Raw genomic sequence first — 130,711 nt, 5'->3', positions numbered from 1 at the left:
CGAGATTTTTTAATTTTACATATCCTTACAGAAGGACGAATTTTTATAATCGGAGGTCGATAATATGGGGGACCATATCACTTGAAGTTTTTATTTGAAAAATATTTTGAACAGAAAATAAAAATTATTTTTACATTATTCAGGATAATTCAAGGACCAATTTTTAACGAAAAATAATTTCGTGTCTTTAGGATACTTTTTCCAGCACAATTACCTCAGCTCCTGAACCCTTTACATAGGATATAAAAATGTTGAAAAATTTATCAAAAATTATTTTTTAGGACACGTGTCCCCATATCCTTGGCTTCATCCTAACCTAAGGAAATTTACGAAAATTCTTGGAAAAATTAATTGATTTATTCTATCAGTGACCATGCACACAATATGCCAGTTGTCAATTTTTTTCCAAGGAAACACATGGAAAATTCTCAGCTCATTAACTCTTTTTTTCTCGTGTGTTTGTCCTCTCCCTGAATTTCTGGGAAATAGTGGACAAATCATTTACTTTTTTTGTTTTCCGAACTAGACATATTGTCATTTTTATCAGGCGCTTGTTTGTTTGTCCAATGTAGAGCACAAAACTCGTAATTCCGTAACAGAAGACCAAGAAATGTAATAATCACATGTGACATTTCACATGGAAGTGTGAAATTTTCACTTACACGTGTAAACAATTTGTCAAACAGGGTCCTTGACAGTTAAATACGAAATGGAAAGGCTTAGAGTTGAGATAAGGGCAAGGGAAAATCAAAATAAACATTTCAAATATTTTTCAAAAATATCCAAAGGTCTTCAAACGTGGACTTTTTAAATAAATCTTGAAGAATTTTTACGTGGATTTTTTCAATAATATCCAAAGGCCTTTAATCGTGTTTTTTTTAATATTTTTTCAAAAATATCCAAAGGCCTTTAAACCTGGATTTTGTAAATATTTTTCCAAAAATATCCAACGGCCTTTAAACGTGGATTTTTTTAAATAAATATTTAAGATTTTTAAAGACCCTGAAACGTGGATTTTTTAAATATTTTTTTTAGAATTTTTAAAGACCCTGAAACGTGGATTTTTAAATAATTTTTTAAGTATTTTTAAAGGCCTTTAAACGTGGATTTTTTAAATAAATTTTTAAGAATTTCTAAAGGCCTTTAAACGTGGATTTTTTAAATAATTTTTTTAAAAATTTTAAAGACCCAGAAACGTGGATTTTTTAAATAATTTTTTTAAAAAATTTAAAGACCCAGAACGTGGATTTTTTAAATAATTTTTAAAAATTTAAAGACCCTGAAACGTGGATTTTTTAAACAAATTTTTAAGAATTTTTAAAGGCCCTTTAAACGTGGATTGTTAAAATAAATTTTTAAACATTTTCAAAGGCCTTTAAACGTGGATTTTTAAAATAACTTTTAAGAATTTTTAAAGGCCTTTAAACGTGGATTTTTAAAATAAATTTTTAAACATTTGTAAAGGCTTTAAACGTGGATTTTAAAATAAATTTTAAGACATTTTAAAGGCCTTTAAACGTGGATTTTTAAAATAATTTTTAAACATTTTTAAAGGCCTTTAAACGTGGATTTTAAAAATAAATTTTAAAGGCCTTTAAACGTGGATTTTTAAAATAAATTTTTAAAGGCCTTTAAACGTGGATTTTTAAAATAAATTTTTAAAGGCCTTTAAACGTGGATTTTTAAAATAAATTTTAAAGGCCTTTAAACGTGGATTTTAAAATAAATTTTTAAAGGCCTTAAACGTGGATGTTAAAATAAATTTTAAAGGCCTTTAAACGTGGATTTTAAAATACTTTTTAAAGGCCTTTAAACGTGGATTTTGTAAATAAATTTTTAAAGGCCTTTAAAAACGTGGATTTTTAAAATAAATTTTTAAAGGCCTTTAAACGTGGATTTTTAAAATAAATTTTTAAGGCCTTTAAACTGGGATTTTTAAAATAATTTTTAAAGGCCTTTAAACGTGGATTTTTGAAAATAAATTTTTAAAGGCCTTTAAACGTGGATTTTTAAAATAATTTTTAAGGCCTTTAAACGTGTATTTTTAAAATAATTTTTAAAGGCCTTTAAACGTGGATTTTTAAAATAAATTGTTTAAAGGCCTTTAAACGTGGATTTTAAAATAAATTTTTAAGGCCTTTAACGGGATTTTTAAAATAAATTTTTAAAGGCCTTTAAACGTGGATTTTTAAAATAAATTTTTAAAGGCCTTTAAACGTGGATTTTAAAATAAATTTTAAAGGCCTTTAAACGTGGAATTTTAAAATAAATTTTTAAGGCCTTTAAACGTGGATTTTTAAATAAATTTTTAAAGGCCTTTAAACGTGGATTTTTAAAATAAATTTTTAAAGGCCTTTAACCGTGGATTTTTAAAATAAATTTTAAAGGCCTTTAAAACGTGGATTTTTAAAATAAATTTTTAAAGGCCTTTAAACGTGGATTTTTAAAATAATTTGTAAAGGCCTTAAACGGGAAATTTTAAAGGCCTTTAAACCAGTGGATTTTTTAAAGATAAATTTTTAACAGGCCTTTAACGTGGATTTTTAAAATAAATTTTTAAAGGCCTTTTAAACGTGGATTTTTAAATATAAATTTTTAAATGCCTTTAAACGTGATTTTTAAAATACATTTTTTAAAGGCCTTTAAACGTGGATTTTTAAATAATTTTTAAAGGCCTTTTAACCGTGGATTTTAATACATACTAGGCCTAAAGGATTTTAAATAATTTTAAAGGCCTTTAAACCGTGGATTTTTAAAATAACTTTTTTTTTAAAGGCCTTTCAAAACGTGGATATTTTAAAATAATTTTATTTCTAAAGGCCTTTTAACGTGGATTTTTAAATAACATTTTTTAAAGGCCTTTAAACGTGGATTTTTTAAAATCAATTTTTTTTCAAGGCCTTTAAACGTGGATTTTTAAAATAAATTTTTAAAGGCCTTTAAACGTGGATTTTTAAAATAAATTTTTAAAGGCCTTTAAACGTGGATTTTTAAAATAAATTTTTAAAGGCCTTTAAACGTGGATTTTTAAAATAAATTTTTAAAGGCCTTTAAACGTGGATTTTTAAAATAAATTTTTAAAGGCCTTTAAAACGTGGATTTAAAATAAATTTTAAAGGCCTTTAAAACGTGGATTTTTTAAATATTTTTTCAAAAATATCCAATGCCTTTTAAACGTGGATTTTTAAATATTTTTTAAAAAGTATACAAAGGCCATTAAAATTGAATTTTTTAATATTTTTTTCAAAATTATCCAAGGCCTTAAAACGTGGATTTTTTTAATATTTTTTCAAAAATATCCAATTGCCTTTTAACGTGGATTTTTTAAATATTTCTTAAAAAATAAAAAGGCCATTAAAATTGAATTTTTTAATATTTTTTTCAAAATTATCCAAAGGCCTTTAAAACGTGGATTTTTAAAATATTTTTTCAAAAATATCCAAAGGTCTTTAAACGTGGATTTTTTAAATATTTTTTCAAAAATATCCAAAGGTCTTTAAACGTGGGTTTTTTAAATATTTTTTCAAAAATATCCAAAGGTCTTTAAACATGGATTTTTTAAATATTTTTTCAAAAATATCTAAGGATATTTAAACGTCAATTTTTTAAATATTTTTTTCAAAAATATCCAATGGCCTTTTAACGTGGATTTTTTAAATATTTTTTCAAAAATATCCAAAGGCCGAGAAACTTGGATTTTTTAAATATTTTTTTAGAAATATCCAAAGGCCTTTAAATGTGGATTTTTTAAATTTTTTTCAAAAAATACCCAAATGCCTTTAAACGTGGATATTTATATATTTTTCTAAAATTATTTGAAGCCCTTAAACGAAGATTTTTTTAATATTTTAATAAATTTATTTCTTTTTAAATATTTTTTCAAATATTTGTACACCTTAAAATCTGAATTTTGTTTTAATTATATGTAACCCTTTATAAAAATTTTCTAAAATTCACCCCCAATGTTTTCTAATAGCCCTCGCTATTAGCAAGCAACAGGTCCAATTTCCTAAACCATAAATATTATCCCCAATCCAAATCGTTTTACCTTTGATCTTTTTGGGTGGGATTTTCATTCTCAAAATTTATGGTCTTTAATTTATTCGGCCATCCGAAAAGAAAAAAAAACAAAATCATGGAGAAATGTCTCGACGAATTACCGGCAACTGTCACCGGGACTGGGCAATTTAACAATGTCAACAACCAAATTTATCAATTTGGAGAAATTAAATGGTCGACAGCATATCAAGATGTTTAACAACACCCCTCCTCCCCCCTCTCCCTTCGGCTTTTAGATTTCTCAAATCCCAACAACAAATTGCCCGAGTTTTTCTATGGTCCTCTAACAAATGGCCACTGTTAATTTCAAAACGAAAATGTGTGATTTCATCACAATCTGAATCGGAAGGGCCGAGAAGAAGCTGAATTGATAACAAAGAAAATCAGGAGGGGAAACTGACAGGGAGGCACTCCCGACAAATGAATGAATGACATTTACCAAAAATATCTTTAACAGGGTCATGGAGGCTCCCTCCCCTCCTCAACTTTTTGCTTGTCACCCATAGACGAATGTGGGGAGTAGGGCACACCCCTACCCCTTCTCTCTCTCTTTCTTGCTCCATGAAAGAGAGTTGAGATATTTTGTTATTTTTGCATTCCCTTCCCCATTTGGCATGGCATGGCATGTGGAAATGGTTGCCATGGCCAGAGCGGAATTGGTTCATTGGTATGATGTCGTCTCACATGTTGCTGTCAATTTACGATGTAATAAATTTTCATGTAAATTTTACAAAACACACATACAGACACACATACTTGGTCTCCCACTTACATCAACCCATTTCCAGTGCTGATAACAAGAAGAACAGATTTCTTTCTTTGTCAGAAATTTTTTTCAGCTTGGCATTGCCACCAGCCAGCCATCCACCCAGCTGGGAGCTATAGTTTATGTGAAAATTACAATATATGTATTATTTTTTCATACCCTCCACTATGGTATGGAGGGTATATCAAGTTTGTCATTCCGTTTGTAACACCTCGAAATATACATATACCCCACCCCATATATATACCTTATATTCTTAATCAGCATAAAATTCTATGTCGATTTAGCAATGTTCGGCCGTCTGTCCTTCTGCCCGTCTATCCGTCTGTGGAAATCACTGTAGCTTTCGAACGAATTGAAGTAAATTGATAAAATTTTAGTTAAATATGTATTATGTCTGCAGGACTTTTGGTATTGAAAATGGGCCATGTAGGTCCACGTCTTCGTATAGCCCCCATATGACGGTACCTCCCGATTTTAGGTATTTGGTTGATTTTAGCGACATTATTTACTGGAATTGTTTCAAAATTGGTATTTGAAGTTCATAATGGATACTACAGCCTATGACAAAAAATTATCTGTGCAGGTCCACGTCTTCGTAGAGCCCCCATATAACGGTACCCTCCCGATATTCGGTATTTTGAAGATTTTAGCGACATTATTTGCCGGAATTGTTTCAAATTTGGTACTTGAGATTCGTTATGGATACTCCAGCCTATGACAGAAAATTGTCTGTGCAGGTCCACGTCTTCGTATAGCTCCCATAAAACGTAACCCCCCGATATTCGGTATTTTGATGATTTAAACGACATTTTTCACCGGAATTGTTTCAAATTTGGTATTTGAAGTTCGTAATGAATACTACAGCCTATGGCAGAAAATTGTCTGTGCAGGTCCACGTCTTCGAATAGCCCCCATATAACAGTACCCCCCCATATTCGGTATTTTGATGATTTTAGCGATATTATTTACCGGAATTGTTTCAAAATTGGTATTTAAAGTTCGTAGTAGATACTACGGCTTAAGCCAGAAAATGGGACATGTAGGTCCACGTCTTCGTATAGTCCCCATATAACGATATTCCCCGATATTCGGTATTTTGATGATTTTAGCGACATTTTTCACTGGAATTGTTTCAAATTTCGCAATTGAAGTTCGCAATGAATATTACAACCTATGGCAGAAAATTGTTTGAGCAGGTCCACGTCTTCGTATAGCCCCCATATAACGGTACCCCCCGATATTCGGTATTTTGATGATTTTAGCGACATTATTTATCGGAATTGTTTCAAATTTGGTACTTGAGATTCGTTATGGATACTACAGCATATGACAGAAAATTGTCTGTGCAGGTCGAGGCTTTCGTATAGTCCCCATATAACGGTACCCCCCGATATTCGGTATTTTGAAGATTTTAGCGACATTATTTACCGGAATTGTTTCAAATTTCGCAATTGAAGTTCGTAATGGATACTACAGCCTATGCCAGAAAATTGTCTGTGCAGGTCCACGTTTTATAACCCCCATGGTACCTCCCTATATTCGGTATTTTTTAAAGATTTTAACAGAATTTTTAATTGATTTTATTTATTTCTTTTATTTTATTTTTATTTATTAATTTATTTATTTATTAATTTTTTTGAAAATAGCCAAATTTTTACCAAATAGTGGAGGGTATTCAAAGTTCTGCCCGGACGTATTTACAGCTTTTTTACTTGTTTTTAAATCCAATACATTTTTTCCAATACAAAATTGAAATAATATTCAATTATCAATATTTTGTTTATGCGTCTTATCGCTTGGAAATACACAGCAACGGCAGCAGCTCAAGGAAAAACGGTTTGGGGTTATCAAAGCGGGACAATTTTTTTTATTTTTTGCTTCTCAGAAATTACAAGGCACTGCAGCTTCCATAGAAAATCGAAGAAGAAGAAGAATAAGCTGAAATGCTGACATCTAAATTCCATGTTAAAAAATAAATAGATTTAATTTATTTATAATTAGCAATGACGTCACTCGCTGGAAATAGTTGGGGTATTTGTCAGCAGTTCGATGAACCAGTGAATTTTTAATGACCCGGCTAATCGGTGGCGGATGACACCCATTAAAGGAGGGAAAAATGATGTGACAAAAAGAAAATCAATAAATGGGCATGGGAAATATGGTGGAGGGAGGGGGGAGGACAAGGTCATTTAAAATTTGGATTACACGAATTTAATTTTAAACCAGTAAGGAAAGCTCAAAAGGGCGGGGCCGACGGGCGGGGCCGACTATATGATACCCTACACCACTATGCATATTTAGTAGAGCTCTCGTAAAAAGGTTTATACAGGGCATTTCAGAGCTCTATGAGATATTTGGTACAAAATCAAAATCTATCTAATTCTATCGTGCATTTTACGAACTATAGCTATCTCTGAACTGGGTTTCTCCAAATTTGACGTATTAGCTTCTGGACTGAATTCAGTCTTATGTACGAAAATTCATGCCATTTGGGCTGATATTTGCCATTTGATGCACAATTAACACGAAATCGGATGAAGATATTTATGGGAGCTATATCCAAATCTGAACCGATTTCGATAAAATTACAAACAGCTATTTCTGGGCTATATCTTATATCTGGTACCAAATATCATTCTTGTGGAGTGCATATTACGAATGTGAGAGGCTTAAACACCAAATCGGATGAAACATATGTATGGGAGCTATATCCAAATCTGAACCGATTTTCTCCAAATTTGTTGTATTTGCTTTAAGGCTAATCTCGGTCACATGTGCCAAAATTCGGGCCATTTGGGCTGATATTGGCCATTTGGTGGTCAATTAACCCGAAATCGGATGAAGATATATATGGGAGCTATATCCAAATCTGAACCGATTTCGATAAAATTTAAAACAGCTATTTCTGTGCTCCATCTAATACCTGGTACCAAATATCACGGTTGTGGAGTGCATAGTAGGAATGTGAGGGACTTAAAGATCAAATCGGATGAAAGATATATATGGGAGCTATAGCTATATCTGAACCGATTTTCTTGATTTTCTTTGATATACTTGCTTCTAGGCCGAACTCGGTTGGGTGTGCCAAAATTCAGGTAATTTGGACTGATAGTGGACATTTGGTGCACATTTAACCCGAAATCGGATGAAGATATATATGGGAGCTATATCTAAATTTGATCCGATTCTCACCAATTTCAATAGGGTTCGTCCTTGGGCCAAAAACATATTGTTTGGAAAATTTCATCTCAATCGGATAATAAATGCGGCCTTCATTTTGTTCACAAGAATACATGGACAGACGGACGGACAGACGGACTGACATGCATAAATCGACTCAGAAAGTGATTCTATGAAGGTTCTCAAAAGTAACTATGGGTCTATCTCGTTTCCTTCTCCATGTTACAAACAAATGCACAAAGACATAATACCCTTACCACTATGTGGTGTAGGGTATAATAAAATTAAAAATTAAATTATTAAAGGGATACAAAATTTACGAGATTTGGAGAAAATATATTTTTCAGGGTTTTAAGAATGTGGATATTTTTTTTTTTTTTTTGGAAAAATGTGAAATTTTGAATAAATTTTTAAAAATATTTGGATAATGTGGATACAGATTCTATGACGTTTATACAATGCGGATAAAAAATTAATTACGCCCGGATAATGTGGATAAAAATTTTGTGAGAATTAGAGAATGTAGATACAAATTCTATGATGTTTTCAGGCTGCGGATAAGTATTAAAATATGTTTGGATAACGTGGATAAAAATTCCATGAAATTTGGATAAGGGGGATAAAAATCCTATGATGTTTTTACAACGCAAATAAGGATAATATTATGTCTGGATAAAGTGGATAAAAACTACATTATGTTTGGATAAAATGGATAAAAATCAATGAAGGGTGGATAATATGGATAAAAATTCCATGAAGTTTGGATAATGTGGATAATGATTCTATGATGTTTTTACAACACAAATTAGGATCTATTTTGTCTCGATAGTGTGGATGAAGATTCTCTTATGTTTGGATAACCTGGATAAAGAAGCTATGAATGCTGGATAAGGCGGATAGAAATTCTATGATGTCTAGATAGTGTGGATAAAAATTCTATAATGTTTGGATAAACTGGATAATGGATCTTTTATGGGTGGATAAAAATTCTGTGAGGTTTAGAGAGTATAGAGAAAAATTCTATGTTGTTTTCCCAATGCGGATAAGAACTAAAATATGTGTGGATAATGTGGATAAAGATTTAATGATGTTTTTACAACGCAAATAGGGATTCTATAATAACTAGATAGTGTGGATAAAAATTCTATGATGTTTGGCTAAAATGGATAAAGAAGCTACGAATGCTGGATAATGTGGATAAAAATTCTTTGAGGTTTAGAAAGTGTAGAGAAAAATTCTATGATATTTTTGCACTGCGGATAAGAATTAAAATATTTTTGGATAAAGGGGATAAAAATTCTACGAAGTTTGGTATAATGTAGATAAAGATCATTTGAAATTTTCACAACGCAAAAAGGATTCTAATATGTCCGGATAGTGTGGATAAAAATTCTTTGATGTTTGGTTAAAGAATCTATGACGGGTGGATAATGTGGATAGCAGGATAAAAATTCTCAATCAATTGGATAATGCGGAAGAATATTGCATGATGGCTTGATGATGGATAAGCATTTTTTAGTGTTCGGATAGGATGGATAAATATTTTTTGATGTGTATAACAATTTCATAATGTTCAGATAAAGTTGATAATTTTATTTCAAGTTCGGATAACGTGGATAAAGATAATATGAGGTTTGGATAACGCGGATAAAGACAATATCCATGAATAATGTTTAAATGATGTTTTGGATAGCGCGGATAATGCCTTTTCGATGGCTGGATAACGAGGAAAATATCTGGATAAAGCGGATAATGCCTAAACAATGCCAGGATATCATGAAAAATGTTAAAATTATGTTTTGGATAGCGCGGATAATGCCTCTTCGATGTCTGGATAACGTGGATAATATGCGGATAACGCGGATAATGCCCAAATGATGTATGGGTAGCATAGATAATGATTATATGATGTTTGCATAACGGAATAACTGCTTTCATGATGTCTGGATAACAACTGGATAACACGGATAATACCCAAACGATGTCTGGATAACTCGGATAATGCCTATACTTTGTCTGGACAACGTGGATAATGTTTAAATGATGTTTAGATATAACGGATAATGTATATGTGGTTTTCGGATAACGTGGATAATAACTGGATAACGCGGATAACGTCCAAACGATGTCTGGATAACGCGGATAATGTTTAAATGATTTTTAGATATCGGGGATAATGCCTATGTGATATTCGGAAAATGTGGATATTATCTAGATAACGCGGATAATGCTTATAATGTCTGGATAACGTGGATAATGTATGGATAACTCGGATAATGCCTATACTTTGTCTGGACAACGTGGATAATGTTTAAATGATGTTTGGATATCGCGGATAATGCATATGTGATGTTCGGATAATGTGGATAATATATGGATAACGCGGATAATGCCCATACCGTGGATAACTCGGATAATGCCTATACATTGCCTGGACAACGTGGATAATGTTTAAATTATGTTTATATATCGCGGATAATGCCTTTATGATGTTCGGATAATGTCGATAATATATAAATTCCGCGGATAATGTTTATATGATGTCTGGATTACGTGGATAATGTCTAAATGATGTTTGGATAACAGGGTGAATGCTTTTGTGATGTCTGGATAACATGGATAACAACTGGATAACACGGATAATACCCAAACGATGTCTGGAAAACTCGGATAATGCTTAAACTTTGTCTGGACAACGAGGATAATGCTCAAATTATGTTTGGATATCGCGGATAATCCATATGTGATTTTCGGATAACGCGGATAATCACCAAACGATGTCTGGATAACCTGGATAATGTTTAAATGATGTTTAGATATCGCGGATAATGCCTATTTGATGTTCGGATAATGTGGATAATATATGGATAACGTGGATAACGCCTACACGAAGTCTGAATAACGTGGATAATGTTTATATGATGTTTGGATAACAGGGATAAGATCTGGATAACGCGGATAATGTATTTACGATGGCTGGATAACATGAATAATGTTTAAATGATGTTTTGGATAGCTCGGATAATGCCTCTTCCATGTCTGGATAACTTGGATAATATCCGGATAACGCAAATAATGTCCAAGCGATGTCTAGATAACGCGGATAATGCCTATACTTTATCTGAATAACGTATATAATGTTTAAATGATGTTTAGATATCGCGGATAAAGCCTATGTGGTTTTCGGATAACGTGGATAATATCCGGATAATGTGGATAATACCCATACGATGCCTGGATAACATAAAATAATGTTTAAATGGTGTTTTGGATAGCGCGGATAATGCCTCTTCGATGGCTGGATAACGTGGATAATATCTGAATAACTCGGATAATGTCCAAACGGTGTCTGGATAACTCGGATAATGCCTATACTTTGACTGGACAACGTGGATAATGTTTATATAATGTTTAGATATCGCGGATAATGCTTATGTGGTTTTCGGATAACGTGGATAATATCTGGATAACGCGGATAATGTCTATATTATGCTTGGATAACTCGGATAATACCTATACTTTGTCTGGACAACGTGAATAAGGTTTAAATGATTTTAGATATCGCGGATAATGCCTATGTGATGTTCGGAAAATTTGGATAATATCTGGATAACGCGGATAATGTTTATATGATGTTTGGATAACTCGGATAATGCCTATACTTTGTCTGAACAATGTGGATAATGTTTAGATGGTGTTTAGATGTCGCAGATAAGGCCTATGTGATGTTCGGATAACGTAGATAATACGGATAATGCACAAACGTTGTCTAAATAACGTGGATAATATTTAAATCATGTTTGCATAACAAGGTCAATGCTTTTGTGACGTCTGGATAATATCTGGATAACGTGGGTAATGTCCAAACGATGTCTGACAACGTGGATAATGTTTAAATGATGTTCGGATAACGCGGATAATCCCCATGTGATGTTCCGATAACGTGGATAATATTTAAATGATGTTATCCGCGTTATCCGAACATCATTTTAACGTTATCCACGTTGTCAGACATCGTTTTTGATGTTCAGATAACGTGGATAAAGTTTAAATGACGTTCGGATAATGCGGATAATACCCATGTGATGTTCCGATAACATGGATAAAGTTAAAATGATATTTTGATAACAGAGAGACGTTCGGATAACTTCGGATGATGCGTGAATAAACTGGATAAAGTGTATATAGAGCTGGGATAATGTGGATAAAGTTTGTATGATATTCGGATAACGTGGACTAAGCTTTTATCCGATCTGGATAACGTGGAGAGAAGCTTTTGATTTTGATTTTGGCAATGTGGATAAAGCCTCACTTAAATCTGGATAACGTCTTTTCATCCGATTTCGATTGAGGGGATGAAATTGCATTATTTTTGGAAAATGAGATAAAACCTTAATCAGATCTGGAAAATGCAGATACAGCCTCTATCCGATATGGACTTGATTTTGGAAAGGTGGATAAAGCCAAGCTCAAATCTAGACTTTTTCCGCTTTCGATTGAGGCAATAGAATCGCATTATATCTTGAAAATGCGGATACAGCCTCTATTCGATGTGGATTATATGGATAAAATCTTCATATTATCCGGATAATGTGGATGAAGCTTCTATCCAATTGGGGTAGTGTTGATAGGACCTCTATTAGAAACGTTGACTCGATTTGGATTACGTGGATACAGTATCCTTCCGATTTGGATGAAATGGATAGAATCTCTATATTATATGGATAATATGGATAAAGCCTCCTCTATCCAAATTGGCTAACCAGATTTTATATAACGTGGATAAATACTATATCAGATTTGGATAACGGAGATTATCCTTCTATCCAGATTTTTTTTTTTTGACGTGGATAAAGCCTCTATGAAATCTGGATAAAGCTACTATCAAATTTGGATAACGAAGATTGCGCTTCTACCCAATTTTTTTTTTTTTTTTTTTATTTTATTTATTTATTTTTTTTTTTTTTACGTCGTTGATCAAGACTTCATCATATCCGACTAACGTGGATAAAGCCTCTATGAAATCTGGATAAAGCTACTAGCCGATTTGAATAACATGAGTTAGGACCCCATCCGATTCGAAAAATGTGAATAAAACCTCAATCCAAAATGGGTTAACGTAAATAGGTTTAATGTGAATAAGATTATGTGTGATAGAGATCATGCTCCTGCCGATTTTGGCAATCTGGATAAGTTAGATAATGCCTTTATCCCGTTAGGATGGCTCGGATACAGCCTCTCTAAAATTTGAATTACGTGGACAATTGCAAACATTTGTAATTGTGGCCAAGAAATTAACACCATTTAGAGCTCTCTTTTAAATATTTCCCATAAAAATCCCATTCTCTCTCCTCTCTCTCTCTCTCTCTTCCTCTTGCCCTCCTCCTTTAAATATAATGGATCCTAGTTTCCAGTTAATGTAATTGTAAATGCATTTTTTCCAATTCATTAACTAAAAAGCTTTTCTCCATCTTCACATCAACTTCATTGCACCGAATGATGGAGGAGGATGGAGGAACTGTTGCCAAGGGTACTCCAGAATATATTTGGCCTCTTCCTGGCATTTGGGGGGTCCGACGAGAGGTCGGTGGTGCTTACTTGACAAACTACAACAGAAATGACACTCAGAGTAAATGTAACAAATAAAAGTATGGAATTGAAGGAAAACACTTTTTCGCATAGCGAAGCCATGGGGGAATGGGAGGAGGGAAATCCTTACGAAACTATAACACTGTGAAATTCCGAGAACAAAAAGAACGAATGAAAAACTCTATCAAATTGTGCATAAAAGCTGAACAACAATTGCATTGTTAAACTAGGGTTATTGAAACGAAAGAAAGAAAAAAAAAGAAGAAGCAAAGGGACTTGGCTCTTTAGCAAATATCCGGCATAGTTTCTAATAGCCAGGATGAGGGGAAGGGGGCAAGGAGAAGAGATTTTCTCCTCAAAACTAAACTTAACTCTAGTCAGTTTTTTTCACCAAAGTTTCACTTTTGTTAAATGGATTCTTTTTTTCCACAGCCGAAAAGCGGATGAAAGTCCTCTGACTGACTGACATCCCTTGGAACCGTCCTCCCTCCGCCACCGCCTCCGCAATTCCTTTTTTTGTTCGGGAGGGGGAAATGCAAATATAAACAACTAACGGATATAACAATAGTTTCCGGTTGTAAGTCACAGCCACATTCGTCCTCATCATCAACGGCATCGTTACCAGCAACCACAACATCCTTTGGAATCGCAACAATGCCAGCGCCATCCTCCAGCCTCTTTCCGTTACACAACTCCATGTTGATTCTTTATGGAAAATTTATGTTGCATAAGTGGTTTAAGAGTTTTCCAAACTTCAAATGTCAGAAAAATAACCAGCCAAGCTGGAAGAAGCAGCTTTTCTACTTTGACGGAGAACTTTGGGGGGGAGGTCAGAGAAAGAGGAGGCAAAATTTGTGGCAGCACAAATTTACAATTGTTGCCGTTTTGGGGAATTTTTTGTGGATATTTGTCATTCCATGGAAGAGGAGTTAGCGGGACTCTCCCATTAGTCTCTCCATCGAAATTGTAAAGGGAGGTTCTTCACATTATCCGGATCCAGGTTACCCAATGATATTGGAATTTTCCACCTTTTCCCAGAGGTATAGTGAATTTATCCAAAATATTAAAATCCAGTAAAGGCTTTATCCGCATTATCCAAATGGATATAAAGGCTTTATCTTCGTTATCCATAATCTAGAAAAGTTTTATCCACAAAAAATGTAGAGGCCTCACCCACGTTTTCGAAAAGGTATATAGGACTTATCCACGTTATCCAAAGAATATATTGGATCTATCCAAAATAGAGTGGATCCATTTGGATAATACCAAAACATGTATGATTAGGTTGGATAAATCCTTAATCAAATTTGACTAGAGTGGATAAAGAGTCCGGATAAAGCGGATAAACAATATAATGCTTCTAGATAGAAATAAAATTTATCCGTATAACTGTTTTTCTATAGAAAAAATTTTATCTGCATAACAGTTTTTCTATCGAAAAAATGTTGTCTGTATAACACTTTTGCTACAGAAAAAATCTTATCCGTATAACAGTTTTTCTATAGAAAAAATGTTATCCGTATAACAGTTTTTCTATAGAAATAATGTTATCCGTATAACAGTTTTTCTATAGAAAAAATGTTATCCGTATAACAGTTTTTCTATAGAAATAATGTTATCCGTATAACAGTTTTTCTATAGAAAAAATGTTATCCGTATAACAGTTTTCCTATGGAAAAAAATGTTTTCCGTATAACAGTTTTTCTATAGAAAAATTGTTATCCGTATAACAGTTCTTATCCGAATAACAGTTCTTATCCGTATAACAGTTTTCCTATAGAAAAAATGTTATTTGTATAACAGTTTTTCTATAGAAAAAATGTTATCCGTATAACAGTTTTTCTAAAGAAAAATTTTTATTCGTATAACAGTTTTTCTATAGAAAAAATGTTTTCCGTATAACAGTTATTCTATCCAAAAATGTTATCCGTATAACACTTTTTTATAGAAAAAATGATAATCCGTATAACAGTTTTTCTATAGAAAAAATGATAATCCGTATAACAGTTTTTCTATAGAAAAAATCTTATCCGTATAACAGTTTTTCCATGGAAAAAATTTTATCCCTATAACAGTTTTCCTATAGAAAATTTGTTATCCGTATAACAGTTTTTCTATAGAAAATATCTTATCCGTATAACAGTATTTTATAGAAAAATCTTATCAGTATAACAGTTTTTCTATAGCAAAATGTTATCTGTATAACAGTTTTTTCTATAGAAAAAATCTAAAAATCTACAGTTTTCTATAGAAAAATTGTTATCCGTATAACAGTTATCCGTATAACAGTTATCCGTATAACAGTTTTTCTATAGAAATAATGTTATTTGTATAACAGTTTTTACATAGAAAAAAATGTATCCGTATAACAGTTTTTCTATAGAAAAATATGTTGTCCGTATAACAGTTTTCCTATAGAAAAAATGTTATCCATATAACAGTTTTCCTATATAAACAATCTTATCCGCATAACAGTTTTTCTAAAGAAACATTCTTTTCGGTATAACAGTTTTTCTATAGAAAAAATGTTATCTGTATAACAGTTTTTCTATAGAAAATAGATGTCATCCGTATAACAGTTTTTACTATAGAAAAAATGTTATCCGTATAACAGTTTTTCCATAGAAAAAATTTTATCCGTATAACAGTTTTTCCTATAGAAAAAATTTTATCCGTATAACAGTTTTCCTATAGAAAAAATGTTATCCGTATAACAGTTTTCCTATAGAAAAAATGTTTTCCATATAACAGTTTTACTATAGAAAACATGTTATCCGTATAACAGTTTTACTATAGAAAACATGTTATCCGTATAACAGTTTTGCTATAGAAAACATGTTATCCGTATAACAGTTTTACTATAGAAAACATGTTATCCGTATAACAGTTTTACTATAGAAAACATGTTATCCGTATAACAGTTTTTCTAAAGAAAAAATATGTTATCCGTATAACTGTTTTTCTATAGAAAACATGTTATCCGCATAACAGTTTTCTATAGAAATAGTGTTATCCGTATAACAGTTGTTCTATAAAAATAGTGTTATCCGTATAACAGTTTTTCTATTTTGTATATAGAAAAACTGTTATACGGATAACATTTTTTCTATAGAAAAATAGTATTCGTATAGCAGTTTTTGTATAGAAAACATGTTATCCGTATAACAGTTTATCTATAGTAAAATTCTATCCGTATAACAGTTATTCTCTATGGAAAATATTACCCGTATAACAGTTTTCCTATAGACAAAATGTTATCTGTATAACAGTTTTTCTATAGAAAAAATGTTATCCGTATAACAGTTTTACGATAGAAAAATCGGATCCGTATAACAGTTTTTCTCCCTGGAATACCTCATTTTTCTATAGAAAAAATATGATTCGGTTTTTTTTTTGGTTTTTTTTTTCTTTCTCTCTTTTTTCCTCTCTATCTCTCTCTTTCTCTTCCCCATCCCTTTTTTGTATTCAATCAATTCCCTCCCTTGAGATTTCCCAAAATTTGTTTTATGGCAAAGCAATGCCGCCCAGCTCTGTAACAACTTCATCCGTTGCCGATGCTGCCTCTGCCTCTGTTGTTATGTTAATGAGCGTCTTGTAAGCTTTTGTATCAGCTTTTTTGTTGTTGTCATTGTTGTGTTTTATTCGAATGAGAAGACATTTATTATGATTATTAAAGCTCCTAGATTTCAGTTTGGACGACATAGATAGTGTGAATGGCTATGTTAAGTTTTATGACACTTTTCCATAGGGGCCTGGCGGTGAGGCATGGGGTGGGGTATAAGAGAGGTCACTCGCTCTCTAGATTTTGAATAGGTTTTTGTTGAAAGTCATTAATCATGCTTTAATTTAATTGTTTACACTAAAAACTCACTCCATTCAAGATGTGAGCGAGCGAGCGACTGGAAATCTAAAACCCACGCCATTTGTCGTTGGGGACAATGGCAAACTTATGGCGACATAAAAGTAGCGGAGCAGAGCTCTCAAAAAAAAAAAATACTGAAACGCTTAAAAATAACTCATTTAGAATTCCCCAATGTTTAATAATAACAATAAAATAACTAACTACACACTGGAATTGCAATGAAGGCGTGCTATGCCAAGGAGTGCAGGATAGGAGTCTCGAGACAACTGCCGCCTGGTTACACTTCCAAGCGGTGTAGCATAAATCTTGGGGAGTATGGCTGGAGTATGGCCGGACAGCCAGCCAGCCGCACCAACATCACTGTCACATGAAGTGAGACTTTGGACAACAAAACGACATGATTAAGTGCAGGTCTAAGCAAATATTGTGAATGATTGTACATGAGGAGCTTATAAAATAACCAGCCACATACTTGGCTTCAAAATCACACTTCATCTCCCGGTAATGGAAAAAAAACAATGACAAAGGAGGAGGAGGAAGGGGAGCCATCACACCAAAGAAAAAAAAACAACGACAAAATCTTGGGCGAATGTGACTCCTCTAAATGGTCATACAAAAATCGTTAAGCCACAAATCGTGAGGTTTGCAGTTTTTTCCTTCGCTCGCCACAGCCCCACACAGAAACCAGGCAACACCAAACAAATCAAATGTCTGGCCAGAATTTGATCCTCAGGTTATAAGACATGAAATCACATTTTACTCTTTTTTTTTTTGCTGTTGTTTTCAATTCAAGTTTTTTTTTTTTTTGCTACATCCTCATCATCACGCTCCCAACAGCCACAGCCGATGATGATCGGGCTAAGGAGGCATTGTATTGCAAAAAAAAAAAAAAATCTTTAACAAGTACTCTTTGTGGAGGTAAAAAAAAATCCGCTGAAAAACGAAACATGAAAGCCATGATCATGCCGCAACAACGACACTGATGAAGATGCCGTGAATGCGATGCTGGACGGCAGAGGATTTTCATAACAAGAGTCAAGCAGCCAGGCCAAGCCAACCGGCTATGGGTGAAGAAGCATCGCTCAACCAGACACCATAGCTCAAAGGAAGCCAGCTAAGCAGAAGAAGACGAAGAAAAAAAACATCAGCAGAAATAACTGCCAAGATCAGTAAAACTAACAAGAGGTGTTACCCCATGTCGTTAGGGATTCTTGTTGAGAAAATACAACAACAAATAAAAAGAAACGAAAAAACAAAAAAAAAATCATTTATTGACAGTGGGAGAAGAAAACGATATTTCAGTGAAATATTTTTTCTTAAAAAAATTGGAAAATTTAATTTAAAAAAAAAATTTTAAATAAATTTTAAAATTTAAATAAATAAAAAAATATTTTTAAATAAAACAATATTTAAATCCTTAGCGAGAGCTCTTGAAAAAATATTAAAAAAAAATATATTTTGAAGCTGAATTAGAAAATTTCAAAAAAAAAAATTAAAAAAATATTTTTAAAAAAATATAACAAATATTAAAACAATATTTTATTTATTTAACAAGAAGACAAAGAAAAAACAAAAAAAATTAAAAAAAACAATCATTTGTTGACAGTAAAAAAGAAAAAAAATATTTCAATGAAACATTTTTTCTTAAAATATTACTTGAATTAAAAATTTCTTTTTAAAATATTTTTAAATAAAAAAATATATTTTTAAATAAGACAATATTTTAAAAATATTTCATAAAAAGCCATCCCTAGAGAGGGCTCTTAAAAAATATTAAAAAAATATTTGGAAACTTCTTTTTTAAAAATTCATAAAATTTCAAAAAAAATATTTTTAAATAAAATATAAATAATATTAAAACAATATTTTATTTATTTAACAAGAAAACAAAAAAAAAATAAAAAAACAATCATTTATTGACAGTGGGAAAAGAAAAAATATGTCAGTGAAATATTTTTTTTCAAAAAATTGGAAAATTGAATTAAAAAAAATTAAAAATATTTTTAAATAAATAAAATATATTTTTAAATAAACAATATTTTAAAAATATTTTATAAAAAGCCATCCCTAGAGAGGGCTCTTGGAATAATATTAAAAAAAAATATTTTGAACCTTCTTTTTTAAAAAATTAGAAAATTTCAAAAAAAAAATAAAAAAATATTTTTAAATAAAATATAAAAAATATTAAAACAATATTTTATTTATTTAACAAGGAGACCAAAAAAAAAACAAAACAAAAATTAAAATTTGTTGACCGTGGGAGAAGAAAACAGTATTTCAGTGAAATATTTTTCATTAAAAAATTGGAAAAGTTAATTTAAAAAAATATTTTTAAATAAAAAAATAAAAAATATTTTATAAAAAGCCATCCCAAGAGAGGGTCCTTGAAAAATATTTTAAAAAATATTTTGAAGCTTCTCTTTTAAGAATTCAGAAAATTTAAACAAAAATCTAAAAAAAATATTTTTAAATAAAATATAAAAAATATTAAAACAATATTCTTTTAACATCGGCGCCAAAAAAGTGGACTCTTGGAAAATTATTCAAATTATTTTAAAAATATATTTTAATTATATAAATGTATTTTTATTAATTATTTAAAGCCTGTTAAATACAATTAAATATAATGGAAAAAATTAAAAAATCCACGGCTCTAAAAAGTATTTTGAAAAAAATCCTCGTCTGTATAGAGACTCTTAAAAATTATTAAAAAATAAACAATTCACTCAACAGACTTTTGAAAAATGTTTCAGAAAAAAATCCATGTCTTTTTAAAGACTTTTGAAAAATCTACGAATTTTTAGAGACTCTTAAAAACATTTTAAAAAGGTCTACGTCTATTTAGAGACTCTTAAAAAAATATTTTTAAAAAATCCACGTCTGTTTAGAGAGTTTTAAAAAATATTTTTAAAAAATCCACGTCTGTTTAGAGATTTTTAAAAATATTTTTAAAAAATCCACGTCAGTTTAGAAACTTTAAAAAAAATATTTTTAAAAAATCCACGTCAGTTTAGAAACTTTAAAAAAATATTTTTAAAAAATCCACGTCTGTTTAAAGACTCTTAAAAAATATGTTTAAAAAAATCCGCGTCTGTTTAGAGATTTTTAAAAATATTTTTTAAAAATCCACATCTCTTTAGAGATTTTTAAAAATATTTTAAAAAAATCCATGTCAGTTTAGATGCTCTTATATTTATAAAAAATCCACGTCAGTTTAGAGGCTCTTATATTTACAAAAAAATCCACGTTTTTAAAAAAGAACTACCTTAAAAAATATATTTTTTTAAAAAAATCAACGTATGTCACTTAAGAGACTTAAAAATATTTAAAAAAAATCCACGTCCGTTTAGAGACTCTTAAAAAATATTTAGAAAAAATCTACGTCTGTTTTAGAGCGACTAAAATAATTTAAAAAAAATCGACTCTGCTAAAGGCTGTTAAAAATATGTTTAGATACCCTAAAATAGTATGTTTAAAAAATTTCCGTCTATTTAGAGACTCTTAAAAAATATTTTGAAAAAAATCCAATTTTAAGAAAAGTTTTTTAACAACAAAAAAAATAATCTTTTAATTTTTTTAATGAAAATTTTTATATAAAAAATATTCCGATTATTTTTTTAATTTTTTACTAACTGAGAAAAAGTTATACCAAATAATCCGAAAAAGGTTCGAATTTTTTTTCTGGTACAATTTTAAGATTTAAAAAAAGTAATTTTTAGGTTTTTATAAAAATTAAGATTTTAATATTAAAATTTTTACAGATTGAAAAAAACTAACAAAATATATTAACATTGGAAAAGGTTCCATTTTTTTCTGATAAAATTTAAAAAAAAATTATCAAAAAAAATCAAGAATTTTTTCTAATTGAAAAAAAAAATCAAATATATTTATATCCATAAATTTTGAATTTTTGAGTTTGAATTTTTTTGGTACAATATTTATATATTTTTTTTATAAAACTATAAAAGTTTTATATAAAAAAAAATATTCCGATTATTTTTTTTAATTTTTTACTAATTGAAAAAAATATATATAAAATATGTTAACATCCGAAAAAGGTTCGAAATTTTTTTCTGGTACAACTTTAAGAAGTTAATTTCAAAAAAAATAATAATTTTAGGGTTTTTATAAAAATTAAGATTCTAATGTTAAAAAAAATAAATTAATTTTTTTCTTAATTTTTACAGATTGAAAAAAAGATCTAACAATATATATTGATATTCAAAAAGGTTCGACTTTTTTCTGATAAAATTTAATAAAAAATATATATATAAAAATTCAAGAATTCTAACAAAATATATTGATATTGGAAAAAACTTGATTTTTTTCAGATAAAATTTAAAAAATATATATAAAAAAAATTCAAGAATTTTTTCTAATTGAAAAAAATATATCTAATATATTAATATCCGAAAACGGTTTGACTGTTCTAAAAAATATATTTTTTAATAAAAGTTAAAAATTTCACATTTTTTATAGAAAAAATATTTCGATTATTTTTAGTTGTTGTAAATTTGGAAAATATTATATCAAATATATTAATTAAAGAATCGAATTTTTTCCTGGTACAATAAAAAAATTATCATTCTTTTCTTAATAAAAAATAAAATTTTCATATTTTTCTAAGAAAAAAATATATGTTTTTATTTTAATAATTGAAAAATATATACCAAATATATTTATATCCCAAAAAGGTTGGAATTTTTTCTCGTACAATTTTAAGGTTTGTTTTTTACAAAAAGATATTTTTTTTTTAAATTAAAAATTTCATATATATTTCAATTAATTTTTTTAACAAACAAAAATATTTTTAATGGAAGTTAAAAATTTCAAATTTTTCAAACAAAAAAATTTAAATTTGAAAAAAATTATATCAAATATATTAATATCCGAAAGAAGGTCGAATTTACCAAATAACAAATATATTTATATCCGAAAAAGGTTGGCGTTTTTTTTCTAGTACAATTTTAAGGTTTGTTTTTTAAAAAAAGATTTATATATATTTTTTTTAATTAAAAATTTCATATTTTAAAAAAAATTTTAATTTTCATATCCTTAATGAAAAAATCTTTCGATAATTTTTTTTTTATTTTTACTAATTGAAAAAAATATATAATATTAAGAAATGTTAAAAAAATCATGTTTTTAATTATAATTAAAATTTTTATATTTTTTAAATTTTCACTAATTGAAAAAAAGTTATATTAAATACATAATATCCGAAAAAGGTTCGAATGTTGTTGATAGTGCAATTTTAAAAAATGTTGTTTTACAAAAAAAAAAAAATATTTGAACTTTTTTCATAAAAATTAAAATTGTCATATTTTTTAAAGAAAAATTATTTTGATTTATTTATTTTGACAAATTATATCAATACCCGAAAAATGTTTCATTTTTTTCTCTTCCCAAAACTCCACCTAAGCTTTTGTTGAGGTGTGTTAAAAATTACCACGAATTTTGAAATTCAATATAGCCATTTCATTTTGTATTTCAATATATAAATAAGGTGTGCAAGATTAATCCCACAATGCCATCTCAACACAAAACACGTCCAAAAAAAAAATACCGAATAAACCCCTCAAAACCAAAAACATTGCAAATCATAAACAAAACAATTAACAGTGGGTGTAACCGTCGAATAACAAAGCAACTCCAAAACAAAGGAAGAGAGGGAGAGAAAAAAACACAGCAGCAGCAACAACAACAACAAAAAACGATTGACTTTCAAAAACACAAAAAACGTGAATTAATAAATCAGCCATGAAAATACAAACGTGTGCCCTGGGTGATATTTCGATTATTTTGAGATGTAGTGGCTGGTGGCCATAAATGGTGGCAAGGCAAGAATTCCGGGGGTCGGGAGAAGAGAGAAGAGAAGTTGAGAGGAAGGAGTGGAGGAGATCAAAATGTGTTGAGGGAATAATTGAGTGATAAGTATTGGTATTACAGCATAAATATTTTATATTTCAAAATATTTCCAAGGAAATCTGAGTCTGGAAGGGGAAAAGGGGGGACCAAGGAAAAAATTCGAAAAAAAAATTTTTTCAATTTATTTTTTTTTCATTTTTTTTTTTTCAATTTCCCATCCCAAGCCTCCAACCAGCAAGTTTTCAATCTATCCCCGTTATGGGTGGCTTCCATGGAATCCATCTTCTTCGAATATTTCATGGTGTAAATGATTCGTCTTGAATTACATCGGCCCTGGCCAGAAGTAGTTCCGTTTTTTTTTAGTTTTATGAACCATATCAGGTTACCGCATTTGGTGTGCAACCAGTTGCTGTTCTTGCAAGAAATCCACTTCATTAAGTTAAGGCAGAAGAAAAACAGCAACAACGAGGCATTCCTCTGGCAAAATATGGCCATCATGGTTATGAGAAGTGGTTCTGGCCAGCAAGCCATATGAACGAAGTAGAAACCGAGCAATTGGAATGTCATGTTGCTATTGAAACTGTTATAAATCAAGCTATGAGATATTCTGCAGGCCATTAATCTCCGCTGAAATTTTCCCATCTCACACCAAGATGTCACATGGCAGGGTGACAACCGCAAAAAAATTATCTATGAAAACAAACATTGCCTTAATTAATCTCCTCTCTCCCCCCTCCCCGCACTTTATTTAATATTTTCTATTTTAACCACATTTCTATGTTAATCAGGGGGGAGGTGGAAGAACACAAATCCCATTTACCGTTACAAAAACCAACCTAACCCAAGCTATTACCCCATCATGTTCAACTTGACATTTAAATCCTCGACAACAAAAAAAAACATTTTTTTGCTCTCCAGCATCAGCAACAGACAGCTAACATAACCACAAAATTGCAAAATTCCAACAACAATTTAAATAAAAATAAAATCCCAACAACGACAACATAAAACTATACTACCGGTCTCACAGAAAGAGATCTCTTTTCATACACATATATTTTTTTTATGATTTTTTTTTATTTTTCTTATTTTTTCTTTTTTCTTTTTTGTTTTTATTTTTCCTATTTTTTATTTTTCATTTTTTTTTTGAAAATGCAACCTCCTTTGAACATCAAAAAATAAGCCACCAAATATTCTTTGTAACAACACCCCACTCTCTGCAAACAAATCCTCTGACATTGTCACATAAATCTGACAACTACGCAAATAGTGTCATTTTGACAGCAAAAGCAGCTAACAAAGAGAACAGCAACAATGCCAGCGACAGCCAACAACATCACCTTCAAGAAATTGCATAGCTCGCAACATAGTTTGGGGAAAAGGCAGGGGTGCACAAAGGAGATTATTTTCCATTAGAAAACATTTTTTTATACTTCTTTTATTATTTTTAAATTTTTTTTTGATCCAGAAAAATTTCCAACATATTTTTTTCGTTATGAATTTTTCTCTTCACAAGGGTGGGGTGGCTATTCCGAAGTATATATTTTTTACTAATTTTTTTATTTATTTTTTGATTTTTTTTATATTTTTTATTTTTTTTTTTTGTATTTTTTAATTTTTTATTTATTTATTATTGTTTTATTGAAATAAAATATTTTTTTCATGGCGAAATAAAAAATATTTTGAATTTTTTTCCCTTCACAAGCGGGGCTCTTCCAAAAATTTATTTTTTTTTGATATTTTTTTTATTGTTTATATTTTTTATTATTATTTCTATTTTTTTTTTTTAATTTTTTTTTTTTTTGAGCCAGAAAAATATCCAATTTTTTTTCATAGCACAAACCAATATTTCTAATTTTTCTCTTCACAAGGGGGAGCTATTCCAAAAATTTATTTTTTACTTATTTTTTATTTATTTTTTTATATTTTTATTTATTTTTTTTTTATTGTGCCAGAACAATATCCAAACCATTTTTTTCATGTTAAAAAAAATACTTCGAATTTTTCTCTTCACAAGGGGGGCTCTACCAAAAATTTATTTTTTACTTATTTTTTTATTTTTTTTTTTTTTTTTATATAAATATTTTTTATTTTTATTACATTTTAAATTTTTTTTTATTTATTTATTTTTTAAAAAATATAAATATTCAAAACATTTATTTATGGCGAAAAAATATTTCAATTTTTGTCTTCACAAGGGGGGCTCTACCAAAAAATATAATTTTACTTATATTTTTATTTATTTAATTTTTTTATTTTTTAATTTTTTACTTATTTATTATTTTTATAATAAGAAAAATATCCAAATCATTTTTTTTTATGGCCAAAAAAAATATTTCAAATATTTGTTTTCACAAGGGGGGCTCTTCCAAAAAATATAATTTTACTTATTTTTCTATTTTTTATTTTTTAATTTTTTAATTATTTATTATTTTTAATTTTTTTTTTTTTTTTTTTTTTTTTTGAGGCAGAAAAATGTCCACAACATTTTTTTTATGTCGAAAAGGATTTTATTTATTTTATTTTTTTATATTTTTTAATTTTTTTAATTTTTTATTTATTTATTTTACTGTTTTTGAGCCAGAAAAATATCCAAAAAAAACTTTTTCATGGCGAAAAAAAAATATTTCTAATTTTTCACTTCACAAAGAAATTTTTCTCTGCCAAAAATGCATTCATTAATTCCATTTTTACTTATTTTTTATATTTTTTAATTTTTTTATTTTTTAATTTTTTATTTATTTATTTATTTTTTTTTTTGAGCCAAAAAAATATCCAAAAAAACTTTTTCATGGTTAAAAAAATAGTCCGAAATTTTAACTTTTTATTTTTTATTTATTTATTATTTTTTTTATTTTTTATTTATTTATTATATATGTTCTACAAGTGCACGAAAAGTGCTAAATAGTACTATATTTCAACAATTTGGTAATGAGTGAAATAATAGTACTTGAAATCGGAAACTTTGTATCAGGGTTGCTATTCATGTGTTGTCTAGACATATGTAGGTAGTTTTGGAAATTGGTACTATAATTGTACGAAAAGTACTGAATGGTACCGTATTTGGTATTGGATGAAGGGAAAGAAAAAAATTCTGAAATTTGATATTTCGATGGCTGATGGCATCTGTGTATTTTTCGATTTGGTGGCGATTTTGAAATGTATATATTTTTAAATTTCATTTAATCTAGGAAAATCAGATTCTTTTTTTAATTTTTTTTTAAATTCCCTTTTATCCACGATTTAAATATTTCAGTTCTCCTTTCAAATTCACGAAATTAATTTCCCATTCTGCTCCCCTATGCATGAGTTCGGGTGTTTTTTGGTGGTTCCAGTAATGGCGGTGAAAAAAAAAACGATGCATTACGCACGTATTGGTTTGTGCTTCTTGCCAGGCCAGGCAGTCAGTCAGCCAGCCAACCATCCAACCAGCTTGTTATAATACGTGCGTAATTTATGGCAGCACCCTGCTGCTGTTAATGGTCTCTCTCTCTTTGGTTTGAACTCCTGTGGCTGGGCAACGAGTTTCAATAACTCTCCAGCAAAACAGACGCTCGGATTTGAAGTGAATGCTATGGAGTACCCATAGCCGAAAAAAAGTGTTCGCCACAAGGTATTCAAAAGTACATACTTGGACAATTGAGTTACTGGTGGATTCGGGACACAAATGCATTCCGAACAAAGAGGGCCTTCAACTTTACTCTGGAACACCCAACAGCAACAAAACACGATTCTGGGCGGTTGTTGTCAATTGTGGACCTTGAATAAATAAACAAAACCCCCGAAAAGTAACAGCAGCCAGAGCGGCAAATGAGCGATATATGGAGGAGCAAGCGAACCCAATGTTGGCAACCCGCAGACAATCGCTTTGATTGGTTTGATGATGAAATATTTAAATCATTACAGATCGCACAAAGTGCTGCTGACGTCGTCGCTGTCTAATGGATGTTCCATTCAAGTTCATTTCTGTCTATTTTGGTGGCCATCGAACGGAGGGAGGGAGAGAGGATGGCAGCAAAAGTTCATAGACAGCTTCCCATTTCCACAACGAAAAAAGGGAGCGGGTTGCTTCAATGCTCACCGAGCGTATGTGTGTGTGAAAACAATTACCCAAGCATGTGCCCTCCGAAAATTCTGCTGAGTTATTTTTTTTTATTTTTAAATTTAAACAAATTAGAAAAACATTTATCACCATCATAAATTATGATGGCAATTTCAACAACGCCAGCAAAAAAAAAAAAAACAACAACAACACTTTAAACCCGCAGTTAATTTTTGATGCAGCAGACCAGGGAACCCTTGCTGGCTGGCTGGTGTTTCTGCATTGTCTTAACTCCCCTCTTTGGTCAGGAAGCCAAGAGATAGATGATTATGGTATGATGTCCAAATGGACAGACACGTGGTGGTTTAGTGGTGACTTTGATACCCCCTACTCCTACCCTTGTTGCTGCCGATCATCATTCGTGGTTGCCATCAAATGGCAAGCAATGATCGTGGTATTGTGACTTCCTTCCTTTTTTTTTTTTTTTTTTTTGAAATTAAATTTTCTAAATTGCCGGAGGAAGTGTGCGGAAGGGGTTTCGTTAATGTTTTAATTGTCAACTATCTGTTTGACTGCCAGTAATGACTTGTAGGCACACTTTAATGAGAGATTTTGATAAAATAAAAACAAAATAAAGGGGGTTCAATTAATTGCTAAAGTCACTTAGATAAGTGGTAACGGAACTAAAGGAAGTAGAGGAAAAAAAATTAAATTATATATTCTTTTTTACAAAAAAAAATTAAATAAATAAATAATAAATAAAATAAATAAATAACTAAAAATAAAATAAATAAATTTTATTGCATAAAAAATCACTTAGATAACTAAAGGAAGGAAGTAGAAGAAAAAATAAAATTAATTGTTAAAAAAATAAATAAAAATAAAAAATAAATAAATTAAAAAAAATAAATTAAATTTATTATATAAAAAAAAACTTAAAATATTTTTTACAGCAAAAAATAACAAGCGTGTAAGGAAAAGTCAATTTTATTTTATTTATTTTTTTTTTTGTTTTTTTTTTTTAATTTATTTATTTATTTAGTTTTTAAAAAAAAAAATGGAATGCTTTTTTTTAAAAGAAGAATGAATGCTGTTTTTTTATTTTTTTAATTTTTTAATTAATTTATTTTTTTATTTCTTTAAAAAAAAAAATGGATGTTTCTTTTTTTTTTTTTTTTTTTTGAAAAAATTGAATCTTTTTTTTTAGAAGAAAAAAAATTCAAAAAATTATTTTCGGTTGCAAATTATCCATATCACAATTCCAGTTACGAACCGAGACCTCAATGCCAATTTTCGGGATTCCAGCTGTATCCCTTCAAAAAAACCAAAAATAGTACCACTTAGTACTTTTCGTACAATTATAGTACCCCTTTTTTGAAAACACATCCATATGTCCAGGCTACACATTAATAGCAACGATACTACAAACTTTTATTTATCATGCTCCCAATACCAATTGTACGAAATATAGTACTATTTAGTACCTTTCGTACCATTGTAGTACACATTTCCACAACCACCCTCATATCTCAATTCCAGATACCTACCGAAAACTCAATATTAAATTTGAGGATTTCAACCCTTTCCCTTCAGCCAAGAATAAATTTAGTACCACTTAGTACTTTTCGTAAAAAATATAGTACAAACCTCCAAAACCATCTCCGTATCTCAATTGCATATAACATCAGCAATCTCAAAATCAAATTTCAGGATTTTATCTCTATTCCTTCAAACAATATTAAATATTGTACCATTTAGTACTTTTTGTACAATTATAGTACATATTTCAAAACTACCTCCTTATCACAATTCCAGATACCATCAATAACCGAAATATCAAATTTCAGGATTTCAGCTCTATCCCTTCACCCAAGACCAAATTTAGTACCATTTAGTACTTTTCGTACAATCATAATACATATTTCTGAAGCCATTTCCTGAAGTCCAGGCAAAACTTGAACTACCATATTTTACGATTTCAAGAGGTACCTGTTCACTCAATACCAGTTTGTAACAAATATAGTACTATTTAGTACTTTTCGTGCACTTCTGGTACACATTTTCAAACCCACCTCTATCACAAACCTACCACCAACGGGGACTCCAATACAAATTTCAAAATTCCAGCTTCATCCGTTCAACCAGATCCAAATTGTACCAAATTTAGTACCATTTGGTACACATAAGTACAAATTTCCATAACTACCTATATCATACAATGGAAATCTTATTTCCACATTTCAGGACTCCAACTCAACCGGTTCTACAAATATTTAAATTGTACCCAAATTTAGTACCATTTAGTACACATAAGTGCAAATTTCCAAAACTACCTACATACCTCAGTCCTATAATGCAAAAGTAATCTTAATTATAGAAAATTTTCTCACCTCTGCTGATGAAGATTTTCGCATACAATTTTTTTTTACCTCGGGTGGTGAAGTTTTTCGTATAGAAAATTTTCTCACCTCGCCTCTGGTGATGAAGATTTTCGTATAGAAAATTTGTTCACCTCAGCTGAGGTGACGAAGATTTTCGTATAGAAAATTTTCTCACCTCAGCTGAGGTGACGGAGATTTTCTTATAGAAAATTTTTTCACCACAGGTGACACAGATTTTCGTATAGAAAATTTTTTCACCACAGGTGACACAGATTTTCGTATAGAAAATTTTTTCACCACAGGTGACACAGATTTTCGTATAGAAAATTTTTTCACCACAGGTGACACAGATTTCGTATAGAAATTCCAAATTTATAATTTTCACCACAGGTGACACAGATTTTCGTATAGAAAATTTTTTCACCACAGGTGACACAGATTTTCGTATAGAAAATTTTTCACCACAGGTGACACAGATTTTCGTATAGAAAATTTTTTCACCACAGGTGACACAGATTTTCGTATAGAAAATTTTTTCACCACAGGTGACACAGATTTCGTATAGAAAATTTTTTCACCACAGGTGACACAGATTTTCGTATAGAAAATTTTTTCACCACAGGTGACACAGATTTTCGTATAGAAAATTTTTTCACCACAGGTGACACAGATTTTCGTATAGAAAATTTTTTCACCACAGGTGACACAGATTTTCGTATAGAAAATTTTTCACCACAGGTGACACAGATTTTCGTATAGAAATTTTTTCACCACAGGTGACACAGATTTTCGTATAGAAAATTTTTTCACCACAGGTGATGAAGATTTTCGTATAGAAAATTTTTTCACCTCTGGTGAACAAGATTTTCGTATACAGAAAATTTTTTCACCACAGGTGATGAAGATTTTCGTATAGAAAATTTTCACCTCACCTCTGGTGGGGAAGATTTTCGTATAGAAAATTTTCACCTCACCTCTGGTGAAGAAGATTTTCGTATAGAAAATTTTCTCACCTCTGGTGAGGAAGATTTTCGTATAGAAAATTTTCTCACCTCTGGTGAGGAAGATTTTCGTATAGAAAATTTTCTCACCTCTGGTGAGGAAGATTTTCGTATAGAAAATTTTCTCACCTCTGGTGAAGTGAAGATTTTCGTATAGAAAATTTTCTCACCTCTGGTGAAGTGAAGATTTTCGTATAGAAAATTTTCTCACCTCACCTCTGGTGAAGTGAAGATTTTCGTATAGAAAATTTTCTCACCTCACCTCTGGTGAAGTGAAGATTTTCGTATAGAAAATTTTCTCACCTCACCTCTGGTGAAGTGAAGATTTTCGTATAGAAAATTTTCTCACCTCACCTCTGGTGAAGTGAAGATTTTCGTATAGAAAATTTTCACCTCACCTCTGGTGATGAAGATTTTTGTATAGAAAAAATGTTCACCTCAGCTGAGGTAAAAATTTTCACCCATATTCCTTTATTCTTTTTTTTCCTTTTTTGTTTTGCAATTCCTCGCCGACCCTAACCTGATCAATATCATCATCAATCCAGTTCTCCACTTAACAAGATCACCGTGCCAACCCATTTTCCGTTTCTTATTGTTCCCTTTTTTTCATTTTCCTTTGCCTCCATTCTTCTTCGTCATTGCATTGCCTTTATGGGTTTCCTTATAGCGGGGTATTCCCTTCTTACCACGTTTGTCCAACAGCCTTTTTGCCATTTTTTTTCATTCTTGGCTCAGACACACACACGTATGCACACACACTCATATACCCCTCCCCCGGCCGTCTTACCTTTGCCTACCTACCGGCTTTATCATTTTAAGGGTCTTGTTAAAAGTAATTCGTAACACGTTGTTACCAGATAATAACCGCCATAAGGCTAAACAGAGCTTGTTAAGAAACCAGTAACAACAACAACTAAAAAGGTAGGGCTGACTGGCTGGCTGCTTGTCGGAGAATCTGACTAGAGGATCGTAAACAAGGCAAAAACCCGATCGAAAGAACAAAAACGAAAACAAGGCCCAAACGAGATATGCCAGCGTGAGTGTATGGGCGGACAGTTGGAGAGGGAGAATATAACAGAGAGATGTATAAATTGGAAGAGAGAGTTATTTTCTCTCTCACAGTTTTGATTTCTGAACTCACTGAGAAAAGAGAAATTTAAACTCTCATTCTGAGAGCCCCAAATCTCTGTTTTGGGGATCTTTAAAAATTACTCTCCCCTCTTCCTTTTTTACGCTCTCTCTCTCTCCCGCTCTGACACTCGCCTAATGAAATTAAACGAGAAAACTGCCATGGAGATCACTCCATGTAGCCTTAGGCGGCAAACCATTGCAACAGGGTGCCATGCCAGCAGGCTGCCACCGTCAACACTACTCCTCCACCACTCACACACAGACACACCCGCAGCGGCATGGGAGCACTTTTGTTTATTTGTAAATGTTTCTTTTTGTTGTTGGTTGTGTGTTTGTGATTTGGGATCCTCCGAACGGCAAGGCACACGTGTAGAATTTTTGTTCAGAGATTTGATTTGGTGCAGTTCTTGTTGTTGGTATTCTTGTTCTCTAACTCCCCACATATCAGTTCAGGTCTATCTGTCTGTCTGTCGTACAAACACGTAGCTGGTAGTTCAGGAATTTGTGTTTTCCACGAGTGGCCTGTAACTCATTGTTGTTGTTGCTGATGTTGGCTTTGTTAGTCTTGGTATTCAATGTCTGGTTAGGAAGATCTCTGTTTTGTTGTTGTGCGAGTTTTTCTAGCTTCTGCATTTTTGATTTTGTGGAGTTGGCTGCTCTAAGATCCCGAATCGTTATCTCTGTTGTAGGGGTTACAGTAGTCTTTTGGCTGCCGTTTGGTTCCTGTGGCCCAACACTGATTTTGTTGTTGTTGCTCTGCACTAATGAACTTACAATGAAATGTTGTTGTTGTTTTTCTTCACGAAAATCTTCCTCACCAGAGGTGAGAAAATTTTCTATACGAAAAAATTTTCTATACGAAAATCTTCACTTCACCAGAGGTGAGGTGAAAATTTTCTTTACGAAAATCTTCACTTCACCAGAGGTGAGGTGAAAATTTTCTATACGAAAATCTTCACATCACCAGATGTGAGGTGAGAAAATTTTCTATACGAAAATCTTCACATCACCAGATGTGAGGTGAGAAAATTTTCTATACGAAAATCTTCACTTCACCAGAGGTGAGGTGAAAAAATTTTCTATACGAAAATCTTCACTTCACCAGAGGTGAGGAGAAAATTTTCTATACGAAAATCTTCACTTCACCAGAGGTGAGGAGAAAATTTTCTATACGAAAATCTTCACTTCACCAGAGGTGAGAAAATTTTCTATACGAAAATCTTTGTCACCGGAGGTGAAAAAATTTTCTATACGAAAATTTTTGTCACCGGAGGTGAAAAAATTTTCTATTCGAAAATTTTTGTCACCGGAGGTGAAAAATTTTTCTATACGAAAATTTTTGTCACCGGAGGTGAAAAAATTTTCTATACGAAAATTTGTCACCGGAGGTGAAAAAATTTTCTATACGAAAATTTTTGTCACCGGAGGTGAAAAAATTTTCTATACGAAAATTTTTGTCACCGGAGGTGAAAAAATTTTCTATACGAAAATCTTCATCACCAGAGGTGAGAAAATTTTCTATACGAAAATCTTTGTCACCGGAGGTGAAAAAATTTTCTATACGAAAATCTTTGTCACCGGAGGTGAAAAATTTTTCTCTACGAAAATCTTTGTCATCGGAGGTGAAAAAATTTTCTATACGAAAATTTTTGTCACCGGAGGTGAAAAAATTTTCTATACGAAAATTTTTGTCACCGGAGGTGAAAAAATTTTCTATACGAAAATCTTTGTCACCGGAGGTGAAAAAATTTTCTATACGAAAATCTTTGTCACCGGAGGTGAAAAAATTTTCTATACGAAAATCTTTGTCACCGGAGGTGAAAAAATTTTCTATACGAAAATCTTCACTTCACCAGAGGTGAGGTGAAAATTTTCTATACGAAAATCTTCATCACCAGAGGTGAGAAAATTTTCTATACGAAAATCTTCATCACCAGAGGTGAAAAAATTTTCTATACGAAAACCTTCATCACCAGAGGTGAGGTGAAAATTTTCTATTCGAAAATCTTCATCACCAGAGGTGAGAAAATTTTCTTTACGGAAATCTTCATCACCAGAGGTGAGGTGAAAAAATTTTCTATACGAAAACCTTCATCACCAGAGGTGAGGTGACAAAATTTTCTATACGAAAATCTTCATCACCAGAGGTGAGGTGAAAAAATTTTCTATACGAAAATCTTCATCACCAGAGGTGAGGTGAAAAAATTTTCTATACGAAAATCTTCATCACCAGAGGTGAGGTGACAAAATTTTCTATACGAAAATCTTCATCACCAGAGGTGAGGTGAAAAAATTTTCTATACGAAAATCTTCATCACCAGAGGTGAGGTGAATATTTTCCATACGAAAATCTTCATCACCAGAGGTGAGGTGAAAAATTTTTCCATACGAAAATCTTCACTTCACCAGAGGTGAGGTGAAAAAATTTTCTATACGAAAATCTTCACTTCACCAGAGGTGAGGTGAAAAAATTTTCTATACGAAAATCTTCACTTCACCAGAGGTGAGGTGAAAAAATTTTCTATACGAAAATCTTCACTTCACCAGAGGTGAGGTGAAAAAATTTTCTATACGAAAATCTTCACTTCACCAGAGGTGAGGTGAAAAAATTTTCTATACGAAAATCTTCACATCACCAGAGGTGAGGTGAAAATTTTCTATACGAAAATCTTCACATCACCAGAGGTGAGGTGAAAATTTTCTATACGAAAATCTTCATCACCAGAGGTGAGGTGAAAATTTTCTATACGAAAATCTTCATCACCAGAGGTGAGAAAATTTTCTTTACGGAAATCTTCATCACCAGAGGTGAGGTGAATATTTTCTTTACGGAAATCTTCATCACCAGAGGTGAGGTGAATATTTTCTATACGAAAATCTTTGTCACCGGAGGTGAAAAACAATTTTCTATACGAAAATCGTTGTCACCAGAGGTGAGAAAATTTTCTATACGAAAATCTTTGTCACCAGAGGTGAGAAAATTTTCTATACGAAAATCTTTGTCACCAGAGGTGAGAAAATTTTCTATACGAAAATCTTTGTCACCAGAGGTGAGGTGAAAATTTTCTATACGAAAATCTTGTTCACCAGAGGTGAAAAAATTTTTTCTGTGCAAAATTTCACGTTGGGGAATTTTTTCTATGAAAAATTCCGCCATGGTGAATTTTTTTCTATGAAAAATTCCGCCATGGTGAATTTTTTTTCTATGAAAAAATCCGCCATGGTGAATTTTTTTCTATGAAAAAATCCGCCATGGTGAATTTTCTTCTATGAAAAAATCCGCCATGGTGAATTTTCTTCTATGAAAAAATCCGCCATGGTGAATTTTCTTCTATGAAAAAATCCGCCATGGTGAATTTTCTTCTATGAAAAATTCCGCCATGGTGAATTGTTTTCTATGAAAAATTCCGCCATGGTGAATTTTTTCTATGAGAAATCCGCCATCGGGAATTTTTTTCTATGAAAATATTCCACCATGGTGAATTTTTTCTATGAAAAAAATGTATACGAAAATCTTCACTTCCCCTGAGGTGAAAAAAAAATCTATACAGAAATCGTCACTTCACCTGAGGTGAAAAAATTTTTCCTATGAAAAATTCCACTATGGTGAATTTTTTCTATGAAAAATTCCAAATTGATGAATATTTTTGATACGTTTTTAATTTTGGGCATTTTCAATTACATTTTTTTTGTTAGTTTTTTTTTTTTAATTCTTTGAATATCTCACCATTTAAAATTTCTCATCCACAGCTGCACATCTTCCATAGGCATTCTGGATTTAGAATATCTCGTATGGGGTCTTCTATGGCCACATGAAGTCCCTCTCTAATTGCAATTTATATTTTCTAAAGGTCTTCTGGGCCATTTTCCATTATCAAAAATATTTTCTACGAATTTTCCAATTTAAGCGCCTGGCGCCCTTACCAAAAAAAATTAAACCATTTTTTTTTTGTTCTTCCAAATCCATTAATTATGACAGTATTTAACAAATATTATGACCATTTCATGTTTTTTTTTTTTTTTTTTTGTTTCTACTCCACACCATAATTACCATGAAATTATAATAAGACTTATTTTCTACATTCTCTAATGCTCTCTCTCTCTTTCTCTCCCTTTACAGGTGATCTCCATAAGAATTTTGAATGCAACAGCAATTGCAACAACAATTGCATTTCATTGAAATAAAGGTGAGTGTGAGATGCCCATTGCAATCATAATAGAATAAATTTCTAGCATGCGAGAGAAAACTAATGGCCTTTGCTTTGTTAGTAATTGGGGGGAAAACACACTGAGAGTGAGAGAGAGAGAGCGCCTTGTAATTTGTGTGTATTTATTATGGGTCCAATGAGTTATACACACAATTTATTGGTATTTTGGGGAGCTTATTGGGGGGTTTTTGTCTTGTGTGTGTGGAGCTCTCTTGGGTTGTTTTTATTTGACTCTCTCTCTCTCCCATCTCCCTGTTGTAATGAGTGCGTGCTTGTGTTTTTGTTTGGATTTCCTTTTCGACGAGTAACACATGCTGGCAATGTGTGTAGTGTAGTGAGGTACCACGTTTTTTCTCCCATCCCCCGAAACGGCAAGGCGGCAAAAGAATAATTTTCAATGAGTCGGCGGTTGTTGTTGTTGCTGCTGCTCTTATTTGTGTCTCTGAGTGTAGCACCACCATTGTTAACAAAGGGCAAGCAACAACAACAATGAAAACAAATCATATCAGGTTTTTACGCTACATTTTTGTACTTTACGTTGGTGTGGTTGGTTGCTTGACTTGGCTGGGTGGTAAGTGTGTTAAAGAGGTGGTGGTGGTGGGGTGGTGTGTGTGTGCGTACGTGCTTGTGTTTGCCTGCGTGCTTGCTTGCTAGTTGTGCCATGTTATGGTGTATCTATCTGTTGGTTATTGCTTACCGGCTGGGTTATATATTTCTTATTTGGTTCAGATACAGATACATTTTCTGTGAGAGAGAGAGAGAATGAGCGTAAGTATTACTGAGAGGGAGAGCAAGAGAATTTCCTTTAAAAAGGGGAGAATTTATTGTTTGTTTCTCCCAAATCGAATTGATTTGTGAGTATTGTTTTGCCGTGTGTGTGCGTGTTGTTGGTGGAATGCCTTGCCGCCAGCCAGCCAGGCAGTCAGCCGTAGTCTTGTCTAATTTAGTTCAGTTTCTAAAGAGCGATCGTGTCGTATGGTGGTGTTAAACGGATGGCAAAAAAACCGAATGGAAAAAACAATATTTTTTCTGGATGTACGTTACGTTATACAAGAAAATATTCCTAAAAACATCTAATTTTTTGGGGGGAAAGAAAAACGGACCCAGTGAAGAAAAAGTGGGGAAAATTTATTAAATAAAAAAGAAAAAAAATTTAAAAATAAATCAAATTCTTTCTGTGATTCCTGAATACAAAAAAAAAAACAAAAAATTAAAGAAACAAAAAATAATTCCCATTGTTGTTGTACAATCCGTAAACGAAGAAGAAGAAGAAAAATATATATTTTTTTGGTGGTGTGTTTTTCATGTTTTGCCTTTGCCGCTCGCTCTGTGCAAGGCATTGTCGTTATTGTTGTTGTTCTAGCCATAGTTGACACGATTCCATTGTTTGTGGTCGGTCTGTCTGTCGGTCGGTCGGTCTCCAAACGGCCAGCAATCATTATGCTGGAGTTTATGTGATACCAAAATTGGAAAGAAATTATACCAAAAGTAACAACAACAAAAACAAGTTTTATTTTTTACGCTTTTTGTGCCCTCTCCACACCGTTTTGTTGATTTATTTGCCAGAGCCAATAAAATAAAAAAACAAAAAAAAAACATCAAAACAATAATTAAGCGAAAAAAAAACGTGAAACCGTCTTATCAATTGGATGAAACAAAAAAATCGTAAAAAATACAAAACAAAAAAAATTATGTTACGGCAAATAAGGGCAAATTCCTTGAACCCAAAACACCTTCTACGAAAATTGTTTAAAGAAATTTAACAAAAAAATAAATAAAAATTCAAAACCCAGTGCCATTTTTTCTATTTCGCACAATTTTTCTACAAGTTCCTCAACTTCTGAGATTTTTTTTGTGTTTTGTTTCAATCACAGAATCAGTTTGAAAAAATCTCAAGAATGTTGACAAAAGACCACGTCGTGTGCCAAATTTGACAAAAAAAAATCGAAAACTAACATCTACATCGGAAATATTTCGAAATTTCATCCATCTTCTTCTTCATCAAAAGTAAAGCAGCCGAAATATTTGTTTTTTTTTTTCATTCTTTTCACTTGGGATTAACTGCACAACGCACAAGTATATTTGGATTATATTGAAACTGAAAGGTATGTTGTAAAGAAAATCTAAAAAAAAAATCAAAAAAAAAAATAAAAAAAATCTTTGAAAGGATAGAAAAAATTGTTTGGGTGACCCAAAATTTTAGAATTTTATTTGAAAATTAGATATTTTTAATTCGAAAAAATTTGAAAAATTTTGTACAAATTTTTGAATACCATAAAATATTGCGAAAAATCCCACACAAAACCACAAAAATTAAATTGCCCCTCGTTGGGCGCCACCTTAGAGACGAGGGGAAACTCCACAAAAAATAGGTATTTTAATTAAAAAATTTTAATGTATTATTCAAAATTCTGAATGCTGCCCAAAGTTATGAAGAACTCTTCCAAATCTTGGGAAAAAATTGCTCCTCGTTGGGCGCCACTTTAATAATTTTATTGAAAACCTGGAAATGTTGTTCAATTTTCTATTTTCTGTAATAAACTAAGGAAATCCCATTAAAAATCTACAAAAATATCATTGCCCCTCGTTGGACGCCACTTTAAAATGCAACAGAAAACTCCACAAAAATAGGTATTTTTATTACAAACTTGAGAATGTTAATTAAAATTATGGATACTGACAGAAATATTGAAAATTCTTTGAAAATTAAATTGCCCTTCGTTGGGCGCCACATTAAAATGCCTCTGAAAACTCCACAAAAATAGGTGTTTTTATTAAAAACTTTAAAATTTTATTCAAAATTATGGACACTGACAGAAATAACGAAAATCCCACCAAAATTCCTTGAAAATTAAATTGCCCCTCGTTGGGCGCCATATTCAAATGTGACAGAAAACGTCATAAAAATGTTTAGTTTTATTAAAAACTTGAAAATTTTATTCAAAATTATGGACACTGACAGAAACTATGAAAATCCCACCAAAATTCTTTGAAAATTGCCCCACGTTGGGCGCCATTTCAAATGCGTCACAAAATTCCACAAAAACAGTTATTTTTATTAAAAACTTGAAAGTCCTATTCAAAATAATGTATATTGACAGAAATAATGAAATTCCTACCGAAATTCTTTGAAAAAAAAATTGCCCCTCGTTGGGCGCCGTATTCAAATGTGACAGAAAACACCATAAAAGTGGTTAGTTTTATTAAAAAACATAAAAATGTTATTCAAAATTATGGATTCTGATAGAAATTATGAAAATCCCACCAAAATTCTTTGAAAATAAAATTGTCCCTCGTTGGGCGCCACATTCAAATTCAACAGAAAACACATTAAAATTTTTATTTTTATTAAAAACTTGAAAATGTTATTCAAAATTCTAAATACTTCAAGAAGTTATGAAAATACTTTCCCTTAAAATCATGGAAAATGTAATTGTATCTCATTAGGCGCCACCTTAAAATGCGGTTGAAAGTTCAACAAAAACGGTTATAATTAAGTTTTTGTCAGGAAAATCTGGAATCTTCCCATGTTTTCTTTCCATTTTTAAATCAGAAAAAAAATTTCTCAACAAATTTTGATTTAAAAAAATTCGGAAACTTTATTTGAGGGTCCCAAAACTTTGGAATTGATTTCAAAATTTTATATTTTCGAGTAGGAAAGTCAACGAAAAACTGCAAATTCATTGAAATCCTAGATATTGAAAGATATAAAAATCGCAGCCAAAATCTACGAAAATAAAATTGGCTCCTCGTTGGGCGTTGGGAGTTTGCGATGAGAAATAAATACTTTCATAGAATTTGACTGCCAATTGGAATTAATTGAAAATTTTCCTGGTTGGGCGCTACTTTGAAATATGCCAGGATATGAGTAATATCGGGATAAAATATTCCGCTAAAGTGGGGGGGGGGGGGGTTTCATAGGTAGTAGCGTAATAATGTTGAAACGATATATCATTGTAGTGTTCTCTACCAAATTTGAGTGATTTGAACATTTGGCTTATTGGGCGCCACTTTGAAACGTTATATTTTAAAGGCATAGAGTAAAAAGGTCATGGACTTTGAATCGTATGATATTGATATGCCTTCGGTTGGCCGCCACTTGAGTTGAAAACATTTTCTGTGGAATATAAAATTTATTTTTGATTGGACAAAAAAAATGATTATTTAATTCTGAATGGATAAAAAAAAAATAAAATTTTCACGTTGGGCGCCATTTGAAAAAAAAAAATTACTTACGTTGACCGCCATTGGAAAAAACGTTCATTTCTTACTTTGAATTGCCAAATAAATTCTTAGAGCTGTGAAATACTCAGTTGAAAATATTTCATTCAGGATTTAATTCTGAATGGAGAAAAAAATTAAAATTTTCACGTTGAGCGCCATTTGGGAAAATTTGCTAAAAAAAAAACATGTTTTAAACTCTTAATTTCTACATTTCCAATAAAAAGTCAAAGAATCGAATTCTCAAAGTTACTACATTGAAATAGCTAAAAATTGAAAATTTCACGTTGGGCGCCATTTAAAAAAAAATTGCTTATAATAGAATTTTTGACTTTGAATTGCAAAAAAAAAAAAATAAATCTGTAGAAATACTCAGTTGAAAATATTTTCAAATGAATTTAATTTTGAATGGACAAAAAAAAAATTCTTCACATTGGGCGCCATTTGGGAAAAATGCTCAAAATGGCTTTTAATTGCAACATTTCCAATTAAAATTCAAAGAAGCGGATTTTCAAAGTTAATATATTGAATAGGTAAAAAATTAAATTTTTCACGTTGGGAGCCATTTGGGAAAATTTAGCATATAATTGCATATTGTTGAAGTAGTAGAAATACTCTGTTGAAAACATATCAAATTAATTTAATTTTGAATGGACAAAACATTTTAATTTTTCACGTTGGGTGCCATTTTACAAAAATGTGCATAAAAATATATATTTTAAGCTTTTAATTGTAACATTTCCAAATCAAAGAAATGTATTTTTAAAGTTACTACATTGAAAACGATAAAATTGAAAATTTCACGTTGGGCGCCATTTGAAAAAAATTGCTGGTAATGGCATTTTTGACTTTGTATTGCCAAAAAAATTGTTAAAGCAGTAGAAATACTCAGTTGAAAACATTTTCAAATAAATTTAATTTCGATTGGACAAAAAGTTAACATTTTCACGTTGGGCGCCATTTGGAAAAATGTCCCTATAATTGAATTTTTGACTTTGAATTGCCAAAAAAAAATTGTTTAAACAGCTGAAATACTCAGTTGAAAACATTTTCAAATTAATTTAATTTTGAATTGACAAAAAATTTTAATTTTTCACGTTGGGCGCCATTTGGGAAAATTTGTCTATAATTGAATTTTTGACTTTGAATTGAATTTTCGACTTTGAATTGCCAAAAAAATTATTAAAGCAGTTGAAATACTCAAATGAAAATATTTCAAATGAATTTAATTTTGAATGGACAAATAATTAAATATTTCACCTTGGGCGCCATTTGGAAAAATTTGCCTATAATTGAATTTTTGACTTTGAATTGCCAAATAAATTGTTAAAGCAGTAGAAATTCTTAGCTGAAAATATTTTCAAATGAATTTAATTTTCAATGGACAAAAAAAAATTAAATTTTTCACGTTGGGCGCCATTTGAAAAAATGCCTATAATTAAATTTTTAGACTTTGAATTCACAAAAAATTATTTAAAGCAGTAGAAATACTCAGATGAAAATATTTCAAATGAATTTAATGGCATTTGGAAAATTTCCAAAAAAATATATTTTAGGCGTTAAATTGTCAAAAATTTATTCACAGACGTAGAATTACTCAGTTGAAAATCTTTTCAATTAAATAGTACATTTTCTTAAAAATATATTCAAAATTTATTGTTTACAACCCCACGTTGGGCGCCACTTGCGGGAGGTTTTTTGCGAAATGCTATAATTTCGTTATTTGTTGTGCCTTAAATGTTCAATATCGATCCCAGAGACCAGATACTATCCAATAAGTTTTCCATATGTATCCCAACCTGTCCCCCTTTCTCATTAACATTTACCTGCATATTTTTCCATAACAAAAAAGAACAACTGTTGTTATTCGATTCCAAGAAACCAAAAAAAAAAATGTCATTTGTTTTTAAGAGAGTGTGTGTTTGATTTAATTTATCTTGTCAAAAGATCTTGTTGCTTGTTATCCCTTTCCTCCTCTCCTCCGTATCACTTGACAGATCATTATCATAATTCTAACATGAAAAAGAAGAAGACGATGGGGATGTTAACTAGTTTCAAATAAAAATAAATCTAGCATTCCTTTTACAAAGGTTTGAATTACACAGGTCTTTAATCAAAACCTTGCGCGCACTCTGTCTCAAGACAAGGCATAAAATCGCCTCAAGCACAGATGTTTGGCAACGAGAAAAGTTAGAGTTGGAAAAAGGGTAACATACATGTTGCATGTCTTTTTTTTTTTTTTTTTGTAGAATAAGAACAAGAATCATCACTAGGCCAAACTAGATCAAAACCATAGCAGGCTTCAACACCACATACGGGTATGTATGAGTGTGTGTGTGTTTCCAGGCTTTGGATCTTCGTGGCCATCAACACCAGCATACGACCAGGGAAAAATAAAAATTATGGATTGTTTGTGGTACACATAAATTATGCGTAACGTGACACCTTTTTCTTGTCTTGGGCAACAATGTTTTTTTTCTGTTTTTGTTTTTTTTTTTTTTTGAGGAAAAAATAGACTTTGTTTTTAACAGGTTTTCTTGTTACCAATGTTTTTGTTATTTTTCGTATCTCTCTCCCCTGTTTTGCTGTTCTGTTACGGCCAAGGTAACAAGAAACTTTTTAAACATTTCGAATTCTTTGCTCCACAAAAAACCGAGAATTAATGAAATACCAAGAATTATTTAATGTCTAGATCAAATTTCAACTGTGATCATCTATAAATCATTGGAAATTGGGAAATCGGAGAAGTGACCAAGAAATGGGGGAAAGAAGAAGAACAGGGAGGTGTCCAATTTAAAAATGAGATGATCACATTTTTTATATCCTCGGCCAAAACGTGCCCTAATCGAAATAAAGATTTTAGAAAATAGGTCCTTTGTACCTTATCCGCCCTAATCGAAATAAAGATTTTAAAAAATAGGTCCTTTTTACCTTATCCGTTTCAGGCCTTTTTGAGTCGATCTAGCGACGTCCGCCCTTCCGTCTGGCTTATGCGCGCGAAGAGAGTATCCGATTTGGACAAAACTTGGTACATTGTAATATTATTATCAAACTTAGATCGAGTTTGGAGATGGGCAATATCGATCCACTCCGTCTGATACCTCCCCCACAAAAGGTGGAGATTTTGAAATAACATGTTTTGCTGCACAGAAAGAGAAGGGATAATCGAATTTTGCTTCAACTTTGCAAATCCTAATATTTGCATAAGTGCTAGGTCAGGTGCGGCATAAGTGCTAGGTCAGGTGGACAATATCGGAGGTACCAGAAACTCCCCCACAAAGGGTCAAAATTTTGAATAATTATAACTCTTATAAAATGTGATGTAGGGGTCCAATTGTCTTCAAATTACACCTATCACAATATTTTTATTAACCCAGGGTCTGCTATGAAGATGGGATATATCAGTCCACTCCTTCTGGTACCTCCCCCACAAAGGGTCTAAATTTTGAATATCCATGAAGCTCATAAAACGTGATATTAACATCCGACTCCATTGAGACTTGGTACATCTCAATATTTCCATAAACACAAGGTCTGTTATAAAGATGGTGGAGATCGGACCATTCCTTCTGGCACCTCCCCCACAAAGGGTCAAAGTTTTGAAAAACCAAAACTATCATGAAATCCGTAAAAAAGCATCCAGTTCTCTTCATATTTCACAAATTCCATTATTTCTATTAACACAAGATCTGTTGTGAAGATGGGCTATATCGGTCCACTCCTTCTGGTACCTCCCCCATAAAATGTCGAAATTTTCGAAGAAAATATTTAACTACACAGAAAGAGTAAGGATAATCCGATTTTACTCGAACTTTGCAAATCCTAATATTTGCATCAGTGCTAGATCAGGTGTGAAAATGGACATTTTCGCTTCACTCTTTCTGGTACCTCCCCCACAAAGGGTCAAAATTTTGAAAAATTATAACTCTTATAAAATGTGATGTAAGTGTCCGATTGTCTTCAAATTACACCTATCACAATATTTTTATTAACCCAAGGTCTGCTATGAAGATGGTATATATCGGTCTACTCCTTCTGGTACCTCCCCCACAAAGGGTCAAAATTTTGAATATCCATGAAGCTCATAAAACGCGATATATTAACATCCGATTCCATTGAGATTTGGTACATCTCAATATTTCCATCAACACAAGGTCTGTTATAAAGATGGTGGAGATCGGACCCTTCCTTCTGGTACCTCCCCCACAAAGGGTCAAAGTTTTGAATAACCAAAACGTTTATAAAATCCGAAATAAGCGTCGGGTTCTCTCTATTTTTCACACATCCCATTATTCCCACTAACACAAGATCTGCTGTGAAGATGGGCTATATCGGTCCACTCCTTCTGGTACCTCCCCCATAAAATGTCGAAATTTTCGAAGAAAATATTTAACTGCACAGAAAGAGTAAGGATAATCCGATTTTACTCGAACTTTGCAAATCCTAATATTTGCATCAGTGCTAGATCAGGTGTGAAAGTGGACATTTTCGCTTCACTCTTTCTGGTACCTCCCCCACAAAGGGTCAAAATTTTGAAAAATTATAACTCTTATAAAATGTGATGTAAGTGTCCGATTGTCTTCAAATTACACACATCGCAATATTTTTATCAACACAAGGTCTATTATAAAAATGGTAGAGATCGGACCCTTCCTTCTGGTACCTCCCGCACAAAGGTTCATAATTTTGAATAACCAAAACTATTACAAAATCGGAAATAAGCATCTGGTTCTCTTTATATTTCACAAATTCCATTATTTCTACTAACACAAGATCTGCTGTGAAGATGGACTATATCGGACCCTTCCTTCTGGTACCTCCCCCACAAAGGGTCAAAGTTCTGAATAACCGAAACGATCATAAAACCCTAGTAATAAGCATCCGTCTCTTTTCATATTTCACACATCTGATTATTTCCACTAACACAAGATCTGCTGTGAAGATGGGCTATATCGGTCCACTCCTTCTGGTACCTTCCCCACAAAGGGTCAAAATTTTGAATATTCATTAAGCCATAAATTACGAAATTAACATCCGATTCCATTGAGACTTGGTACATCTCAATATTTCCACCAACACAAGATCTTTTGTAAAGATGGTAGAGATCGGGTCATTTCTTCTGGTACCTACCCCACAAAAGGTCAAGATTTTATTTTTTTATTTTCCAGATTTTTAGGGTCAAAAATTTGAATAATCATAACAGAAGTCGAATAATATTTAAATAATTGCACGTTGGCTGAGGGTATACATCTGTCGATAAAAACCGACTGATACTTTGTAACTTGTTTTTTTTTTTAAAGAATTATTTTTTTTTTCAAACCTGATCAAATTTCGGTGTTACCGTTGAATAATTGCAACCTTTGATACTGGCCCCACATTGGGCGCCAGCTGTATTTACTTAAAGGACATGCCTAAGGGGTTTTTATTGGGCACCAAAAATTTAAATTGAAAACTCTTGTTTGCTGTGCTTCCCCATATTGGGCGCCATTTTCTTCGATATTTAAATTGAACTTTGCATCGCATATTTCATAGTTTCAAAATTTTTCAAAATTTCTACATTTAGTTGAGAACTCCAAGCGTCTGTCGTAAAATAAAAAATACCGAAAATATTGATAACAAACATTGCAATCATTCCACCAGTTTCGACTATTTTATGATTGTTTGGTTGGCTGGCTGGTAGGAAGGTAGGCAATAAGGTAAACGCTAGGTAGACAGGCTAATCATAAATAATTTTTTTTCTTCGATTTTGACAAGTATATCACAACAACAGCAACAACCAGCAACTCATATCTCACAACAAATTATTGAACAATTTGTAGCGGAAAGATAGAGAGAGAGAGAGAGAGAGAGAGAGGAGAGAGAAAGTGAAAAAGGGTATAGAAAACGATATTGGTAAAATTTTCATTGTTTTTGTTGTTCTTTACCAAAAAACAAATGTCAAAATGATAACAAAATTTGAAGAATTTGAAGATACGGCAAACGGCTGACAGGCAGGCTGGCTGGTTGCTCGTCTATCTACAAAACAAACAAATCACAATCAGAAGCAGCAGCGGCAGTAGTGACAGTTATGGTAGCGCAAATGCCGCAAACAACTGTTAGAGAATCTATTGAAAACCCCTGAAAAAATATAAAAAAATAATATCGATTTGCCCCCCCCCCCCCCTCTCATAAATTATTAACCGCATAAAAGTCGATTTTTTCCGATAGGGTTTTTTTGGTAAACCAGATTTAGGTTAATATGATAGTGTTAACACACATAATTTTTTTTGTTAGTTTTTTTTTTTATAAAATACCAAAAAAAAAAACTGAAAATAAAAACAACAAAAAAATCGATATTAAAACGGTGACATGACAAATTGAATTATTGTGAAATGACAACCAGGCAAAATTTCACTCGAAAATCGAAAAACAAAAATAATTATCAATTAGATGCTATTTAAGGGGAATCAGGGTATTACGTATTTGAAATGTTAAGTCTCTGGGATGACAATTGATAGGCAAAAAAAAATCCGTCAAACATCTTTGATGGTTATGGACGGCCATGGGGAAATTTAGTTGTAAAAAAAATTAAAAAAAAATTATTGAAATAATTTAAAATATTAAAATTAAAAAAAAAAAAAAACAAGTTAAAAAGTATCAGTCGGTTTTGCCGATAGATGTATACCCTCAGTCAATATTCAAATATTTAAATATATTTTGACTTCTATTATGATTATTGAAATTGTTGACCCTCTATGGAGTAGGCTCCGAAGGCATGGGCCAATATTATCAATTTCGTATCGGACCTTGGAGCAATATTGGATTAAATTTTCTCCTTCTGTGCAGTTAATTATTTTCTTTGAAAATTTTGAGATTTTTTGGGGGAGGTACCAGAAGGAGTGGATCGATATTGCCAATCTCCGAACTCAATCTAAGTTTGACAAAAATATTACGATGTATCAAGTTTGGACGCATCAGCCAGCCAGACAGGCGGACATCGCTAGATCGACTCCAAATGTCCGGATTAATAAAAATATTTACTTGTAAGGCTCCCTCGTCTTTATTAATTTTTTTTTTGGTCCTTCGATGAGTCTCGTTTTGGGATTTTTGACAATTTTTTAGTTTTGTATTTTTGCAATAATTTTTATAAGAATAAACCCATTTAAATTTTTAAGATAAACTTGCAATAAACGTTTTATTTTAGTTTCTTGTTATTTGTTTTAATCTAATTTTAATGTTGGTCCTTCGAGCCACATGTTGGTCTTACAGCCCCCATCTCATTGCAATATTTTTAGTTTCTAGAATATATCAATCAGGAAATATTGTTATCGTGTTTTAAGTGATATTAAAAACAACAATTATTTCGCAATCAAAAATGGCGCCCAACGTGGGGTTACGACAAAACATTAAATATGTGTAATATATTGTAGGCATACAATTTTGAAATTTTAAAAATGTATTTACCATTACCATCTATAAAGTCTTTTTAGCACCATATGTCTCCAGGGATTTCTCATTTACATTTTTATATTTGGTCCTTCAATGGGTGCTGCTATAGGATTTTTCGTTACATTTTTTTTAAATTTATGAAAAATTTTCACAAACGATTTAGGCAGTAATTATAATATTTTAGTAGTTTTATTTATATATTTTCTTATGTATTAATTTATACTTAATTATTTATTTTTTTCTTTTATTTTTTTTCAGGTATGTATATTGGTCCTTCGAGCATATGTGCTGGTCCTAAAGCATTTGAACATTTTAAGAATCCTTTTGTCTTCGGTAAATATAAGCCATTTATATTTAATTTAAATTTTGTTACGTTGAAGTAAAAAGTATATATATTTAAAAAATGGCGCCAAACGTGCGGCCGTGATAAAAAATCACAAAATATTTTATGAATTCATTGCTAGCAATTCTTAAAAATTTATTGTTCATACACCCAAATACGTTAAAAATGTTGTTGTTGTATTTTGATTTGTTTTTGGAAGCCTCTGTTTATTTTTTTATATTTTTGGTCCTTCGATGTAACATTTTTTTTTTTTTTTTTTTTGATTTTCAACAATTTGAAAATTTTGTATTTCTGGCAATGGATTTTATAATCGGTCTTTATTGAAATATAGAAAATATAAATTAACTTAAACATTAATTTCCCTTTTATTTTGATTTTCTTTGACACAATAATTTTTGGTCCTTCGATGTGACATTTTTTTGGATTTTTAACAATTTTATAATTTTGTATTTTTGAAAACCCAATTCGAAATACGCCTTTATAAAAAAAAATTCAAGTATTATTTTTTTATTTTTTTAATTTCTCATTTAATTGTGTTTAATTGTGTTTTTTTTTTTGCTCACCAGGCATTCAATTTCATTTTAGGTCCTTCGATGTGACACTTTTTTAGGATTTTTAACAATTTCTTAATTTTGTATTTCTCAAAATCCAATTCAAAATACGTCTTTGTAAAAAGTTTGCAAATATTATTTTTTTTTTACTTTTCATTTTCTCATGTAACTGTGTGTGTGTTTTTTTTTTTTGCTGATCAAGCATTTAGTTTAATTTTTGGTCCTTCAATGTGACATTTTTTAGGATTTTCAACAATTTTATAATTTTGATAATCCTATTTAAAATACGTTTTTATAAAGAGTTTTCAAACATCTATTTATTTAATTTATTATTTTCACGTTTAATTGTGTTTTTCTTATTTTTTCGCTGACCAAGCATTCAGTTTAAGTTTTGGTCCTTCAATGTCTTATACTTTGAATTTTTAAAAATTTTATAATTTTGTATTCTTTGAAATCTTTTCAATACACGTTTTAATAAAAAGTTTTCAAATATCCATTTATTTAATTTATTATTTTCTCATTTAATTGTGTGTGTGCTTTTTTTGGCTCACCAGGCATTCAATTTATTTTTTGGTCCTTCGATGTGACATTTTTTTGGATTTTTAAAAATTTTATCATTTTGTATTTTGGAAAATATATTCAAAAATACGCTTTTATAAAAAATTTGGAAATAATCATTGATTTAATTTTCTCATTTAATTGAGTTTAATTTTTAATTTAATTCACCAGGCATTCAATTTCATTTTTGGTCCTTTGATGTGACATTTTTTAGGATTTTTAACAATTTCTTAATTTTGTATTTTTAAAAATCCAATTCAAAATACGACTTTATAAAAAGTTTTTATATATTTATTTATTTAATTTTCTCATTTATTTGTGTTTTTTTTTTTGGCTCGAAATGCATTTAGTTTCATTTTTTGTCCTTCGATGTCAATTTTTTTTTGTATTTGTACCAATTTTCTAATTTTATATTTTTGTAAATTCAATTCAAAATACGTTTTTATAAAAAGTTTTTAAATGTTCTCTTCTTTAAATCCATTTTCATTTTTTTTCTTATTTTCATTCGAAAGCAAAATAAATTCTATTTCATTTTTGGTCCTTCGACTTGACCATTTTATGAATTTTCAATAATTTTATAATTTTATATTCTTGGAACTCATTTTTAGGTTAAAAATTTTGTAAATATTTATTTATATCAACTTTCATTTTCACTTTCGTTCTGTTTATTTTTGCCCACAATGAATTCCATTTAAAAAAGGGGGCTGCGCGTTTATTTGATTTTCAATTTTAAAACTCATAAATCATATAAAAATACTCTATCTATTTTTGTATTTGCAATTGTTGTTGCGTTTCAATTATTGCAAAAAGTTGATAACAAACAGCTCAGTTGGAATAGAGCACTTGTGTTAATATTTTCATTAGACAAAGCGAGTTGACATAGAACAGAGAACAATTGGGCGCCATTCTGGAGAGAATTATTTGCAGGCAAAACAGCCACAAGATATTTCCTCTCAAGCCCCTCTCAAGCGATTTCCTCTGAATCTTCTGAAGTGACGATTTCCTCTGAGCCTAATTTTTCCCAAGTCATCCCATCCACTCCATAAAAACGGGGGTTCCACTGTTTTACCTATTAATTAATTTATCTTAAAATATTACAACCTACAGCAAACAAATTATTTTATCTTCAATATTAACCTGCATCTAAAATAAAATGTTTAAGATTTTTTTCAAAATCACAGCCATTTAAATGAGGAATGTAGGTTGAAAACAACGTAAGTGTGTTTTTTTTATCAATTATGGGTGCGGAATATCGCGGAAGAGGGGACCAGACAGATTTACTCAATAGTTCAAAGTCAACTAAATTGACATTTACGTTACGTTAATAACTTGTGTAATGCTAATGGGATTGGCCAGCTGGCTGGCTGACAATTAAATCGAAAACATGTTTTAGAGGGGGTGTCAGTAACAAATAGTGAAGTGATAAGTGCATTTTTAAATTGTGAAAATATTTAAGGAATTTTGAAGAAGAATGAAAAAGAAATTAATAGAAAAGGAGCGATGGTAATCCTGATCGATCTCCGAAAGACCATTTTTAAAATAATCTGAAATAATAATCCGAAAAAAAAAATAAAAATGAAAAAATAATCTGAAAATGGCGCCCAAAGTGCGGCCCAGCTATTTTTTCTTGGTAAATATTTTTATTATTTGAAGGCTTCTACATATCAGGATAACTAGAGATAGCTGAGAATGTTTGAACATACCAACTCAATAAATATAATATTTATTAAATATAAAATAAAGAAAAAGTGGCGCCCAATGAGTGGCCGGCCTATTCACAATTGTTTGAAATCGTTTGCCCCATGTGTGGCTTTATAAAATTAAATATATCATATTTGAGATGCTCACTAATTTTCTGTGATTTTTTTCCATCTTTAAATTATAAAATGATCATAAATGGCGCCCAAATTGGGTTCAACGCAATTTTGATTTTTTTTTTAATTTTTTAAATATTTATTTGTTTCTTAGGGTTTTAATGAAATGTGATTTTTAAATTCAATATAAAATATTAAATTTGTATTGCTGAAAATTTTCTGTGGTCATCTTGTGATTTCTTTAGTAAGTGGTATTCGCAAGTGGCGCCCAAAGCGAAGGCCTTTCGATTTTTGTACTCTTTTAATATTTTTGTTGATTAAAAGGCCACATAGGGCGTAATAATCAGGGTTTTTATAACACTTAAGGGGTTCCAGGGATTCCTTGAGAAATATTCTCATCAAAAATTAATACAAATTGGCGTCCATCGTGGGGCTCGTGTAAAACTTGGTTTAATTACTCCTAATTTGTTTCTGTATAATTACAAATTATGAATCTTTCATAGAGATTTCTCAAAATAGCCCCTCCCCCTCCTCTCCGATGAATCCCAACCTCCCGTCAGCCATAAAATTAAATACAAATTTTTATTTATTTATTTATTTTTTTTTTTCTTAACAAAAAAATGTCTCAAAAATAATTCTCCTCCTTTTTCGGGGTGTTCACCAAAATCAAAAGGCGTATTGTCACCTTAATGACAACGGTTCGTTTCTTTAGAAAACAAAAAATGACAAACAGTTAAACAAGCCAGCCCCTATTTCAAAAAAAAAAAAAACAGAGACATAATTTATGGTTTGATTTTCAAGTTAAAACATAAAAACCCGATTGAAAAGTTAAGATATGAGACAAAACAAGCAGAACTATAGTTAAAATCAAAATAAAATCGAATATAAAGGAGATAAAGAGGAGAAGAATGAACATAAAAATTGAAACACACACACACACACGTAGCGGCACATCAGCAGGTAAGAAAACAAGAAATAACCCCAAAAAGGGCAAACCTCTACAGATCACCTGTTTTCATAATAGGAATTATCAAAAAAATAAAGCGAAACGAGGAGGACGTACCAGAAGAAAACAGCGGGAGTTCGAAATAAAAAGTCAAACTGGCATCAGAAAACGGACAACAAAGAATTGCAACATGGATTCCAAATGACAGAACCAAACACCATTCACAATCGAATGTTTAATTTTTGGCTTGTTGGCTTGCTTTGCATATGCCCTGGCAGGCTAGTTGGCTGACCAAGTCCCTGTTTCATTTTCGGTTACCTGTGGTGAAGATATACTCTTTGTTGTTGGTTTTTTATTTCCCTTTTTTGCGAACAACATTCCAAAAAGCCCAGCATGTGTTCGCCCGCCATATAAAAATAAAAAAGTCACCGAATTGCAAAACCAAAACAAAATTAAAGAAAACCAAATGCCATTTGCCAAGGAGCGCAATTTTAATGTTGTACAACTCATGGTTCAAGGTTTTCCAAAAAAAAAATTGAAAATATCGTTTAAGTCATTTTTAATAAAAATCTAGAATTTATGATTTTTAGGATATTTTGTATTTTTTAAAAAAAATATTTTTTTAAGGTTACCAGAAGTCGTGGATTTTTTAAAAATATTTTTTGAAGATTTGGACCTTTTAAAAAAATTTTTTGAAAATTACCGGAAGTCGTGGACCTTTTAAAAATATTTTTTGAAGGCCTCCACTCGTTGTGAATTTTTAAAAAATATTTTTTTGATAACTACCAAAAGTCGTGGATTTTTTAAAAATACTTTTTGGAGGCCTCCACCCGTGGTGGATTTTTTAAACAATATTTTTTAAATGTCATTCAGACGTTGAGAATTTTTTAAAATATATTTTTTCAAGGTTAACAGAGTCGTGGATTTTTTAAAAATGTTTCTTAAAGGTTGTGGATTTTTTAAAAATGTTTCTTAGAGGTCGTGGATTTTTTAAAATGTTTTTGGAGGCCTCCACACGTTGTGGATGTTTTAACAATATTTTTTGAAAGCCTTCAGATTTTGTAGATTTTTTAAAACTATTTTGTAAAGATTGCCAGAAGTCGTGAATTTTTTTGAACGCCTGCAGGCGTCGTGGATTTTTTAAAAATATTTTTCATTTATTTTTCAGGCGTTGTGGATTTTTTAAAAATATTTTCTGAAGGTTACCAGAAGTCGTGGATTTTTTAAAAAAATATTTTGAAGGTTACTCTAGAAGTCGTGGATTTATAAAAAATATTTTGAGGGTTACCAGAAGTCGTGGATTTTTTAAAAATATTTTTTGAAGATTACCAGGAGTCGTGGATTTTTTAAAATAAATTTTTGAAGGTTACCAGATGTCGTGGATTTTTTTATAAATATTTTAGAAGATTACAAGAAGTCGTGGAATTGTTAAAAATATGTTTTGAAAGTTACCAGAAGTCGTGGATTAAAAAAAAATAAGATTAGATTTTTAAAAAATATTTTTTATTGTCGTGAAATTTTTAGAAATATTTTTTTGAACGCCTTCAGACGTTGTGGATTTTTTTAAAAATATTTTTTGAAAGCCATAAGATCTCGTGGATTTTTTAAAAATGTTTTTTTTTTTGGAATTACCAGACACTGTGGATTTTTTTAAAAATATTGTTTGAAGGTTGCCACAAGTCGTGGATTTTTTTAAAAAATATCTTTTTGAAGATTACCAGGAGTCGTGGAATTTTTGAAAATTACCGGAAGTCGTGGATTTTTTAAACAATATTTTTTGAAGATTACCAGAAGTCGTGGATTTTTTTAAACAATATTTTTTGAAGATTACCAGAAGTCGTGGATTTTTTAGAAAATATCTTTTTGAAGGTTACCAGAAGTCGTGGATTTTTTTAAAAAATATCTTTTTGAAGGCTACCAGAAGTCGTGGATTTTTATAAAATATCTTTTTGAAGGTTAATAAAAATATTTTTAGAGGCCTTCAGACGTTGTGGATTTTTTAAAAATATTTTTAGAGGCCTTCAGTCGTTGTGGATTTTTTAAATATTTTTTTTGTTTGGAAGCATCCACTCGTTGTGGATTTTTTTTAAAAATATCTTTTGAACGTTATCAAAAGTCCGCAATTTTTAAAAAATATTTTTTAAGACAATTTTTGAGTTCCATCGGAAATCGTGGGTTTTTTAAATATTTTGTGAGAGTTACCAAAAGTCACAGATTTAAAAAAAAAACGTTTTCTGAAGTTGATTAAAAAAGTCGTTTTTTTTTTTTTTTGAAGGTCTTCAGAGGTATTGAATTATGTTAAAATATTTGTTTTTTGCCATCAGAAGTCCTTAAATTTTTATAAAAATATTTTTTAAAAGGACAGCAAAAGTGGTGGAGCTTTGAAAATATTCAGTATTTGTTACCTATAAAATATAGTTCAAAAATTGGGGGTTTTCGATCGGAAAATTGGAATTAACTGGAAATTTTTTCTTTTTTTGGTATCTGGATTTGAATAGCTGTTAAATTCTTTGATTCTTCATCTCAACACAACAACCATTTAATTTTTCATTTAATCCTTTTTACAAATTTTACCCTTCTTTGTGAACATTTTTTTTGCTCTCCAACTTAAATTCAATATTTTTTATTCCTTTCAACTCCCAACCATTATTAAATTGATTTCCTGCTGCTGTTGTTGCTGTCAAACATTTCTTTGCCTTGATTAATTCATCATTAGCTCCCTAGGCTAGTCGCCTGTTTTGTAATATTTAAACAGCACCAGGAACAGGTTGTCCACATTCCGCTCCCTTTTCGCCACAACACCAAATGAGCCTTATCGGTTTTATTTAACTACTTCATTTTTTGTTCTGTTCGTTTCGGACATTTATAGATATGACCGGGCTGGCTGGCTGGCGAGCGTGTGTTCGAAGGTGTCCCCACCTTTGAGGAGATAACCAAGTCATGTTAAAGACATTTTAAAAAGCTGTAAACGAGGCCTAAAACAGAACAGAACACAGCCACGTTAACGATGACGATGAGGACGACGACGACGACAGCGACTACGACCATAAATGCTTTTATGAATTTTGATTAATTTTTTGTTGTTGCTGTTGTTTTTGTGTTCCATGTTTGGTTACCTCTTTGCAGGTATGTTTGGCTGATGGAGATACTGATTGTAATTCATCAATCATCACAGCCATCACAAGACCGACCAGTTATGGATGATTTATTTTTGGGACGTTTCTTAGCAAAAAGGTTTGTTTTCTGTTGGTGAAGAAATTCAAATCGAGAAGGTATTGAGAGAGGGGGAAGGGGAGAAGAAGTTCGAAGGGTGTGGGAGATATTGAGTTTGTGGGGTGTTTGGTTTAAAACATTATTTCATTTTGGATGTTTTTTTATTTTCTTAAAACTAATAATAAATAAAATAGACCGATAAAAAAGGGGTCCCACTTTGGGCGCCATTTTGAAATTTTTGCCGATTAGAAGTTAACATGTTAAAATATTACGTCATGGAAATTCATTTTAAAGGCAATTTTAAGGATAAATTTTACAGAGAGTTGTAATCGAGTATTGGCCCACGTTGGGCGCCACATAAGTGTTACAAATAATGGAATAAAAAATATTTAATGATTAAAAAATATTTTTTAAAATTTTTTAAATTCTACAGCTACCTTTTATGGAACCACGTTGGGCGGCATAGTGCCTCAGAATATTTTATATTAATTCCGAATTGTTCAGAGAGTTGTAAACCCGCATTGGGCGCCGATTTCGATTTTTCGGAAATAAAACCTCTAAAATCCGGGAAATTTTTCAAGGCAGACTATTTAATGCCTCACATGGAACCTGGCAATTAAATTTTTGAAAAAAAAAATTAATAAATAAAATAAATGAAAGAAGACTGAGAAAATGTCCCGAATTGGGCGCCATTTGCTATCTTTTAACCTTTTTCTATTCCTTGTCCTCTCTTCATTGATTATTTTTAAGCACGAAATATTAGCTCCTTTAACCAGGTTCTTTTTTAACTTTAACCAGGTTCTTTCTCTAATAATATTATTTCCAAAAAATAATCCAAATTGGCGCCGAATGTGGAGACCTCAAGAAAGCAATCTCTCTTGAAAAATAAAATATTTTTCATTTATTGGACAAAATATTTTATTTTTATTTTAAGACATCAACCAAGAGCCACTAAGTATTTTTGAAACAGTTAATACTTTTATGTGAACCCCACATTGGGCGCCAATTTGGATTATTTTGGAAATAAAGCCTCTTAAATCCGAGAAATATATGTAGCGGGCAGTTTTTTCCTAGATATGGAATCTTTTGATAAAAATTATGTTTCAAAAAATGTTAAATGAAATAATAACAGGTCCCACGTTGGGCGCCAGTTGCTATTTTTACTTTTTATATTCCTTGTCCTCTCATCAAGGATTATTTTTAACACGAAATATTTGCCCAGGTTCTTTTTTTACTTCATGAATAACTTTATTTCAAAAAATAATCCAAATTGGCGCCCAACGTGGAGACCACAAGAAAGTATTCTCTGCTAAAAAGAAAATAAAAAAAATTCATAAAATATTTTATTTTTAGGCATCAACCAAGAGCCACAAGATACCAAAAAAAAACTAAATTTTTGAAAAAGTTTTTACTTTCTTCTGGACCCCACGCTGGGCGCCATAATTATTTATTAAATAAAGCCTCTAAAACCCGTAAAATATTTAAAGACGGTTTATTTATGCCACCACATGATATCTGTCAATAAAAATTATAATTTCAAAAATTATAAATGAAATAATAATATGCCCCGCATTGGGCGCCATTTGCTATTTTTCCAAAAGTAATTTTTAACATACGTCATCCTCTGTTGCGATTATTTTAGGTACGAAATATTTCATCCTTTGACCAAATTCTTTTCTTTATCTCTATTTTTAAATTTATTTCCAAAAAATAATCCAACTTGGCGCCCAACGTGGGGTCCACATATTTTTAAATTATTTTCATTGATTGGAAATTTTTATTTTTTTATTTTCCCCTTTGTCTTTTACATGTTCCCTCTGTGTAAAGGCTATTTGTATTTATATGGCTCATTTACTTTCAAATTTTCGACAGAAAAAAAAACAACACCGAAAATTTATTCGGTGTTGTCCGACACTGGTGATGGCGATGATAATTAAGCAAGAAAACAAATTAACCAAACAACAGCTAAAAACGACAACAAACAACAAGCCAACGACTCACAAAAATAACCGAAAAAAACCGTAGACGAGACAATTTAGCTAGACCATGTCAAGCGTGTATCTGTGGCGGCGACGCGCAGGCTTGTTAAAAGACAAGCATAAAACTTCATTATTATAACCCAAACAAACACATAACGTCATTAAGAAAGTCACACGTGAGCAGAGCTTTGAAAATAAAATGATTTTTTTTTTTTGGGTGATTATCGGCATTTCAGTTAACTACGTTTTTTTCGGTTTCACATTGTTGTTGTTTTTTATTTATTTAAATATCTTTCAAGTGATTTGTTGTGATTGATTTTTTTTTCTTTGGTTAATGTTTGAAATAGTTTTTTTTTTTTTTTAATTTTTTTTTCAAAGTTGTGGTTTAACAGATTTTTGTGTTTTTCCATTGCCCTCTGATATTTGTTTATAAAATATGAAAAATGATCACCCTGACACCATCATCGCTGTCTACAGCTTAGTTCTTCTTCTTTTTTGCAATTTTTAGTTTGTTTCCATGTTCAAACCTAATGGATTTTTATGTTTTCGACTCATGAATAGTTTTTTTAAAAATGCGGGCTTTTAAAATCAAGCCATTGGCCATTAGTCCAATTGCTATTAAGGTTTTTAGGTTAATACCCGAAAAAAGACCCAGAGCCAAAATGGCTAGGAAATAAATTCAAAATAAAAATTCTCTTTTATTGACATTTGGTCCTTCAAGCGAAATAAATTTTCAATTTTGGAGATTTTTGTTTTTTTTTTCATCTCTTTTTCCCAAATTTTAGATGCTTAGTACCATTTTAGAACTTTTCGTAGGCTTAAATTTCGAATTTTCAAAAAATCTTTGGTTCATCTATCCTGCTCTCCATTAGTGACTCTCATTCCAAATTTCAGAATTGTAGCTCATTCCGCTTGTCCAGTACAAGGTAAAATAAAATTTTAGTACATTTTAGTACTTTCCGTAACCTTTTTGGTATAAATTTTAAGACTAAAATTTTGAATTTCCAAAAACCCTTTGCTACATCGATCCTGTACTCCATCAGTGACTCTCATCTCAAATTTCATAATTGTAGCTCATTCCGTTTGCCCAATGCGAAGTATTCAATTTTTAGTACATTTTAGTAATTTCCGTAACCTTTTTGTTACGAATTTCAAGATTCTCGCGTCAGCCGTTTCGTCTGGGCTTTGATTTTCGGTCAGCCAGTCAGTCAGTTATTTCACTACTCTTTTTTACATATATAGGCCCTTGAGGCCTTGGAGATTTTTTCTAAAGCATTTTCTGGGTCCGAAGGTCTATGAAACAGATTTTCGAAAATTTTTAAATCCACTGACGTCTTAAGAAATGTTTCTGCAAAATATTCTGGAATCCAAGATTAGAAAAAATTTCCGTAAAATTATTTTGCCACCAACAACCTTTAAAATCTTCTCCAAATTTTAAAGGACCCGAGTAGGTTTTTAAATTTTTTTTCCAAAAAATTTTCATTTAACTTTAATAGTCCCAGGATGCTTAGGATTTTTTTTTCCAAATTTTATAGACACCAGAGGCTCACTAAAAATGCTTCAAAAAAAGTATTATGAAGGCCCGAAGGCCTATGAAACAAATTTCCGAAAATTTTTAATCCCCTGACGTCTCTAGAAATTTTTAGAAATTTCTTTGTAAATATTCTGGACCCCAAAATATGAAAATATTTCCTTAAAATTATTTTGCCACCAGCAACCTTAAAAATCTCCTCCAAATTGTAAATGACTCGCGTTGATTTATAATTTTTTTTTTTTTCGAAATAAAATTTTATTTTAATTTTTTAGTCCCAGAATGCTTAGGAATTTTTTTCAAAATTTTTTAGTCTCCAGTGGCTCTTTAAAATGATTCAAAAAATCATTATGAATATCCACCAAATTTTAAAAGACAAGCGGAGATTTCTAAATTTTTTTTCCAAAAATTTTATAGTCCCAGGATGCTTAGGAATTTTTTTCAAATTTTATAGACACCGGAGGCTCATTAAAATGATTCAAAAAAATATTATGAATATCCTCCAAAATTTAAAAGACCCGCGGGGGTTTATAATTATTTTTCAAAAAAATTTTCTGATATATTTTTAAGACCCTGGATGCATAGGATTTTTTTTTCCAAATTTTATAGTCCCCAGAGGCTCATTAAAAATTTTTAAAAAAATTGTTATTATGAACTCTCGGAGACCTAAGAACATTTTTCTAATTTGTTTCTTAAAGACCCAAAATAAGTTTTTTTATTTTTTGAGAATTTTATAAAACTTTGCCAATCATTAAAAAATATTTTTTGATTTTTTTTCTGGGCCCTGAGGGCTTTGAAACTGTGTCTTTATAATTTTATATCTCCCATAATGCTTTTATTTTCCATCCCTGTCTCAAAGTTAATAAATTTGCTCTAGTTAATGAATTTGGATTCTTGGGATTTTTTTTTTCCAAATTTTACAGTCTCCAGAGGCTCATTAAACCGCTTCAAAAACTATTCTGAACTCTGGGAGAGATATGAACTTTTTTTTATAAAATTTGTTTCTTAAAGACCCGGAAGATTTTTTTTTTTTGTTTTTGAGAATTTTATAAAACTTTGCCAATCATTCAAAATTATTTTTCAATTTTTTCTGGGTCCTGAGGCCTTTGAAAATGTTTCTTTTTAATTTTATATGTCCCATAATGCTTTCATTTTCCATCCCTGTCTCAAAGTTAATGAATTTGCTCTTTTCCCTCTTCCATACTCTCTCTCTCTCTCACTCCCTCTCCCAGCCTATTTTATTGTCTCTCTCAAAAATTCACAACTCCACTGATTGCTTTTTGCATAAATTGTGCTGATTAGAGTTGAGTACTACAATTTAATTAACTTTTTCTTTACTCTCTCTCCCCCATAAACCCCCCCACCCTCCCCCCAATTACCTCTCTCAAAATCTTCCAAATTCTCTTGCCTTGAAATACCAAGGAGTTATGACGATTTTCCTAGTCTTACATTTAGAGAAGATTTATTTATTGTTCTTCATTTTTTTTTTAAATAAGTTCTTCATCCAATATCGCCATTTGTCACACGTCAAAGTTTAGGTCTACCATGTGCAATGTTTTGAACATCCTCTAAAGATAATTCCAAAAAGACAAAACAAAAAACTTGCATGCGGCTTAGTTAAGAGACGGGGCATCTATGCTTCATTACTTAGATTTATCAAAAACAAGCAAGTAAATTAATTGCACAGAGAGAGAGAGGGAGGCATAGAGAGCCAAAAAAGAGAAAAGAGAAAGAGGGTTCATTGTGTGGGGATGTGAGTGGGTGGTGGATAAATGAATAGATGGCTGACTGGCTTGTAAGATGTTGTCATTTTTAGCATTGTATGTTTTTGTTGTTGTTGCTGCCGTTTCTGTAATGAGTATGAAATCAAAGAGAATGCGAATTGTTGTAATTATGGCTCCACTACTGTTGTTATTTTTTGTGTGTGTGTGCCTGTGTGTGTTTGCTCTACTAAATGGGTAGGTGTTGTGTTTAATTCATTTGACTAATAGAGGGCGTTAATGGCACAAAGCGGCGGCGTTATTGACGCTTTATTAGTGATTTTAATTATTTTTTACGATTTTTTTTTGCATGTTGTCCAAGGCAAAAAAAAAGCAAAACTGCCGTGTGTGATTTAGCTTAACTAGTTAGCTGTTTTTCTAAATGGCATACTATTTGTCATGTGTTGGAGGTCATGGAAATTAAGAGAATTACAAAAAAATCATGGAAATTAAAAAAGGCGGATTTGTAGTTGTTTTTCTTTTTTTTTGCAAATGAAAAAATTAATTAAAACTAGAGATTTTTGACCAGAGCAAAAACAAAGGCAATTAAAAATTGAAACAGATAAAAAAAATTACAGATAAAAAATAGAAAAATGAATTGAGTAATGTAACGAGAAATAAAAAATAAATAATAAAATATATATAATATATAAAAAATATATAAAAAATAATATATAAAAATATATAAAATAATAATAAAATATATGTATAAATATAAAAAATAAATAATAATAAAAAATAATAAATAAAAGAAATAAAAAATAAATAAATAAATAAATAAAATAAATAATTTAATTTTTTTTAATTGAATCAGAAAAAAATGTTCAGATAAAAATTAGAAATTGAGGAGTAAGGAAATGGGAAATGATTGGATTTTGGTTTTTCAAATTTTTTTAATAATTTTTTTTAATAAACATTTTTTAATAAAAAATAAAATATATATTAATAAAAATCTTTTATTTTTTTCTACTTTTGCTATTTGACGTTGTTTTCAATTTAAAAATTTTAAGAATCTTAATAAAAAATTTTAAATTTATTTATATTTTTTTATTTCTTGTTCCCCAATTGCCTTAAATTGCTGTAGTTTTTCGATTTCCAACTTGTCAGGTTATAAATAAAAATCTTTTTAAAATTTATTTATATTTCACTACATGTAACCAATTGATTTAAATTGATGTGGTTTTCGATTTCAAATTTCGATGTAAGGGTATAATTTATTGTAAACACAAAAATCCGAAACACTTCATTAATACTTCAAACTCTCAAGAAATGACGATGACTGCTTGATATCCATCAACAATGAAGCGGAATGGGTGGGGAGGAGGTATAAATCTCTTCGATTTATAAACAAAACAGACCTTAATTGATACATTTCATTGACACTTGGGCATGGGGGAATTAAAAAAAAATATTTTTTATTTGAAAGTCTCGAAAAAATATTTTTAAAAAATCCACTATTATTAAAGTCTTTAAAAAATGTTTTTAAAACATCCACGTTAACGAAAGTCTCAAAAAAATAATTTTTAAAAAATCCACGTTTATGAAATTCTTAAAAAAAATGTTTTTTTAAGTTTACGTTTTGGGAAGTCTTTGAAAAAATATTTTTTAAAAATCCAATTTTATGGAAGCCATTTAAAAAAAATTGATGTTTGGGGAAATCTTTAAAAAAAATATCAAAAAAAAACATAAAATACTATGTCTTTATTCTAGAATAAAAAAAAACTTTCAATTGTGAGGTCCTTCGACAATTTTAATTTTTGTTATTTTTAAAAATTTTTTATTATATTTTTTATTTTGTTAATTTAGCTTCATCTACATCAAAAAAAAAAAAAAAAAAACTATTAATTCCCTCTAACAAATTCAAATTTATATTTATTATGCCACACATTTTTAAACATTAATTTTTTGAATGAGAAAACAAACACCGCATGCTAATTAATAACAATTTTGAATTTTTGAAAAAAAAAACCGAAATTATTCATATTTCACAAAAAGCCCAATCAAACAACAATAAATTGTCACAAAACTAAACGAAAATGAAAACAAGAAAACCGAAACACCACACACAAAAAAATATAATTATAATATTAATGATCTTATTTGATATATTGAAATGGGTATTCAAACGGCCATACAAGGCAAAATGGTTTCAAAGAATTTGAATTTGAAAATTTTTCGAATTTCAAAAACATGTGGAGACAACTCCACCCCAGAAAACAAAGAACATGGAGCGAGGCGAAGTCATAATTCATATTTTGTTAACAAAAAAAAATAAATAAATAAGAATAACACAAAAACAGACAAAGAAGAACCTGTTGAACTCAGTCAGCAGAGTTTTAGGTAAAAAAAGTTAAAAAAAAAAAACAAAAATAAAAAATTAAACAAAAATTGTTTCTAAAGCCGTTCCTATGAAAATTTTTAAAAAATATTTTTAAGGAATCCACGCCTATGAAAATCTTAAAAAAAATTTTAAATAATCTCCACGCCTATGAAAATCCTTAAATAATATTTTTAAAAAACTCACTTTTAAGGAAATCCTCGAAAAAATATTTTAAAAAAAATACACGTTTATGGAAGTCAATGAAAAAAATATTTTTAAAGAATCCCCACGCCTTTGAAAATTCTTAAAAAATATATTTAAAGAATCCCCACGCCTTTGAAAATTCTTAAAAATATATTTAAAAATCCACGCCTATGAAAACCCTTAAAAAATATTTTTAAGAATCCACGCCTATGAAAATCTTTAAAAAAATATTTTCACGCCTATGAAAATCCTTAAAAAATATTTTTAAAGAATCTCCATGCCTATGAAAATCCTTAAAAAATATTTTTAAAGAATCTCCATGCCTATGAAAATCCTTAAAAAATATTTTTAAAGAATCTCCATGCCTATGAAAATCCTTAAAAAATATTTTTAAAGAATCTCCATGCCTATGAAAATCCTTAAAAAATATTTTTAAAGAATCCACACCTATGAAAATCCTTAAAGAATATTTTTAAGGGATTTCCACGCCTATGAAAATCCTTAAAAAATATTTTTAAAAAACATATGTTTATGGAAATCCTCGAAAAAGTATTTTTAAAAACATCCACATTTATAGAAGTCAATGAAAAAAAAATATTTTTAAAAAATCCACATTTATAGAAGTCATTGAAAAAAATATTTTTAAAAAATCCAAGTTTATGGAAGTCATTGAAAAAAATATTTTTAAAAAATCCACGTTTAGGAAGGTCTTCAAAAAAAATATTTTTAAAAAATCCACGTTTATTGAAGTCTCTGAAAAAATATTTCTAAAAAAACCAAATTTAGAGTAGTCTTTGAAAAATATTTTTAAAAAATCCACGTTTGGGGAAGTCTTTGAAAAAAATATTTTTAAAAAATCCACGTTTGGGGAAGTCTTTAAAAAAATATTTTTAAAAAATCCACGTTTGGGGAAGTCTTTCAAAAATATTTTTAAAAAATCCACGTTTGGGGAAGTTTCTCATAAAAAATATTTTTTAAAAAATCCTCGTTCATGGAAGTCTTTGAAAAATATTTTTTTTAAAATCCACGTTTATGGGGTAGTCTTTAAAAAAATATTTTTTTTTTTAAATCCACGTTTATGGGGAAGTCTTTAAGAAATATTTTTTAAAAATCCACGTTTATGAAATTGATCAAATAATATTTTTTTAAAACTCCACGTTTATGAGGAAGTCTTTAAAAAATATTTTTTTAAAACTCCACGTTTATGAGGAAGTCTTTAAAAAATATTTTTTAAAAATCCACGTTTATGAAATTGATTAAATAATATTTTTTAAAACTCCACGTTTATGGGGAAGTCTTTAAAAAATATTTTTTAAAAATCCACGTTTATGGGGAAGTCTTTAAAAAATATTTTTTAAAAATCCACGTTTATGAAATTGATTAAATAATATTTTTTAAAACTCCACGTTTATGGGGAAGTCTTTAAAAAATATTTTTTAAAAATCCACGTTTATGAAATTGATTAAATAATATTTTTTAAAACTCCACGTTTATGGGGAAGTCTTTAAAAAATATTTTTAAAACTCCACGTTTATGGGGAAGTCTTTAAAAAATATTTTTTAAAATCCACGTTTATAATATTCTTTAAAAATATATATTTTTAAAATCCACGTTTATAATATTCTTTAAAAATATATATTTTTAAAAATCCACGTTTATGACATTCTTTGAAAAAAATATATTTTTTTAAAATCCACATTTATGAAATTCTTTGAAAAAAACATTTTTTAGAAAATCCACGTCTAGAAAAGTCTTTAAAAAAATATTTTTAAAAAATCACCGTTTACAGAAGTCCTCAAAAATATTATTTTTATTTTTTAAGAGCCTAATATTTTTATTTTTTTTGTCCACTGTTGGGCGCCATTTCCAAAAGACATCTATTAACCACATAAAGCAAACAATTAATTCGGTAATAATATTTCAAGACAAACCCTAACCTTGTTAGGCAAAAGAAAAATACAATAATTCATATTCAATCGAAAGACAACCTGTTTAACTCTTTGATAAAACATATATTTTTTCCAAAGAATTTTTTCACAAACCCCCGAAGAGCTAGGCCCCATTCCCCAAAACACCAAAAAAATATTATTTATCGTTTTGTTGTTCAAGCCATTTTTTTTCTTCAAATTCCCTAGAATATGAATTTGGTCACCCATGACTGGGAAACAAAATTCCAAAAATAAGCAGCAGATGAAGAAGAGTACGAAGCGACAATAACAACAACGACTACAACGGCGAAAACGTGAAATAAATATTTGTGAACAAACATAAAAATGACTAATTAAGCACCCGCAGATGGTTTTCAAATTAATTTGAAGATAATTTATGACTGTCTCCATGATGTTTGTTGTTGTTGTTGTTTTAGGCATAAATAACAAATCCAACAACTCTTTTTTTCTTCTGTCCCATAGCCGTTTCAAAAAGAAAAACTGCTCATCTTCATCAAGATATATCTTAACTTAGGAAGAGCAAATGGTCGAGAGGGGGGGGAGGGAGAGAGAGGGAGCCAGAGACATAAATTAAAAGGATTTCCTGGGGTTTAAGGAATGCCATGCATGTTTCAAATGATTGGGGAGTTTAATTTTGTTTAAAGTTATGGGAATTAAGGTGACATGACAGGGAGAGAGGGGGAAGGAGGGCAGAAAGGGGGGTGGGGGGTAGGAATGTCATTCCTAACATAAATTTATTAAATGAAATAAATATAATTTGAAAATATTTTTGAAACTTAAAAGATTATGTTAAAGACGAAGGATCAATTGCTGCTGTAGGATTGCCAGATTGATGTTTTATGGTGAGGTCCAAACGCTTTGAAATTCTAGGAGAATTTAAAATAACTTCTGGGGAGGATGATTTAAAATAACTTCAGGAAAATTTTTTTTTTTTAAATCCACGTTGTTATAAATTCAAGGAAAAATATTTGAAAAAAAACCACTTTGATATAAATTGAAGAAATTTTTTTTTTTTAAAAAATCCATAAAAATTCAAGAAAAAATATTTTTAAAAAATCGAAGTTGATAACTGACCTTTAAAAAATGTTTTTAAAAAAATTACAAAAATCTACGTTTATAATTGATTTTAAACAATATTTTTAAAAAATCTACATCTGTCATACTCTTAATTTTTTTAAAAAGATATTTATGACCGTCATAGTCTTTAAAAATATTTTTTAAAAAATCCTTATTGGTAATTGATCTTCAAAAATATTTATTACAAAATCTACATTGTTAACTGACCTTCAAAAAATATTTTTGTTTAAAAAGTCATAGTCTTAAAAATCTTCGTCAGTCATAGTCTTTTAAAAAATATTTTTAAAAAATTCTCGTCAGTCATAGTCTTTCAAAAAAAGATGTTTAAAAAAATCAACGTCTTTCAAGTCTTTCAAAAAATATTTTTTTTAATATATACATCTGTCTTACTCTTTAAAAAATATTTTTTAAAAAAATCCACGTCTGATAATTGATCTACAAAAAAATATTTTTTACAAAAATCCACGTCTGATAATTGATCTTCAAATGAATATTTGTAAAAAATCCACATCTGTCATAGTCTTCAAAAAAATATTTTTTAAAAAATCCACGTTGATAATTGCTCTTCAAAAAATATTTTTAAAAAAATCCACGTTGATAATTGCTCTTCAAAAAAATATTTTTAAAACAATCCATTTCTCTCATAGTCTTTAAAAATGTTTTTTTTTATTTTTTAAATCCACATCTGTCATAGTCTTTCAAAAAAATATTTTTTAAAAATCCACGTCTGCCAGAGTCTTTTAAAAAAGTATTTTTAAAAAATCGACGTCTTTCATAGTCTTTCAAAAAAAATATTTTTAAAAAATCGACGTCTGTCATGGTATTTCAAAAAGATTGGATTTAATTTTATGGAATTGGATTAAAAAAAAATATTTCAAAAAATCCACATCGGTCAAAGTCTTGAAAAATATATTTTTTAAAAAATCTTCGTCTGTCGCAGACTTTAAAAAATATATTTTTTTTAAATCCAATACTGTCATAGTCTTGAAAAAAATATTTTTTTTTAAATCCACGTCTGTCAAAGTCTTGAAAAATATTTTTTTAAAAAATCTTCGTCTATCGCAGACTTTAAAAAATATTTTTTAAAAAATCTACAGCCGTCATAGTTTAAAAGAAAATATTTTTAAAAAATACACGTCTGTAATAATTAAAAAAAATATTTTAAAAAAATCCTCGTCTGTCTTAGGCTTCCAAAAAAAATATTTTTAAAATATACACGTCCGTAATAATTAAAAAAATATATATTTTTAAAAAATCCACATCAGTCATAGACTTTCAAAAAAATATTTTCAAAAAATCCGCATCAGTCTTAGTTTTTAAAAAATATTTTTTAAAGAAAACCACATCTGCAATAGTCTTTCAGAAAATATTTTTAAAAAATCGACGTCTGTCATAGTCTTTCAAAAAAATATTTTTAAAAAATCCACGTCAGTCATAATTTTTAACAAATATTTAAAAAAATAAAATCAACGTCTCTCATAGTTTTTCAAAAAAATATTTTTAAAAAATCCACGTCTGTCGTAATCTTTCTAAAAATTATTTTTAAAAAATCCACTTCTGTCATAGTCTTTCAAAAAAATATTTTTAAAAAAATCCCCATCTGTCATAGTCTTTCAAAAAAATATTTTTAAAAAATCCACGTTTTAAAAAGGATATTTTTTTAAAAATCCACTTCAATTGGACTTCTTGGAAAAATATATATTTTTTAAATCTCTATTTATAAGAGGCTCTAAAATAATATTTTTAAGAGAATAAAAAATTGTATACCCCCTTTAAAAATATCTAAAAACCTTTAGTAAAATTTTGAAAAAAAACTCTTCAAAATTTATATTTTAATCTTGAATATTCATGATTATTGGAGACAAAATGTCGTTCCTCATTTCCCCTCCCAAAAAACCAAAAATCAAAGAATCCAACAGCAGCAGTCGCAGCAGCTCCCAACAATATCAAAAAACAAAACCAATAGTTATCTTTCTTACATACAACAACAATGGAATTCCAAATACTGTTCTTGTTGTTGTACACCGCAGGAAGGGTAGGGAAAAAAGTCTTTTGTTGTTGGCCGATTTCTTTACATTACATTTTTAGCTTTCGCCTTCGTGCAATGTGTGTGCGCTCTGATCGAAACATAATTAATTTCTGTTTGTTTTTGTTAAACATGGCTGGTTGGCTGGTGGCTTGTTTGTGCTCCCCCTCCCCCCTACTTTTCATTTTGCAGCCCAAAAAAGCTGTCCCCCCAACTCCCCTGCTCCCTTACTTTGTTTTGGTTATATTCTACATCTGGGGTTTGCTAAGGCTCAAAGAAAGAATGAAAAAAGCGGGCCGTTTGGAAATGATACGTTGCCTTATTTGCTTTACTGTCTTCAGGGGGGCAAATGTTCTGGGGAGGAGGAGTAGAGGAGGGAGGGGTAGGTGATTGTTTGTGTAAATTTTCATCTTGTTAATTTTGTTCGATTTCTTTGTTGTTGATTTTTTGTTTTTGGTATTTTAAAGTTAAGATTTTGATTTGGCATTCTCAAACTGCTGCTGCTGCATCCCCATGCAAAATCGATTGATTCCAATTTTTTTTGTTAATTTTTAGGTGGTCCACCAAATACATATTCATTATAGTCTTGTTGGTTTTCTTGATTGCTGGTGTTGCAGTTTTTTGTGTTTTTTTTTTTTTGCATTCCCCGACAAATAAGGCCGAGGGAAATAATAAATTTTCATGTTGTCAAAAGGCCATAAATTAAACATTTTTAAGTGGAAGGAGAAGCAAAAGCAAAGAAAGATATTGAAAAGTCAAAGAAATATTGCCTTTTGGAATAAAAAAATTGCACAAAATGTGAGTTTTTGAATTATTGAGCAAAAATGGCGCCCAACGTGGGGGGCTCGAATGGTCTTATTAATTTTGAAAATGCATTTAAAACTCTATATAGCGGGGTGGACAGTCTGCACAAAATATGAAAAAAATCGGAAAAATTAAAAAATCTGAAAAATGGCGCCCAACGACCCCGGCCCCAACAACAAATCAAATGATTTCATTTATTTTGAAAATAAATTCCAAACTCCATATAGAGTAGTGGACAGACTGCACAAGAGACGGAATCAATTGCAAAAATTAAAAGAAAATCTGAAAAATATTTTTTTTCCAAATTTATAGATTGGCGCCTAACGTAGGGCACACGAAAATATTTAAAAAAAAATTAAAAAGTCTGAAAAATACTTGTGGTATCATTTTTAGTTTTTTATGTTGGAGTATTTTTCTTTTTTTTGTGGATACTTGATTTTTTGTAATTATTGGATAAAAATGGCGCCCAACGTAGCGGCACAATTTAAGCAATACTCTATTTTGTTTTTGCAAAAAAAATCCCTATTCAAATGAATGTTTAAGAAAAGACAAAATGGATCAATGGAGGTCAGCTTTTAAAAATAGAAATATTTTTAATGTTTTAAAAATGGCGACCAACATTTACTTGGCAATGGCGCCCAACGTGGAGCCAAACTGATCATTTCAAAATAATATCTCAGACTACTGGAGAAAGTTTTAGGGGAAATTAGGTCCGAAATAGTGGCATACACATACATAATATTTATTAATATTAATATTTAATATTTATTTCAATACAAAATTATTAGAATTTTCAGCAAAAAAAAAAATATTTAAAAAAAATTTAAACAATTAAAAAAAAAATAAAAAAAATTAAAAACCAAATAAAAAATATGATGAGACAGGTTTTATTGAAATTCTTATGGATCTCATTTAAAAAAATCAAATTTATTTAATATTTACTTAACAGTGGCGCCCAACATGGGGCCAAACTGACAATTTTAAAATAATATCTCAGACTAATAGAGAAAGATTTAGGAGAAATTAGGGCCTCAATAGTGGCATACACATATATAATGTTTATTTCAATAAACATTTTTTAGAATTTTCAGCAAAAAAAAAATACATTTAAAAAAATTTAAAAAAATATAAAAAAAAGGAATAAAAAAAATTGAAAATAAAATAAATAAATAAAAAAATATGGTGAGACAGGTTTTTATTGAAATTCTTATGGATCTCATTTAAAAAATTCGAATTTATTTAATATTTACTTAACAGTGGCGCCCAATGTGGGGCACAATTTGACCACAAAAATTACGTTTTAGTTTATGTGGGACAAACACTATTCAAATTGCAAAGTATCTAAACTAGAAAATGGCTTTAAAATTATTTTTTAAAATAAAGAATTTAATTTGAAAAAATATAAAATTGGCGTCCAACGTGGGAAAAATCCAGGCAATATTATATATTTTGTGGGTATTATATTCCATAGGGGGAAACCCAACATCAACCAAAAATCATGGTTTTAAAGTTGGGGATTAAGAATTTAATTTTAAAATATAAAAGTGGCGCCCAACGTGGGGAACAATCCAGGTAATATTGCATATTTTGTTGGTATTATATTCTAGAGTGTATTCGGGTGTGGAAAACCAAATATTACTCAAAAAATCATGGCTATGAAGTTGGGGATTAGAGATTTAATTGCAAAATATTAAATTGGCGCCCAACGTGGGGAAAAATCCAGGCAATACTATATATATTTTATTGGTATTATATTCCAGAGAGGAAACCCAAATATAACACGAAAAATTATGGCTTTCAAGTTGGGGATTAAGAATTTAATTTTAAAATATATAAAATTGGCGCCCAAGGTGGGGAACAATCCGGGCAATCCTAGGTTTATATTTCGTTAGATTTATGTCCTAGAGAGGAAAACCAAATATTAGACGAAAAATTATGGCTTTCAAGTTGGGGATTAAAGATTTAATTTAAAAAATATAAAATTGGCGCCCAACGTGGGAAACAATCCTGGCAATATTACATATTTTGTGGGTATTGCATTCCTGAGGTGAAAAACAATATATAACACGAAAAATATCATGGCTTTAAAATTGGGAATTAAGGATTTAATTTAGCAACATAAAATTGGCGCCCAACGTGGGGAAAAATCCAGATAATATTATATGTTTTATTGGTATTATATTCTAGAGAGGAAAACCAAATATTACACGAAAAATCATGGATTTTAAGTTTGGGATTAAGAATTTAATTTTAAAATATAAAATTGGCGCCCAACGTGGGGAAAAATCCAGATAATATTATATATTTTATTGATATTATATTTTAGAATAGAAAACCAAATATGACACAAAAAATCATGACTTTCAAGTTGGGGATTCAGAATTTAATTTTAAAATATATAAAATTGGCGCCCAACGTGGGGAACAATCCCGGCAATATTATATATATTTCGTTGGATTTATTTTCTAGAGTGGAAAATCAAATATTACACGAAAAATCATGGCTATGAAGATGGGTATTCGATTTTTAATTTTAAAATACAAAATTGGCGCCCAAGGAGGGGTAATTTTAGTATGTATTCGTTATAAAATTTCGATATTATTACAAAATATCTTGCGTGAGGATTGTCAATTAGAATTAAAAACAATATTCATTGATAATTGTGAAGCATTTTAGCCATTTGAGGAACCCATGCAAAAAATGGCGCCCAACGTGGGGCAAATATTAATTATGTTAATTAATAATATAAAATAAGTTTCTGTTTTTAATACTTTAAATTAAATTTTGCAAGTTGATACATATATGTCTTTCAACGTCCACACGTGAGGAAAGGCGACCAATGCGGGACAAAAATTGAAAAAAAAAAATTTTTAAGTTTTAAAAAAATTAATTTTTTATTTTTTTTTATTTATTTATTTATTTATCTTTTTTTTTTTTTTTTTTTTTTTTTTAAACTAAAAAATTACTTTCAACACCCAAACTTGAGGTTCCGCAGCCTCAAAAAAATAGATTTTAAGAAATATCTGCATTTCCTCTCTCCACTTCCTTGTTAGTTTCATGCCGTTTGTGCCCATATTAGCTCCGATGTAGTCCCTAAGAATACCAACAAAAAAAAACTCAAAGATTCTTTATTTGATTGCCATCTGATTGCCTGCCTTGGCTGGCAGTGTTGATTATTTTGTGTCTGTCTGCCTGCCTGTTTGCCTCTGTGCTATTCTGCCATGGCCTCACATCACATATACCCTTTGCCGTTGTTTCTGTTTTTTTTTTCTTGTGGGCTTAATTTAAATTAATGCAATGCGCTGCTCTTTTCCCCACCAGTTCAGCGCTGTGCGTGCTGTGCCTTGTATGTTTTGTTTTTTGAGATTTTTATTTAGTGAAATTTTATTTTGAAAGGATTCTGCTTCGTTTTTATTTCATTTTCGATTTTTATTTATTCCTATGCATATGCCAGGCACAGAAGAAGAATCTTGTGGTTTCTTGATGTTACTTGAGATCTGCCTAGTGTGTTCTTTTAATTAGGTTGACAATTTTAGTTTGTCGTTTTTATTTTCCGTGTTTTTTTTTTTCATTTCAGAATTATTTTTAATTTCAATGTGTTTGGCTGTTCCTTTTAAAGATTTTGGAAATGTTTTTTTTTCTTGGCTGCAGATCTTAAAGATATCATGCCAAGCGAAATGAATTTGTCTGCCTTTTTGGCTGTATGGAGGCATTGCTAATGATGCTCATTTAAAGTTTTGCGGTCTTAAGGGGTTAAATACTTGTTCGGGCCCAGACACACACAAGATTGATATCGCTCAAGTTCATTAGTCAATTATTTTGTGTGTGCTGTTTTTTTTTTCGTTTGTGGTACGGATTACAAAAGGCCTCGGTGGGGTTCATTGGGATGTCTAGAATTTGGAAATTTTAATTAGTTTGGCAAAAAATAAAAAAAAAACAGAAAAAATATAAAAAAAAAAATATATTTTTTGTAATTTTAATTTCCAAATGGCGCCCAACGTGGGGTCGCCTTTAGAAACTGTGTAAATCGCTAAAATCGTATTTACCATGGAAACATTTGACAATAAATATATATGAAATGTACGAGCTTTTTTACATAATCGGTGAATTTTTCTACTGGCGCCCAAAATGGGGTTTGTATCTATACATCAAAATTGTAATGAATTTTTGTTTTTACTAAAATATTTTCTCATTATATGTTTTTTAAAGAACATTTCAAATATATTTTAAGAAAAAATTAAAAAAATATATTTTTCGAATTTTTTATTTGAAATCTTTAATTTCCAAATGGCGCCCAACGTGAGACTACTACCAGAAACTCCATAAATCATTGAAATTATCCTAACCATGGAACTTAGTGGCAATAAATAAGAGAAATGTGAAATCTATGAATTTATTTAAAATAGTGAGTGTATTTTTCAATTGGCGCCCAACATGGGGCTTGTGTCTATTCATCTAAATTTAAATGAAATGGCCTTTTGAACAAAAAATTGAGAGCTTACTACAGAAATTTATCATTATTAATTTTTTTGAGGCACGTTAAAAATATATTTTGTAGTGGCGCCCAACGTGTGGCTCAAAGAAATATTTCTTTTTAAAAGTCAATATAACCATGCAACTTAGTGGCAATAAATAAGAACATTTGAAATTTATGAACTTATTTGTAGTAATCTGTGCATTTTTTTTAATTGGCGCCCAACGTGGATTTTTTATCTATACATAAATTTTTTTATGAAATGGAGTTTTAACTAAAAATTTGGAAATTTACTTAGAAATTTATCATCTGTTGTTTTTTAAAGCAGGTTTTAAATAATATTTTTAAGTGGCGCCCAACGTGTGGCTCAAAAAAATATTTTTCTAAATGTCAATATAACCATGGAATTTAGTGGCAATAAATAAAACAAATGGGAATTCTATGATTTTATTTAAAATATTCAGAGAATTTTTCAATTGGCGCCCAACAAGGGGCTAGCAACTATACATCAAAATTTTAATAAAAAAATGAAAATTAAAAAATGCGTCATTATTTAATTTTTTTAAAGCTCGTTCAAAATTTATTTTATAGTGGCGCCCAACGTGGAGCTCGAAGAAATATATGTTTTTAATGCTATATAATTTCAAATGGATAGCTAAAAATAAAAGGTTTAAGATCTTACTTTAGGAAGTTCTCTTTATTTTGGTTTTTAGAGTTTTTTTTAATAAAATGTAAGTGGCGCCCAACGTGAGACTCTACAAAAATATTTTTTTAAATACCTATATAATTCCAAATGAAGACAGAACACAAAACATCTAAGAATTTCCTATAGAAAACTCACAATATTTGTTCTTTTGGTAAAACTCATTTAATGAAATTCAAGTGGCGCCCAACATGGGACTCAAACATTTTTTTTTATATGTCAACATAACTTAAAATGGGAATCAGATATGTTTTCATAAGAAAATGAATGAAAAATCATACTTCATCATACAATAAAAAAAAACTTCAAATGGCGCCCAACGTGGGGCTCCAAAAAAATTATTTTAATGCCATTGAAGGACCAAATAGACATCAAAAGAATATTCAGTGCTGATGTCCATTTATTTAAACCAGATAATTAAACACTTTTTTTTGAAGCCCCACGTTGGGCGCCATTTGCAATTTTTTAATGATTTTAAAATATGTGATATTTCCATTTTCATATAAAAAAAAAAAAACTTAAAAATATACAAATCAGAATATGTTTAAATGAATAATGAGAATACCCTTTTTAAAATGGCGCCCAACGTGGGTTTGGGTTGAATTTATCGATTTTAACGTTAATTTCGGTCTCAATTGAATTCTGATAATTTTGCTATTCAAATTTATTTCCTTACAACTTTCCAAGAACCTTTATTTATCCAATATTTACCACCATTGGCCCATATTTGCTCTCTTAAAAAAGAACAAAAACAAAGGAATCTCTTAATTTGTTTACCCTGGCCAAGGCAGCACTTTAATGTAATTTCCATTGCCCCGCCTCGGTTTTTGTTAACAAATTTAAATATTTATTTGTTATGTTGACTTTACTTGTTTTGCAAAATAACAGTTAATTAAATTTTCTTTACCCAGGCCATAGCTGTTTGTTCGGGCAAATATTTGAACTGATTTTGTTGTTTTTTTTTTTCATCCTCTTCTTCTGCTGCCATACAAATATTAATTTTTGTTTCGTTTCTTCTGCGTTATCTTTTTCAGGTCTATATTTGAAACGGATTGAAATTGTAGCGGCATCGTACATTGGTTGTCACTATTATTATTATTATCAACATCTTCGGTTCGGCGTTCATTCTAGCTGGCAAATAACACTGTGGACGATTTGTTTAGTAGCAGCAGCTAAATTTTGAAATTTTTACCAAAGCTGTAAAAAATGGAAAAAATGGTGAGTAAAAATTGATTTTTTTTAATAATAATATAAAGAATTGAAATTAAAAAAATAAATGTTGGAAAAGGTTTGAAAATGGGAAAAAAAAACTTAGGTTTGATGGGAAATAGAATTATCTCATTTTGATAAATAATTTAATATCTGATGATCCTTATATGCTAGACGTATGGTGTCTTTGGCAAAATTAATCGTATAGCTACCAGCTACATTTGTACCAAACATTTTAACCCTCTGGCGGCTTGCTGTAGGGGTCTTTTTGTGGCACTTGCTATTATTTGCTGATATTTGACAGGATTTCGAATAGAGGACATATTTCGCCTTTTATACTTTGTTTTAGAGCGAAGATGTTAAAGACAAAATTGCTCTCCACCAAATTTCACTATGGGTCTCTGAACAAGTAAAATCAGTAGATGGACTATATATCCAAGAAATATCGGGGTACATTTGGATAAATATATAAAAAAGGATTTTTTAATGAAAAGTTCATTGGTCTTTGATTGGGGGCCAATTTTTACCATAAATCGACATTTTAGAGGTATGGTACAAAAAGGAAAAATACTCTCTATAAAATTTCACTATAGGTCTCTGAACAAATTAAATCAGTAGATTTACTATATATATATCAGAGAAATATCGGATCTAATTAAGATATATAAACAAAAAATGACTTTTAAAGAAAATCTCATAGGTCATCAATTGGATTGCTAATTTTGTCATAAATAGACATTTTAGAGGTATGACACCAAAAGGAAAAATATTCTCTACAAAACTTGATTATAGGTCTCAGAACAATGAAAACCAGTAAATGGACTATATATCCATGATATATCGGGTTTAATTTGGATATGTAAAGAAAAATTTATGTTTTGTAAAAATTTCTCTGTATTATGAACAGAAGGGAAATTTCGCCTCAAATTGTCATTTTGGAGGGATAGTGCCAATGGAAAAAATATTCTACATCGAATTTCACTGTAGGTCTCTAAACATAGATTAGATTATAGATTAACTATATATCAGAGAAATATCGGATCTAATTAAGATATATAAACAAGAAATGATTTTTTATGAAAATCTCATAGGCCTTCGATAGGGCGGCGAATTTTGCCATAAATAGACATTGTAGAGGTATGATATCAAAAGAAGAAATATTCTCTACAAAATTTCACTATAGGTCTCTGAACAAATGAAATCAGTAGATGGACTATATATCCCTCATATATCGGGTTCAATTTGGATATATAAAGAAAAATTTATGTTTTGTAAAAATTTCTCTGTATTTCGAACAGGAGCATAATTTCGCCTCAAATTGTCATTTTAGGGGGATGGTGTAAATGGAAAAAATATTCTGCATCGAATTCTACTATGTGTCTCAGAACAATGAGAAGCAGTAGATGGACTATATATCCATGAAATATCGGGTTAAATTTAGTTGTATAAACGAAAAACGATATTTTTGAAATTTTCATTGTTCTTTGATTAAGAGGAGATTTTATCCCTCAAATTGTGATTTTAAAGAGTTGCTGTCAATGGAAAAAATATTCCCCATCGAATTTCACTATGGGTCTTGGAACCATAGAAATCTGTAGAAATGATATATACTCATGAAATATCGGATTCAATTTAGATATATAAGCCAAAGTGTTTTTTTTATAAAATATATATTTTTACCGAAAAATATCGCCTCCAATTAAAAAATATAAATATATATATATATATTTCTTTAAATTATTATTCTTCGATTAGAGACTAAATTTTGCCCCAAATTGATATTTCGGATCAAGAGTGTCAATGGAAAAAATTTTCCCCATGAAATTCCACTAGGGGTACATTAAATCCGTGAAGTATCGGCCCATTTCGAATATATGAAATTTGGGCAATTCCTTAGTGTTTTCGACAATTAGGCGAGAAGTTGTTTGGAATTATGAATATTTCCCATTTCCATCTCCTCTATATCTTCTCCCCTTGATTTTGTTTTTAATTTTTTCCCCTCATATGGTCTTAGCGGACATTTTCAAAGTCAAGGATGTATTTTGTTGGTAATTTTTCTTTCCGAAAATAATATTCAAATATTGATTTTGAAATATTGAACATTAGACACTTAGCCTGCCGCTTGGCTTCAAAGTTCCCAAATTGAAAAAAAATGTCACCCAAAACAATTAACGTTATTCAAAATTATGCCTTCCTCCTTAGGAATTTACATAATTTCTTCACAGACCATCTCCAAAAAAAAAAAAAAATTGAAATATGAACTGTATTTATTTGAAAAGTTCCTCCCAATTGAATAATGATAGAGTGATTTTCTTTTGAAGTTTTCGGCCCCAAATAATTTATTTCAACTGGAAACAAGCCGTTACTTAAATGGCCCACAGAATAACAGAAAATAATAACGAAATCCACGGCTTAGGGCTTTATAAGGCGCCTCTTTTAGGCCATATTTAGAGAGCGGTTTCAATTTTCAGAGCTTTTGAAAATAATTTCTTGGAATTTTCTTATTTTCTCCTCTTTTCCTCTATTAAATTGGGATCGAATTACAATAATACCAAAAACATATCACACATGTGTTGCTTTTTTTTTTTTTTTGCTTACACAATGATTATGTCTATGTCAGATTGTTATGATAAGAATATATAATTAATTTACAAAAAAAAATGCGCGTTTAAATAAAGACAATGGAAAAAAGTTTACATTTTGTAAGACAAAACACCCCGCCACTGTTGATTTACAATGTTGACGATTAAGTTACAATTGAATTGTGATGTTGATGATGAAGAGGGGAGGGGATGGGGTAGGGTAGGGAGAGTGTGGGCGACGACAGACAAAACGGATGAATGTGTTGCTGTTAGCCCCCATAAAGCAAAGGCGGCGGCGGCCCACCGCCACCATCTTCGTTTGCCCGATCGAAGGTGTTAGAAAATACAAAATTGGCTTGGAATTGTTATTTAAATTTCCGCACAAAGGTAAACAATGCCAAGTGAACGAGAGGCAGAGGGGGGAAGGCAGAGAACGTGTTGACACTTGTTAATAGAATGTGTTTGAAATTTTAAATAAAATAAAAATTACAATATTTTTCTTTAGGCGTACGATCCAAACGTCGTTTTGTTGTTTGTTTTTGCTGCTGCAAAGCTAAGGTGTTACAATGGCTTCGAAATCTGTAGTTCGTTTTGGGGCTTTTGTTTAAAATACGAATATCTAAAAAGCATGTCCCCCAAATTGGTATTGTTTTATGTTGTTTATTACCATGTTAAACAACAATTTAAAATACGATTATAGTTTTGGTCAGGCTAACATATTTGGCTAACATAAAATAGGGTACAATATGTCAAGAAACTGGAATAGGAAAATAGAACCCTGTGAAGAAATGAAATTTGCCCATCAAATGGCGCCCAATATGGGGTACAACTCAAAATGACATCTTAGAAATAAATATCCTACAACCATTTTGAAGCTGTTTACATGTAAGACAAAAAATAAAGTCTTCATTAGGACTTGGAAACTCTAAACAGCTCAACCTAGCACCCATCCCATAATAAATCTGAAAATATCACACCTGCGTCTTAATTCATACTTAATGTTAGTCGAGAACAATATTTGTCCAGGCATTTTCTTAATTAATGAAATATTAAAAAAAATGGCGCCCAACGTGGATCATAATTGACAAAAAATATTATTTTTATCTTAAATTAAAAAATAATTACATACATTGGCTTATCCTTAGTAAAAATTGAATATTGCCACATATTTTCTCCATTAAAACAATAATTTCAGGGAAAATGGCGCCCAACGTAAGGCACAATTATTAAAAAATAAACACTTGCGACTGATTTCATACTTAATATTAGTCGAGCGCAATATATGTCCAGTCATCTTCTTTATTAAATAAATCTTGAGGAAAATGGCGCCCAACGTGGGTCATGATTGAGAAAAATATAAAAAATATTTACATAAATCGGGTATTTGTTAAAATTATCCTTAGTGAAAATGAAATATTTCCAAATATTTTCTCCATTAAAAAAAAATTATTTCAGGGAAATGGCGCCCAACGTAGGACTCAATTGAAAAAAAAATCAAATTTCTGTTACATAGCAAACGACATTCTTGTTCAATTTTAAAATCAGAGGGTCAAATTATTTTCTACAAAAAAAAAAACATAAGGAAAATAAAGCACAATGGCGCCCAACGTAAGGCCAAATGAGAAAATATATTTAATCTTAGCTTAAAACTGAAAATAAAGAACTATTTTTGGCTGTTTCTTATCCTTAGATCAAAAAAAAACAATTTTTACATATTTTCCCATTCAAAAAGTTATTTTAGAAAAATGGCGCCCAACGTTAGGCATAGCTAAAAACATACATTAACTACATATAATTCGAAAAAAATATGTAATAAATATTTTCATACAAATAATAATAAATTTAGATCTTTTTTAATTGTTAAAATCAAAGGTTTATTGCATTTTCTAAATTTCAAAAAAAAAAATAATAATAAACACAATGGCGCCCAACGTGAGGCCAAATGAGAAAATATATTTAATCTTAGCTATAACTAAAAATAAAGAACTGTTTTGGCTGTTTCTTATCCTAAGTCGAAAGAAAAAATATCTTTACATATTTTCCCATTAAAAAAATTATATTTAGAAAAATGGCGCCCAACGTTAGGCATAACTACAAACATATATTTCCACATATAATTCGAAAAAAATATGAAAAAAAAATACTTTCATACAAATAATAATGTATTTAGATCTCTTTTTAATGTTAAAATAAAGGTTCAAACTGTTTTCTAGATTTCAAAAAAATAATGGCGCCCAACGTGGGGTATAATCGTAAAAATCACCGTACATTTTTCTAAAAAAAAAAAATAAAAATTAAATTCATGAAGTTTAAATTGATTTTCTCTCAACAAACAATAACTATTTAGACCATTTTTTACCATTGAAAAATAATGGCGCCCAACGTGGGGTATAATTGAAAAAATTACAGTATTTCAACTTCCAAATGGGCTTTGGGTGGCTTTGTTATTGTCATTAAGTCAAATAAATGAAATTCTCTTAGCATTCTCTCTCCGTATTTCGATATTTCGAAAAGGTCTGATGGCTAAAACCCTAGATTATACATATTTTATTCCGCCGCAATTGAACTTCTCACATTGTCTGTCATCCAGTTAATCAGATTTTTCTTTATGGCCCTATTTCCATGCCCAGGCTTGTTGGCGGTTTCACTTTGATAAATAAGAACCCTTTTGGCACAAAAGGGGGCGTTTTAACAGCAAATCAAAAACCCTATAATTTTGTGATGAACATGGTCGTCTCTTCGGGCCATGTGTTGGACGATGTTGTTGCGATCAAAGATGCACGTCCTGTTGGCAACATTTTTAGCACAGAGAAGATGATGGCAAAGAGAGGAGAGAAAGGGGGAACATTGCATACCTGGTGGTATGTGTTCTCCATTCCGTTTCTTCTTCTACTTTTTTCGAGGTGTATCAGAATTTCAACAGCTACTTTTTCTTCGTGTTCTGCTCCATCTTCACCAACATTATTATCATTGCCGTTCGTGGCTGTACGTTGCAGCATATGTTGCAACAAGCTCCGACTGCAGTTATTAGCTTTGGCTTGTTTTCATTTCCAATGTGTGTAATTTTCAGATTTTTTTTTCAGTACAAAATATATTTATGTGTTTTGATTTTGGTTCTTTCTCTTCGTTTTTTTTTTTGCTGCTGCTTCTCGTTGTTTGGTTTTGCTAGATTCTGTTAATGTTATTCTTTGTTTTTATATTAAACAGCATGTGTTTTATATGTCTGTCTGTCTGCCGGGCTGGCTGGCTGGCTGTTTGTTGTTATTTTAGCTTCCAGCAATTGTTTGTTCGGATGGTCTTTCGTTTGTTCGCTCGCTCGTTCGCCAGCTCACATGTGTGATCTGCAGCAATGAAGTTTTCATTGCTTTGTTTCGGATTTTTTTCTTTCCTTAACTTGGGTAATTTTCACTTTATGCCACCAGGCAGCCAGCCAGCAAGCCATCCAGCTAGTTGATGATACTGATTCCTGGTTGTGGCTGCCTGGCTGTTCATGAAATGAGCTCCTCATATGCATGTAAAATCTGCCAGACATCATTACACCACTAGGTTTCCTCTTTTGAAATTCCAGTGCGATTGAGTGTGTGTGTGTGTTCGTGTTATGTTTTCAAGGAGTGTGGAAAAACTATTTAGTATATGCTCATAAAAACAGCGGACCCCAAATAACAAAAACAACACAACAATTCAATAGCAGCACCAACAGACACAGCAATTCGACTCGACAACTATATTGCTGCTTCTCGGCTGATGCAATTTTTTTTCGAAGGAGAAGAAGTTGGTAGTTTAATGTTCTTTGTGGAAGAAACGAGGGGTGGGAATAAAGGTAATGGGAAAAATTTTAAATTATTGCAAATTTGTGGAGGCCAATGTGGGGATATGTAAGATTCTAAATAAAATTAAATTTGACTTACATTTTTTAAGCATCGAATGATATTTTGTAAATGGCGCCCAACGTGGTGGCGATTTTTTTTACCAAAATTCACATCTGTGACGTCCAACATGGGAATATGTAAGATTTTGGCTTCAGATTCTAGATTAAATTCAATTTGAAGCACCTCTTTAATGCATCGAATAATATTTTTTTCAAATGGCGCCCAACGTGGGAGCGAGATTTTTTTTTTTGTAAAAATTAAAATTTTTGGCGGCCAACCTGGGAATATTTTAGTAAGATTTTAGCTCAAACAGAATTTAAAGTATATTTTTCCTCCCAGTTTCGGACGATTTAGGAAAATAGAATAAAATTTTGCAAATGGCGCCCAACGTGAGGGCGAGACTTTCCATACAAAATTTCATTAGTAAATAATCTGGAGTGTTTATTAAACTCAAATCACCCTAAGTTGGTCTTTTTTTATCAATTAAGACACTTGGGGTCTAAATTTTTTTATATTGGCGCCCAACGTGAGAACTCCTTTCTTCTCGCAAATTTTGAGTACCAAAATATTTTAGGAACCTAAAACTATTTGCAGTTTACTCAAAATATATTTTTCCGCCCAGTTTCGGCAGTTTTATGAAAATCGAATAAAATTTTGCAAATGGCGCCCAACGTGCGGAGCAAGATTTTTCAGGCAAAAATTCATTAGTAGATAGTATGGAGTGTTAATTAAACTCAAATCCCCCTATGTTGGTCATTTTTATCAATAAAGACACTTGGGGTCTAATATTTCTTATATTGGCGCCCAACGTGAGAACTCCTTTTTTTCACAAATTTTGGCTTCCAAAATATTTTAGGGACCTAACACAATATGAATTTCACTCAAGGTATATTTTTCAGCCCAGTTTCGGAAGTTTAGAAAAATCGAATAAAAAAAATCGAGATTTTGCAGGCAAAAATTCATTAGTAAATAGTCTGGAGTGTTAATTAAACTCAAATCGAACTAATTTGGCCATTTTTATCAATGAAGACTAATGTGAGCTAACATTTTTTGTATTGGCGCCCAACGTGAGAACTCATTTTTTTCGCAAAATTTGGACTAGCAAAATATTTTAGGGACCTAACACAATTTGAATGTCACCCGAATTTAACAAACTTTACACTTTTCCTCAAATATATTTATTTTTTCCTAAATGGCGCCCAAAGTGGATGCAGCATTTTAAAAACAGGCGATTGTAAAATTGGCAAAATAGATATAGAATATGTTTGCGAGCATAAGTAAATTTGTGTCTACGAAAATAAACAAAAATTGTTAGTATTTTACCTCAATTTAATGACAATCTTGCAGTGGCGCCCAATGTGGCTTCCAAAATATTTGCAAAATTTTATTAAAAAATATGTGCGACAGTCCTTTTTATTTACAACTTGTCATAAATACGAATTAATTTTTATTTATTGCCTCTAAATAAAAATATTTTTCTATTGGCGCCCAAAATGGATCAAGATTTGTTACAAAAATTGTTTACTGGTCTGTTAATATTGGCATTTTAATTCAACTTGTCATGAAGATAAAATGAATTTTGGTTATTTATCCAAAATTAAGTATTTTTAAAAAATGGCGCCCAACGTGGATGCCAGGATTTTTACGAAATTCGATAGAGAATATGTTTGTAAACGATAGTGATTTTTTATTTGCCAAAATTATTAAAAACAATTTTCATATTTTGCCTTAAATTAACCAATTTATTTCAGTGGCGCCCAACGTGGATGCCAAAATTTTTTGCAACTCTTTATAAAAATACGATGATCATTGTTTTTAATTTAAATATACGACAAAACCGTATTATTTTTTTTATTTATTACCTCAAAGTAATAATATTTTTTAATTGGCGCCCAAGGTGGGGACAAGAATTTTAAAATTAACAAAAACTATTTTCAATTGTGCTTTGCTAATGTAGATTTGCAATAAAATAACAAAATTAAAAATGGCGCCCAACGTGGGCCAATGTTTTCCTATAAAAAGCTCATATTTGAAAGAATGGTAGGAATGTTCCATAGTTTGAATGTAATGTATAATGTAGACAACCTGTGTATATGAGTGTAAAGTTCACTTGATGATTTTCATCGTATCTTAAACTATGCCCTACATTGGGCGCCATTCTCTATAATTTTTATAATTTTTTACAATTTTAATATAGAGAACTAGCTGGGATCATGTGACGAAAAGAAATTCTATCATATCAAGTGATATTCCCTCCCCTCTGAATTTTTATGTCTAAAATTAAGTCCCACGTTGGGCGCCACTTCACATTGTTTATACAATTTTAGCAAAATGTAAATGAAAATATGTCGGATAATGTTGTAGAATTTAGTCCCATGTTGATTTGTTAAGTTACTTACATATTTAACAATACGACCCACGTTGGGCGCCATTTTCGAAAAAAATTGCAGTTTTTAAATGGAAAGTTTAGTTATGTTTTGTGTGAAATCTCTACAACAATAGGGCTCACCTTGGACGTCATTTTCGAACGAGTGGCAAGATTATGCTCTTATGGAAATTTTTGTTATTTCTTTGTGAAAAAGTCCCACGTTGGGCGCCATTTTCAGGTAACAAGATTATTATTATTTTTTTTTTTTTTTTTGAAAAATAGCTATTATTTGTTTAAATTATTTATTTAATTTAAATCCCTGTTGGGAAACTTTCCCTAATTTTTGTCTGCATTTTCCTTAAATTTACATACCTCCCTCTCTCCTCACTGCACTGGCCTCTCATACACACGCATATATATCTTTGCCAGTTAAACAGCAGCAGGCCTACAAAGTAATTTACGTTTTTCACCCATCATCAGCAATCGATGAACTTATTTAAAAAACATGCCAGAATGAAAAAAAATCCAACAACAACACAACAGCATTCTATGCCCGAAAAAAGTGAATTGTTAACGTTTTGTTGCATGGATTTGTTTTTTCTTGCCTGGTGAGTGAAACACATTTATTTAACAAAAAAGAAAAACAAATCGAAAAAATCCCTTGTTTGGCTTTCCTGTTTATTATGTTTATTTTTGGAGTTTTGTGTAATTTTTTCTGTTTTTTTTTTTTCGAAGCAATAGTTTATATTGCCAATGGATTTGTTTCCTCTTTAAAAATGATACAAACAATGATTTAATGTAAGAGGGGCAAAAAAATGAATCTTAATATGCAGGAATTTTTCCCTATTTAAAAAAATAGGGAAAATAATTTTTTTAATTTTTTTCCAAAAAAAAACTGTTAGCCGAGCCAACCAGTCGGTCTATGTTTATTTGTCTGCTTGCTTTTTTATGAGTATTTTTTTTACTATTTTTGCCCAGACACATACTCATTTTGCCACATTATTGTTTTTTATTGTCTTTGTCGAGATTTTTTTGTGGGAGAACATAAAATCAGTTTTTATAGCCAGGTTTTCTGTTGTTGAAAATTAAACAGATTTTGTGTTTATGTCCTTTGGGATTTGTAGTCTCCCCTCTTTTTTGGTTGGGATTTATTTGTAAGTCATTGCCGTTAAACGGGAATGATAATAATAACATTTCGTAAGCTGCTAACTGGTGAAGGGATTAATTAAATAACCAAAAAATGGCGCCCAATGTGGGGTAATAGATTTTATTGCAAAAAAAAATGGAATATTTTCGACTTATAGAAGACAGTTTTGGGTAAATTTAAGCCATATTTTCAAATGGCGTCCAACGTGGGTATGAAATTATGAGATTGTTTGCGGCTGTAACAGCTGACTTAAAATATTTGTAAAAATTTAAACATTTTTGATAACTTTGAAATAAATCCAGATTTTCTTAAATTGCGCCCAACGTAAAGACGATATTTTTTAGGAAAATAAGTAATTTTTTTTCTTTTTTGTTGAGATAAAATATTCATATTTTTGTAAAAAAAAAATATTTGTTTTTTTTTTTTATTTTTTGAAAACTTATTTTTTATTTTTGCAACCTCAAAACCTTGGGAAAATTGACTTAAACTACTTTCCATAGTGCTAGCTAAGTTAGATTTTTTATATAAATATATTATATATATATTTTTTTCTAATTATTTGCCTCACATTAATGTATTTTCTCAAGTGGCGCCCAACGGGGGACCAAGTGTACTTTTTTTTAAATATGAATAAGAACACCCTAATAAGTGTTTGTTACATTGTATATAACTATATAACTTATTTAAATATTTTTGGTTATCTACTTGAATTGGAACCCTTATTGATAAAAATAATTCAAAATGGCGCCCAACATGGGTCACCAGTATCCCAAAAAATGCTTATATTTCAAAGAAAACGCCAGGAATATTTTCTGAATTGTGTATTATGTCTACTATAGTCGTTTAGAGTGTGAGTATGAAGTTCGTATGATGCTTTTAGACATCTCGCAAAATATGCCCCACGTTGGGCGCCATTCTTTGTTAGTTTTGCCATTTTACACATTTTCAATGTAGAAATAATTGGTATCACCTAATGGAATGGAATTCTATTGTATTGCATATGAGTAGTCTTTGATTTTTTTGTTACGATAACGAAAAATTATGTCCCTCGTTGGACGCCACTTTACATTTTTTTGTAGAATTTAAAATTGTTTTTAAATGAAAACAATTAGAAACATGCTATGGAATGGAAAACTATTTTATTTTGGTGAAAATCCCTACATATTTAACAACAAGACCCATCTTAGGCGCCAATTTTAAACTGGGGGTTGGCCATGTAACATTTTTGAAATTATTTGTAGCGCCCAAAGTGGGGATTTTTAGGATTTTAGATTAATTTTTTTGAAGTGACGAAGGATATTTTTCTACATGGTGCCCAACGTGGTGCGATTTTTTTTACAAATATTTTAAATTTATGGCGCCCAACGTGGGGATATGTAAGTTTTTAAAGTATCATTTGAAGTATCATTTTCACGCCCAGTAGCGGAAGTTTTATTAAAATGAAATGACATTTTGTAAATGGCGCCCAACGTGGGACGAGATTTTTTTACAAAAAAATAATCATTTGTAAATGGTCAGGAGGGTTAATTAAACCCAAATCACCCTAAGTTGATAATTTTTATGAGGCAATATTTTTTTTTTTTTTTTTTTTTTTTTTTTTTGTGATGGTGCCTAACGTTTTGTAGAATTTTTTGTTTTACTAAAATTGAAATCTATGGCGCCTAACGTGGGTATATAAACGATTTTATACTAAATTAATCCTGAAGTATCATTGTCACTTCCAGTGGCGGATATTTTATTAAAATGCAATGAAATTTTGTAAATGGCGCCCAACGGGGGGCGAGATTTTTCACCAAAAAAATCATTTTTAAATGGTCAGGTGTGTTAATTAAACCCAAATCACCCTATGATTATCATTTTTATGGGGCAACATTTTTCATATTTTTTTTATTTATTTTTTCTTTTGTAATGGCGCCCAACGTCCCGACGTTTTTTTTTTTTTTTTTTTGCAAAAAAATAGCAAAATAACTAGGAGTTCTACGTTCGTTGGACTTTCTATAGAATTGTTTTTTACCATAAATTAAAAAATAATTAAATAATAATTCGGTAGGGTCCCACCGAAGTCTGTTTTTGCAACTGGCGCCCAACATGGAAGCTTTTACATAAATATGGGAGTTTTTACATAAATTTATTCCTACCATATTACCAGAAATTTCCTAAGATTCTCTGAAATTTTTAATAAAACAGCTTTTTCATTTTAGATTTAAAAAATTTAATAAAATTAAATTAATTTAATAAAATTTAATAAAAAATTAATAAATGGCGCCCGACGTGGGGACAAAAAAAAATAAATAAATGGCGCAAATTATATTTTTTTTTTTTTTTTTTTTTTGGACGAAGGTTGTTTTCATTTTAATTTTATTCTTTTTTGTTTTTTTTTTTTTATTTTCATTTTTTATTTTAATTTTTTTTTTTGTTTTTTAATTTAATTTTTTTATTTTTATTTTCATTTTTTTTTTTTTTTTTTTTTTTTTTGAAGATTTTCGTTAAGTTTTGCATAATTTATTTTCAACAAAAGGTTTGTTTTTTAATTGCCCTTGGCTTTGAAATAATAAAATTAAAAAAATGAATTTACGATCTCTTATTTCGCCTTTGGTGACACCTAATGTTCTTTGTGTCTCTAAAACGTGGAATAGAAATTATTATTATTTATTTCAAAGAAAAAAATTAGGTATTCTTCCAAAGTTTCCTTATCATAACCCCCAAAAAAATTTAATGGTTCTATTGTAGAGATTTTATGGTTATGATTTTTTTTTTTTTTTGGTTGTATTTAAATTTATGGATATTTCAATGGGCGACGGCGGCAAATCTTTTGATTTCCGAATGACCAGCCGTGGACATTGATGTGTGTCCCCGTAGAGGAGGAGGAGCAGGGGAGGGGGAGAATGCCGCGTGTGATAAGAAAACTAAAAAGCGATTTATTTATGATTATTGGAGATTTTTTTCTATTCTATGGAGGTGGGGGAGAGGTAAAGGGGTTTTCTTTTAGAAAAACAAAATAAATGCTGGTCATTTAATTTCAAGCGTATTTTTTTTTTTTTTTTTTTTTTGGTACGATTTGTTGCTGGCCATAAATTCTACTAATTTTCATTTGATTGTAAATTTAATATTGAACTTTTTTTTTTTTTTGAAATATTGGCCACTCTAATCAATACTCCGAAAAAAAGAAACTCAATGATTTCCATCATAAAGATTAGAAAACAAACCGTTCTAATTTTTCAAATTGAATTTATTGATGGTGGCCCATGGTGGACTTCAAATGTTTCAACACTTTTGCAATAAATTCCAATTTTTTTTTTTGAGACTCTTCTGGCTCTTTGACCCCTACCCTCAACTTCTTCTTTCCCTGGAGGCTAGCCTGCATTGCAATATATTTTATTTTGTTAGGATGCTCAAAATGATAAGTGCCACTGTGTGTGAGGTTCGGGTGTTTGTGCATTTCCCGGATATTTGTTTCGCTTTATAGCATATTTTGGTGGTGGTGTTGTTGTTGTTGCTGCTACTTCAAATACCAATATTTATCTAACACAGACACACAATCCCAATTGAATTGATGCTGCTGCTGCCGATGCTACTCTTATTTGATATTTGTAAAATATGGAACAGCCAGGCAGCCAGGCCGCCATCCAGCCAGCATTCATTGCCACGCTTGAACGCAAAGACCAACCACAACAACATCGACACCACCAACGTCACGGCTATTACTGCCACCGCAGCGCATCATCATAAGTGGCCAGAAAGTCAAACAGCCAAATAGCTTTGCCTAGCTGGCTAGCCGGGCAGCAAATAGACACATGGGTCCCCCTACCCCTCCTCCCCAAACCAAAAATGCCATTAAAAGCCATTAACTCTTGGAAAACAAATCTATCTCTCAAAACAAAAATCGAGAAAAAAACACACACACATTTCAAGAATAATGCTTCAGCGGATTCCGACCCCTCCATTTAAAAACATATGAACAAACAATAATAGATGGCAAAAAAAATAACAACAAAAATAATAATAACAAACTAATATGCCAGGCCAGTGAAGAAATATCTCTAAAGAAAAACATATTGAAAAGGAAATTAATACCCCCCTTTTCCCCTCCCCCTCTCACCCTCTTGAACTTAAATGCAATTCAAGAAGCAAAATTCCATAATAAAAAAATTACAAAATATCGAAAAATTAATAAATTCCATTAAAACCCTCTTCAAAAAATTCAATTAAAACTAAATATGAAATTAAAAAAAAATTGAAAATATTTTGCCAATGGCCAGCCACTTGTTGGGCGCCATAATTTTATTTTATATATTTTTTTTTTTTTTTTTGTGAAAATTAATTATAAACTAATATGCCAGGCCAGTGAGGAAATATCTCAAAAGAAAAACATATTGAAAAGGGAAATTAATGCCCTCTCTTTTCCCCTTCCTCTCTCACTTGAACTTGAGTGCAATTCAAGAACCAAAATTCCACAATAAAAAATTACAAAATATCGAAAAATTAATAAATTCCATTAAAAACCCCCTTCAACAATTTCAATTTAAGCTAAATATTAAATAAAAAAAATATTGGAAATTTTTCCCCAATGGCCAGCCACTTGTTGGGCGCCATAATTTTATTTTATTTATTATTTATTTATTTATTATTATTTTTTTTTTTTTTTTGAAAATTAGTTATAAACTAATATGCCATACCAGTGAAGAAATATCTCAAAAGAAAAACATATTGAAAAGGGAAATTAATTCTCCCCCTTTTCCCCTACCTCTCTCTCTCTCTCTTGAACTTAAATGCAATTCAAGAACCGAAATTCCACAATAAAAAATTACAAAATATCGAAAAATTAATAAATTCCATTAAAACCCTCTTCAAAAACTTCATTTAAAACTAAATATGAAATTACAAAAAAAAACTTTAAAATATTTTTTCTCAATGGCCAGCAACTTGTTGGGCGCCATAATTTTATTTTATTTTATTTTTTTTTTTTTGAAAATTACACAATACCCAAAAAAATTAATAAATTTAATTAAAAAAAAAATAATAAATTTAATAAAAACTAAATTTGAAATTTAAAAAAAACCAATGGCCAGCCACTTGTTGGGTGCCACAGTGGAATTGATTTTTTTCTTTTTTTTTTGGTGAAAATTACAAAATTATCTTTAATTATTAATTTTTATTAAAATTCATTGGAATAAATTCATTGATGCTAAATTTGAAACTTTGAAACTTATGAATTTTTTCCTTCAACAATTTCAATTTAAGCTGAATATGAAATTAAAAAAAAAATTGAAAATATTTTCCCAATAGCCAGCCACTTGTTGGGCGCCATAATTTTGATTTTTTTTGTGAAAATTACACAATATCCAAAAAAAAAAAGTAATAAATTTAATTAAACCCCACTTCAACATTTTCAATAAAAACTAAATTTGAAGGTAAAAACAAATCCCAATGGCCAGCCACTTGTTGGGCTAGCATCAATTGATGCTAAATTTGAAATTTTAAAAATTTTTCAATTTTTTCCTTCAACAATTTCAATTTAAGCAAAATATGAAATTAAAAAAAAATGAAAATATTTTCCTAATGGCCAGCCACTTGTTGTGCGCCCAATTTTATTTTATTTATTTTTTTTTTTTTTTTTTGAAAATTACAAAATACTCAAATACATCAATAAATTTCATTAAACCCACCTTCAACATTTTCAGTAAAAACTAAATTTGAAATTTAAAAAAAAAAAAAAAAACAGTAGCCAGCCACATTTTGTGCGCCACAGTGATTTTTTTTTTTTTTTTTTGAAAATTGTAAAATTGTCATTAATTATTAATTTTTATTAAAATTCATTGGAATAAATTCAATTGATGCTCTAAATTTGAAATTTTAAAAATTTTGGAAAATTTTCCCCTAGTAGTCACATGTTGGGCGCCACAAAGCGATTGAAAAAAATAGTATTTTATGAAGAGCCCTTCCATGCTATTTTTTCTATTCTATTTAAGCTTAATATGAAATTAACAAAAAAAAATTGAAAATATTTCCCCAGCCACTTGTTTGGCGCCAAAATTTAAATACATTTTTTTTTTTGAAAATTACGAATTTCTCTAAAATTAATAAGTTTTATTAAAGACCCCTTCAACAAATTCAATTAAAACGGAATTTGAAGTTTTCAAAAAATTGAATTTTTTCTCTTAGTGGCCATTTGTTGGGCGCCACAAAGTATTAAATATTATTTATTTATTATTATTATTGTTTTTTTTTTTTTTTTTTGATTTCTGAAAATTTCTACAATGTGGATCATTAAATCCTAAAAAGTTTTTACGAAATTTCAATTAAAAAAATATTTCAGAGGCAAAAAATCTAATTAAAATCAAATATGAAATTTGAAAAATTTTTCCTTAATGGCCAACCACTTGTTGGGCGTCACAAACGAATGGGAAAGATTTTTTCTTCTTGTGGAAATTAATTGATTTCAATAATAGCACTTGAAATATTTTAGACATTTTAATATTCAAATACCATGGTTTAACAAACACAAAAAAAAAATAATTACCTCTTATGAAACCCCATGTTGGGCGCCATTTTAAATATATTTCTTCTTATACTTCTAAAATCACTCTAAATTTGGAGTGAAAAGATCTTTAAAAATATAAGAAATTAAAATTGAACTATTTGCAAAAAAAAAATAGTTCTTTTTAGTGGTGACCCATGTTGGACGTCATTTTGAAAATTTTTAAAATATATATTTTTTATTTTTAAAAATTCCTGAAAATTAAATGAATAATGAAGTATTTAAGAAATGTTACTCCAAATATTTCGAAACTTTGTTTTTTTTTTAATTGAGACCTATGTTGGGCGCCATTTCAAATATTTTGGTTAAATTTATATTTGGATTTTTTTTCCTTTTGAAAATTAATCCTTCTGAAATATTTAGTGAACTTCATTAACATATCTCAAAGAATAACAAATTTTTATGGTGGCCCATGTTGGGCGCCAGTTAAAAAAGAAATGTTATTAAAAGTATACATGACCTTTTTTTCAAATTTTTTAAATCACCCAAAAGTGAAAAGAAAAATTAAAAAATAAAATTATATCTTTTGGGAACCCATGTTGGGCGCCATTTCAAATATTTTGTAAAATATTTGTTTTGAATTTATTTTTTTTACTTTTGAAAATTATTTGAACATTATAATCCTCTTGAAATATTTATTAAATCAATTTCAATAACATATTTCAAAGAATAACAAATTTTTATGGTGGTCCATGTTGGGCGCCAGTTACAAAAATATGTTTTTAAGATTATACATTACCATTTTTTCCAAATTTTTAAAATTACCTAAAAATGAAATTGAAAACTTTTCGAAATATTAAAAACAAAAATAAATCAAAAAATAAAATCATGTCTTATGGGAACCCATGGTGGGCGCCATTTTAAATATTTTGTGAAATATTAATTTATTCTGTTTTTTTGAAAATTACTCAAAATGTGCCTCTAGTAGGCTTCTTGAAATATTAAAAAATAAATTGAATTATTATCAAACAAAAAATTTAATTTTACTAAATTATGACCTATGTTGGGAGCCATTTAAAATATTGGTGTTTTAAATATAAATTTTCACATTTTTCAAAATATAGTATTTAAAATTGGGTTTTAAACCTCTACAAATAATTAAAAAAGAAATTACACAATTTTTTATTGATAACTCATGTTGGGCGCCATTTTTATTAATATTTAAATAATTTTTAAAAATTGCATTATGTGAAATATCAGTTCAGGATCCTTGAAATTAAATTGAAAGCATTTGAAAATTTTTGGAAAAAGGTCGTTTGTGTTAAAAAGCACAATTTATTGCAGATAAATCATTTTGGGCGCCACTTTAAGAAAAATTATAAAAAATAAAATTCAAAAAATAAAAATACACGTCTAATTTATTTCTTTCCTAAACCTTAAAATTAAGTTGATTTAAGCAATTTAAAAAAAAATTGATTGAAAAAAAAAAAAAAAACAAAAAAAAAATATTTGGCTCTTAAAATATTTAAATTTTTTAATTAAATTATTTTTAATGACTTCGATTCAAAAAAGGCAAAGAAAAAAAATTTTTTTTGTACTGAAAAATATCAGTGCCGAAAATTAATAAAAGAAATCTGAACATTTTGAAAAATTTGCTAAATATGAATGGTCGCACGTTGGACACCAATATTTTTTTTTTTGTTAAAAGACAAAATCACACTTTTTCTTTAAAAAAACACTTTTTTGTATAAAAAGCTGGATATTATTTCCAAAAAAAATCTGAAAATTAAAAAAATTAAATTTTTCCAAAATAAGATCTGGAAGCTCTTCGTCAAAATTTTTTTTTTCTAAAAATAGACGATAAACTTTCTCCCGATTCTAAATAAAACAGGATAATTTTCTAGATTTGTAATTTTTTTTTTTTTTTTTTTTGAGAAAATGGAAATTTTTAACAAAAAAAAAAAAATTTGAAATTTTTTTCTCAATTTTTTTAATAGAATTTTCCGCCATAAACCACACATTTTTCCCCAGTCCCCTCCACCTATTTAGCACTTCCTAAATCTCTCATTGAAACCATAAATTAAAATTTCTCAATTGTCTATGTAATCAATGTCAATTTTTTTTCGAAAAGACAAACATACATATATCACAACGCTATAGAGCCGGAAAAGCCGGAACATTTCCATGCCCAAAACAATTTTTCAAATTACAATTTATTTTGTAAACATAAATTGAAAATACAATTCGAAGCAGAACCGACAAATAGATTGATTTTTCTTTTCCCCCAAAAATGAACAACAACCAAAAAAAAAAACAGAAAATCTGGAAATATGTTAAATGTTTATCAATAGATCTAAATGATAACAACAACAATCACCCACCGCTAAACGCAACGGAACACAACAACATTTTTTGATGATGATTAACATATAATGTGTGAAATTTATAAACCTCATGTAAGGAAGTGTATTGACAGTTTAAATGCGGCAGCAGCAGCAATTCCATGTGGCTGGAGGTGGCTGATGGGTGGCCTGCTCGAATAAATTTCCGAAAACCCCACAAAATTATTGCAAAAGCAATAAATACTAAAATCCTAGCACAAATATTTACATTTATTTTTCAATATTGAAATTGTAATAATTTATATGCCTGTCGTCCTACCTAGCCCCAAGTTTGGGGTGAATAAATTCCCCCCCAAAAACAATTTATTGAATTTTGGAAATTATTTTGCTGGGGCAGAGAAGGGAGAAATCATTGATGCAATTTGAAATAAATTTATAGAAATGTTGGAAATAATCTATTGGGGATTTATTTGCAAAAATAATTGAAAATTATTTGAGGATGGAAATTTGAAATGGAGGCGGAGCAGGTGATTTGTTTTGGGGTTGGGGAACAATTTTGGGTCTCATAAGAAAAATATTTAGAAAAGGTTATTTTTTAAGATTTTTAATAAAACCCCCCAAGAATTTAAATTAATTTGAAAAAAAAAAAACGGTTCTGCCGACAGATGTACAGGTTGGGATAAAAAAAAACTGCAACAAAGTCAAACGCCATAATTTTTACATTTTTTTTTAATTTATTGAATGAAAGCAAAAAAATGTAGGAAATACATCAACTTTTAGAATAAGTTTAGATTTGTTCGAATTGGTCACCTTTAACACGAATTGTGGCCTTCAAACGGCCAATGAATGCGTCACACGCTGCCCGAATGTTGCTCTGCGATCCCATTTTGGTCCATTTCCGGCGAAGCGCTTGATTGAGGTCATCGACACTTTGGAATGTTTTAGTGTCAACCTTGCTTTCCAAAATGCTCCAACCAAATATATTCCAACCATGCTGTCGGACGAGTGGCTTAGAAATGACAGCAGTCTGAAGTTGGTTGCAGTTTCATCTCATCATCTGTATAGATGGTTTTACGTTGGGCGCCACTTAAACATTTCTTCTAAAAAAAGCTGGAGACTTTTGTCTAAAAAAAATTTATAAACTTTTATCTGAAAAAAATTCTGAAAATTAAAAAATATTCATATTCAAAATTATTTTCGAAAAAATAAACAAAAAAAATTCAAAAAAAAAATCAAATTTTTTCTTTTAAAAGTAAAAATAAGATTTTTATTTAATTTTCAATTTTAAAAATTTTCGATCCCTCTTCCTCTTCTCTGAAAAAATTCTGAAAATTTAGAAATATTCATGAAATTAAGTCCCCTATGTATAATCTTCAAAATTATTTTCAAAAAAAACATTGAAATTTTTTTCTAAAAAAATTAAGCTATTTAAGATTTTTTTTTAATTTCCAATTTTAAGAATTTGTGATCTCTCTCCTCTGAGAATAATTGTTTCTATTTTTTTTTTTTTTTTTTTTTGAATTTTCTATCCAATTTAAGATTTGAGATTTCCTGTCTTCGAAAAAAATATTCAAAATTTACAATTCTAATTAGTGAGACAAGAAAATCATGTGCTGAAAAAAATCTTGCCATGAAACCTAAAAAAACGTCTTGTTAGGAGGCCCAGGCCAAAAATCCAAGGCAGAATGAACATCACATGTGGTCCCCGATGCCAATGGAACTATTTTAATTCATCTGTAAAAGGAGACTAACTAAACACAGGCGAGACATGACACATGTCTATCAAGAAAAGGGAAAGAAAAACAAAAACAACATAAATGTAAATGTCATTTCTTTAAAAGACACCCAAAGCAAAACAAGAAAATATTGTGGGTTTTTATTTCAAAAATTTTTTTAGAAAAAAAAATTGCGTGAGTGTTTACTCAGGGAATTAAATGGTAATTTGCCTAAGCAGACAGCTGGGCAAAAGGCAAAAACAAAAAAAAAAAACAAGAATTTGCTGCCTTTGTTTTACAACATCCGTTTTTATTTTAATATTTTTTTTATTCTCATTTTTTTATTTTTAATTTTTTTTTTATTTTCCAATTTTTTTTTTTTTTTTTTTTTTTTTGAAAAGGAAGTTCAGCAATTTTTTTTCGAAAAAAAAATCAAAATAGTTTTTCCAGCCGAGAGAGAAAAATAAAAACAACAGCCATAACATCAACATAAACACATGTGTGAAAAACATTCACGGCTGGGCTGTTGTGGTTGTTGTTATTGTTGTTGGTGCAAGGGAAAAACACCAATTTTTTTTATGGAGAGTTATAAAATTGAATTTTATGAATGAGCCAGCTAGACAGCCGTTTCAATTCGATGATGATAATTTTATGATTCAAACTCCAATTTTTTCACTTCCACCCTGGGGTGAGACGAGAGAGGTCAGTGAAATGAAGTCTTTTTTTATGGACTTTTCACTTCATAAAAAATTGTTGCTGTGCAGATGGGTTAAATGCAAAACAAAAACAACAACAACTAAAAACATTAAAACAACAACTCCCCCCCACCCAACCAAATCATAAGTATTTTATGACTTACAATAAATTTGTTATTTTTGGTTGTTGTTGTTGTTACTCTTCCAGCAATGATTATAAATTCCAAAACAATTTGTTTTTTTTTCGAAATTTATTGGTTTTTATGGCATTTGAATTTCTTATTAAGTGAGTAATTTAAATACATTTTTTTTTCCAAAAACAGGAAATTCAATGTTATTTTAATTGGGAAGAAATATTATAGTTTCCCCGAAATGGTAAACTAATTCCGTGAGTTATGGTAACTCTACAAATTGAGCTCAAAACGTTTGATGACCCCCAAAGAAAACACAAGACGAGAGGCACGTACAAATTGTGAGTAGGAGAGTGAAGAGTATAAAAATTCAGAGGCAAGGGTTATGAGTTGCCAAGTTGACCTGTAACTGCTGAGAATCAGTATAAAGCTAGATAAATCTCCCATATACATATATCTTCAACCGATTTCGGGTTAATTGTACACCAAATGGCCAATATTAGACCAAATGTCCTGAATTTTGGCACAACCGATCGAATTCAGCCTAGAAGCAAGTACATCAAATTTGATGAAAATCGGTTCAGATATAGCCATAGCTCCCATACGTATGTTTCATCCGATTTGGAGGTTTTAGTCCCTCACATGCGTAATATTCACTCCACATCAGTGATCTTTGGTATCAGACATTAGATACAGCTCAAAAACAAGTACCTAAAATTTTGTAAAGATCGGTTCAGATTTAGATATAGCTCCCACATATATCTTCAACCGATTTCGGATTAATTGTACACTAAATGGCCAATATCAGTCCAAATGATCTGAATTTTGGCACATCCGATTGAATACAGTCTAAAAGCAAGTAGACCAAATTTGGTGAAAATCGGTTAAGATATAGCTATAGCTCCCATATATATATTTCTACCGATTTTTGGTTTTTAGTCCCTAACATGCGTAACATGCACTTCACAACAATGATATTCGGTTCCAGACATAAGATACACCTCAGAATTAAGTACCTAACATTTTGTCAAGATCGGTTCAGATTAAGATATAGCTCCCACAGATATCTTTATCCGATTTCAGGTTTTTTGTACACCAAATGGCCAATATCAGTCCAAATGACCTGTATTCTGGCACACCCGACCGAATACAGTTTAGAAGCAAGTATATTAAATTTGGTGAAAATCGGTTCAGATGTAGCTATAGCTCCCACAGATATGTTTCTTCCGATTTTGGGTTTTTAGTCCCACACATGCGTAATATGCACTCCATAACAATGATCTGTGGTACCAGATATCAGATACCGCTCGAAAATATTTCTGCCAAATTTCAACGAGATCGGTTCAGATTTAGATATAGCTCCCACAGATATCTTTATCCGATTTGAGGTTTTTTGTGCACCAAATGGCTAATATCAGTTCAAATGACCTGAATTTTGGCACATTCCACTGAATTCAGATCGGAAGCAAGCACATCAAATATGGTGAAAATCGGTCCAGATATAGCTATAGCTCCCACAGATATGTTTCATCCGATTTGTTATTTTTAGTCCTTCGCATGCGTAATATGCACTCCACAACAATGATATTCGGTTCCAGTCATGGGATACACCTCAAAAATAAGTACCTAAAATTTTGTCAAGATCGGTTCAGATTTAGATATAGCTTCCATATATATCTTGATCCTATTTCAGGTTTATTGTACACCAAATGACCTGAATTTTAGCACATCCGAACGAATTTAGTCTAGAAGCAAAGATATTTGATACCGGATATCAGATACGGCCCAAAAGTACTTCTGCCAATTTTATCGAGATCGATTCAAATTACCAAGGTCCAATATTTGCTTTAGAAAATATTAAAATTTTGAAAAATCCCAAAAAAATGCGAATTTAAAAAATCAAAAAAAAAAATAAAATTCGTAATATACTCGATTAAATATTCCAAAAGAAAATATTGCGATTGTTTAAAATAAAACAAAAATTGAGATTCTTTAAAATTCAAATAAAATATTTTTTTTAATTCGTAATTAAGTATTCCAAAGGTCGAATATATGCTTTAGAAAAAGTGAGATCCTTAAGAATCAAAAAAAAATATTTTTTTCAGATTCTTAAAATCCAAAAGAAAAAATATTAAGATTCTTAAAAATCGACAAAAATATATTTTTTTTTTAAATTTGTAATAGACTCTATTAAAAAATTCAAATTTCGAATATTCCCAAGATCGAATATTTTATTTAGAAAATATTGAAATTCTTAAAAAGCCAAAATATATATATTTTTTAATTTCTAATATTTCCTATTTAATATTTCAAAGATGGAATTTTCCCAAAATCGTATATTTGCTTTAAAAAATATTGAGATTTTTTCTGAGATTCCCTTAGCTCTTTAATTATCCTCATTAAAACCTACAACACTTTTCCAAGATTTTCTTTTTTTTTATTTTTGTCACCCCACTTTATTGCCTTTTATTACCTCTAGGGTAAACACAATGTTGCTGCAAATCAATATCATTTTAGAGGGCAGGAAGATCAACAGAAGAAGAAAAAAACATAAATGTTTATGTGTAAAAATTATGGCAGCCATTATCATCATCATCGTTCTCATCATCAGAAACCGGAGATGGTGACAAATATGGCCCATGAAAAATTGTGTTCTTCAGGGACACACACACACCCCATTTGTGATCATTTTTATGGAGTTTTATACAACAATAAACATTTTTTTTGTGGGTAACAAAAATCTATTAATTGTTGTAGTTTTAACAACTTGAGGGAAAAAGAATTGGCCATAAAATCTTATGCCCAGGAGAAGCCTCAGTTCCATAGAGAACGTGTGGTTTCTTTTTGGGTGATTTACAATACCATAATTGCTGAGATTTCGATCCTCTCTTTATGTTGATTCTTTCATTTTCTATTTTTTTTTTTTTTTTTTTTTTTGTGATAGTTTTCCATGAAAATTTGTTTCCCCCATTTGTTAAATGGATTTTTAATAATCCCAACCCCACCCTCCCATAAGAAAAGGAAAAAGAATCAGCGGTTTGATAATGGCCTCTTGAAGCTCAAATTATTTGGAAAATCATTATTAAATTAACATCATAAAAAGCATTTTAGTGTTGTTTGACACTTGACAAAACAGCTACAACACTAAATGAGAAACATGCTTCATTATCTCTATTTTGTTTCCATAAAAGGAAACACCCCCCCCTCCCCCCAAATAAAAAAGGGTGGCAATCTTGCCTGAAAACAAGCACTTGTCATTTGCCATCCATTCGTATAGTCAAACAATATTTGCACACATGCTTGGCTACTGTGTGTGTATGGCAAAAAAAAAACACTTTAACTACCACCAGTAGCACTGTGCTCTCTCTCTCCCACCTCTTCTCATTCACTTTATCTCACCATACCAACAAATGAAACATTGGAGTTGTTATTGTCCTTTAAATTAAATTTCATTTTGGTGTCTCATTTTTTTTCTCATAGCTCTTTACATAGTTTCCCCCGTTAGTCTCTAACAAAAGAAGTTACTTTGCCGTTACTCTCCCTCTCTCTCCCCCTCTCTCTTCCATACACAATCAAGGCACTGTAGTTTGGTGACATTTGTAATCTATTATGATTTCTTCAATAAGTAAGGCCATGCATAAGGTAACTGTTGTAACACTCTCTCTCTCTCTCTCGCTCTCTTCCGTTTCCTTACTCTTCTTCACCGAAATAACCCATATAATAGGGTTGCTCAATAGATTTCTTATATGAAAAGGGATTTTTTTGCTACTGATGATGAGTGACAGACATTTAAAAATATAGGATTTTCATAGTAGCACCCTTCCTTTGTTTTTTTGGCCAAAAAGTGACAAGGGGCAAGTTTAGCTCTAGCTATAGTTAGGGTAAATAGGAAAAGGGAAGAAAAGGGTGTTTTTGCTGCTGTTACAAGACAATCACAATAATACCTTTTGGACAGGCAGCAGGAGAGTGGGGAAAAGCTTATTTTAAAAGAAAATAAAAATAAAATAGTTTGATAATTTTTGGTGTTTTCAAAATAAAGTTGCGGGATTTTTTAATTTTTTGTTTTTAAATATTGAAATATAATTTGACATTATAAAACACAAGTGATGGGCTAAAATAATGTTTCTTAAATATAAAATAAAAATAAAATAATTTGGTCATTTTGGGGGTTTTCACAATAAAGTTCCAGGGATTATATTAAATATTTTTTTTTTAAATATTGAAAAATAATTTGACATTATAAAACACAAGTGATGGGCTAAAATTATGTTTCTTAAAGAAAAATTAAAAAAAAATAATTTTTAAATTTAAAAAATTTCGTTATTCCTTCAAAAATTCCCTTAAAACATTTTCCCTCCTTCTCCGCCAAAAAACAAAGAAAAACTCATTAAGATTTTTTCCTCCTTAATATTTCCCCTTAAAGACCCATTTACCTTGCTCGTTTTGCCAGCCTCTAGCCTCTTAATAGTCCTTTAGATATTAAGTAAGAAACTATTTCTTGCTTTGCCATGTCATTGCAGGCGTCTTGATAGCTTTTGGCAGAGCAAAAAAAAAAGAAAACACACACACACACACAATAATAAGAAAATTGAAAAAGGAAGAAAAAAAAGAAATCCCTTCAACAGCCAGTCGTCAGCCAGGCAAGGCATGACTTATTACAACAAGACTCATTAATTAAGCACAATGTCAGCGGCAGGAGCAGCAGTAACAGCAACAACAACAAATCGGGACATTCAAAATGACTACAAAAACATATAAATTTTGGTGTACAACAAAAATGTTGACATTAATTAATACGCGTTAGCAATTACAATTAGTTTGTGACTTGGCTTGGCTTTTTGAGCAGATTTTAATTTTTTTGTCAGGGGGAAAGAGGAGGGGGAGGCTTTTTGTCACACTTTGTGGGGAACTTTTTTTGTTTTGGTTTTTGAGAGATTTATTGCGGAATTTTTTTAATGAACATGTGTTCGAAGTCAAATTTTTGCGATAAAATGGAGAGAGAACTAAAAATTTGTCAGGAAAAAAGGAAATTAAAAAAAAAATTGAAAGAAGTTTAGAAACAAATATTTCCCAAAAATATCGCAAAAGGTAAAATTAAAAAAAAATCCAAATATGCAAGGATTTTTGAAAAATTTTTTGGCAAATGAAATGGAGAATGCAATAATAAGTAAAAATTTGTCGTGAAAAATTTTTTTTTAATTTGTGAAAGAGTTTTTAAAACAAAAATTTTCAAAAAAAAAATAATTCCAAATACGCAAGAATTTTTGAAAAATTAGTAAAAAAAAAACAAAATTTCCTCCTGGGGAAATTTTCAATTTTTACCCAAATTTCTTTAAACAACAATTTTTCCTTGGGGGGAAATTTGTAAATTTTCTACGAAACTCATAATTTTCCTGGTTATTTTGTTTAAATTGTTAAAAAATACAAATTTCCATTGAAAACTAAAAATTTCCCAAAAATATCCCAAAAAGGGAAATTTTTAGTTTTTACAACCATTTCACTTTGCTTTTCATAAGGAATCCAAAAATGCAAGAATTTTTAAAAAAATCGTAAAAACAAAAATTTCCCTCCTGGGGAAATTTTTAATTTTTGGCCAAAATCATAAATGTTCCTTGCCATTATATTTGAATTACGAAAAATGTGATTTTACATTAAAAACAAAAATTTCCCAAAAATATCCCAAAAAGGGAAATTTTTAGTTTTTACCATAATTTCACTTGGTTTCTCAAAAGGAATCCAAAAATGCAAAAATTTCTTAAAAGAAAAATTCCCCTCGAAGGGAAATTTTCAATTTTTGCCCAAAATCGAAATGAAAGTATTCCATTGTATTTTAAATGATGAAAGAACTCAATTTCCATTGAAAACAAAAATTTCCCAAAAATATCCCAAAAGGGAAATTTTTAGTTTTTACCATAATTTCATTTAATTTTGCATAGGGATTCCAAATTTGCAAGAATTTTTGAAAAATTCCTGAAAATAAAAATTTCCCTCGAAGGGAAATTTGTAATTTTTGTGCCAAAATCCAAAATTTACTTTCCATTATGTTTCAAATGTTGAAAAATATGATTTTCCATTGAAAACTAAAACTTCCCCAAAAATATAACAAAAGGGAAATGTTTAGTTTGTGCCATAATTTCACTCTATTTTTCACAAGGACTTCAAATATGCAAGAAATTTTGAAAAATTCCTTAAAACAAAAATTTCCCTCGAAGAATTTTGACCAAAATCAAAAATTTATATTTCCATTGTATTTAAAATGATGAAAGAAGCCAATTCCCATTAAAAACAAAAATTTCCTAAAAATATCCCAAAAGGGAAATTTTTAGTTTTTACATTAATTTTACTTTATTTTTCATAAGGATTCCAAATATATATGCATTTTTGAAAAATTCCTGAAAACAAAAATTTCCCTCCTGGGGAAATTTTCAATTTTTGACCAAAATCAAAAATTTTTGTTTCCATTTTGTTTAAAATGTTGAGGAATACAAATTTCCATTGAAAACAAAAATTTCCCAAAAATATCCCAAAAGGAAAATTTTTATTTTTTACCATTTTTTTTTTACTTTTTTTGCATAATATTTCCAAATACACAAGAATTTTTGAAAAATTCCTTAAAACAAAAATTTCCCTCGAAGGGAAATTTTCAATTTTTGATCAAAAATTTAAATTTTTTCTCGATATTTTGTTTGAAATGATGTAAATGTTCCAACTCTACTAAAAACAAAAATATTCCATTGGGGAAATTTTATTTTTTGTCTAATTTTCCCGGAATTTCAAAAAAACCCAAAAAATTGAGCCTTTATTTAAAACTCTCTCCCCAATATCCCCCTTCTCTCTGAGACCCCCCGAAAAAAATCCCTTTAACTCCTCCACGCTTAATTTAAATTTCCCTCTGTGTGTGTGCCAAAGAGAAAAATTTGTTAACCAAAAAAAAAAACAGAAAAAAACAGAATCACATGTTAAACACTTTAATCGCAACAAAACCCATAGCCCAAACGATCCCAGAAGACATATATCGACACTCATACAGATATACAAAGCACAAAACTCTTCAAGTCCCCAAGAGTTTTGTAGAATGTTTTTTTTTTTTTTTTTTTTCATTTTTTATTGCCATAAAGGCATTTACTACTACTTCACACACACATAGATGCAGGGAGAGAGCGAGTTTTTATCCTTTATCCTGATGCCGCCGTGCAATAAAAGAGTTAAAACAAACGGCTCGACTGGGTTTCAACGCCAACACATCAGCCAGCCATCCAACCCAACCAGCATCTCATCACCAAAACCCATCTGATATGAAAGCAGCAGCAACAACAACAACAACAAAAAACATGCTTGCAATTACAACATGCAACGCTTGTGGATGCTTAAGCTTTTGTTTGTTGTAGTTGCAATGGTCGTTGTTGCAGTTGTTGTTAAAGGACTGTTAATGCTGTTGGCTTGTATTTGCTGTTGCCTTTGATTGTAAGGTCATAGAACTTGGCGGCACATTTGTTTGTATTACAATAACAAAAGCAAGAGCAACAACAACAACAGCAACACAACCAAATCAGTAGCACTGGAGCAGGTTGCAAGTTAAAGGTAAACAACAATTGAAACAAATTTTTAAATAGATTTTGAAAAATGTTTTTTTGTTGTTGGATATTTAAAAAAAATTAAATGACGAAATGGGGATTGAAGTTTTATTGAAGATCTTGAATTTCTATCAAGCCGATAGCTATGGGAAATAACTCAAAGGCCAAGATTCAATAAATCATTGGGATTTTCAAAAAAATACCTAAATTTCTTTTTTTTTTTGTTAATATTATTTTAAAAAGTTAAATACAAATAAGAGTTCAGCTAAAAATGTAGAAAAAAATAATTTTAACAAAAAAATTTAAAAAAAGAAATAAAAGTTTAAATTTAAAAAATTAAAAAGTTTAATTTTTTTTTTAATTTAAATTCCGGGAAATTTCTCCAAATTCCCCAAGAAATCCCCACACACCAATAATGTTTTTTTTTTTTGAAAATAATGACAATAATGAAAAATTGTTAAATATTTTTTAAAAACTTATAGAAAAAAAGAACATTAACAAAAAATAAAAAACCTTAAAAATTTGGAAAAATTCCAGGAAATTTTTTTCCAAATTCCCCAAGAAATCCCACATAGCAATAATTTTTTGTCGAGAATTATGACAAATAAATGAAATATTTTTTATAAACTTATAGAGACACTAACCCCAACAAAGAATAAAAAAAGATTTTAAACATTTAGAAAAAATTCCGGGAAATGTCTTCCAAATTCCCCTTAAAATTCCCCAATACCATAAATTTTTTTGTTGAAATGATGACAAATATATTTTTTTTTAATATAGAATAAATAAATTAATAAAAAGAACAAAGAATAAAAAATAGATTTTAAACGTTTAGAAAAATTCCGGGAAATTTCTTCCAAATTCCCAAAGATATCCCCCATACCATTTTTTTTTTTTTTTTTTTTTTTTTGAAAATTATTACAAATTTTAATTTTTTTTTTATAAATTTATAGAAAAAACTAACTCCAACAAAGAATAAAAAATAGATCTTAATCTTAATAAAATATTTTTTTATAAACTTATAGAGACACTAACCCCAACAAAGAATAAAAAATAGATCTTAAACGTTCAGAAAAAATTCCGGGAAATTTCGTCCAAATTCCCCAAGAAAACCCCTATAACAACATTTTGTTTTGTCGAGAATTGTGACAAATTAATAAAATATTTTTTATAAACATATGGAGACACTAACCCCAACAAAGAATAAAAAATAGATCTTAAACGTTTAGAAAAATTCCGGGTAATTTCTTCCAAATTCTCCAAGAAATCCCCCATACCAATTATTTTCATTTTTTTAAAATTATGACAAATTTAATTTTTTTTAATTTATAGAAAAAAAAAACTAACCCCAACAAAGAATACAAATTAGATCTTAAACGTTTAGAAAAATTCCGGGAATTTCCTCCCAAATTACCCAAGAAATCCCCCATAACAATATTTTTTTTTTTTGTCGAGAATTGTGACAAATTAATAAAATATTTTTTATAAACTTATAGAGGCACTAATTATTCCAACAAAGAATAAAAAATAGATCTTAAACGTTTAGAAAAATTCGGGGAAATTTCTTCCAAATTTCTTCCCACACCAACATTTTTTTTTTGGCAGAATTATGAAAATTGCGGCAAATTGATAAAATGTTTTTAATAAACTATAAAATATAAAAACAAACTCTAACAAATAATATATAACAACTCAACATTTTGGAAAATTCCGGGAGATTTCTTCCAAATTCCCCAAGAAATCCTTCATACCAATATTTTTTTTTTTTTTTTGTCGAGAATTATGACAAATAAATAAAATATTTTTTATAAATCGAGACCTTACAAAGAATAAAAAAAGATTTTAAATATTTAGAAAAAATTCCGGGAAATTTCTTCCAAAATCCCCAAGAAATCGCCCATAAAGAAATTTTCGTCGAAAATTACGACAAATTAATAAAATATTTTTTTTTTTACAAAAACTTATGGAAAAAACGACCCCTGAAAAAAAACTATAAAAAAACTTAAAAATTTGGAACAATTCCAAGAAATTTCTTCCAAATCCCCCATTGAAATACCATTTATTTGCGAGAATTATGACAATTATGAAAAATAAATAATTTTTTTTTAATAATTTCTTCCAAATTTCCCAAAAAATCCTCCATACCAATATTTTTTTTTTTTTTTTTTTTTTTTTTGTCGAGAATTATGACATAAGAATAATTTTTTTTTATAAACTTGGAAAAAACGATCCCTTGCAAAGAATAAAAAAAGATTTTAAACATTCTGGGAGATTCTTCCAAATTCCCTTAGAAATACCCAATATCATTTCTTTTTGTCGAAAATTACGACAAATTAATAAAATATTTTATTATAAACTTATGAAAAAAACGATCCCTGAAAAAAAACTATAAAAACTTAAAAAATTGGAAAATTCCGAAAATTTTCTTTCAAATTCCTCAAGAAATCTCGCAAACAATAATTTTTTTGGCGAGAATTACAAATAAATAAAATCTTTTTTAATAAACTTATAGAAAAAACTGACGCTAAAAAATTTAAAAAGGGAAAACTTAAAAATTTGGAAAAATTCCAGAAAATTTCTTGCAATTTCCCCCTATAAATCCCCAAACAACAATTAACTTTTGTCGAAAAAATGTAAATTATGATAAAATAATATAATGTTTTTATACTAACTTCTAAATATTAAATGTAAAAAAAAACATAAATTTTATAATCCTCCAAATACTGGGAGTTTTTTAAAAATTCCCAATTTCAAAAAAAAAATTGTTATTTTTCAAAATTTTCATAATTTTTTATTTCAATTATTTAAAAAAAAAAAATCAAAAGTAACCAGAAAATCGCTTTAATAATATACCTTTATTAATAATAGAGTATCTTATAAAGAACCCAGGAAATTTCTATCAAAATTCCCCATAAAATCCCCCAACAACAATAAACTTTTGTCGAAAAAAATGTCAGTTATAATAAATTATTAAAATGTTATTTTATAAAAACTTCTAAACATTAAATGTAAAAAAACTTCAGTTTTACAGTTTCCCCAATTACTGGGAATTTTTCAAAAATTCTCGAATTTCAAAAAAATAAAATTGATATTTTTTATTTTTTCTATATTTTTTATTTTTTAAATTCAAAGATTCAAAAAATAAATTCAAAATTAAACAAATTGTCTTTGAAATAAGGTGCTTTTATCAAAAATGAGTATCTTATAAAGATACCGGGAAATTTCTATCAAAATTTCCCATAAAATCCCGTACATCAATTTTTTTTTTACCGAAAATTTGTTGTTGCAAAAATAGTGAAATTAAAAATGTTTTTTTAAATCTTAAAAATCTCCCCCAAAAAATGCATCTCTATTCTCTTCCCTGCAAGAAATCACATTCAAATCTAATTATTGCATTAGAAAAAAAATCCCGGCATTGCAAAATTTATTTTTTTTTTAATGATGACTTTACTTTCACAAAGACAATGATGGCTGCTTAAGTCCAACGGAGAAAAAATTCCCATTTAATTAGTGAATGGCAACTCCACTTAAACACAGGTTTTGAGTTGCCAGTCGTTGTTGTTGTTGTGAGAAATAAAAACAATTTCTGCCCACTACGAAATCAGAGAAACTGCATTAAGTCCAACAGCTACAACACTTGAAAATTTGCATAGAAAATTACATGAAATAAAATTACAACTTAGCGATGATGTTATTGCTGTTGCTTTTACAACAATTATATTACAAAAAAAATAATAATTACTTTGTCTATGAATTAAATAAAATTTGAAGGCAAAACAAAGTTATTACTGTAACCAAGAGATGAATAATAAAAAAAAAAAAAACAACGGTTATTGTGAATGGCTGCTGGGAGTTTTGTGCTCACCTACTCTCTCTCTCCCTCTCCTTTTGAAAATAAAAACATCAAAGTTACACATTCTAATTCACAGTTAAAAGAAGAGTAAGAAAAAACTCTCACATTAAAATGTTTCTCCACCACACAAAAACAAACAAGCAACAACAACAAATCAAAGCCAAAGGATTTCCATGTTTTGAAAGCATTTGAAAAACCAACTGTTATTCTTGCTCTTCTTTGCCTTGCCTTGCACTGTTACTCTTCTCCCACTCCAAAAACCCCCTAAAAGAGAAATTAAAGGAGCCCAGCCACCCATTCATTTGCACCTGCAACTGTTTCTGTTTTTTTTTTTTCTTTTCTCCGTTAAATGTCAATGATTTTGTTTCATGAATTCTATTTGGCTTTCGCCATGGCAGAAGATACCGTCAAAGAGAAGGCCCTTTGCGCCACAACAACTACAACACAATTGCAACGTTAACGACCGATAAATGAGTCAGTCAGCCGCCGTTATTTTTTTTCTCTTCTCTTCTAACATCTGTGCTCTGCTGAGAGATTTTCTTAGAGCAACAGCAGCAGCAGGCCTTCTGTATTGAATAAAACAGATGATATCATTTAATTAGAATACAGTTTAGGCAACAACAACAACAGCAACAATGGAAAAGTCAGGAAATGAATAAATTGCAATGGAAAAATAGCAAACAAACCAGACACAGTTGAGATTCTTTGGCAATCAAAGGAGTAGAGAGGCAATAAAAACTAAGGGAAGGAATTTTTTTTGTGAATGATCAGATCTTTTGCTCAGGGAGCAAAGGGGAAAATTTTGACCAATATCTTCTGGAATGACACTATAGAGTTGATGGAAACGCATGGTCAGAATGGTCTATTCTCAAAATCAGATTGGAGTTAAACAAATAAAAACTTCCCTTTTGGGAAATTTTTGGGTAATTGTATTTTTGGGGAATTAAATTAATTAAAAAATTATAAATATTTATTTTATTTAAATATTTTTTCGAAAAATGAAAAAAGGAGTAATTCATTTGGGTCATTTGAGAATAATTTTCGATTACTTTTGGGAAGAGAACAGAATTTCTCGACTATGTCGTTGGGCGCCATATTTAAATTGAATTCAAGAAGTTAGGCGCCATATTTGAAAATATATTTTTTTATAAATATTTTTTAGTCTTGGAATGTAAATAAAGAAATTCTCAAATAAAACCAGAATTTCTCGATTATTTATAAGAAGCCCCACGTTGGGCGCCATATTTAAAATAGAATTGAATTCAAGAGGTTGAAGGCCATATTTGGAAATATATTTTTTAGTCTTGGAAAATTTCTCAAATAAAACCAGAATTTCTCGATTATTTCTAAGAATCTCCGTGTTGGGCGCCATATTTAAAATAGAATTAAATTCAAGAAGTTAGGCGCCATATTTGAAAATATATTTTTTTATAAATATTTTTTAGTCTTGGAATGTAAATAAACATTTCCTGAAATAAAAACGGAATTTCTCGATTATTTCTAAGAAACCCCACGTTGGACGCCATATTTATAATAGAATTGAATTCAAGAGATTAGGCGCCATATTTGAAAATAATTAATGTAAATAAAAAATTCTCAAATAAAAACGGAATTCCTTGATTATATCTAAGAAAGCCACGTTGGGTGCCATATTTAAAATTCGACTGAATTGAAGAGAATTTTTTTTAAATCCAGCCCTATATTTTATGTTTTTTTTTAAATCTAAATTTTAAATCTTATAAAATATTATTCCAGCCCAGCATTGGGCGCCACAATACTAATATTTTTGAAAGTTTTACAAAAATATATTTAAATGGAATACTCAATGAAAAATACTTTTTGCAATGGTATGTAGAATAGAAAAATTATGAAAAATTTGCTACTATTTCTTCAGTCCCGCATTGGGCGCCACAATATTAATTTTTTCGCAAGTTTTACAAAAATGTATTCAGATGGGATACTCGATACGTTTTACAATGGCGTAGGCATAGGATTATCTAAATTTACTACCATTTCCTTCAGCCCCGTATTGGGCGCCACATTTTCATTGTTTTCTTAGCTTTTCCCAAAGACATTTTAAATGACAAGGACATAAAAAAATTGCAATAGCATTAAATGAAAATTTTTAATTTTTTTTGTTAAACGTTTTTTTTTTAAATTTTTCTCCACATTGGCGCCACAATTTCAGTTTTTATATTCTCAGCATTTTCTAAGACTTTTTAAATAATATACCCGATAAAAAATATTTGTGCAACAAAATTAAACAGATTTTTTTTAAATTCAAAAATTTCCTTTAGCCCCACATTGGGCGCCACAATTGTAATATTTTCTAATATTTTTAAATGTATTGTTTGATATAATTTTTGATACAATTATAAAATATAACACTCCATAAAAAATATTTTTTGTGGATTTTTTTTAATTTACTAAATTTCTTCCAGCCCCGCATTGGGCGCCAGAATTTCATTGTTTTCTGAAGTTTTTCCAATAATATTTTAAATGAGATAGTCCATCAAAAAATAATTTTAAATTTAAAATTAATTTAAACAGAAAGTTGAATGGAATTTCTTAAAATTTCAATATTTCCCTACAGTCTCCCATTGGGCGCCACAATTGTTATATTTTATAATTTTTTTTTTCATATATTTAAAGGAGATATTTTTTTTTAAATAAAAATAAAATATATTACTCCATAAAAATATAAGTTTTCAACTAAAATTTTGTAGAATTTTTCTTACATTTTCTTCAGTCCCGCATTGGGCGCCAACAAATATTTTTTTCTTTTTTAGATGTTTTTCAAAAACATTTTAAATGATATAGTCTATAAAAATAATTTTTAAAATAGATTTGAACAAAATGTTTAATATTTTCTACAAATTCCTCCAGCCCCGCATTGGGCGCCGCTAATTTCGAATTTTGTTTTTCGATATATGATTTTAATGGAATACTCCATAAAATCAATTATTTTTTTTATTAGAATTGAATGTAATTTCTTAAATTTTCTAATATTTCTCCAGCCCCATATTGGGCGCCACAATTTGAATATTTTCTCAATTTTTACAAATATTATTTAAGTATGGTGTTTTATTAATAAGAAATAAAATTTTTTGTAATTTAATTGAGGAGAAATGTTTATATTTTTCTAAATTTTCTACCAGCCACACATTGGGCGCCACATTTTTTTTTTTTTTTTTTTTTTTTTTTTTTTTGTATACTAAAGTCGTTTTCAAATTAATTTTAATAAGATATTCGATAATTTTTTTTTTTTAATACAGATATGAATGTTAATGTTGTCTGAAATTCTTCAAAAGTAAAAAAATTACTCCTTTTGTTTTTTTTTTTAATAAAAAAAATTGAAAAAGTAACCCTTGAGAAGTTCCAAGCTGCCATGAATTGGCAATTCTTGAGAATATTTATTTTGTGATTTGTTCTTTATTTTTTTCCTCTCGTCACTGTTTGGAAACACAACTTTGGAAAAAAAATGCACAATGAAATCTGGAATAAGGCGCGAGTGGTAACGAGAAAAGAAAAACTTCAAGTATTTAGTAGTGCAACGCTAATCATGTTTATTTTATGAGTTTTAAGTGTAAATTTCCTTGGAAATCACCAACGGCAACCAAGCAATGCAACCAACCTTAAGTAAATATTATTTCTGTGAGAGAGTGGTTTTGGCCAAGCCAAGCTAGGCTAGACTAGGCTAGGCAAAGGCCTAGACGTACACACACAATGCAAGACTGCCATACAAAACCGATCACATGCAAGTCATGCCATTCAAGTTCGAACTTCTGTGGAACTCCATGAATATGGTTGAGGTTGTGACTGGGAGTCCATTCTAGCTGCTAGCCTCTGGATTTCAAGAGCTATGTAAATATTGAATAAATTGATTGCGATAAAGAAAAATAATTAAATGTAGGAAAAGAAGAAAAAAAAATGGATTCTATGCCCCTCATCGTCCTCCCTCCCTCCCTCTCTTGAGGTAAAACAAACAAGCTGCTAAAATAAACAAAATGAAATCTCGACTTTTGTTGGATGACAATTGTACACCAAGGCCTGATGATGATTCTTGCTTAGTGGAAAAAAGAGCCTACCGAAGATCTCTATTATGGTGGCTGGCTGACTGGCTTGTGGACGACACTTTGGCCATTACAATAGGAGCCAGACGTCTAAATAAATAAATATTGAAAGAGCTCACTTGTGGCTGACTACTGGTCAGAATATTTTTTTTTTCTCTCTGCTACTTAAAGTGGCCAACCAAGCAGCCAGTCTTCCATCCATCCATCCAACATCTAGGCAGCCGCAATTCAAATGATGAATGTCTTTTAGCATTCTCTAACAATTACTAATGTCTGCAATGTTGCTTTTTTTTCCAGCAAATGAGACTCCCGTGAGGAACAGACGAAGCCAGGTTCATACGAAGTAACAGAAAAAAAATAAAAAAAACAACAACAAGATCATTAAGCACGAACGTCCATAAAACCCACAAACAACGTCATCGTCAAATGTGATCATCATTCTGCTTAACATGCAACAGTTTCAATGGGAGAAACAAACAAACAACCAAGCCAGACAAGCTTCTTCTTGAAGAGGTCCTCCTGCCGCCTCGCCATGGCCAACAAAAAGTAACACCAAAGTAGCAACAATTGTTGTTGTTTTTCGCTGTTTGCTTTCAAACATTCTTGGCCATACAATGTTTGCCAAAGGCTTGAGATTTAAATCTCTTGATGATGGCTACCAGAGGAAAAAGCCCAACAACAGGAATATTTATTTTACAACAATGGTCAAATGATCTCGGGAATTGTTTCTGTTTTTCTTCTGGACAGCATTTTCTTCCAAGAAATTGTGGCAAAAATTTTTTTGAAATTTGAATTTCAAAATAGCTTTGGAATTGCATTTCCATGAAACACTCATAACAATTTCAATGAAAACGAATGGCATTGGAAATTAACGAAAATATGGCAACTCTAAGGACCATTTTCTCTGTGGCAAAATATTCTGAAATTTTAATTTCAAAATAGCCTTGGAAATGAAATTCCATGAAACATTTTCAATAAAATCGAATGGAATTTACAGGCAATAAAAATATGGCAACTCTAAGGCCCAATTTTCTTCTCCAAGTAATTGTGGCAAAATATTTCCAAACAAAAATTTGTATTTCAAAATAGGTTGGGTTTAAAACACTCATAACAATTTCAATAAAATCGAATTGCTTTTACCAACACGAAAATATGGCAACTCTAGGGCCAAATTTTATTCCAAGAAATTGTGGCAAAAAATTCTGAAATTTGAAATAGCCTACGATTTGAATTTCCCTGAAACCCCCAAAAAATTTCAATAAAATCGAATGACATTTACAACCAACAAAAAATATGGCAACTCTAAGGGTCTATTTTCTTCCAAGAAATTGTGGCAAGAAAATTCATAAATTTCAATTTGAATTTCCATGAAACACTCTTAACCAATTTCAATAAAATCGAAAGGGGAGTTATAAACAACAAAAATCTGGCAACTCTAAGGGCCAATTTTTTTCCAAGAAATTCCGAAATTTCCATTTCTCATAACAATTTCAATAAAATCGTTTGACATTTACAACCAGCAAAAATATGGCAACTCTAAGGGCCAAATTTTCTTCCAACAAATTATGGCAAAAAAACTAAATTTTGAATTCCAAATTAGGCTAGGATTTTAATTTCCATGAAACCCTCAAACAATTTCAATAAAAGCGAATGGCATTTACAACCAATAAAAATATGGCAACTCTAAGGGTAAATTTTCTTTAACAAATTGTGACAAAAAATTCTGAAATGTGAAATAGCCTAGGATACGAACTTCCATGAAACCCTCACAACAATTTCAATAAAATCGAATGGCATTTACAACCAACTAAAAAATATGGCAACTCTAGGGGCCAATTTTCTTTCAAAAAATTGTAGAAAATTTAATTTGAATTTCCTTGAAACCCTCATAGCAATTTCAATAAAATCGTTTGACATTTACAATCAACAAAAATATGGCAACTCTAAGGGCCAAATTTTCTTCCAAAAAATTGTGGGAAGAAATCAGAAATTTTGAATTTTCAAAAATAGTCTAGAAATTGCATTTCCATGAAACTTTTAAACAATTTCAATAAAATGGCGAATGGCATTTACAACCAACAAGAATATGGCAACTCTAAGGGCCGATTTTCTTCCAAGAAATTGTGGCAAAAATTCTGAAATTTTAATTTCAAAATATCTTAGAAATCGCATATCCATGAAACCCTTAAACAATTTCAATAAAATCGAAAGGGAAGATACAACCAACAAAAATATGGCAACTCTAGTTCCAAAAGCATATTCTCTATTTTTTGTATTGCGCAGCTTAGATCGAAAAGACTAAAGGGGAGAAAACATAAAAGAATGTTTTTGAATGGCTTAAGTCATCGAGTCCTTCCTTGGGCGCCACCCTTAAAAATATTTCTCTGTTGCATATTTTCAAAAATAGTTTTCTAATGAAATATGAAATGTTTCCGTTGGGCGCCACTTTCAAATAGTTTTCTTTAGGCTGGCATTTTTCAAAGGATTTGGGTTTTTTTAGTCCAAGGAGTCTGAAAAAATGACATCTTCTTGATCATAAAATGACATCGATTCGCTTGTCTTGGGACGCACCCTTCCTTGGGCGCCACCTGTAAAAATATTTCTCTGCGATTTCGTTTTTATTTTAGTTTGGCGTCCAAGAAGTCTGAAAAAAATTACAACTTTTTGGTTAGAAATGACATCGATTCACTCGCCTTTGAGCGCGCCCTTCCTTGGGCACCAACTCTAAAAATATTTCTCTGGATATTCATTTTTGTTTTAGTTTGGCGTCCAATAAGTCGGAAAAAATCTACAACTTCTTGGTCATGAAACGACATCGATTCGCTTGGTCTTGGGACGCAAACTTCCTTGGGCGCCACTTTTAAAAATATTTCTCTGGAATTTCGTTTTTATTTTAGTTTGGCGTCCAAGAAGTTTGAAAAAAATCTATAACTTTTTGGTCATGAAATGACATCGATTCACTCGTCTTGGGACGCACCCATCCTTGGGTGCCACTTTTAAAAATATTTCTCTGGAATTTAGTTTTTATTTTAGTTTGGCGTCCAAGAAGTCTTAAAAAATTTACAACTTCTTGGTCATGAAACGACATCGATTCGCTTGGTCTTGGGACGAGCCCTTCCTTGGGCGCCACCTTTAAAAATATTTCTCTGGAATTTCGTCTTTGTTTTAGTTTGTAGACCAAAAAGTCTTAAAAATTTACAACTTCTTTGACATGAAACGACATTCCTTGGTCTTTGGACTAACACTTTCTTGGGCGCCACTTTGAAAAATATTTCTCTTTTGCAGATCAAATTTTCAAGTACCATCTACTAACGAAACAATGCCTCAAATGATTCCTTTCTGAGCAGGTTTTCAGTATTATTTCCTCTCTCTCTCTCTCTCTCTCTCGCTTTCTCTCTCTACAACCATTTCCCATAGCTTCCTAAAAACTGTAAATTCTGATGTCACAATTTTTTTTCAAAACTGTCATTTATTTATATAAAATTTTCTATTTATTTATATCAATGTCAAATGTTGGTATATATATATATATATATATATATATATATATATATATATATATATATATATATATATATATATATATATATATATATATATATATATATATATATATATATATATATATATATATATATATATATATATATATATATATATATATATGTGTGTGTGTATATGTGTTATGGACCTGCTGATGGCTTTCAAAATAAAATCTAACGTCTATTTTGTGGTTTTAAATTTTCTGGGCTACTGTGTGTAATACTTTTATGAGAAGATGCGGTTTTGAATTTATTTCGTATTTTTTTTTTTTTTTTTTGTTGCAAATGTCTATAACAACAAAATCAAAGCACTGGTGGTAGTAGAAGACAACAACAACAACTGTTTTTTTTTTTTTTTTTTTTTTTGGATGCATTGTGAATTGACTTTGTCCTCCTCATATCATCTACATGGAACTGTCATATGCGGTTTCTGGTTCAGGTTTTTACTCAAATACCATGTTTTTCCATTCGAATGATAATCTGAATGTAACAGAAAAAAGAAACAACAATAACAACACAAAAATGGTTTTGTCAGAGAACGACTGAGAGAGAGGAGCAAGGTATCACTCATATGCTTGAGTGAAGAGGCCAGGTTGTTGTTGCTGGTGTGTGTGTGTGAGTGTTGTTTTGCAAATGACATTACATGTTCAGGTAATTTAATATCTGAAATTAATATAAACTAAATTATAAAAATTAAGATCACTGGATTTTTGCTGTTCACCACTGGAGGTATGTAGAGATGTGTAAAAATAATAAAAAGAAAAAAAAAACAGGTGTTGTGGTTAAGTAGAGATAGGGAGAGAGGGAAAGAGAGAGGAGGATTGTTGCAAATATTAAAAAAAATAATAAAAACAATAAAAAAAGGCAAATTTTAAGGGGCACCCAATTAGAAAACAATGGAGAGTAATATTTTATTTTAGAGAGAGAGAGAGTTAGGATCTGAAAATTATCAAATTTTGGCGCCCAACATAAAACACCCAACTACCAAATTTGACGCCATATTTCCCTTTGTTTAGGAAAATTTAACAAAAAAAAACCCAAATCCAATTCATTGAAAATGTAGACTTGTCGCCCAATGAAAAAAAATATGAAAATACATTTTAATGTTTGAGAGAAAATTAGTTTTTTAGTAAAATTTTCCCATTTTTGGCGCCCAATGTAAGAGCAAGGGGCAAAAATTTTTTTTACCCTCAGCCATATGGCTACGGAGGCTATAAATCATTTGATACCGCCAAAACGTGTCTCAATGAAATAACGATTTTAGAACCTAGGTCTCGTTGGACCAAATCCGTTGCAGGGCATTTGGAGTCGATCTAGCAATGTCCGTCCGTCCATCTATGTCTGGCTGGATGATACACACGATAACTCTAGAAGGAAGTATCCAATTTGTTCCAAACTTGGTACATCGTAATATTATTATCAAACTTAGATCGACTTCAGAGATGGGCAATATCGGTCCAATCCTTCTGGTACCTCCCACACAAAACATCAAAATTTTCAAAGAAAATTTTTTGCTGCACAGAATGTGAAGGGCTAGCCCGATTTTGCTCCACCTTTGCAAATCCTAATATTTGCATCAGTGCTAGGTCAGGTGCGAAAATGGACAATGTCGGTCCACTCCATCAGTTACCTTCCCCACAAAGGGTCAAAATTTTGAATATTTATAACTTTTATAAAATGCGATGCAAAATTCCAATTGTCTCCAAACTAAGCAGATCCCAATATTTTTATTAACCCAAGGTCTGGTGTGAAGATGGAATATATCGGTCCACTCCTTCTGGTACCTACCCCACAAAGGGTCAACATTTTGAATATCCATGGAGCTCATAAAACACGAAATTATCTTCCGACTCCATTCAGACTTGGTACATCTCAATATCTCCATTAACACAAAATCTGTTATAAAGATGGTAGAGATCGGACCATTCCTTCTGGTACCTCCCCCACAAAGGGTCAAAATTTAGAATAATTATAACTCTTATAAAATGTGATGTAACTGGTCGATTGTCTTCAAATTACACAAATCGCAATATTTTTATTAACTTAAGATCTGCTGTGAAGATGGTATATATCGGTCCACTCCTTCTGGTACCTACACCACAAAGGGTCAACATTTTGAATATCCATGAAGTTTATAAAACACGAAATTTGCATCCGATTCCATTCAAAGTTGGTACATCTCAATATCTCCATCAACACAAGATCTGTTATAAAGATGATAGATATCGGACCATTTCTACGGGTACCTCCCCCACAAAGGGTTAAAGTTTTGAATAACCAAAACGATTATAAAATTCGAAATAAGCATCCGGTTGTCTTCAAATTTCACAGATCTCAATATTTTTATTAACCCAAGGTATGGTGTGAAGATGGAATATATCAGTCCATTCCTTCTGGTAACTACCCCACAAAGGGTCAAAAATTAGAATATCCATGAAGTTCATAAAACGCGAAATTAACATCAGATTCCATTCAAACTTGGCATATCTCAATATTTCTATCAACATAAGATCTGTTGTAAAGATGATAAAGATCGGAACACTCCTTCTGGTGCCTCCTCTGCAAAGGTTCAAGATTTTAAATATCCCTGGAGCTTATAAAACACGAAAATAACATCCGATTCCATTCAGACTTGGTACATCTCAATATTTCTATCAAAACAACATCTGTTACAAAAATGGTAGAGATCGGACCATTCCTTCTGGTACCTCTTCCACAAAGAGCCAACGTTTTGAATAACAAAAAACGATCATAAAATCCGAAATAAGCATCCGATTCTCTTCATATTTTACACATTCCATTATTTCTACTAACACAAGAACTGCCGTGAAGATGGGATGTATCGGTCGACTCCTTCTGGTATCTCCCCCACAAAGGATCAAAATTTTAAGTATTCATGAAGCTCATAAAACACGAAACTAAAATCGGATTTCATTCATACTTGGCATATCTCAATATTTCTAACAACATAAGATCTGTTGTAAAGATGGTAGAGATCGGACCATTTCTTCTGGTACCTCTCCCACATAGCATTCAAGATTTTGAAAAATAAAACGCTAAAAGATACGAAACTCATTCACAAAGGGTCACAATTTTTCCATGAAAGTATGGATATATATATATATTTTTTTTTTTTTTTTTTTTTTTTTTTTTGATAGAAATTTAGTTTTTCCTCACAAATTTTCCTTCTTGGCGCCCAATGTAAAAGCAGATTTCCATTCAGAAAATATTTTATTTCAAATATTAATAAATCCTTCAGTCGTTTTTTCCCTTTCCAATAATTGGGCGCCACGATGCAAGACATCACTTTACTTAAATACTTAACTTTAAACTTAATTCCTTTTTCCATTTCAATTATCTTTGGCACTTTCGATCAACATTACCTTAAATCCCGGCAAGCCGGCTCTTGGCTCTTAATTAAAATCACTTGATAAAATGTTTTAATAAAAATATGGCACTTAAAAATCTGTCACGTTCTCAAATCATCATATCAACAGAATAATAACAATAACAAAAACAACAACAAGTGTCAAGTGTCAAGTAATTAAGGAAGTAATCAAGGGGACAAACAAAAAAAAAACACAACACAGTATCCAGACGCCAAATAACCAAGTGTCTTGGTTTGGGGGGGGAGCCAACAACAAAAGAGCAATTCAATTGATTTTAATTAATTTTTAGGGTTATTTCATCTACACTTTACATCAATTCACAGAACAACACAAAACTGTCAGCACCAATGACAATTCTGCCAGTGTCAGCCAGAAATTCATCTTCCAGCCACCTTCAAAAAAATTCCAAAAAAAAAAACGAAACTATGGCTGGGATGCTGCTGCTCCATTTTATTTAACTTTAATTTCTCATAATGCATCATTATTTTGATGGTGGTGTCCTACTCACTCACACCACTTACTCTCGCCACTCACTTAGTCACGGCCATTTGCCATTAAGTGCAAAGACAATGTTCATGTCCAACCAGGCAGGCAGCCAGCCACAGCCATTGAGCCTCATCTCTAGTAGCAAAACAGCCGTTTATGTCTGTCAAATTTAATAAAAATCACTGATTTTGATTGATGTTATTTTATTGAGATGCTGTTGTGTTTGGCTCTCCTTCTAGCCTTTCCCCTTACTTCCTCTCTCTCTAACTACCTTTTTTGCACTCTCATTGCATTAAACGGCAACTGTATTTGTTTTGTGTTGTGTGTGAACCAAAGTCCAGTGTCGCCTAATGTTATTAGAGACGTTGGGACACAAATATAACGGTTGGCGTAAAGCGTTTGGTCGTTTGTTCATAGACAAAATAAATAAATATTTAGATTGGGGTAAATGTGAGTGTGTGTGTTTAAGTATGTGTGTGGGTATTACAGGATGACAGACAGTAACAACAACAACACCAACAATAATGGTCTTAGTGATGTTTTGTTGTTGTTGTATTAATTTTGTTTTTGGTTCTTGTTGTTTGGGAAAGGGGATGGAAATTTGTTAGTGAGTGACTCAAGACTTTCTTTCTCTCCCTCTCTCTCTCTTTCCCCGTAAATACTTTCACTTTGTGTCTCTCCCGAATTGTGTGCATCGAGGGTTTGGGTATCATTGCTGTGCCTCTGAGCAAACAGTTGGTTGTTAAATCTCAAATGGTTTGGAAGAACTCTTCTTTGCCGTGAAACAAAACGAAAACCCAGTAACAAATTGTTGTAACAAATGTTGTGTTTGTTGCCGCCAAAGAACGTAGTTTTACGTCCTGATTCCTGTGGAGTTTTGAAGGTTGGAATTGAACGAAAAAAAATGTAATTTTTGTGGAAAATAAATAATACAATTTAATACAAATTTAAAATATAAAAAATGTTGTGGAGAGAGAATTAGAAAATAATTCTGGAAGAGAAAAATAGATAAAATATAAATAAATGGCCAAAAAATTAACAAAGCAGTGTCTGTGGATAATAAACAAAAACTTAATGGAAATTTTAAATATTGGAAAAAATATTGTGGAGAGTGAATTGAAAAAATATATTTAAGAGAGAGAGAATAAGACAAAATAAAAGTAAATAGAATTCCATTTCTGATTTTCTGAAAAAAACCTATATGAAAAAAAACTAAATATGAAAACAAAAATATTTTATTTTAAGTGTTTCAAAATAATAAAAATATGACAACTGTTTATTGAAAAAAAAAATAATAATAATAATAAAATTGAGATCATATTGGGATGAAAAATAATTTAATGAAAGAATTATAAAAAATATGAATTTAAAAAAATATTTTAGCGAGAGAATATAACAAAATATAAATAAAAAAATATTAATATTATTGAAAAAAAATTGAGATGATATTGGAATGAAAAATAATTTAATGAAAGAGTTATAAAAAATGAATTTTGAAAAACAAATATTTTAGCGAGAGAATAGAAAAAATTACAAATAAAAAAATATTACAAACAAAAAAAAAATATATTTTTACTAAAAAAAGATTTTTTTGTGAGGGTTTTAAAATAATAAAATTATGGCAACTATTTATTGGAAAATTAATAATTTTAAATATAAAAAAATAAGAAAATTGAACAGGCATTTGGAAAAAATAATTTAATAATTAATTCTCAAAAAAAATATTTTAAAATATTAAAATTATGTTAACTATTTATTGGAAAATTAATAAATTTAAATATAAAAAATAAGAAAATTGAAGTGACATTTGGAAAAAAAAAATAATTTAAGGGAGCATTCCAAAAATTTTATTTTATTTAAAAAAAATAAAAATAGACTTAAATGCAAGTGAATTAAAATAGTAAAAAAATGACAAATAAAATATTTTTTTAAAGAAATATGAATTAAAAAAAATGGAAAAATATTTTGAAAAAAAAAAATATAAAATGAAGTGACATTTGGAGAAAAAAATAATTTGAAGAAAGAATTTAAAAATAAATAAAAATAGATTTTGAGTGCAAGTGAATTAAAATAATAAAAAAAATGAAAAACAAAATATTTAAAAAAAAATGAATTAAATTTTTAAAAAATATTTTGAAAAAAAGTGAATTTAAAAAATACTTCAAATCAGAGTTATCCTTATAAGGAGACTATTCCAAAAAGTGTATCGATATGACCCATTTTCTGTACCAATGATTCTGATTCTCTATAAAATGTTGGAGCGTTATTTTAAATATTGCGAAATATATCTTCATCCTTCAAAAAGCCGATACAAGTGTCTTTTTTTAGCTCTACTTTCACAATCTGCTGGATTTTCATTTAAACCTCCGCAAAAGGGAGTTGAAAAAATGAAAAAAAAACAACTGTTTTAAAAAAATCGAAATTCGAATTTCTTTCTTCTCTAAAAAACAACGAAAATTGAAAATGTCGAATGTCAAAAAAAAATATTTTTAAAAATTAAAAAAAAACTTACAAATACTTAAATTTTTTAATTATTATTTTTTTTTAATTTTTACCTTTTTCTGGTTTAAAATATTTTTAAAAATTAAAAAAAAACTTAAACTCAACCTTTAAAAAAGCCGATACAAGTGTCTTTTTTTAGCTCTAATTTCATAATCTGCTGGGTTTTCATTTAAACTTCCGCAAAAGGGAGTTGAAAAAATGAAAAAAAAAAAAACAACTGTTTTAAAAAAATCGAAATTCGAATTTCTTTCTTCTCTAAAAAACAACGAAAATTGAAAATATCGAATGTAAAAAAAATAAAATATTTTTAAAAATTAAAAAAAAAAAAAACTTACAAATATTTAAATTTTTTAATTATTATTTTTTTTAATTTTTACCTTTCTCTGGTTTAAAATATTTTTAAAAATTAAAAAAAAATATTTAGATTTTTAATTATTTTTTTTTAATTTTCACCTTTTCTTGTTTAAAATATTTTTAAAAATTAAAAATCGTCCAAATATTTCCAATTTTTATTAATTTTTCCATTTTTTCCCATTCTCTCTTTGCAGATGTTTTTTAAATTTCGAAATCTCCACATTTGACGCTGAGTTAAGGAAAACCAAAACACACATTCTTCAGCCTAGATACGCTCTCTCTCTCGCTCTCTAGAAGTCTATTTTGAAAACTCTCTCAAGGATTCTCTCTTCACAAAATAAAATCCTTATCAAGAAAAAAAGGAAACCCCAAGAGACAGGAAGCTAAACTCCAAAACAAAAAAAGCCACAACAAAAACAGCACAGGGTGGTAGGTGGCCCCCTAATTTGAAAAAAACACCAACAACAACAAATCAAAAAAAAAATTCTACAACAAAAATAAAATGTCATCAGCCACACCTGTTCTAACAGCTATGGCTGGCCTAAGAAATCTCTGCAGCAGAAGGCGGCAATGCCTTTCCGCTCTCCCCACAATCTATCTCCTCGTCCTGTTGGCGGTGACGGCGGCGACCAGCGTTTATGCCGATGGCCTGCAACACATGGCCGATAATGGCGGCGGCGTTGGCGGTGTTGGTGGAGTCGGTGGCGGCAACATGGGCGGCATGCACTCCATGGAAGTAAGTCCTGCCCCCGGTTTCGGCCTGCCCGCCATACCCAAGGATCCCAATTCACGTTGTGAAGAAATCACCATACCCATGTGCCGGGGTATTGGCTACAACATGACCTCTTTTCCCAACGAAATGAATCACGAGACCCAGGATGAGGCCGGTCTGGAGGTCCATCAATTTTGGCCTCTGGTGGAGATACGCTGCTCGGCCGATTTGAAATTTTTCCTCTGTTCCATGTACACGCCAATTTGTTTGGAGGACTATCACAAACCGTTGCCCGTATGTCGTTCGGTGTGTGAACGCGCCCGGGCAGGATGTGCCCCCATTATGCACCAGTACAGCTTTGAGTGGCCCGAACGCATGGCCTGCGAACGACTGCCGTTCTATGGTGACCCGGAAAATCTCTGCATGGAACAGCCATCCTACACCGACTCCAGTTCTTCGGGTGGCAGTGGTGGCTCAGGCAGCTCCTCGAGTGGTTCCGGCCGTGGTGACAGTGCCTCCGGCTCCAGCGGCGGCTCCTCTTCGGGCGGCGGCGGCAAACGCAAACAATCCGGCTCGTCTGGCTCCTCCGGCTCCCAAAAATGCAAAGGAAAAAATTCAAAAAACTGCCAAAGCTCCCTAGGAGAAAAAACAAACGCAAAGGAATGCACATGCTCATGTCGCCCACCACTCATCCTCCTGGGGAAGGAAGCCCAAATGATGCAACCACCCACCATGCACTACCCGTGGTACATGAACTCGACTGTGTCAAGAATCGCCAACGTTCAAAACTGCGCCATTCCGTGCAAGGGCCCGTTCTTCACAAACGACGAAAAGGAGTTCGCCGGCATATGGATAACCCTGTGGTCGGGCCTGTGCTTCTGCAGCACCCTAATGACCCTGACCACGTTCATCATCGACACCGAAAGATTTAAGTATCCCGAGCGGCCGATTGTGTTCCTCTCCGCCTGTTACTTCATGGTCTCGGTGGGTTATTTGTCCAAGAATTTCCTGCAGAATGAGGAGATTGCCTGCGACGGGCGACTGCTGAAGGAGAGTTCGACGGGACCGCATTCGTGTACACTGGTGTTTTTGATGACCTATTTCTTTGGCATGGCTTCGTCGATATGGTGGGTCATCTTGAGTTTTACCTGGTTCCTGGCGGCCGGTCTGAAATGGGGCAATGAGGCCATTACCAAACATTCGCAGTATTTCCATTTGGCTGCCTGGCTGATACCCACAGTGCAATCTGTGGCAGTCCTCCTGCTGTCGGCCGTGGATGGTGATCCCATACTGGGTATCTGCTATGTGGGCAACTTGAATCCCGATCATTTGAAGACCTTTGTGCTGGCTCCTCTGTTTGTCTATCTGGTCATTGGCACCACCTTCCTTATGGCCGGCTTTGTTTCGCTCTTCCGCATACGCTCCGTCATCAAGCAGCAAGGCGGCGTGGGAGCCGGCGTCAAGGCCGATAAACTGGAAAAGCTTATGATACGCATTGGCATCTTCTCGGTGCTGTACACCGTACCGGCCACAATTGTCATCGGCTGTTATCTCTACGAGGCGGCCTACTTCGAGGACTGGATCAAGTCACTGGCCTGTCCCTGTGCCCAGATCAAGGGCCCCGGCAAGAAACCCCTCTACTCGGTGCTGATGCTGAAATACTTCATGGCCTTGGCGGTGGGCATAACATCCGGCGTATGGATATGGTCTGGCAAGACATTGGAAAGTTGGCGTCGTTTCTGGAGACGTCTGTTTGGCCAGCCGGATCGCACCGGCGCCAATCAGGCGCTCATCAAACAACGGCCACCCATACCACATCCCTATGCCGGCTCTGGCATGGGTATGCCAGTAGGATCTGCTGCCGGATCACTGCTGGCAACCCCATACACGCAGGCGGGCGGAGCCTCGGTGGCCTCCACCAGCCACCACCATTTGCACCATCATGTCTTGAAACAGCCTGCCGCCAGCCATGTATGACATGGAGAGTCAGGCGGAGCTTCAACGATGGGCGGTGGTGGCGGCGGCGGCGGCAGTACAATTGGCGGCGGCAGCGTGCTGGGTGGGCATGGTACTCTGATGAGCACGGCAGGCAATAGTACGGTTGGCGGCAGTGGCATGCACGGTGTTGGGGCTCCTCCTGGCAGTTTAATGCATGGAAGTGGTGGTGGGGGAGGGGGAAATGGTGGCAATGGCGGCGGTGGTGGTATGAATACTCCAGGTAATGTCTATGGCAATGGGGGCAATGGCAATAACGGTCCTGGCATGGTGGATTCCAGGGCCGTCTCTGTGGTGGTCTCACTACCAGGCGGGCCTGGTAACCAACATCCGGGCCAGGCATTAAGCGATTATGGTCCTATATAGTTAATGGTACGGCCAGATACAAACCACTGGGTATCCACAAGTAGTTTTAGTCAATTGTAAATCTCAGAAGTGAAAAAAATGGAAAATTTTTGAAAAAAAAATGGACGGGTTAACAATTGATTGGAAAAACTTGTTGTTAGGTTTTTTTCGAAAAAAAAAAATATTATTTTTTGTTTTTTTCTTGTGTATAAAGAAAAGAATTCAGCCGCCATATTAAATTCTAGTAAAGTAGTTTATAAAGTTTTTTAAAAAAATATATAACATAAACACTGAATAATGAAAATAATACAAAAATATTTTTTTTAATAAAAAATTATTTTTGTTGTTGTTAAAAATATTTTTTAATAATAAATTATTTTTTTGTAATAAAAAAAATATTTTTTTTAATAAAATATAATTTTTTTAATATAAAATTATTTTTTAAAAATAATATATTTTAAATAAAAAATTATTTGTTTCATAAAAAAATTATATAAAAATGATTTTCTTTATTTAATATTTTAACAAATTATTTAAAAAAAATTATATAAAAATTATTTTTTATAAAATTGTTTAAAATATTTTGATAAAAACATATTTTATTTTTTTTGTGAAAAAATAAAAAAATAAAAAAATAAAAAACAATTTCAAATAAAAAATGACATGAGGCAATGAATAATATATGTATAAAACAGTTTTTTTCACAAAAAAAAAATTAAAAAAACGTTTTTATCAATTTTTTTAAAATTAATTTTTAAATTTTAATTCTTATATAATTTTTTTATTGAGAAAATAATTTGTTTTTTAAAAATTTATTATTTATACTTATTTAATAAAATATATTATTTAAATAAATAATATTTTTTTTAATAAAAAAATATTTTAAAAGATTATTTTGATAGAAACATTTTTTAAAAATATATTTTTTTTTTGTGGAAAAATACTTTATATTTACTTAATGAAAATAAACTAACAAATATTTTTTAATATATTTTTAAATAATATTAAATACTTTTATTACTAAAATAATGTATTATTTTATTATTTTGTTTAATTAAAAAAATGTATTTTTTTTTTTGAATTTAAAAAATATGTATTTTTTAATAATATTTTTTTCAAATACCAAAAATATGTTAGTATTTGACTCACAATTAAAAAAAATATTTTAAAAAATATATATTTTTTAAAATCTAAAAAAAATATTTTTAGTAACATAATATAATATTTTAGTAATAATAAAATTTTATTTTATTAAAAGTTTATTAAAAAATTAGTTAACTTTTATTAAATAAAAATAAAGTATTTTTTCACAAAAATATTTAATAAAAAGAAAATATCCCTTCAAAACATTAATAAAAATAAAATTCTTAAAAAACATTAAAAATTGTTTTTAATAAAAAAATATTTTTTTTTAAATCTAATAAAGAAAATATTTTTATAGTAAATTATATTCTTTGTTTTGTAAAAAATATTTTTCAATGTAAAATGACATGTGCTAATTTTATACTTATTCAATAAAATATATTTTTTAAATATATATATATATATTTTTTAATAATAATAATTAAAAAATTATAATTAAAAATATTTATTTTATTAAATATGTATAAAAAAAGCTCATGTCATTTTTATTTAAAATTATTTTTTATAAAACTACAAAAAAATAAATTATTTTAAAAATCTTTTCTTTATTAAATTTAAAAAAATATTTTTTTATTAACTTTTTTAATTAAAAATAATTGTTAATGCTTTTAAAATAATTATTCTAAAAGATACATTTGTTTAAAAAATATTTTTTATTGAAAAAATATTATTTTTTAATATAAAAAATATTATTTTTTATTAAAAAAACATAATTTTATTAAAGAAAATAATTTTTTTTAAAAAAAAGTAATTTTTTTATTAAAGCAAATAATTTTTTATTAAATAAAGTAATTTTTTATTAAAAAAATAATTTTTTATTAAAAAAATATTTTTTATTAAAAACATATAGTTTCTTTTTAAAAAATGTTTTTTTTTATTTAAAAAAATATTCTTTTTTATTAAAAAATCTTATTTTTTATTAAAAAAAAACGTAATGTTATTAAAAAAAATATTATTTTTTATTAGAAATATATTATTTTTTTTATTAAAAAACATAATTTTATTAAAGAAAATAATTTTTTATTAAAAGAAAATGATTTTTTATTAAAAAAATATTTAAAAATAATATTAAAAACAACAACAAAAGCTATTTTAAACTATTTACATAAAGATCTAGTCCACATTTTTTCCATACAATACATTTTAAGAAGAGCCAAGAGCCTCTCTCTCTCTCATACTTACTTACTCTGGCAAGTTTGAGGTTAGGTTGAAATAGTGAGGTTATGTAGACGAAAAGAAAAGAATTAAAGAAAGAAACAATGAACGTAAAGCACAATATTTTATTATTATTTCCTCTTAACAAAATGTTTATTCAAAATAAACAACTACTTTCCTTTTTTTGTTGAAAAAAAAATATATATTTTTTCTTTCTTAAAAATAGACTGACTTAAATTTATAAAAAAAAAATAAAATAATAAAAAATCTACAAATAATAGAGCAAACAAAAATTAAAAGGGTAAACCACAAAACTGCCACTGCCAAATGCAAAAGCCATAATGTAAAAACCACAATAACAACAAGAAAATGGCCAGGGCTGAAGTTCCGGTCCAAGTCAAAATGTTTAGCAATTGAGAACAAGTCATGGAACTTCAACAACCCTTGTGCCCATAAGGAACCCTTACCCCACCCAATTTTCCAACACTAAACAAAACAAAAAAAATCGAATAAATATCAAAAAAACAAAATTGTAAAATATTTCATATTTTTTAGATGAAAAAAAAAAACAAAATTAAAATTAAGATAAAATCCTCCCCCCAAAAACATAAACTATACAAAGAAGAAGAAAAAAATAATAATAATTAAAAATAAACTAATTTAAAAATTAAAAAAAAAGATTATATGATTAAGATAAAACTAACAAATTGTAAATATTAATTTATAATTAATTATAATTTAAAATTAATAATAAAAAAATAATGTATTAAACGAAGAAAAAAAGAAACAAACAAAAATAAGAAACAATCCAAAAAGTCTTATATGAATGCATTTTTTCCAAAAAAAAAATAAATAAATATATAAATAAATATAAAATAAATTTATTTATACGAAAAAAAAAATTAAAAAACCCCCCTAACCTAAAGAACAGCATTTAAGCTCAACTAAAAATATATATTTTTTTGTTTTTAAATTTTTGTATTATTTTTTTAAAAATTTGTTTTAATTTTTGAATTACATTTTTGTTTCTCTCTCCCCCTCTGTCTCTCTAAATATCTCACCCCCACTCATCATTCATTGATTCGTATTGTAAAAAGTTGTATTCCTTCAATTTTTATTTTTAATTATTATTATATAAAAATTTATTCTCTATTATATACGTATAAATATTTATAACTATAACTTATGTGAAAACAAACAAACAAACACGAAACCTTTTAATCCTATAATTATTATTATTATTCTTATAATTATTATTGAGAAACAACTCCATGAATTTATAATCCTAAACAAACAAAAACAACACGAAAACGAAATTGCAATAAAAACTGATTTTTTTATTAAGAAAAAAATTATTAAAAAAACATATGATTTTTGTTTTATTTATTTTTTTCCATTTTGGTTGGTTATTTTATTTTAATTTTTTGGTTCGAAAATGAGTTTTAGTTGATTTTTTTTCTCCCAAGGATTTTTTTCTTAGTAGTATTATTTCCTTAATATTTTTTAGAGTTACATCTTTCGTTTGTGTGGAGACCCATAGTGAAATTTGATGAGGAAGATTTTTTTCATTGACATCGAGTCTCTAAAATAAAGTTTTTATCGGGTTTTGGGACGAATTGTAAAAAAGGTCAAATTAAACCCCTAAAATGTGACGCCTTTAAAAACCCACAAATTTCATTGAAATATGTTATATATCCAGATTTCTCTTGGGAGGACACTTATGCTAAAATTTAATGCAGAATATTTCTTCCATTGGTATCAAGGCCAAAAATTCAAGTTTTGGTAACAATTTGGTCCAATTATTAAAAAATGGTCGAAAAATCCCAAAAAATATTACGACTTAAAAACCCTTCAATTTTACATGGAATTTCATTGAAGCATACTATATCTACAGATTTCTTTTGCTCGGAGACATATACTAAAATTTGATGAAGAATATTTTCTCCATTAGCATCAATGCCCTAAAATGAAGAGTTATCGAAAAATGTGACCAATACCAAAAAATCCCCCAGAAAATGCACAATTTCAAAAATCCGTTTTAATACCGCAATTTCATTGATATATATTATATATACCGATTTCTCTTGTGTGGTGACTTATACTGAAATTTTGTGCATAATATTTTTTTCATCGACAACATGCCGCAAAAATTAGGGTTTGGTGCCAATTTGGACCAATTTATGGAAAAGGCCGAAAGACTCCCAAAATTATGCTACTTAAAAAACTCCCTAGTTTCTAGCGTGAATTTCTTGATATATACCAAATATACAGATTTGTTTTGTTCAGAAACATGTACTTATATTTGATGAAGAATATTTTCTCCATTGACATCAATGCTCTAAAATGAAGAGTTACCGAAAATTTGACCAATCTTGGAAAATGTACCAAATTCACCCAAAAAAATGCAAACTTTTTTAAAAGTCATTTTAAAAGTGGTAATTTGATTGATATATATTATATATGTCGATTTCTCGTGTATGGCAACCCATAGTGAAATTCAATGCAGAATATTTCCTCCATTGACATCTTGCCCAAAAAACAAAGTTTTGATACCAGTTCGACCCAATTTATGAAATAGATCGAAAAAAATACCAAAAATATTTTAACTTGAAACGCTCATAGTTTTGCCGTAATTATATCGATAAATAATATATCTACATAATTCATTTCTTCAGAGACTTATGATAGAATTGGATGGAGAATATTTCCTTTATTGGCATATATCCCATTAAATTATGAGTTGTCACAAAATTTGGCCGAATGTCAAAATGTACCAAATTTACCCCAAGAAAACACAAAATTTTAAAAGTTCTTTTTAATATTGTAATATCTTCGATATATATATATTATATACCGATTTTTCTTCTGAGGAGACTTATAGTAAAATTCAATGCAGAATATTTCTCCCATTGACATTTTGTCCAAAAAATGAAGTTTTGATAACAATATGACCCAATTTAGGAAATAGGTCGAAAACATCCAAAAAATATTTTAACTTCAAACCCCCATATTTTTACTATAATTTTATCGATAAATAATTTATCTACGGATTTCATATCTT

General features: G+C 30.1%; 2 protein-coding genes across 2 annotated transcripts; both read left to right on the top strand.

Annotated features, from left to right (window-relative positions):
* Nucleotides 1–37,024: 37,024 nt before the first annotated feature.
* On the top strand, nt 37,025–124,989 carry LOC101897391 (frizzled-2). Its single transcript, XM_059121100.1, has 3 exons — nt 37,025–38,195; nt 75,026–75,209; nt 122,495–124,989. The coding sequence occupies exon 3, from the start codon at nt 122,803–122,805 to the stop codon at nt 124,987–124,989; it is 2,187 nt and encodes a 728-aa protein (XP_058977083.1). The 5' UTR covers nt 37,025–38,195; nt 75,026–75,209; nt 122,495–122,802.
* Nucleotides 124,990–125,016: 27 nt separating this feature from the next.
* On the top strand, nt 125,017–125,660 carry LOC109611644 (uncharacterized). The gene has a single exon (XM_020034686.2). The coding sequence runs from the start codon at nt 125,017–125,019 to the stop codon at nt 125,371–125,373; it is 357 nt and encodes a 118-aa protein (XP_019890245.1). The 3' UTR covers nt 125,374–125,660.
* The last annotated feature ends 5,051 nt before the right edge of the window (nt 125,661–130,711 follow it).

Source organism: Musca domestica, unplaced genomic scaffold (assembly GCF_030504385.1).
Source record: "Musca domestica strain aabys unplaced genomic scaffold, Musca_domestica.polishedcontigs.V.1.1 189, whole genome shotgun sequence".
Taxonomy (NCBI): Eukaryota; Metazoa; Arthropoda; class Insecta; order Diptera; family Muscidae; genus Musca; species Musca domestica.
This window is presented reverse-complemented; position numbering and strand designations above follow the sequence as displayed.

What these genes read in the sequence shown, in the direction of transcription:
- LOC101897391 (XM_059121100.1), top strand. Translation starts at nt 122,803, where the DNA reads ATGTCATCAGCCACACCTGTTCTAACAGCTATGGCTGGCCTAAGAAAT.
- LOC109611644 (XM_020034686.2), top strand. Translation starts at nt 125,017, where the DNA reads ATGGGCGGTGGTGGCGGCGGCGGCGGCAGTACAATTGGCGGCGGCAGC.